Source organism: Choloepus didactylus, chromosome 21 (assembly GCF_015220235.1).
Source record: "Choloepus didactylus isolate mChoDid1 chromosome 21, mChoDid1.pri, whole genome shotgun sequence".
Taxonomy (NCBI): domain Eukaryota; kingdom Metazoa; phylum Chordata; class Mammalia; order Pilosa; family Megalonychidae; genus Choloepus; species Choloepus didactylus.
This window is the reverse complement of record NC_051327.1, coordinates 3,877,819-4,021,997: the sequence shown is the minus strand read 5'-3', so window position 1 is coordinate 4,021,997 and position 144,179 is coordinate 3,877,819. Positions and strand designations below refer to the sequence as shown.

The 144,179-nt window shown below is 39.5% G+C and overlaps 2 protein-coding genes across 2 annotated transcripts; one reads left to right on the top strand and one right to left on the bottom strand.

The window, feature by feature from the left end:
* The first annotated feature begins 55,497 nt into the window (after nt 1–55,497).
* LOC119517065 (cytochrome b-c1 complex subunit 2, mitochondrial) lies at nt 55,498–128,387 on the top strand. The gene is made up of 14 exons (XM_037813552.1): nt 55,498–55,633; nt 58,115–58,198; nt 58,297–58,446; nt 58,943–59,007; nt 60,043–60,099; nt 60,342–60,466; nt 85,767–85,864; nt 99,418–99,475; nt 102,799–102,894; nt 103,213–103,412; nt 122,157–122,237; nt 124,276–124,352; nt 126,644–126,797; nt 128,116–128,387. Exons 1-14 carry the CDS (start codon nt 55,601–55,603, stop codon nt 128,197–128,199), a joined length of 1,362 nt encoding a protein of 453 aa, XP_037669480.1. The 5' UTR covers nt 55,498–55,600; the 3' UTR covers nt 128,200–128,387.
* Nucleotides 128,388–129,240: 853 nt separating this feature from the next.
* Nucleotides 129,241–141,008, bottom strand: PDZD9 (PDZ domain containing 9). Its single transcript, XM_037813553.1, has 4 exons — nt 140,978–141,008; nt 138,043–138,222; nt 133,801–133,990; nt 129,241–129,665 (listed from the first exon to the last, which is right to left on the bottom strand). The coding sequence occupies exons 1-4, from the start codon at nt 141,006–141,008 to the stop codon at nt 129,263–129,265; spliced, it is 804 nt and encodes a 267-aa protein (XP_037669481.1). The 3' UTR covers nt 129,241–129,262.
* Between the last annotated feature and the right edge of the window lie 3,171 nt (nt 141,009–144,179).

Genomic DNA, 144,179 nt, shown 5'->3' with positions numbered 1-144,179 from the left:
TGACAGCCAAGCTTACGAGTGATAATTATGAAGATAAAATGGAAGAATTCAAAGAATTCATCACAAATACTTTCCCAGGTAATATAGGTAGAGCTGACTTGTGACAATTGTGTTAACATACATTTGTTGTTCTGCTGCATGTCCTCAATAATTTGTCTTGTGACTTACTGATGTTTATTGAGCTTTCATATTGTGCTGCGTTTGGAATAATTTTTTCTATGAACTTCTTATCCTTGAGTATGCTACAAAGCTCTTACAAAATAGCAGAGGCTTCTGTCATTCTCTTATAGGAATCAACTTATCATATGTATTCATCTAGAATGAAATTATTGAGGATAAAGATCAATCATTCTGCTTCTACGTACTAACTTCAGGGAGCACCTCTTTGTGCACATGGGGCAATAACACAGCCATTTACAGCCAGCTTCTATTTCTTTCTATTCCCACTACTTTATCCTAATCATTCAACAGAGACATGGCAAACCTTTATTAGTTTTGGCTTGCTTCGTCTCCGCTTTGAATGATCACTCCATCAATGGTGTAGAAGCCAGATTGTCAGGGTATAAAATTGAAAGCATGGAGGATATAGTCATGTTTAAAGCAGTAAATGGTATTAGCTTTCACTAAAGAAGTGACAGTAGGAATGGAGAGGAGGAAGTGATAGGAAATGTATACATAGTTCAGGATGGGCAATTAAGAAGAACCACTTTGGGGGAAAGATAATTAATTCAATGTTAATCATGTTAATTATGAGGTACGTATGAGATATGCAGATGGATATGTTAATTAAATATACATTTCAAAGATTAACTCTATGAATCAGAAGAAAATTTTAGTAAATGCTTCTCCCTAAACTCAAAGAACTTAAGAGATAATGCATTATTTTTTTAGTTCTCCAAAATATTTTTTATTAATTTATTTTTTCATTGAGATTGTTCACATAACCACACAATTATCCAGAGATCCAAAATGTACAATCAGTTGCCCATGGTACCATCATACAGCTCTGCATCCATCACCACAATTGATTTTTTTTCAATTTTTAGAACATTTTCATTACTCCAGAAAATAAATAAAGACAAAGAAAGGAAACTCAAATCCTCCCATACCCCTAACCATCCCCCCTCCATTATTGATTCATAGTTTTGGTATAGTACATTTGTTATTGTTGACGAAAGAATGTTAAAATACTATTAACTGTAGCATATAGTTTGCAATAGGTATATATTTTTTCCTATATGCCCCTCTATCATTAACTTCCAGTTATAGTGTCATACATTTGTTCTAGTTCATGAAAGAGATCTCTAATATTTGTACTGTTAAATCATGGACATTGTTCACCACAAGATTCATTGTTTTATACATTCCCATCTTTTAACCTCCAACTTTCCTTCTGGTTACATACACGACTCTGAGCTTACCCTTTCCACCACCTTCACACACCATTCAGCACTGTTAGTTGTTCTCACAATGTGCTACCATCCCTTCTGTCCATTTCCAAATGTTTAAGTTCACCCTAGTTGAACATTCTGCTCATAATAAGGAACCACTCCCTATTCTTTAGCCTCATTCTATATCCTGGTAACTTATATTTCATGTCTATGAGTTTACATATTATAATTAGTTCATATCAATGTGACCCTGTGATATTTGTCCTCATGCGTCTGTCTTATTTCACTCACTATAGTGCCCTCAAGATTTCTTCATCAACCCATTTTTTTAAGACAGTTTTGTTCTCACACCATACATTCCATCCTAAGTAAACAATCGATGGTTTCCTGTATAGTCACGTATTTATGTATTCAGCACCATCGCCACTATCTTTACAAGCACATCTCCCTTTCTTCCACAAAGAAGGAGGAAGAGTCAAAGAAGGTAGAGGGACAAAAGAAAAAGAAAAAAGAAAGAGAGAGAGAGAAAAAAAATGATAGCTAGAAAGCAACAAAAGGAAATATAGCATTAAACTAAGGTAGGATAAAGAGTCAGACAACATCACCAATGCCAGGAGACCCATACCCTTCCCCTATTTCCCCCTCCCCCATATGCATTTAGTTTTGGTATATTCCCTTTGTTATAGTAAATGAAGTATAATACAATGTTTCTATTAATCACAGTCTCTCATTTGCATTGATTGTATTTCCCCCCAATCCCACCCTATTTTTAACATCTTGCAATGTTGACATTCATTTGTTCTACCTCATGTAAAAACACATTTGTACCTTTTATTACAATCATTGAGCACCCTAGGTTTCACTGAGTTACACAGTCCCAGTCTTTATCTTTCATCTTTTGTTCTGGTGTCCCACATGGTCCTAAACTTCCTCTTTCAACCATGCTCACAGTCATCTTTGTTCAGTGTACTTACATTGCTGTCCTACTATCTCCCAAAATTGTTTTCCAAACCTCTCACTCCTGTCTATTCCAAAACTTGCACTCCTGTCTTTTCCTTTCTGTCTGCAATGCTTCCTTTAGTGTTTCCGGTAGAGCAGGTATCTTGTTCACAAACTCTGTCATTGTCTGTTCGTCAGAAAATATTTTAAACTCTCCCTCATATTTGAAGGACAGTTTTGCCAGATACAGGATTCTTGGTTGGTGGTTTTTCTCTTTCAGTATCTTAAATATATTACCCCACTTCCTTCTTTTCTCCATAGTTTCTGTTGAGAAATCTGCACACAGTCTTATTAAGCTTCCTTTGTATGTGATGGATCGCTTTTCACTTGCTGCTTTCAGAATTCTCTCTTTATCTTTGATGTTTGATAATCTGATTATTAAGTGTCTTGGTGTAGATCTATTCAGATCTATTCTGTTTGGGGTATGCTGCGCTTCTTGGATCCGTAATTTTATGTCTTTCATAAGAGATGGGAAATTTTCATTGATTATTTCCTCCATTATTGCTTCTGCCCCTTTTCCCTTCTCTTCTCCTTCTGGGACATCAGTGACACATACATTCCTGATTTCATTTTGTCCTTAAGTTCCCAGAGACATTGCTTATATTTTCCATTCTTTTCTCTGTTCTTTTATGTGTAGGCTTTCAGGTGCCTTATTCTCCAGTTCCTGAGAGCTTTCTTCTGCATCTTGAGATCTGCCATTGTATGTTTCCATTGTGTCTTTTGTCTCTTGTGTTGTGCCTTTCATTTCCATAGATTCTGTCAGTTGTTTTTTTGAATTTTCAATTTCTGCCTTATGTATGCCCAATGTTTTCATTATATGCTTCATCTTTTTTGCCATATCTTCCCTAAACTTTTTGAATTGATTTAGTATTAGTTGTTTAAATTCCTGTATCTCAGTTGAATGTAAGTTTGTTCCTTCGACTGGGTCATAACTTCATTTTTCTTAGTGTAGGTTGTAGTTTTCTGTTGTCTAGGCATCTGGTTTCCTTGGTTACCCCAATCAAGTTTTCCCAGACCAGAATGGGCTCAGGTCTTGGAAGGAGGGAATAGTATCCTGTTTCCCTGAGTGTGTCTTAGAAGATTGGTACACCCTAAGAGGCCTCAAGTCACTGTGCTTTTCCACCCAGCAGGTGGTGCCTGTCAGCCTGTAGGTCCCAACTGGTGTAAGGAGGTGTGGCCCGTGGCGGTTTTCCCCCAGGCTCTGGGGTCTGGTTCTGAATGGAAGGAGGGTAGTAGAGCTGGGCCCTACATCTTTCCTCTTAGGGAAGATACACACTGTTCTAGTTTGCTAATGCTGCAGAATGCAAAACACCAGAGATGGACTGGCTTTTATAAAAAGGGGGTTTATTTGTCTATACAGTTACAGTCTTAAGGCCATAAAGTGTCCAAGGTAACACATCAATAATCGGGTACCTTCACTGGAGGATGGCAAATAGCGTCTGGAAAACCTCTGTTAGCTGGGAAGGCACATGGCTGGCGTCTGCTCCAAAGTTCTGGTTTCAAAATGGCTTTCTCCCAGGACATTCCTCTCTAGCAAGCTTGCTCTTCTTCAAAACGTCACTCACAGCTGCACTCCGTTCAGTCTCTTTGAGTCAGCATGTTTTATATGGCTCCACTGATCAAGGCCCACCCTGAATGGGTGGGGTCACACCTCCATGGGAGTATCCCACCAAAGTCACCACCCACAGCTGGGTGGGGCACATCTCCATGCAAACAACCTAATTCAAATGTTCCAAGTTAATCCCCACTATTCTGTCTGCCCCACAAGATTGCATCAAAGAATATGGCTTTTTCTGGGGGACATAATACCTTCAAACTGGCGCACACACACACACACACACACCCAGGAAGAGGTCATTAGTATTTGAATAGACTCTCTGCCTTGCTATCTCCACCCTTGTCTGGGTCAGAGTGCTGGGAACTGAAAATGGCTGAGGCTTTCTCCACTGAGCCAAAAAAGGGACAGAAAGCCCCCTTCATGGCCAGTCCGTGGCCACCCTCCGGCTCTCCAAGGTCAGTCATCACCAAAAGCCTCTATCTGCTTGTTGGGGATTTATATCTTGTATTGAGCAGTCAACGTTTGTTAATTAAAACCCCAGTTGGAGCTCAGCTGAGCTATATTTGCTTGCTTGGAGAGTGCTGCTCTGTGGCACTGCAAGGCTTTGCAGTTTGGGCCATTGGGGGAGGGGGCTTCTGGCTTGGATCTGCAGTTTTTACTTATAGATTTTATGCTGCAATCTTGGGCATTCCTTGGAATTCAAGTCATTGTATGATGAGTGGACAGTCACATTTGTCCCCCCGCAGTTATTCCAGATTATTTACTAGTTGTTCCTGGTTGTTTATTAGTTGTACCAGGGGGACAAACTAGTTTCCACTCCTCTCTATGCCACCATCTTCTTCCATCTCCTGCATTATTTTTAAAAGACCACAAGGTGAGGTCTTTTTCTTACAGCATGGCAGAATATATACTTAGAAAGGTTCTTCATTAAAATAAAGCTATCACACTGGAACTTTTGAAAAAAAAATGCCTTTTAATGATTTGCTTGGACCCAGAAGAAAAGTGAGATAAAAATTTTGAAGAACCAAAACAGAAAAGAAAAAAAATTTTAAGCTAAAATCTGATAGTGAGCAAGAACACAATGCAAACACTGATTTGCCCTGAAACAAATTCCAATACCAGTAGTGAAACAAGAGATGAAACTTTGGACTCATTCCAAGGGAATGGCTTATCCTGAGGTTTCCCATTAATCAAGGACCTTCAAAAATGAAATAACATTTAAGACCCAGATTGGTAGCATTTATTAACACTGAACAGAAGCAAACATAAATCCTCTTAAAAGGAAAGCATCCCCAATTGAGGCCCTTAAGATTCCTGCAAATTAAAATCACACACTATAAGATCATAAAAACCAACAATCACAGAAAGAAACAGGACACAATGAATGATATTAAACAGAGACACAAACAATTAGACTCCAAAGGACTTAAGATTTTTAAATTAGCAGTATGTAACATAAAATAACTTTAGGACTTCCACCTCCAGAATGGCAATGTGAGGAACAAGATTGTGTGGCATTGAACCATGACTCACTCTTTCCCTCCTCTCTCTCAGCCCAGGGTGATGAAAACTCCACTCCAAGCAGGTGCAGTCAAGAGCACAGGGTCCCCTCTCTTCCCCAGCTCCTACTGGAAGGCTATGGCATTTTCCTGGGAGAGGCAAATATTTATGGCAGCCTAAGTTTTTAGTCTCTACAAATCTCTCTCTCTCTCTCTCTCTCTCTCTCTCTCTCTCTCTCTCTCTCTCTCTCTCTCTCTCTCTCTCTCTCTCTCTCTCTCTCGGACACACACACACACACACACACACACCAGAACAAACAGAATGGCAAGAGTAAAAATCCATGGAAAACATCTATAGTAGACATTAGATGACAGTGCCCAGGATGCCAGAACACAAGGAGTTCAGCCCAAATCTCTGACAGCAACAAAACTCATGCTCAATCAACAGTTATGCAAGACACAGCCACAGGAAGAGGGTAGTTTTGATATTTCTAACATCTAAGGAGACTAAAAGTTACCAAGAAATATGCAACCCAAAAGGAAAAGAAATTTTGGCAAGTGGATGTGAAACCAACTATCAAAACTGGAAGAAGACTTGACTTCTCAAGCTCCAGTTTACAGATTAGTGTAAAGACTGGAGAAACCAACTAAGTGATGCAGAAAGAAAAAGTGGTGAGGCATCCTAATCCACCGAGTCTCTTCAGAATTATCCAGCCAAAATTCCCTTCAAGACAGACAGAACCCTACTCTGGATAAAAACTGCTGTGAGCAGAATGGGGTCACTGAGGATAAAGGAGAGAAAAGTTCAGACACTGGTGAGGGGAGAGGAACAAAGGAGACAGATAACAGAAAGCAACCGGAGAGATGGCTACTTTCAGAGTATTAATAATTATTATAGTTATTAATAGTTCACTGAAACAATAGAACAGAAAGCCCTGGAGCTATAAACCTAGGGAAGTTATCTGGTCTACTCCTGCTCCCTACACAGAGAACTCCTGAAATGCAGAAAAATAGATGTCATTTAAATATGAGCTACATAAAATTTGCAACTGGACCACAGAGAAAAATATTAAGACAAGAGATAATGAGAATAATAAACCTATGAAAAATGAAGTCCCCATGGAAGAAAATGGACAAAAGTAGTTGAAAACTAATACCTAACATTCTAAAATGAATGTTAAAACAATGAAAAGTGATAGAAGCTATGAAACAAAAACATACATCAAAATGAGTCTCCAGCTGCTTTTGCCTGGAAGGCAAATTCTGGGAGGAGGGTCACCCTGAAGAGGAGCCTCCGCAGTCAGTATCTCCCAGCCAAAACAGGGCCAAGGAACCACACAAGGGCACACAGACTCCCAAGTACCCTGGGAGGGGATCAGGAAGGACACCAAGAGCCTCTTTGATGGATTCCCAAAGCTGCGCTTTCATGACCAGCCCAGCAGATGCCACCGTTCAGCAAAGTGTTTCCCGCAGACCTAAGGAGGCACAGCTAAAATAGATTTAACTGTCTTCAAATCTCCACCACCTCTGCCCCTGACAGAGATGGGGTTGAAACAATAGCTGCCACCACCTTTGTCCAGGGCAGGTTGAAACAGTAGCTCAGAACCGGAACCCAGCAATCCAAATTTGCTAATCATAAGCCATGATTAGTGTCTGGCCATAGTCACCCCTGTTCTCAAGGAAGATGATTTTTACGTCCCTTTCTGACAGCAGCAGTCAGCCAGGGACTTGATCCCAAGATGGTCTGCCACAAGAGTGGGAGGTGGGCACCAGCAGCTATTGCATGGGGAGAGCTACACACAGCTCTTTACCATGGATCATTAGCCTCTTCCTCCGGCTCCTCCCTGGATCATGTGCAGTGTTCTGGCCTCTGGAGCTCCAGAACTATTGCTTCAGATAGTCCGTGCCTGTTTAATAGTGCTTTGGTGGAAGGATTGAATCCTGGAGCTCCCTACTCCACCATCTTCCCCACCACATGTAACCCCATTTCCCTGCCTATCTTTTTGTCCATTTATGTTCTGAGTTTTTTGAATTGCAGGTACCTAAATGTTTATTTTTTCACATCAGCAAATCTTATTTAAGAATACTTAAGTTAAGTCAGACAGTTTGTCATAGTTTTCTTCTGGTTAGTTTTTTTTTTTTAAATTAAATTCAGTTTTATTGAAATATATTCACATACCATACAATCATCCATGGTGTACAATCAACTGTTTACAGTACCATCAAATAGTCATGCATTCATCACCCCAATCTATTTTTGAACATTTTTCTTACCTCAGAAAGAATCAGAATCAGAATAAAAAATAAAAGTAAAAAAGAACACCCAAATCATCGCCATCTTACCCTACTTTTCATTTAGCTTTTGTCTCCATTTATCTACTCATCCATCCATACACTAGATAAAGGGAGTGTGATCCACAAGGTTTTCACAATCATACTGTCACCCCTTGTAATCTACATTGTTATACAATTGTCTTCAAGAGTCCAGACAACTGGGTTGGAGTTTGATAGTTTCAGGTATTTACTTCTAGCTATTCCAATACATTAAAACCTAACAGGTGTTATCTATATAGTGTAAGAATGTCCACCAAAGTGACCTCTCAACTCCATTTGAAATCTCTCAGCCACTGAAACTTTATTTCGTTTCATTTTGCATCCCCCTTTTGGTCAAGAAGATATTCTCAATCCTATGATGCCAGGTCCAGGTTCATCCCCAGGAGTCATATCCTGCATTGCTAAGGAGATTTACACCCCTGGGAGTCAGGTCCCACGCAGTGGGGAGGGCACTGAGTTCACCTGCCGATGTGGTTTAGTTAGAGAGAGAGAGGGCCACAGCTGAGCGACAAAGAGGTACTCAGGGGGAGACTCTTAGGCACAATTATATGCAGGTTTAGCCTCTCCTTTGCAGTAACAGCTTCATAAGGGCAAGTCCCATGGTAGAGAGCTTGGCACATCAAACCGCCAGTCCTCAATGTCTGTAACATCAGCATCAGTCCAGGTGAGGAAGTTCAACTCTTCCACATTTTCCCCCAGATCCTTGGGGGGGGGGGGGGGGCTGCAAATATATTCATACCCAATATATTTTTATTCTCTGCCCAAATTACTTTGGCATGTGTCACTGTTTCACTCTAAACTATACAAACCTACCATATCCCACTTCCTATTCAAAGTTCCATGTAATTGTGGTGTTTGAACAAACTGACTGTAGAGTTATACTGTTTAGAAAATATAGATTCTGCATCTGGTTAGTTTTTGAGGAAATATAACCATCAGAAAGATCTTGTTTTTCATTTTATTTTTTTCTCCTCATCTAGCTCTTACACAAATATGGCTGCTATGTTTCTTCATTTGTTAATGTCTAATTCCCTGGACCAAAGATTGTAGTTATATGCAGACAGAGATAAAGGTTCCAAGTGGCAAACTAATTTTTAATGCCCCCTTCTACTGGTGTTTTGAAATTCAGTTTTTCTAACCAGTGGAACTCATTTTTTGGCAGGCAGGGGGCTGGTAGATATATCTTGTTTTTCTGATTCTTTTTTTTTCTTCCTGTAGAAACCTTAATTTGTAACTCATGCATTCCTTCTGGTCCTTTATCACCATGTTTCCAAAGAGTGCCTCCCCTTTTTTATTATTCCTGTCTACCCTAGAAGCAATACCTTGCTTAACAAACACCTCTTATCCAGTGCACTTTACAGTACACTTTACTTTCATTTTGATTCTTTGGTAGTGACTGCGCTGATCTACCACATTTCATATCTGTCCTCAGTATTTCCCCATTCTTGGGGTAATTTTATCTGCTCCCTTATCCTTTTCAGCACAATTTTCACACAAATTTGTCCAGAGCTGGCTCTACCCAGTTTGGTTGTTTGTTTCCCTACCTACACATAATTTGAAGTTTATTATTTTACATGTTCTCCTCAATGATCTATGTGTGTTGTAGTTTATATGAAAATGAATTTAATGATGAATGAATTTAAGCAGCTTTCATTATCCCATAGGAACCAAGAACTCTGAAAAATATCTTGAATTGCATTCTGTAGTATTACTGTTATCTATATTTGAACTTCCAAACTATATATGTGTCAAGTTGAATAAGACAAGAAAATATATAATGGCATTAGAGATTGTGATTTTCAGCATAAGGAAAAAGAGATACAAGCATAAGCAGAGGAGTAAAAGTACTGTAATTTTAAATTTAAATTGGAAATATCAGTATTAACATGACTTACTATTATCTCTACAGAAGTTACTTATTTCCTAGCTCTGTCAACTTAAAAATCCTGGAAAAAATAACCAAGTCATTTTTAATAGGAACTGCTAGCATCTACATTGTGTTGTATAATTTGATTTCCTGCTAAGACTAATCAGGTCACCATCAAGAAATGGCTGATTTCAGGTCTAGATAAGAAATGTGCAAGCTGAATCTGGAATATCTTAATGTGACAGAAGGGAAGGTATTAAAGACTTCTGGGTTATTTCCAAAGTACACAGAAGCCAACTTAAAAGGGAAAATTTGAGCATCAGAAATAACAATGACCAATGGATTGAAACATTTAAAACATAAGATTCCACAAGTTTGTAATATTACCATTATAAAACCAGTCACCTTGGGGGATTATTGTGGCTCTACCTTATGGTTCTGAAAATTAGCAAATAAAGAGATGGACTCAATCACTTATCCTGAACTTTAGAAAAACTGAATCTAATGAATGAGAGAAAGTTCTTGCTTATAGAATAATTTGAGTTAATAAATTAAGTTTTAAAAAATTATAAAGAAATTATAGAATTAGAACACTATTTTGCAGCCCATAGTAGCAGTGCCCAAGGCAACAAACCTACTGGTCCTAGACGGAGCATGTCAGTCACTGCTATGACAGGTATGATGGGAAGAGTGGTGGTCATTCTTAATATCTAAACTGCTATAGTCTACAGAAAGGTTTCAAGCACCGGCAACTTTATTATAATTCTCCAAGCTGTATATTTATGTTGCACTTTTTATACGTTTGACATATTTCACTATAGAAAAACTTTTACAAAAATATCATGGAGGTTGGGTATGAACTCATATAAGAAAATCACTTACTAGTATTAACATATAGTTTATTTCTTTAAAATATTTTAATAACAACTAATTCCATTTACAGTAATCTCCAAATGTATAACAATAAATGTAAATATCTTCTATTGATTGTGAATGGCTACAATATTACTAAAGGGACTAAGAAAACATTTGCCTGGCATTTATGTTTTATATACATGCATTTTGTCTTTCATTTAGGATGAAGTTTGCCTAGTCATGAGAATAGTGTACTGCTCTCCCCTACCCTATACACACACACACACACACACACACACACACATACAGCTGGAAGAAGAAACCAAACCCCAACTTTTTGAGCATAGTCTCAAAACTATATTTAGGAATAGAGTCCTATATAAAATTAGGATTCATATAAGACTCAGGTTTTGCAAAGTAAGCATCTGCACTATCAATTTTTCCATGCCTAAAAGTAATTAGCCTATCCTCTGTAATTTTTACAAATTGCAGAACATAAGACCATACCTCAGCAGGAAATCAGTGAAATAATTAGAAAGTTCAAGTATACCAAAGAGAATGGGCTTTGGGATTATGTTATCTTTTGTATATGTACATCCTGTCTATATATCTTTTACATATATTCTGTCTTCCTTTAGTGTGGATGATTGGAATAGGAATTACTTGGAATTTTTTTTCAAACTGTCAAATACAGGGCCACACTCCATTACTTACCTATCACATCTTTCCTTTCTTAGGTAACATCATTAACCAGGAGTATGAAAGGATTATTGACTACTACATTCCCAGCAAGGAAATTAGCTTGGGAAAGGTGATTGTAGAAATCATTCCCTTACAACATTACAGTTGATGGAGGACTGATAGGAAACACTGGAATTTAAGCATGTGGAATGGGAACCTAACATTGGGGGAGTTGCAGAAATTTTGGGTTACTTTTCAAGCCTCTAAGTTTAATTGTTTGAGACTTCTACCCTGAAATTCTATTATCATTCCATGCCTATGAAGAGAACTAGGATTGAGAACTTCCTCCCCTCTCTTTTCGGTCTTTTTCTCCTACCTTCTCACCTCCCACTACTGTATCTTTTTTCCCTAAACATAAACCTGGCAGGAGTGTGGGGTGGAAGGATGGGAAAAGTTTCATCTAGAGGGATCACAATGATAACTCCATTTTTTTCTATTAAAGGTTTTTAATATTTTGGAGGAAGCTAAAGTGCTATTCAATTTAGAAGACTATTCTATCAGTCAAATAACACTGGAACAAGTCTTTCTGACATTTGCTAATATCGATAAAGCAGAAAATAAGGAAATAAAGCTGCTATGAGATTCAGTTCCAACTGGTGATTCTTATATCTCTTGGACTGCTCCCAACACCTGGATACACAGAAGGACCTTTCTGCGTGTATATATCTTGGTGTGTGTGCATGTGTATGTGTGTACACATATACATTCATATATACATATATATTCCCCCAAATAAGAAAGTTTGTCATCTGCTTTGAAGATTAAGGTGAGCCACCTGTTGTCAGGATCTGTGAAGGGTCCAAGATTTTACTCTTCCTTCAAGTTAACAAGTTAACACTTACATGGGTGGTAGAAGAAAACATGGAAACCCTGGGTCAAAGACAAAGATACTTTATTACTCACAGCAATAATAATTCTCAGAGCATCATAATAATTTGGGACCATTCCCTTCACCCCAGTTCTCACAGGGCAACATGAAGAGAGCCAGGTAATGCCTGTACATTCAGTGGGCTGCATTACAGGAGAGGAACCCTCAGCTTATGGAACCCAAATTTTTTATAATGGGCAATAAGCAAACATGCCCAACCTTTGTTCTAGAAGGAGACATTATCTTACTATATTGAACATTAAGCAAACCTTCCCTGTGGTCCAGAGGGAGACACTATCTGTCTTCAGAGGCTGTTTGCTTTATAGATATACTTGCAAAAATATTCTGCAACAAAGGGCAGTTAATGCCTCTGTTCATAAGTCATAATGAAGTGCAACAGACAGATGCAGGATTTTCTCCTAAGAATATCCACAGCTTGTTTCTACAGCATATTGTCTTCTGGTCAATTTCCCAAAATTCATTTAATTTGCCTCATGCAATTTTAAGCTAAGGCTACTATCAGTAGGACTCTAAGCACCATGATGCATCTAATCTGCAATATTTGACCTCAACCATGCCCCAGGGGTCCCAGATCCAACCAGCTGAACAAATTCTGTAAACCTTTTGGATCTACTTTGGAAAGCTAGGTGGCTTTCTCCTTACATTTCTATGTTGACCTTCCCACTTGGCCTGAGACATTAATTCAGGTACAGCATTACAGAATTATTACATAATTATATTACATTATTATATTCATAATTATATATAATTATTACAGATTTGTGTAATTAGCAATTACACATGCTCCACCCAGGCCTGAGATCATTCTAAACCACCTTGGCCATAAGATTCTGACCTAAATCCCTTCCATGGTTTTTCCAGTTTGCTAATGCATTGTGCAAGATAGCAGAAATGGATTGGCTTTTATAAAGGGAGTTTATTTGGTTACAAAGTTACAGTCTGAAGGCCATAAAGCGTCCAAGGTAAGACATCAACAATAGAGAAAGGCCTTTGGCATCTGGAAAACCTCTGTTAGCTGGGAAGGCATGTGACTTGCTCCCAGGTTGCGTTTCAAAATGGCGTTCTCCAAAATGTCTCTGTTATCAGCTTCTTGGGGCAAACTTGGGGCTAGTACCTCCAAAGAATCAGCAAAACGCTGCTTTCAATGGCCGTCTTTATAATGTCTCTGTAAGTTGCAGCAGCAGCTCCTTCTGTCTGAGCTCTTATATAGGGCTCTAATAAACTAAAAAAGGCCCATGCTGAATGGGTGGGGCCACACCTCTATGGAAATTATCTAGTCAGAGTTATTACCTACGTACAGCATATTATCTTGTTGGGTGGGTCCCATCTTCATGGAAACAACTTAATCCAAAGGTTCCAACTTAATCAACACTAATACAACTGCCCCCACAAGATTACATCAAAGAACATGGCTTTTTCTGGGGCACATAATATATACAAACCATTACAATGGTCAAAGTGGCATTTCCTTAATCATGAAGGTCTGTTATGACTATCTTGAAGCTGCAAAGTCAGTGCTTTTAAAGGGAGGCAAGTTAATGCCTGGATTTCACACATGAATACAATCATGGATGTATGTAGCTTGTTCCCCAAGGAAGAAACTATTTACAATTATTGGTGCCTCCCAAGTGGGACTCACATCAGCCAAGGGGCACAGGTTGTCAATGCCTCAAACACACCCTCCTGGATTTCTGGTAGACCCTAAGATCCCAGTTCATGTAAAATAATAATAATAATAATAATAATAATAATAATAATTTCTTCCTAAGGACAATCCATCCAGCATGTCCTCTTTGTCTATGCCACCAGCAATATGACATTCGTCTTCCCCATATAATGATTACAAGAATGCGGATGGGGAAAACATTCACAAGTGTTTTGGGAAGGAGGTGCAGGAATTAGGGACATTCCCTTACTGTTTCCAATGGATTTCCCAATAAGATTAAAGAGACTGGAGATTAAATTGTGATCAGTGCTATTTGATGAGAGATGAAAGACCCAACAGTCAAAGTCAAGTCCCGTGCAACAGCTTCAGAGTTTTGCACCAGAGTGTTTTCCTTCATGAGAAAGACTCCAGCAGTGGTTCTAAAGACAAAGATCACTAATGTTCCTCCCTCCCCCATTACTCCAAGAGTCTAAGGTGTTCTCTTCTCAGGTGCCTAGGTGCCTGCTCTCCCTCCACCACCACAAAAGGGTCTATCCCATTCCAGTAAATATAACTTCACCTTTTTTCCAATCATCTACTCACAGCCAGAGTTTTCATCTGGAGGAAGGACAAATTTTTTTCAACAAAACTTACAGAACCAGGATTAGGTTTGAATCTCATAGACTCTCTTTTGGCCAGCCTTCCAACCAGAAGGTATACAAACCAGGCCCATCTGGGGTTGCTAGTGGGTAAAATATGAAACATCATGCCCAGAAATGGTCAGGGCAAAATCCTAAATTTTCAAAGTAGGTCTATTTTACTCTACACCCCTTTTATGCGATCATTATTCAGGAAGTGACTAAAAGTGACCCAAATGCTTTACTTAGATATGTGGACTAGGAGGAGGTAAGGGTGATAAAGTCAGAAATAATTTTAGTTCTAATGCTCAAGTAGGAAGAATGGAAGATTCATAACATACCTTGAGTATCAGCCCACTGTTATGTTACTTTTGTTATAAAAGATACACGATTTTCAGACTGCAAATGATCTGGAAAGTCAGATGCATGATAGATTTGTTTCAAGGGCCCAATGGTGCGGCCAGAGTCGGCAGATGAGACTGGAGAAGCAATGCCATAATCCCCCAGAGAGAAGTCAAAGGTCCACTTCTTCCAAAAACAAGAGTCATGCCCCCTTGCAGTTGGCCCTCCCCAAGAGACAAGTGGGTCAACTTTTGGCAGGAGTCACAAACCTCTGCTTTAGAGTCATAGAATAATTTCCTTTATTTCCAATCTGTGATGGTGCATATGTTACCACGTTTGGTACAATGATAGATCTAGCTGGTAGTGGTGGCAATCTGGGTGCTGCAGATTCAATTAGAAGCTTGATTTCAGTCTGTCTCACCAGAGTATGGACCCTTATCTTTGGTATCTACATGAGTAACCCAGATGGTTCAATCACCAGTCACCCCAATGAAGGGTGTCTTTAATCTGTCAGTCTTTAGTCTTCCAAATGGGAGACCAAACAGCTAGGATATTGTTCCAGTTTGCTAATGCTGCTGTTTTGCAAAGCACCAAAAATGGATTGGCTTTTATAAAGGGGTTTTATTTGGTTACAAAGTTACAGTCTTAAGGCCATAAAGTGTCCATCAACAAAGGTTACCTTCACTGGAGAAAGGCCATTGACATCCGGAAAACCTCTGTTAGCTGGGAAGGCATGTGGCTGGTGTCTCCTTGCTCCCAGGTTGTGTTTCAAAATGGTGTTCTCCAAAATGTCAGTGCCAGCTGTCAATGGCCATCTTCAAAATGATTCTCTAAGCTGCAGCAGCCTTGAGATCCTTCTGTCTGAGCTTTTATAGTGCTCTAGTAAGCTAATCAAGAACCATGCTGAGTGGGTGGGGCCACACCTCCATGGAAATAAACTAATCAAAGGCATTACCCACAGTTGGGTGGGTCACATCTCCAAGGAAATAACCGAATCCAAAGATTCCAACCTAATCAACACTAATACATCTGCTCCCACAAGATTATGTTGAAGAACATGGTATTTGGGGGGACACAATGTATCAAAACCAGTACAGCTATTGACAGCAGTTCAAGTTTCAGTAAAACTACAACAAAGTTCATTAAGAGGAATATTAGCCAAAGCTATGAGAATGACCTTGAGTTCTGCCCACTGAGTGGGGGGGTCCACATTCATTTTCAGTTCTGCATAGCTGGTGCTGAGGTTGAACAGACAAGGGACACCATTGGATTTCAACTCAGTAAACCAGGTCCAGATATTTAGGGGAACCTCTGTAAATCAAGGGCTCCCTAGAGCCATGTTTTGCTTCAGGTGACAGAGTGGAGGAATATAGCTGACACTTTTAAATGAAAAGTCAAGATATCAATGGGGCCAGCCAGCTATGTTCTTGAATATTCCATTTCCATTTGTCAAGTGAGGCTCACTGTGCCCTCATGACCTTTCTTACTGACTCCAAGGTGACCCACTCCAAAATGAGAATATGAGGCCAGAGGGTGATAAGGCCTCAATGAGTCAGGTGTTCAGTTTTGACAAAAACCCTGTAGCAAACTAATAAGTCACGTCAGAGAAGCAATAAGACCAAAACCTCAAGGGGTACCTCCAGGTGGAGGGAGCTTACCTCTGCCACAGGATCCAATCAGAAAAAAAAGAATCTCAGTTTGCTAATGCTGCCATTATGTAAAATACCAGAAATGGATTGGCTTTTATTAAGGGGGTTTATTTGGTTACAAAGTTACAGTCTGAAGGCCATAAAGTGTCCAAGGTAACAGATCAACAATCAAGTACCTTCACTGAAGGATGGCCATTGCATCCAGAAAACCTCTGTTAGCTCAAAAGGCACAAGGCTGGCATCTGCTGATCCCAAGTGGTGTTTCAGAATAGTGTTCTCAAAAACGTTGCTCTTGGCAGTTATATAACAATGTAGATTACAAGGGGTGACAGTGTGATTGTGAAGACCTTGTGGATCACACCCCCTTTATCTAGTGTATGGATAAGTGGAGGAATGGGGATAAAAACTAAAGGACAAATGGGGTGGGATGGGGGGATGATTTGGGTGTTCTTTTTTCACTTTTATTTTTTATTCTTGTTCTGGGTCTTTCTGATGTAAGGAAAATGTTCAGAGATAGATTGTGGTGATGAATGCATAACTATGTTATCATACTGTTGACAGTGGATTGTATATCATGGATGATTGTATGGTGTGTGAATGTATTTCAATAAAACTGAATTTAATAATAATAATAAAAAAAAAATGTTGCTCTTGGGGCTGCTCTTCAAAATGTCACTCTCAGTTTCTCTGAGGTCTTTCTGTCTGTGAACTCCTTTATACAACTCCAGTGATCCAACTAACACCCACCCTGAATGGGTGAGGTAATTCCTCCATGGAAATTATCCAATCAAATGTTTTACTCACAGTTGATTGAGTCACATCTCCATGGAAATAATCAAAGACGTTCCATCCTAATCAACACTAATATGTCTGCCCCACAAGATTACATTGAAGAACATGGAGTTTTGGGGGCCATAATACATCCAAACCAGCACATTCCACCCCCTGGACCCCAAAATGACATGATCTTTCCATATACAAGATACATTCATCCCATCACAATATCACAAAAACTTAAATCATTTCAGTAGCAATATTAAGTACAAGATCTTATCAAAATCAATTAAAAGTGTGGTCTGTCCTAAGGCAAAATTCCCCTCTGGCTGTGGACCTATGAAACTTAGAACAACCTATCTGCTTCCAATATATAAAGAAGGGACATTCATAGGATAAACATTCCCATTGCCATAAGGAGAAACAGTAAGGAAAACAGGGTCAACAGGACCAAAACAGTTCCTAAAATCCACAGGGCAAACTCCATTCTATTTCAAAGTCTGAGAGTCATTTACAGAATGACTTTGTATCCTTCGGGCATGAGAGAGTGGGAGTCTAACCCTTCCTAAGTGCCTTTGCAGCAACCTTTTTCTCTCTAAATGCTGGGGTGAGTACTCCAATATATCCACACATTGAGGAGACCACCTTTTTGGCCCCACCCTCCTCAAACATCAGGGTGCCACCTGGACTCTGCCTCTCTGGGGCAAAGCCTGTCCCCTCTCCAAACAGTGGGGTGGTGGCAAGGCTCTCCCCAATCCCTGGGGAATGTGCTCCATCCTCTCTGGGGACTGGGTGGCAGCACTCTTCCTGAGCATCAAGGCAGAAGGCCCACCCTTGACCTATGTGGCAAACTCACCCTTTACACGTGCATAGGCCGTTCTGCTCTCCCAGCCCGAGACCTCTTGACTCCAGATGTCAACTTCCATGGTTCTGTTTTTGAAGAAATTTTTCCTTCAATTTGTTCCTTTTCCATCCCTTTCAGTCCAGGCAAGCAGTGGCTCCATCTATACAGATGTCACAAAAATTCTGTAGGCTTGGTGTGCAGTTTATAGGGGTCAAAACCATCTGACAATAGGACTTTCCACATTCCTTTCTGGATAACTCCATTTCCAATCCTGGCTTGTACTGAAATGGTGGTTGGGTTCCATGTTTGGTTAAATCCTCATGTGGGGCTGTAGCCTCTGGGGTCTCAATTTCCAGAAGCCTGGGATTTTCCAGACCATCAGTTTTTGGCTTCTTTGTGCCCAAGAGTTCATTTCTCAGCTTATCTCTGTCCTGTTGCATTTTACTATAAGCTGCAAGGAGAAGCCATGCTATATCCTCCACACATACTCTGGAGATCTCCTCAGCTAAGTATTCCAGATTGTCACTTCAAATTCTGCCTTCCATCTGGCACCAGGACACAATTTTTTCAAATTCTCTGCCACTTTAAAACAAGGATCACCTTTCTTCCAGTTTGCAACAATACATTCATCATTTCTGTTCAAGGCCTCATCAGAAGTATCTTTAGAATCCATATTTCTGCCAATAATCTCTTCAAAGCAATCTAGGCCTTTTCTATCAATCTCCTCACAATTCTTTCAGAAACTTCCCCTTATCCATTTAAAAAGCTGTTCCAACATGTTTGGCATTTGCAAACTCAGAAGTACCCCACTTCTCTGGTACCACAATCTGTTCCAGTTTGCTAATGCTGCCATTATGCAAAATAACAGAAATGGACTGGCTTTTATAAAGGGGGGTTATTTGGTTACAAAGTTACAGTCTGAAGGCTATAAAGTGTCCAAGGTAAGGCATCAACAACTGGGTACCTTCACTGAAGGATGGCCATTGGGGTCTGGAAAATCTCTGTTAGCTCAGAAGGCACATGGCTGGCATCCGCTTGCTCCCAGGTGGCAGTTCAGAATGGTGTTCTCCAAAATGTTGCTCTTGGGGTTTTGTCCTCTCTGAGCTGCAGCTGCTCTTCAAAAAGTCACTCTCAGTAGCTCTGAGGTCCTTCTGTCTATGAACTCCTTTATACAACTAAAGTGATCCAGTTAACACATACCATGAATGGGCAGGGTAACACCCCCATAGAAATTATCCAATCAAACATTTCACTCACAGTTGATTGAGTCACATCTCCATGAAAATACTCAAAGAGTTTCCAACCTAATAACACTAATATGTCTGCCCCCACAAGATTGCATTGAAGAACATGGAGTTTTGGGGGACATAATACATCCAAACCAGCACAATCAGTCACAGGCGTTTAGTTCAAAGGAGTCATTAGGCTTTGGGCTCCAAATATACTAGAACTTCTCTATATGCAGCTCTTCCCAATTGGGAGAATTCCCTTATGGGATTGGAATTATAAGCAAATGACATCAATTCCAAGGGGGATCCAAGATGGTGGATTAGGAGAGACTGAGTAAAATTGTTCTCCATGAAAAACACTGGATAAAGGACAGAGGGTGCTCCAGAACAGCAGTTCCAGGGTTCCACTGGCTGGGCAGGGACTCCTACACCCATAGTGAGTGTGCACTTGGAGAAACCGAGAGGCTGTGTTTAGAGACCAGTGAGTGTTCAGCCTGGAATGCTGCCAGGGACCAAGCAACTGGAGCCGGCTGAGGGTGTGGAGGGGAGTAGCCTTCCATGAACCAGGCAATCTCCTCAGTGATAATTAAGGTGATAATTCTTCACAAACCCACAGCCAAGAGCCCCCATGCCAGGGACTGGCCATTGGAGCAGGCAGACAATTGCAGAAGGGGGTAGCTTTCCCCTTCTGATGCAGCCATCTTTGCAGCTGGCTACAGAACACCCCTTCACAGACATGTGGTCAAGAGCTTCCTTAAGGGAATTCGGGATTCAGCAGGCTTGTGACAGTGTCCAATTTTCTTCCATGGAAACCCTCAGTGTGCACAGCTGAGAGGAAGGGGTGCCCCAAGGAAGTGCCAAGAGCCCTCCCCCAATCCCAGGGACTCATGGACACCTAGGAGAAAGGGACTACAGGGCATTTGAGCTGGAAGATGAGATGCACAGATTCTGCAGCCCCAGATTACTCCACCTGCAGCACCAAGACTGGCCAGGACTACTGTGTCATATAACGGACTAGCTGCCAAACTGCACAGGGTGCACCCCCCCCCACCCACTCACAGTGCTGGTGCTTCCAAGTGCACAGGGATATACATTCTTCTCTAATGCTCATGGAAATTTCTCCAAGATAGATCATATGTTGGGGCATAAAACAAGCCTCAATAAATTAAAACAGATTGAAAGCATTCAAAGCACATTCTCTGACCACAATGGAATATAACTAAAACTCAATAATCATCGAAGATGTAGAATATGCACAAATATTTGGAGGTTAAACACATTCCTAAGCCATCAGTGGATCAAGGAAGACATTGCAAGAGAAATTGCTAAATATCTAGAGACAAATGAAAATGAAAACACAACATATCAAAACTTATAGGATGCAGTGAAGGTGGTATTGATGGGGAAATTTATATCTCTAAATGCATACATTAAAAAGGAAGAAAGCTAAAATCAAGTAACTAATGGAACAACTGAAGAAGCTAGAAAATGATCAGGGAACTATTCCTAAACCCAGAAGAAGAAAGAAATAACAAGGATTAAAGCAGAAATAAATGATATAAAGAACAAAAAACAAACAATAGACAAAAGCAAAAGTTGGTTTTTGAGAAGATCAACAAGACTGACAAAACTTTAGGTACACCGACAAAGTAAAAAAGAGAGAAGACCCAAATAATCAAAATAATAAATTAGAGAGGGGATATCACTGCAGATCCCAAAGAAATTTTTAAAATCATAAAAGGAGGGGGAACCTAAAATGGTAGCTAGGTGAAACAGGGTGAAAAAAACCTCCATGAAAAATACTAGATAAAAAACAGAAAGTGATCCAGAATACCACTTCCAGTGATGCACCAGCTGGACAAGGTCTGCTAAAACCTCAGGGACCATGCACTGGTGAAACTGGGAGTCTGTGTTCTGAAACAAGTGAGTAAGCTGGTTGAAAGTCCCGTGGCTGTGCTGCAGTGTGGGGAAACTGCGGATTGGCATTTGGAGATGGACTAGTTCTTTATAAAAAAAAAAAAAAAAAAAAAAAACGGGAGCAGCTTCAGATATGGCAGTGAGAACTGCGCAGTGAAGCACTGCAGGAGTGGACTGTAGTCAACGCCTTGGTGTCTGGTGTGGAGGATAGACTTCCCCACACCTGCTGCTGATTGTCCCGGGGCCAGAGGGACAGATGGGAGAGCCAAAAGGAGAAAGAAACTGCGCCCCTTGCAGCCAGCTTCCCGGTGTGCTGGTGACACTCCTGCCTGGGGCTGGACCCACAGCCCAGAGCTGTGCCAGGAAACCCAGTCTGATGGGGAGTGTATCCCATGGCACTACACACACACCACAATATTGGCCGTGGACAGTGGCCTTGGGTGCACCCACAGCTAGCTGTCCCGGAGCTGGGAAGGTGGAGCTGTGTGAAAAGGGGGCGGGGCTGAGATGCCCCATTCAGCCATTTTTGCATCAGGCTGGGAGTGCCCCTGCATGGCCCAGCAGCCCGGGGCTTCCCTTGAGGGAAGGCGCACACTTGTGATGTAGCACAGCCTTCCCTCAGCAGAGGTCCTGGAAGATCACAGCTATCAAGCAAAGCAAATGCCAAGAGGCCAAAAACAACAGAAAATCTTAAAGCATTTGATAAAACCAGATGATATGGAGAACCCAATCCCAAACACCCAAATCAAATGATCAGAAGAGACACAGTACTTTGCGCAATCAATCAAAGGACTACAGTCACAGAATGAGAGCATGGCATAGGATATAAAGGATATGAAGAAGAACATGGCACAGGATATAAAGGACATAAAGAAGACCCTAGAAGAGCATAAAGAAGAAATTGCAAGAGTAAATAAAAAAATAGAAGATCTTATGGAAATAAAAGAAACTGTTGGCCAATTAAAAAGACTCTGGATACTCATAATACAAGATTAGAGGAAGTTGAACGACTCAGTGTTCTAGAGGACCACAGAACAGAAAATGAAAGAACAAAAGAAAGAATGGAGAAAAAAATTGAAAAAATCAAAATGGATCTCAGGGATATGATAGATAAAATAAAATGTCCAAATTTAAGACTCATTGGTGTCCCAGAAGGGGAAGAGAAGGGTAAAGGTCTAGAAAGAGTATTCAAAGAAATTCTTGTGGAAAACTTCCCAAACCTTATACACTATATAAATACACAAAGCATAAATGCCCAGCAAACTCCAAATAGAATAAATCCAAAGACATTTTCTGATCAGACTGTCAAAAACTGAAGAGAAGGAGCAAGTTCTGAAAGTAGCAAGAGAAAAGCAATTCACCACATACAAAGGAAACAACATAAGACTAAGTAGTGACTACTGAGTGGCCACCATGGAGGCGAGAAGGCAGTGGCATAACATATTTAAAATTCTGAGAGAGAAAAATTTCCAACCAAGAATACTTTATCCAGCAAAACTCTCCTTTAAATTTGAGGGAGACCTTAAATTTTTTACCAACAAATGCTGAGAGATTTTGCCAATAAAAGACCTGCCCTACTTCAGATACTAAAGGGAGCCCTACCAACAGAGAAACAAAGAAAGGAGAGAAAGATATAGAGAATTTTAACAGACATATGTAGAACCTTACATCCCAAATCAGCAGGACACACATTTTTCTCTAGTGATCACAGATCTTTCTGCAGAATAGACCATAGGCTGGGACATAAAACAAGCCTCAATAAATTAAAAAAAAAAAAATTGAGTATATTCAAAGCACATTCTCTGACCACAATGGAATACAAATAGAAGTCAATAATTTTTGATTTGTAACTCCACTATTTACTTCCTACAGGATATAAAATACATAAACTCTAATGACAAATCAGTGGTTTTGGACTCCATGTAAAATATGTAATTTTTGACAAGAGCTATATAAAGGCAGGGGAATGGATGAGTATAGGAACATAGTTTATGGGTCCTATTGAATTTAAGTTGTTATCAAAGAAAACCAAGATTGTTATGGATTTAAGAGGTTAAATTTAAGCCCCACAGTAAACACAAAGAAATTATCAAAGAATATGACCATAGAGATGAAAAGTAGAGTATGGGTTATGAGAAGTGGGGGAAGGGGCAATGGGGAGTTAAGAAATGAGTGTAGGGTTGCTGTTTGAGGTGAAGGGAAATTTCTAGTAATGGATGGTGGGAAGGTGATAGCATTACAACATTCTGAATGTGATTAATCCCACTAATGGAATGTTAGGGAGGGGGTGGAATGGGAAGATTTAGGCTGTATATATGTTTCCACAATTGAAAGAAAAAAAAAAAAAAAGACAGCCTAAATAGATGAAAATTGAATGCCAAGGATGAGCCTGGATAGGATCTGAGGATGGAGGACAGGAGGCTCAAAGGGACACAGTTGCAACATAAGAAAAAAAAAAAAGGAAATATAGAATGTAAGCTTTGTATCAATGTTGAATTTCTTGAACTTCTTCCCTGTGCTCAATGGGATTGCATAACAGAATGTTCTTGTTCATGAGAATTGTATATGTGAATTACAATGTTTGTTCAAGGATGTGTGCACCTTGATCTCATATGTTCAGAAGACAGAGCAATAGATGATGGATGATAGGGAGGAAGAGAGGGAGGGAGGGAAAGAAAGAAATGGCAGTGTGACAGCATGTTAAAGTTGATGGATCAGGGTATCGGGGGAGGGGGGTCAGGGTATGCTGTGTATGGGGTTTGTATTGTTTTTGCAACTGTTCCTGTAACTTTGAATTTATTTCAAAATAAAATTTAAAAATAACTAAATAAAACAATAACCAAAAAAATCATAAAAGGATACTATGAACAACTGTACACCAACCAACCAAATAATTTAGAGGAAATGGACAATTTCCTGGAAACATATGAAGAACCCAGACTGACCAGAGAAGAAATAGAAGACCTCAACAAACCAATCAAAGCAGAGATCCAATTGGTCACCAAAAAACTTCCCACAAATAAAAGTCCAGGGCCAGATGGCATCACAGGGGAATTCTGCCAAACTTTCCAAAAAGAACTGACACCAATCTTACTTAAACTCTTTCAAAACATTGAAGAAAATGGAGCACTACCTAATTCATTTTATGACGCCAACATCACTCTAATACGAAAACCAGGTAAAGGCACTACAAGAAAGGAAAACTACAGGCCAATCTCCCTCATGAATATAGATGCAAAAATTCTCAACAAAATACTTGCAAACTGAATCCAAAGACACATTTAAAAAAATCATACACCATGACAAAGTGAGGGTTATGCAAGGCATTCAAGGGTGGATAAACATAAGAAAATCAATCAATGTAATACAACACATTCACAAATCAAAAGGGAAAACACAAACAGTCACCTCAATAGATGCCAAAAAGGCATTCCACAAAACCCAGCATCCTTTTTTAATAAAAACACTTCAAAAAGTAGGAATCAAAGGAAACTTCCTCAATATGATAAAGGGCATATATGAAAAACCCACAGCCAGCATAGTACTCAATGGTGAGAGACTCAAAGCTTTCCCTCTAAGATCAGAAATGAGAGAAGGATGCCCACAGTCACCAATATTATTCAACAATGTGCTAGAAGTTCTAGCCAGATCGATAAGGAAAGACAAAGAAATAAAAGGCATCCAAATTGGAAAGGAAGAAGTAAAACTGTCATTATTTGCAGACAATATGCTCTTATACCTGGAAAACCCTGAGAAATCAATGACTCAGCTAATTGAGCTAATAAGCAAATTTAGCAAATTAGTGGGATACAAGATTAATGCACATATGAGAGGTCACTCTGGAGGGTATTCTTATGTGCTATATAGATATCACCTTTTAGTCTTTAGTGTGTTGGAATGGCTAGAGGGAAATACCTGAAGCTGTCAAACAGCAACCCAGTGACCTTGATTCTTGAAGATGACTGTATATTTGTGTAGAAATCATAGTGTGACTGTGTGACTGTGAAAACCTTGTGGCTCACACTCCCTTTATCCAGTGTATGAACAGATGAGTGGGAAAATGGGGACAAAAATTAGAGGAAGAATAGGGTGAGATGGGGGATGGAAAGATTTAGGTGTTCTTTTTTGCTTTTATTTTTATTTTGGAGTAAGAACAAAGTTCAAAAACTGATTCTGCTGATGAACGCACAATGATGTTCTGATGATGATGTATGTGAATGATTGTACACTGTAGATGACTGTAGGGTGTGTGAATATATCTCAATTAAACTTTATTTTTAAAAAAGTAAATGAACAATGGGCAGTGGAGGGGAATGGGATGTTTTGGAAGATTTTTTTGTTTTAATTTTTATTTTATTTTTTGGAATAATGAAAATGTTCAAAGTTAGACTGTGGTGATGAAAGCACAACTATATGATGATACTGTGAACAGCTGATTGTACACTTAGAATGATTATATGTTGTGTGATTATGTTTCAATAACATTGCATAAAAAAATAAAAAATTAAATAATTTTAAAAAAGAATAATGCACATAAGTCAGTAATGTTCCTATACACCAGAAATGACCTAACAGAAGAGACACTCAAGGAACAGATTCCATTCTCAATAGCACCTAAAAAAATCAAGTATCTAGGCATAAACTTAACCAAAGATGTAAAAGATCTATACATAGAAAATTATATAGCTTTACTAAAACAAATAGAAGGGGACCTAAAAAGATGGAAAAATATTCCATGTTCATGCATAGGAAGGCTAAATATTGTTAAGATGCCAATTCTACCCAAACTCATCTACAGATTCAATGCAATTCCAATCAAAATTCAACAACCTACTTTGCAGATTTTGAAAAGCTAGTTATCAAATTTATTTGGAAGGGAAAGATACCTTGAATTGCTAAAAACATTCTGAAAAATAAATATGAAGTGGGAGGTCTTACACTTCCTGACTTTGAAGCTTATTATAAACCCACAGTAGTCAAAACAGCATTGTATTGGCACAAAGATAGACTTATTGATCAATGGAATCAAATCAAGAATTCAGAAATAGACTCCCAGATCTATGGTTGACTGATCTTTTTGATAATGTCCCCAAGCCCACTGAACTGGGACATAACAATCACTTCAAAAATGGGGCTGGGGACTCGGGCAAGATGGCGGCATAGATAGGAGTGGAAGCTAAGTAGTCCCCCTGGAACAACTACAAAAAACCAGAAACAACTAGTAAATAATCCAGAATAATTGCAGGGGAACAAACGAGACCATCCATTCATCATACACCAACCTGAATTGGGAGGAATGCCCGAGATCACAGCATAAAATCTGTAAGTAAAACCTGCGTAACCAGGTCGGGAGACCCCCTCCCCCATAGCCCGAGCTGCGGAGCCTCGTGGTGCCACAGAGAAGCTCTCTCCCAGCAAGCAAACACAGCTCAGCTGAGCTCCAACTGGGGTTTTAAGTAGTGAGTGTGAACTGCTCACTACAGGTATGCAGCCCCAAAAAACAGACAGAGGCTTTGGGTGACAACTGACCTGGGAGAGCCGGAGGGTCGCCTTGACTCGGTCTGAAGGGGACTATATGTTTCTTTTTTGGCTCAGTGGAGAAAGCCCCAGTCATTTTAAGTTTCCAGGGCTGTGACTTGGGGAAGGGTGGAGACAGCACAAGCAGAGAGCAAGACCATTGAAATGCTAATGACCTCCACCTGAGGGGTCTGTCTTCTCTAGGAGGAAAGGGGTGGGGCCCTTTCCATTCAGAACCAGACCTCAGAGCCTGGGGGAACACAGCCACACCTCCTCACACCAGTCAAGAATTATAGGCTAACAGGCGTCACCTGCTGGGCAGAAAAGCACAGTGACCCAAGGCATCAAAGGGTGGAGCAATTTTCTAAGACACACCCTCAGGGAAACCAGATACTGAATATTTCTTCCCTCTGGGACCTGAGCCTGTTCTGGTCTGGGAAAACCTGATTTGGATAACCAAGGAAACCATGCCTAGACAACAGAAAATTACAACCTACACTAAGAAAAACAAAGTTATGGCCCAGTCAAAGGAACAAACATACTCTTGAACTGAGATACAGGAATTTAAACAACTAATGCTAAATCAATTCAAAAAGTTTAGAGAAGATATTGCAAAAGAGATAGAGGCTGTAAAGGAAGCACTGGACATGTATACGGCAGAAATCAAAAGTTCAAAAAACCTACTAGTAGAATCTATGGAAATGAAAGGCACAACACAAGAGATGAAAGACACAATGGAAACATACAACAGCAGATCTCAAGAGGCAGAAGAAAACACTCAGGAACTGGAGAACAAAACACCTGAAAGCCTACATGCAAAGGAGCAGATGGAGAAAAGAATGAAAAAATATGAGCAATGTCTCCGGGAACTCAAGGATGAAACAAAGTACAATAATGTATGTATCATTGGTGTCCCAGAAGGAGAAGAGAAGGGAAAGGGGGCAGAAGCAATAATAGAGGAAATAATCAATGAAAATTTCCTATCTCTTATAAAAGACATAAAATTACAGATCCAAGAAGCGCAGCGTACTCCAAACAGAAGAGATATGAATAGGCCTACGCCAAGACACTTAATAATCAGATTATCAAATGTCAAAGACAAAGAGAGAATCCTGAAAGCAGCAAGAGAAAAGCAATCCATTACATACAAAGGAAGCTTAATAAGACTATGTGCGGATCTCTTAGCAGAAACCATGGAGGCAAGAAGGAAGTGGTGTGATATATTTAAGATACTGAAAGAGAAAAACCATCAACCAAGAATCCTGTATCCAGCAAAGCTGTCCTTCAAATATGAGGGAGAGCTCAAAATATTTTCTGACAAACAGACAATGAGAGACTTTGTGAACAAGACACCTGCCCTACAGGAAATACTAAAGGGAGCACTACAGGGTGATAGAAGACAGGAGTGTGTGGTTTGGAACACAATTTTGGGAGATGGTAGCACAACAATGTAAGTACACTGAACAAAGGTAACTATGAATACGGTTGAGAGAGAAAGATGGGGAGCATGTGAGACACCACAAGAAAGGAGGAAAGATAATGACTGGGACTGTGTAACTTGGTGAAATCTAGAGTATTCAACAATTGTGATAAAATGTACAAATATGTTCTTTTACGAGGGAGAACAAGCAAATGTCAACCTTGCAAGGTGTTAAAAATGGGGAGGCATTGGGGGAGGGATGCAATCAGCATAAACTAGAGACTGTAACTAATAGAATCATTGTATTATGCTTCCTTTAATGTAACAAAGGTGATATACCAAGGTGAATGCAGATACGAGGCGGGGATAGGGGAGGCATGTTAGACACTTGACATCGGTGGTATTGTCTGATTCTTTATTCTACTTTGATTTAAGGTTATTTTTCCTTTTGCTGCTTCCTAGGTGTCATTTTTTTTTGTTTGTTTCCTCTTCCTTTTGCCTCTCTACCTTCTTTGACTCTCCCTCCTGCCTTGTGGAAGAAATGTAGATGCTCTTGCTTAGTATGAGCAGAATGTTCAATTAGGACGAACTTAAATGTTTGGAAATGAACAGGGGTGTTGGTAGCAAGATGTGAGAATAACTAACAGCACCGAATGGTGTGTGAATGAGGTGGAAAGGGGAAGCTCAGAGTCATATATGTCACCAGAAGGAAAGTTGGAGGTCAAAAGATGGAAATGTATAAAATTGAATCCTGTGGTGGGCAATGTCCATGATCAACTGTACAAATACTAGAAATCACTTCATGAACCAGAACAAATGTATGACAATACAATTAGAAGTTAATAATAGAGGGGCATGTAGGGAAGAACTATATACCTATTACAAACTATATACTACAGTTAGTAGTATTTCAACATTTTTTCATAAACAGTAGCAAATGTACTATATCAATACTAGGAGTCAACAATTGAGGGGGGTTGGTTAGGGATAGGGGAGGTTTAGAGTTTCCTTTTCTTTTTTCATCTTTCACTTTATTTCTTGTCTGGAGTAATGAAAAGTTTCTAAAAATTGAACAAAAATTGTGTGGTGATGGATGCACAGCTGTATGAGGGTACCCAGGGGCAAGTGATTGTACACTTTGGATCTTTGGATAATTGTATGGTATCTGAACAATCTCAATAAAAATGAAAAAAAAAATTAAAAAAAAATGGGGCTGGGAGAACTGAATGTCCATATCCAAAATAATGAAAGAGGACCACTACCTCTCACCCTACACAAAAATTAACTCAAAGTGAATCAAAGACCTCAACATAAGGTACAGCACAATAAAACTCTCAGAAGATAATACAGGGAAACATCTTCAGGACCTAGTAATTGGAGGTAGCCCTTAGACTTTATACCTAAAGCACAAGCAACAAAAACAAAAATAGATAAATGGGGACTCCTCAAAATCAAAAGCTTCTGTGCTTCAAAAAACTTTGTCAAAAAAGGTGAAAAGACAGCCAACTCAATGGGAGAAAGTATTTGGAAACCATATGTCTGATAAGAGACCGATATCCTGCATATATAAAGAAATCCTACAACTTAACAACAGTATTCAAACAGCCCAATTATAAAATGGGCAAAAGATATGAAAAGGTATTTTTCCAAAGAGGAAATACAAATGGCTAAAAAACACATGAAAAAATTTTCATCCTCACTAGCTATTAGGAAAATGCAAATCAAAACTACAATGAGATACCATCTCACACCAATAAGAATGGATGCCATTAAACAAACAGGAAACAATAAATGCTGGAGAGGATGTGGAGAAACTGGAACTCTTAATTCATTGCTGGTGGGACTGTATAATGGTACAGCTTCTGTGTAAGATAGTTTGGTGGTTTCTCAGAAAACTAGATGTTGAATTACCCTATGAAGATTTGAAAGCAGTGACATGAACAGACATTTGTACACCAATGTTCACAGCAGCATTGTTCACAATTGCTAAGAGACGGTGTGCTGGTTTGAATGTATTATGTCCCCCAGAAAAAGCCATATTCTTTGATGCAATCTTGTGGGGCAGACATACTAGTAGGGATTAAGTTGGAACATTTGGATTAGGTTGTTTGCATGAAAATGCTCCCCACCCGACTCTAGGTGATAACTCTGATGAGATATTTCCATGGAGGCATGCCCCACCCATTCAGGGTGGGCCTTGATCAGTGGAGCCATATAAATGAGCTGACAAACAGAAGGAACTCAGTGCAGCTGAGAGTGACATTTTGTAGAGGAGTTACAGCCAAGAGGGACACTTTGAAGAAAGCACAGGAGCTACAGATGAGAGACATTTTGAAGAAGACCATTGAAAGCAGACTTGTGCTCTGGAGAAGCTAAGAGAGGACAAATACCCCAAGTACAAATAAGAGTGACATTTTTGAGGAACTGCAGCCTAGAGAGGAACATCCTGGTAGAAAGCCATTTTGAAACCAGAACTTTGGAGCAGACTCCAGCCACATGCCTTCCCAGCTAACAAAGGTTTTCTGGACACCATTGGCCATCCTCCAGTGAAGATACCCAATTGTTGATGCATTACCTTGGACACTTTATGGCCTTAAGACTGTAACTTTGTAACCAAATAAACCCACTTTTATAAAAGCCAATCCATTTCTGGTGTTTTGCATTCCAGCAGGATTAGCAAACTAGAACAAATGGAAACAATCCAAGTGTCCTTCAACAGATGAGTGGATAAACAAAATGTGGTATATACACATGCTGGAATACTATGCAGCAGTAAGAAGAAACAAGGTCCTGAAACATATGGCAACATGGATGAACCTTGAAGATATAATGCTGAGGGAAATAAGTCAGACACAAAAGGAGAGATATTTTATGTTACTCCTTCTATGAACTCTTTGAACAATGTAAAATCAATGTGTTACAGTGTAGACTATTGGGGACCAAGTAATAGAAGCTACTGAGGGGGAATGATAATCTCATGTTCAAATATGTTAATCGTGATGAATTCAAAGCATAGGAATGGATAGAGGTGATGATTGTTAATGGGATTATAAGTATCAGAGCTGTACTGAAGATGAATAGGATTGAAAGGGTTGTTTTAAAGGCATGTTTCCCAGAGATTGGCACCACAAATATAGATAGGTGCTTGCATGATATACTTCTAAGGTATGACAGTAACACAGAGAGTTGTAAACAGAAGGGTATATGGGAAAAAATCTACCTATTGCATACTAGGAACTATAATAGGAATACCACATTAGTACAACACAAATACTAGGGCTGACAAGAGCTATGAGGTGTTTGGGGTCATGAGAATTGTTTAAAACGGAGAGTGATGAGGGCTGTACAACAAAGTGATGATAATGTGAGACATGGATGGATTATTGTGGACATTACATATGCTATGTGAATTTAGGAACTCCCTACTTTATAAGTCAAGCCCTCAATCTTGAGGCTTGCTCAGGTTGAAACTTATGATTGTAAAGGGGAGGCTAAGCCCACCTATAATTATGCCTAGGAGTCACCTCCAGAGAACCTCTTTTATTGCTGACAGGGTGGCGCAGGAATGAGACACAGACACAAAGTTAAGAATTAAGGGAGCAGGGGGCCCACTGCATCTCGTGCTAAGTGGACGCCAATGCATCCTTGCTCCAGCTAGTTATTTCAGAAGATCAGCTGTATATGCTAAAGGTCCTCAGGCTTGGGAAAGCCCACCAGATACCTATGTTTACATCAGGTGTACACAATCTAGGTTTAAGACAATGGTAGTCACAAGACACACATCTTTACAGGGCAGGCCTGCATGGCATCTATGCAGGCCTGAGGCTCAGTGTTCTAAGCCACCACCCCAGATATGCCTCAGGCAACATGGAAGATAGTTTCCCACATGTCCCCCTTTTTATTTTAGCTGCTGGTCAGATCTCTGTCTGCCACTTGGGCTCCGATCTGAGCCGGGCATGGGAAACAAAGTAGCCACGGGGGCAGGAGACCTCCCTTAAAAAGGGGTGAGGGTTCAGACCCTCACAAAGCTGGGGGGGGTGAGGTTCTGTGCCCCACCTCTGTTGGCCCCCAAGTTTTCTCCTGATGGCCCCTCTGCGACTGTGCCTGTCTTAGGTTGTTCCTTCCCTGAGGAATCTTACCCGTCTCTGGCTAACCAGCCATCCTCCGGGGCCATACAGGGTGATGAAAGGGAGGGGCAATGCCCCCCAAGAGGGTTAGTTTTGTCTCCTTGACAGCCTATGCCCCATGGCCTCCATGCCCAACAATGGCTTGGACCCAGGCAGCCAAAATAAGGAGGAGGGAAAACTGAACGAACTGTTGCCTTGTTGCAGCAATGGGGGGTTAGGAATATAAGCCCAATAGGTATAATTTCCAGAATGAGCACATGCTGGAGATATACTCACAGAAATAGCAATAAGAGCCAACATTGCTGCCGTCAGGTTAGAACCTGTCACAGGCAGCTTGTCTCACTGGACTTGTTTTTCAGCATCCTGACATAATTTCTTTATCTGCCCCCAAGTTGGATGTCGGGCTTCCCTAGTTCGGGGTGTTGGCCCGATCACTGTTGTCTTCAGCGTCAGACCCTGGAACTGCATCACTGGTGGCTCGATGTCCCATAGAAATTTTCTTTTCTTTGCTGGGTTCATGGTACGGCTTCAGTCATCCGGCCGGTATCCAAAGTGGTGCTCGTCCGTCACCTGGGGAAACACAAGCATAACCTCTTCCCCATGTTAATAAAGTATCCATTGTCCATTCATTAGTTAGCATGTCCTCCCACCATATAGGAGGTGCCTTCTGGAAATAATGTTTCAGTGTTGTCTTTTCAGCTGGAAAATGTTGTTCTGTGGCAGTGCCACCCAGTTTTTCATAAAAATTTAGAAAATTTAAAGTAAATAAAGCTTTTGATAATCATTCATGGGGAGTTCCATCATCTCCCTTTTGTTTTGTTAACATAATTTTTAAAGTATGATGGGCACGCTCAACAATAGCTTGTCCTTGAGGATTATAAGGAATACCAGTGGTATGACAAATGCCCCAAGTCATAGTAAAGGCAGCAAATTTTGCAGATGTATAGACTGGGCCATTATTGGTTTTTAAAGCACGGGGCAAGCCCATAGAGGCAAAACAGGCAAAAAGGTGAGTACGAACATGTCGAAATGTTTCACCAGTTTGTGCTGTGGCCCAAAGCAAGCCAGAGTATGTGTCAATGCTGACATGAACAGTGGCTAAGCAGCCAAAGGAAGGGATATGAGTAACATCCATTTGCCATAAATCATTGGGGGCTAGACCACGAGGGTTAACACCAGGATCCTGCAAAGGTGGAGCAGTAAGGAGTTGACAATTAGGACAAGAAGAAACAATGTCTTTAGCTTGTGTTCTAATAAGGGAAAATTGAGTCATGAGTCCTTGTACATTAAGATGAGTAAGCGATCACTAGCTATTAGAGAGATGCAAATTAAGACCACAATGAGATACCATCTAACACCGATTAGAATGGCTGCCATTAAACAAACAGGAAACTACAAATGTTGGAGGGGATGTGGAGAAATTGGAACTCTTATTCACTGTTGGTGGGACTGTATAATGGTTCAGCCACTCTGGAAGTCAGTCTGGCAGTTCCTTAGAAAACTAGAGTTACCATTCAATCCAGCGATTGCACTTCTCGGTATATACCCGGAAGATCAGAAAGCAGTGACACGAACAGATATCTGCACGCCAATGTTCATAGCAGCATTATTCACAATTGCCAAAAGATGGAAACAACCCAAATGTCCTTCAACAGATGAGTGGATAAATAAAATGTGGTATATACACACGATGGAATACTACGCGGCAGTAAGAAGGAACGACCTCGTGAAACATATGACAACATGGATGAACCCTGAAGACATAATGCTAAGTGAAATAAGCCAGGCACAAAAAGAGAAATATTATATGCTACCACTAATGTGAACTTTGAAAAATGTAAAACAAATGGCTTATAATGTAGAATGTAGGGGAACTAGCAATAGAGAGCAATTAAGGAAGGGGGAACAATAATCCAAGAAGAACAGATAAGCTATTTAACGTTCTGGGGATGCCCAGGAATGACTATGGTCTGTTAATTTCTGATGGATATAGTAGGAGCAAGTTCACAGAAATGTTGCTATATTAGGTAACTTTCTTGGGGTAAAGTAGGAACATGTTGGAAGTTAAGCAGTTATCTTAGGTTAGTTGTCTTTTTCTTACTCCCTTGTTATGGTCTCTTTGAAATGTTCTTTTATTGTATGTTTGTTTTCTTTTTAACTTTTTTTTCATACAGTTGATTTAAAAAAGAAGGGAAAGTTAAAAAAAAAAAAAAAAAAAAGGAAAAAAAAAAAAGATGCAGTGCCCCCTTGAGGAGCCTGTGGAGAATGCAGGGGTATTCGCCTACCCCACCTCCATGGTTGCTAACATGACCACAGACATAGGGGACTGGTGGTTTGATGGGTTGAGCCCTCTACCACAGGTTTTACCCTTGGGAAGACAGTTGCTGCAAAGGAGAGGCTAGGCCTCCCTATGGTTGTGCCTAAGAGCCTCCTCCCAAATGCCTCTTTGTTGCTCAGATGTGGCCCTGTCTCTCTAGCTAAGCCAACTTGAAAGGTGAAATCACTGCCCTCCCCCCTACGTGGGATCAGACACCCAGGGGAGTGAATCTCCCTGGCAACGTGGAATATGACTCCCGGGGAGGAATGTAGACCTGGCATCGTGGGATGGAGAACATCTTCTTGACCAAAAGGGGGATGTGAAAGGAAATGAAATAAGCTTCAGTGGCAGAGAGATTCCAAAAGGAGCCGACAGGTCACTCTGGTGGGCACTCTTACGCACACTTTAGACGACCCTTTTTAGGTTCTAAAGAATTGGGGTAGCTGGTGGTGGATACCTGAAACTATCGAACTACAACCCAGAACCCATGAATCTCGAAGACAGTTGTATAAAAATGTAGCTTATGAGGGGTGACAAGGGGATTGGGAAAGCCATAAGGACCACACTCCACTTTGTCTAGTTTAGGGATGGATGAGTAGAAAAATAGGGGAAGGAAACAAACAGACAAAGGTACCCAGTGTTCTTTTTTACTTCAATTGCTCTTTTTCACTCTAATTATTATTCTTGTTATTCTTGTGTGTGTGCTAATGAAAGTGTCAGGGATTGATTTGGGTGATGAATGTACAACTATGTAATGGTACTGTGAACAATCGAAAGTACGATTTGTTTTGTATGACTGCGTGCTATATGAATATATCTCAATGAAATGAAGATTAAAAAAAAAAAAAAAAAAGACATAATGCTGAGCAAAATAAGCCAGGCACAAAAAGAGAGATATTGTATGTTACCACTAATGTGAATTCTGTGAAAAATGTACAATGTTTTATACTGTAGAATGTAGGGGACCTAGAGATACCAATTAGTGGAGGGGGAATGATAATGTAATAAGAACAGATAAACTATGGAGGGTAATCTCAATGTTATGGGAATGCTCAGGAATGATTATGGTTTGTAAACTTTCTTGGATATAGTAAGATCATGTTGGAAGCAATAGAGTTATTTTAGGTTTTTTTTTTCTCTTATTCCTTTGTTTTCTTAGGGGTTGTTAATTTTCTTGGGGTATGGTAGGAACATGTTGGAAGCAATGTAGTTATTTTAGATTATTTGTTTTTCTTACTCCTCTGTTTGGACATGGTTTATTAATTTTCTTGGGGTATGGTAGGAACATATTGGAAGCAAAGTAGTTATTTTAGGTTATTTGTTTTCCTTAATCCATTGCTTTGTTTGAAATGTTGTGGGGTTTTTTTGGTTGTTGTTTGCCTGTTTGTTTTTAATTTTTTGATAAACAAAGTTAAAAAATTGAAAAAAAATCAGTAGAAAAATGGGAGTAAAAACTAAATGACAAATAGGGTGGGATGGGGGGATGGTTTGGGTATTCTCTTTTCACTTATATTCTTTATTCTTATTCTGATTCTTTCTGATGTAAGGAAAATGTTCAGAAATAGATTGTGGTGATGAACGCATAACTATATGATCATACTGTGAACAATTGATTGTATACCATGGATGACTGTATGGTTTGTGAATATATTTCAATAAAACTGAATTAAAAAAAAAAAAAAAAAAAGATGAGTAAGCGAGTGAAAATGAGAAGCTTCTGGAATAACAGGCAGCAATAATTTATCCACAGCAGCACTGCCAGCTGCTAAAGGGCCTGGGAGGTTGGCATGGGAACGAATATGGGTAATATAAAAAGGAGATACACGAGCACGAATAGCTGATTGTAGCTCAAGAAAAAGGTTAAATAAACAAGGAGGCAACTGTTGCTTAATGGATGCTGTTTCAATTTTACTAACTACATGAACAACATAGGCAGAATCAGATAAAATATTAACAGCCTCAGAAAAATCTGTTAAGACGGCTATTACAGCAGCCAGTTCAGCTTGCTGGGCAGAGAAATGAGGAAGATCTAAAACTTTGGATTTAGGGCCAGTATAGGCAGCTCGACCTTTAGATGACCCATCAGTAAAAACAATGGGAGCATTGATTAAAGGCTCACAAGAAGTATCAACACGGGATATCTGAGCTTGTTGAACTTTAGCTTCCACTAATTGTAATTCCTTCTCTGCAGCTGAAGTTAAAGATCTAGGGCTGTTTAATTTAGAATCTCCACAAAGGAGAGAAAATAGGTTGGAAAGCTCATAGTTAGCTATACCTACTTTGGGGTGAAGCCAATTAATATCCCCTAGTAGTTTTTGTAAATCATTTAAGGTGGTAACAGCATCTCTGCGGAGTTGTACTTTTTGGGGTTGAATTGTAAGTCTATTGATACTAGAACCCAAATACTGTACAGGTAAAGTACGTTGCACTTTGTCAGTAGCCATATGCAATCCTACATTCTGTAAAGCTTTTTGAACAGCATAGAACAAAGCTTCTACTTCAGTCTCCTGAGGTGCAGAGCACAAAATATCATCCATATAATGGATTATATAAGCTTTAGGAAAATTTAAATAGGCTGTAAAGCACGGTCGACATAATATTGACATATTGTAGGACTATTTAGCATACCTTGTGGTAAAACCTTCCACTGATATCATTTAGAAGGGGTTTTATTGTTAAGGGACAAAATAGTAAAAGCAAATTTTTCCTTATCTTGATCAGCTAAAGGGATGGAAAAGAAACAGTCTTTAATATCAATGACCACTAAAGCCCAGTCTTCAGGAATCATGCTAGGATTGGGGAGCCCAGGTTGTAAAGGTCCCATGGGCTGAATGACAGCATTAACACCTCTTAGGTCAGTCAACATTCTCCATTTTCCTGATTTTTTCTTTATTGGGAACACAGGAGAATTCCAAGGACTAAAAGACTCTTCGATATGCTGCAAGGACAATTGTTCTTGAACCAATTCATGTAAAGCCTCTAATTTATCTTTTGTAAGCCACCACTGCTCTACCCATACCGGTTTTGTTGTAGTCCATACTAATGGGACAGGTTGGGGAGGCAAATAAACAGCGGCCGCCACTAAAAAGGTTTATATTCTAAACCAAATTGATCACATTTTGGTGAGACTTCGGTGGGTGAAGGGGTATCTTGCAAACGTACGCCAAGCCCATGGCTAGGGACATACCCCATATTTGCCATCATGTTGTGGCTTTGAATACTGTATACTCCACTAGGAGGAGGGATATGTACAGTAGCACCCCATTGTTCAAGTAGGTCTCTGCCCCAAAGATTAAGAGGCAGAGCTGCCACATAAGGTTGTAAGGTGGCCTTCTGTCCCTCAGGGCCAAGGCAAGGCAAAATACGAACACTTTGCGTAAGTCCCTGAGGGGAGCCTAGGCCCACAACAGTAATTCACACCTCTTGCAAAGGCCAATGTCGGGGCCAATGTTGTTGACTAATAATAGAGACACCTGCACCTGTATCTATAAGCCCAGTAAAGCTATGCCCATGAATTGTAAGAGTACACATAGGGCGCGGCTCCTGCAGAGCCTCTGTCAGAAAAATTCCTGCCTTTCCTGTGCTACCAAAACTTCCATTTTCCCAATTTTTAGAGGAGGAACCAACAGGTACATAAGGTAATAATAAGAGTTGAGCAATTTTTTCACCTTTATGGGCAGTCCATGGAATAGAAGAAGACATGACCACCTGAATTTCCCCAGTATAGTTAGAGTCAATGACTCCAGTGTGTACACGAACACCCTTAAGATTGAGAGAACTGCGTCCAAGCAAAAGACCCACCGTCCCTTTAGGTAAGGGGCCATAATAGCCAGTGGGGACCTTAACAGGATTATTGGGGAGAAGACATACCTCAGCATTGGCAGCGAGGTCTACTGCTGCACTCCCTGCTGTAGCTGGGGAATGCTCCAAGACAGAGAGCTTGGAGTTGGCGGAGGGACAGCCTGCAGATTTTGATGTTGGATTGGGAATGCTCCCTTTCTGTGAGGGGCTGGGAGCCCACCCCAATTGCTGTTTCCTGAAAAGGAGCTGCCATCCTTATGAAAAGCAGATTGGCACTGGTTAGCCCAGTGTCGACCTTTTTGGCATTTGGGGCACATACCAGGCTGCTTTTGTGGAGATTTATTTTTAAAGTGACCGCATTCTTTTCTGGTATGACCCACTTTTCCACAGGAAAAGCATTTTCCTGGGAAACAAGAGCCAACTCTCAAATTAGCCATGGCTTGAGCCATCATTTCTGCTTTATAACCTTCAGTCCCAATATCTTGGCATAAACGAATATAGCCAGTAAGATCAGCTTTACCTTTAAATGGGGCAATGGCTCATTGACAATCTTTATTAGCATTTTCATATGCTAGTGGCTGCAAAATAGTATCGGCAGCCTCTGAACTAGTAACCTACCAGTGTATTGCCTCTTGGAGCCTGGCAATGAAATCTGGATACAATTCTTTTGGCCTTTGTAAAATCTTTTGAAAGGATTGTGCAGCTTTACCCTTAGCTTCAATTTTGTTCCAAGCTTGCAAACAACAATGGCAAATCTGCTCAATTGCCTGATCATTATAAACAGACTGATTTTCAACAGTGGAATAAGCTCCTTGGCCCAGTAATTGATCTAAATTTATATTTACTTTCTGTTGCCAATTATGTGCAGCCTGTCGTTCTGCATGCTCAGTCCACCAAGTCCTAAATTGTAGATATTCTCCTGGGCTAAGGACTGTACGGGCTAATGTGGTCCAATCTATGGGAATTAGACGAGAACCTTCAGCTAAACTTTGCAATATGCCAACTGAAAAAGGGGAATGAACCCCATAAGTTTGTACGGCTTTTTTCAATTCTTTAAGAACTGCAAATGGGACATGCTCATGGAAGTAAGTATAAACCCCATCAGGATAATTAGCGTCTCGTCCAGGAGGCACTTCCTCATGAACCGTAACAGGGAAGGCAACAGGACAACATATGGCCTCTAAATCTCCTTGCCGCCTGGCTTCTGCCAGACCCTGCTGTATGCCAGAGAGGCGGGCAGGTTTAACTACCAGGGTACAGCTATGTGCAGGAAGAGGCGGCGGAGGAGGCGGGGGGGCCATTCCTCCCAGCAAGGCGCAGAAGGAGGTTTGGGGCATTGACAAGAATAAAATACTGGATCTTTTTTTAACCCTTATCATCCTCAGAAAGAGGATTGGGACCAGTATTGTCATCAGACTCATATTCTTCCTCGCCATCATCAGTTTTTAAAGTCTCAAGAACAGACTTAATTAAAGACCATGTAGACCAAATAGTAACAGGTAAATCAACTCCTTGCATATGTTTTTGTTTCAATTCCTTACCTACCCGCTCCCAGTCATGCAGTTCAAGGGAGCCAAGGGTAGGGAACCAAGAGCAGTATTTTTCAATAGTCTGCAGCAATTCTAACATTTGTGACTCCCCCACCTTGACACTGCTGGTCCGCAGCAGCTGCCGCAAGAGGGAAATACAGGAAACATATTTATTATGTCCTTCAACATTACCCATTACCCTGCTTATAATGCTCGGAGTCGTTCTACAAGGAACGCATACAAAAGACGGCCGTTACCTCCACCTGAGTTCCAGCGCCACTGTACCTCAGTTGTTCAAGCGATTCTTCTGTCAGGAACCAGGTCCGGTTCTTAATGCCCCATGTTGGGCGCCACTTATTGCTGACAGGGTGGCGCAGGAATCAGACACAGACACAAAGTTAAGAATTAAGGGAGCAGGGGGCCCACTGCATCTCGTGCTAAGTGGACGCCAATGCATCCTTGCTCCAGCTAGTTATTTCAGAAGATCAGGTGTATATGCTAAAGGTTCTCAGGCTTGGGAAAGCCCACCAGATACCTATGTTTACATCAAGTGTATACAATCTAGGTTTACATCAGGTGTATACAATCTAGGTTTAAGACAATGGTAGTTACAAGACACACATCTTTACAGGGCGGGCCTGCATGACATCTGTTCAGGCCTGCGGCTCAGCGTTCTAAGCCACCACCCCAGATATGCCTCAGGCAACATGGAAGACTTAGTTTCCCACACTCTTTTGTTGCTTAAATGTGGACTTTCTCTTTCTAAGCCTAACTGCAAATAAATCCATCACCCTCCCCCCTGATGTGGGACAGGACCCCCGAGATGAATGAGTCTTCCTGGTGACATAGGACATGGATTCCAGGCATGAGCGTGACTCTGGCAAAGAGGGATTGACAATGCCTTTTTGACCAAAAGGGGGAAAAAGAAAGGCAACAAAATAAGATTTAAGTGGCTAAGTGAATTCAAGTAGAGTCAAGAGGCTATCTTGGAGGTTATTCCTATGCAAGCTTCACCTAGAATGCCAAATGAACACAGTCTGATAAGCCAAAGTCAACAGTAGTCCCCCAAACCCTAAAGAATGCCCAGATCCTTATCTGAGACTCTATAAAAGTTTCATTCACTAAGTTTGTTCTTCAGAATCTTAAATCCTTCAGAGAACTCCTTTGCCAGCTAAGTCCTAAAACCCAGAGGCAATAGCCTCTTCAAGAATATCAACCAGATGTGTCCCCTTTCCCATAATGTTGACACCCCTTTTCAACATGAATAAGTTAGAGTGGTCACTGCCTAGACATCCCTGAAGATTGGGAAAGTGATTAAACTAGAGGAAGGGGTAGCAACAGACAAGACGGAATTTAACAAGGGATTATGAATACTGAATCTATCATTTTCTTTTTCTTAGTTGCTAGGGTATTAGAATAGCTAGTAGGAAAGAATTGAAATGGTGGAACTCTAATCCATAGCATCCTTTGAAATTTGTTCTACAGCTACTCGTTAAATTGTAATTTGAAAGCTATCATCTTTTTGTATATGTTATATTTCATGATAAGGAAATAACTGAAACTATGGTACTGTAACTCATAACAACTTTGGAAATTTTCTATATAACTATTTAAGAAATTATACTTTGAAAGATATTATCTTTTTGTATATATAAATTACACAATGGGGAAGTGACTGAAACTTTGGAACTGTGACCTATGATAATCTTTGAAATGTGCTAAGTGCTTGTTAAATTGCACTTGGAGAGTTATCACTTATATGTATGTATGTTATATTCTACAATTTAAAAATATGAAAAAAAGAGTAATGGAAAGGTTTTTGTTTTTTTTTTTTAACTGAATATATCCAGGATCTGCCTGATCCCAAATTCTTCATCTGAAGAATTGTTCATCTGAACAAGGTAGAAGACAATAGAGCTTATCCTTGGAAGACTTTCTGTTATATCACCTTTTAATAGTCAGAAAGATAGGATAGGGTGGGACAATCTAGTATCAGGAATGTGATTAAAGCAGAGGGTCTGAACAACAGACTAAAGTCAGTTAGATGAGGCTGAATATGTAGCTACCATGATTCTATGCAGGGAAGCACAATGGTGGTGGAATTTTAACCACCATTTAAACCACTTTCAAGTGTACAATTCAGTGATATTAATTACAATCAAAATATTGTGCTACCATCATTACCCCCAATTTTTCTGTCACCTCAAACAGAAACTCTTCACCCATTAAGTAACAACTCCCCTTTTCTTTCCCCCACCCCAGCCCCTGGTAACCTATAATCTACTATCTGTCTCTATGAAAATTTCTTATTCTAGGTGTATCATATAAGAAAGATCATACAGTAATTGTTTCTTTGTGTCTGGCTTACTTCAGTCAACTTATATCTTTAAGGTTCATCATGTTGTAACATTATCAAAACTTGATTCCTTTTTATGGATGAATAGTATATACCATATTTTGATTGCCTGTTCATCTGCTGATGGGACACTTGGATTGCTTCTACCTTTTGGATATTATGAATAATGCTGCTATAAACATTCACGTACAATTATCTGTTTAAGACCCTGCTTTCCACTCTTTCATGTATATACCAAGAAATGAGATTGCTGGTCATATGGTAATTCTATGTTCAACTTTCTGAGGAACCATCAAACTGATTTCCACAATGGCTGCACAATTTTACAATGCTACCAACAATGTATAAGCGTTCCAATTTCTTTACATCCTCACCAAAACTTGTTATTTTCTGCTTTTTTTAATCATAGCCATCCTAATGTGTGTGACTACCAATGATGTTGGGTATCTTTTCATGTGCTTACAGGCCATTTCTATATCTTCTATGGAGAAAAATCTATTCAAGTCCTTTGCCCATGTTTAAATTTGGTTGTTTGTCTTTTTGTTGTTGAGTTGTAGCAGTTCTTTCTGTATTCCCGATAATAAACAAAATATCAGACAAACGATAGGTTGTCTTTTCTCTTTCTTAACAGTGTCCTTTGTTGGATAAAAGTTTTTAATTTAGTTTCTTTTGTTAGATAAAAGTTTTTAATTTTGATGAAGTCCATTTATCTATTTTTTCTTTTGTTGTTCATGCTTTTGGTGTCATATCTAAGAGACCATACCAATCCAAGATTATAAATGTTTCCCCTATGTTTTCTTAAAGGAGTTGAAGGGTTTTAGTTCTTATGTTTAGGTGCTTGGCCCATTTTGAGTTAATTTTTATATATGATGTGAAGTGGGGGTCTAACTTCATTCTTCTGCATGCGGATATCCAGTTTTCCCAGCACCATTTGTTGAAGACACCGTTTTTCCCCCAATTAAAGTAATTGGCAACCTTGTCAAAAATCAGTTGGCCATTTTGGAGAAGGCCATTTTGAAACCAGAATGCAGGAGCAAAGGACCAGCAGATGCCAACCATGTGCCTTCCCAGCTGACAGAGGTGTTCCAGATGCCATTGGCCTTTCTTCAGTGAAGGTATCCTCTTGTTGATGCCTTAGTTTGGACACTTTTATGGCCTTAGAAATGTAAATTTGTAACCTAAGAAATCCCATTTATGAAAGCCAAAAAAAAAAAAAAAAATCAGTTGGCCAAAGATGTGCATATTATTTCTGAACTCTCAATTCTATTCCATTGGTCTATATGTCTATCTCTATGCCAGTACCACACCATTTTTATTACTGGACTTTGTAGTAAGTTTTGAAATTTGGAAATGTGAGATCTCTTTGTTCTTCTTCTGCAATATTGATCTGGCTATATGGGGCTCCTTGTGATTCCACACGAATTTGAAGAAACACTTTCCCATTTCTGCAAAAAAAAAAAAAAAAAAAAAAAAGCTGCTGGTATTTTGATAGGGATTGCATCCAATCTATAGATTGCTATGGGTACTATTGACATCTTACTAATATTGTCTTCTTATCCATGAACATGAGATGTCTTGTCATTTATTTAGGTCTTTTTAACTTTCTTTCAGCAGTGTTTTATAGTTTTCAGGGTTCAAATCCTTTATGTTGTTGGTTAAATTTATTCCTAAGTATTTTATTCTTTTATGAACTATTACAAATAGAATCTTTTTAAAATTTCTATTGCAGAATTGTGGGAAACTGAGTCTTCCATGTTGCCTGAGGCATATCTAGGGTGGTGACTTAGAACGCTGAGCCGCAGGCCTGCAAAGAATGCCATGCAGGCCCGCCCTGTAAAGAGGTGTGTCTTGTAACTACCATTATCTTAAACCTAGATTGGATACACCTGATGGGCTCTCCCCCACCTGGACACCTTTAGCATATACACCTAATCTTCTGAAATAAATAGCTGGAGCAAGGCTGCATTGTCGTCCACTTAGCACGAGATGCAAGTGGGCCCTCTGCTCCCTTAATTCTTAGCTTTGTGTCCGTGTCTCGTTCCTGTGTCGCCCTGTCAGCAATACAGAATATTCTTTGCTAGTGTTTAGAAACATCACTGATTTTATGTGTTAATCTTGTCATCAAATATATGTCATTAATTTAATCTTAAAGTTTATCTGATTACAACATTATCTTCTATTCATATAGGCTCAAGCTTCAGCTTTATTGCCTCAAGTAACACAGTCTTTATACACTCAAATCTTTGAGAAAAGTAAATTAAACATTCATGGTTTTAAAAAAGCAAACTTTCCAAATTCAATAAGTAAAGTGAGAGAAGTGAGCACTCCCTGTGTGATAAAATTAATACATCTTTTATCTTTCCCAGATATTAAAAATGAAGAAAATTATGGATTTCAAGGACATGAGATAGGAAAATATGTGATCATCCTGATTGTCAAAGGCTTCCTTTTTCTTATCCTGCTTTTCATCATTGACGTCAACCTCTGGACATTTAGATCTCCTTATTGTAATTTCTTATATAGTCTCTTCCTCAAAAAAAAAAAAAAAAAAAAAAAAAAGGTGGTGAGTAGATGAGCACAAAACTTAATGAATGCTCAATAAGAATTCTCTGACTCTGCTTTAACCATACCACACTTAGAAAATGGATCTGATGATAAAATATTTTATCTTCTGTCCTGAATTATGAGAGCTCATATTCAAGACCCTCGCTCAAAGGAAACCAAGGCTGCTATCCATTGTCAGTGATTCCTCTCTAGTACTCTTTTTGTTCTATCATGCTGCCCCTTTAGGTCAGAAATGTTACCTCAATTTTGGATTTCATGATTGGGGACAATTTCATCTCTACTCTTCTTAAAATGAAGCCTATAGACGGCTGGAATGAAAACCCCCTCACTTCTTTTGTGTATGTATGATGTATATTAAATATAGCCATGGAGTTATTCTCTTTGTCCATATTAAAAATCTATGCATTTTAACTTTTTAAACTTTTTTAAACTTTTTAACTCTTTAAATTTATTTAAACTTTTTTTTTCAGATGGCTGTCTTCCTGGCAGTGGCCTTGGTCTGTAAAACTTAAAACCGTAAGCCCATTTTCTCTTTGTTGATCCCAACAATCTGAGAGATGTACCAGGTGGCAACAGGAATATTCATGTCCAAGCATGGGGGTGCTTCTCTAATCAATGGATACAACTTTTCCCTTAATCTGAAGTACAATTATTCACAAGGGGTAGCAATGAGTAGGGAATTATGAAAGTTCTTACTGAGGGAGAAAACTTAGTTGGAACTAAAGAGAACACAGGCTCTGCAATTAGTGAGGGATCACTCAGGTGATTAGACAGAGGTTGCAAGGTATTAAACAGGGTAACTAACTCGTTGAGGTTTACAGAGACTTTCCTAGTTTTAGCAGAGAGTCATGCATCCTGGCAACCCCTCAGTCCTGAGAAAACTGGAGAGGTTTACCTCCTACCCAAGTACATGCCATCTGTGATCTCAGCCAATAACATTATAATTCCCTGATGGAATGATTACATAACTTGCCAGTATTCTTTATTATAGATCTGAGTGTCTTTTAAACCAAGTCTCCTAAGGAACAATTTTTAAAACATCTTTGCACTCCATATCAATGCTGAAATCTCAGATGCATTTTGTTTTTCCGACCATACAATTTGTTGGTTTTCCTAAAATGTTTTCAGTGTGCCTCCAACTTTGTATTAAGTCTCTCTTCCTAGCAAACACAAGTAACTATAACCAGAATTGTATGTCCTTCATTTCCAAAACCTTCCATAGAAAATTATGCCAAATTAAAATAAAAATGGATTGGTAATTTAAACACAAGAGGTGAAACCATAAAAATACTAAAAGAATACATGGAGAAAACCTAGACAACATAATAAAAAGGAACAACTAATTTGACTACCTATAATTTCAAAATTTATTCAATGACAATAAATCTATGGAAGATAAGAGTATGGGAGAGCTGAGATGCTGAATAGGAAACCAACCCTAGGGCCTTCATAGAACCTGCCTTACCATCTCAGAAGATGTACTTCCCCTCACCAAATGCCCTACAAAATTTCTATAAAGATGGATATAATTCAAGCTGGATTATATTTCATTTTCTTCCTCTGATTTAGAAAAAAAATAATATTTTTGTGGGCCCCTAAAATTATTGTGGGATGTCAGCACTACGGTTACTGCAAGGCCTAATGGATATGTTGGTCCTGCCTAAAGAGGATTCACAGCTGCAATCCTTGTCTCAGAATGTAGGCACAGGTCAGCAATGCGTCATCATTACATCCAAGACTAAGATGTGGTAGATGAAAGAAACAAAGTCCTGGAGTATCCCCCAGGGAATCTATCATCCTTGAACAGTCCTCTGATCCTTAAAGAACTCTTGAAGGTAGAGTCAATTGGTGACCGTGTTAGTCCTGGTTATTTCTATCAGAAACCTACTGAAGTACCACTAATTCACTGTAGTTGATCTGTTAATTTCCTCTGTTTTAGGGAAGGGACCAGGGCTTAGAGTGTGGTTGTCCCAGAAATTAGGAGTGGGCTCTTTGGCCACTGTTTTAGACTTAAAGCTTATTGTATGATGCATGTTTCTTTAGATGTATTTATTTTCAATGGGTGCCTACTGTGGCAGTAGGTAGGCTCACACTTGCAGTGCTAAAAGGGGAGTAGTTTGGACTGTTTGGCTTGAGTGGAGCTGGGAAAAGCAGCACCTTCAAAATGCTGACTAAATCATCACCCCAGGGATGCCATATTTGATGGCAAAAACATCAATAAAAATATGAGAAAGGTAAGATGCTACTTACCCATCCATGGGAATTCAAAGGGATGTGCTTCACTTCAATCTTTCTCAACTGGGATTCCAGAATTTGCCCTAATGTCACAAGGCATTCACTGCATTAACAAATTATATTCTCTCCTATGCATCTAGAAAATTCCCAGATATGTACTGTCCTTGGGAAAACTAAGGATATAGTCCCTCAAGTAATTTTCTGTAGTGTTTAATTCTCTTGTAAAATCCCAGTGAGAACAGCTATACAGAAGACTCAGGATAGAAGAATAGCATTTTTTTCCCCGTTGGTTTGCAAGTTTCTTGAGGGCAAGTCTTGAGATTCTTGAGGAGTGACTATCTTATTCACAGTGGAAGCCATAGGACGTAGGACAGCATAGGCCACAAAAGGGACCTTCAACAAGAAGTGGCAAGGCGGGATGGTGTATTGGGAGGCTGACTGGCTGATTTCTAAATCCCAAATCTGACTTTTACTAGTTTATGACCTTGGGCAAGTTATTCTATTTCCTCATCTGAAAAATCAGGATATAACACCTCATAGAGTTATTGTGAAGGTTAACTGAATATTTAAAAGTTCTTAAAGTAGTGTAGGGCACATAATAAACACTATTTAAGAGCAAAGAAATAGTGAGTGAATGAATTTACCCTGTAAAAACAGCAGCCAGCTATAGAAATTTGGAAAGAAACAGAGGAAAAATAAAATCCTTATTCTGCAGCTTGAATAGAGAGTGTTTCCTGAAGCCTTTTGGAATACAAATATCAGACACAGAGCCAACTTAGTTTATTAATATCTCATAAAAGATGATTGCTCAAGGAGAATGGGCTCTCTCCCCAAGCCCCATTGGTTTGTTGCATTCTGTTCTGTTGTTTCTTTGTTTCTGTTTAGAATCTAGTTTTCACATGGCTTATGAGTATGGGCTCACTTTAACCCTCTTTCTGTCACTTCAACCCAGCATCTTGAATCAAATCAGTTCCTAAAATAAGCTGGACAAACTGATGTCTGTTAGGCTGCCTTCATCACCTTTACCTGAAGGACTACTTATAGCTTAAACATTATTAACCTCAGGGTAATCTTTTCCTTATCCCTAGCTGGGTGCTGGGATTACAGACATCAAAAACATGGTCCTTGCATTCACTGACCACATAGTATTATGAAAGAGACATGTGAAGAAACAAACACATTTAAAACAATGTCATATGTTATGATAGAGTAGGCACACATGCCCAGTCTGTTATGGCCAGGAATCAGGGAAAATACTTTGGAGATAGCCTTGGCTAGCGTTTCAATAAGTAGGCATTAGCCCTTAGGCAGGGGGTGATGAGGAAGGGGAGAGCCTGATATTTTGGGCAAGAAATGAAAACATACACAAAGACAAAGAGGTGAGCAAACATGACATATTCAAAGAAATGCAGGTAATTTGGTATAATAGAACCAAAAAGTATATCAGAGCTAGAGGGGTTCTGAACCATAAGGGAAGGGACAAAAAGGCTATTGGAGTTGAAAAGGTCAAAGAACTGTGGTAGCTAGGGTATGGAGGGCTTCATCCACATAGGCTTAGGAAAAGTACAAGATGGAAGAATTTGGAAGAAGGAAACCTGAGGCATTTTGTCAAATGGGGGTCAATAAATGACAGTGGTAAGGAGAATGTGAGGATGAAGTAATAAAAGCTAACCTCACAAGAGAAAGGCTAGGGAACTTCTAGGGATGTTGGCAGAAGGGAAAGGCTGGGGAAATTCCAGAAAAAAAATGGCAGAGTAGGGAGCTACAGAACTCACTCCACAACAGCTAGCAGATAGGCAGGAACTGTCTGGAACAACTGTTCTGGGGCTCTGGAGGCCAGGGGAGCATGTACAGCATCCAGGGAAGAACTGAGAAACTGTGGTAAAAAAAAAAAGATAACTTCCTGTGACATGGTAGCCTTTGCCCGTCCCCCACCATTGAGGCACGCTTCCTCAGGTCTGGTCCCTGACTGGCTGCTGTGGATGGAGAGGGACGTGGGAGCCCTCCTTTCCAAGAATGCAGCAGGGGCAGCAGAGTACTGGTCACGGCTGTGGCCAGTCATGGACAAACTGGGACTGCTGGGTGTTGGCTCTGAACCAAGGTTTCAGCCCAGTCCAGGCAGGAACCACAGCGTCCACTGTTTCAACCCTGCCTCCAATAGGGGCAGAGCCAAGGAGTTTAAAGACACACTGCCTACTTAGAGCTGCTGTGGGGAACAGTTTGCTGAAGAGCACCATCTGTTGGGCAGGCCAGAAAAGCACAACATTGGGGTACCTACCAAAAGGCTTCTGGGCATCCTTTGGAACTGGTCTGTATCCCCTTTGCAAGTCCCTGGACCTGTTTTGGCTGGGAAATACTGACTTGGGAAAGTACTCTCTGGGGTGACCCTCCTCCCAGAATTTGCCCTCCAAGCAAAAGCAGCTAGGGGAAGCAAACAGAAAGTTTAAAAAGGAGGAAAAAAAAACAAACAACTAAAGAGGCAAAACAAAAACAAACAGATTAGGATTCCTGTTTTAGCAGTCAGAAAACTAAAACAATTGCATAATCTTTTGACCACTGGTGAGGGTTCTTATAATAAATCTCAGGTTTAGAATGTCCTTAAAAGCTATGTAGTCAAACCATCCACCCAAAGTTTTAACCTCCTTCACCAACAATTTGTTTAGCCAAGAGATCAGAACTAGCTAAATTCAATGTGCAAGTAGGTTTTAGAGTGAATTCATGGGTAATATTTTAAAATCAACTGGTAACACATGAAAATTATTTTTGACTTCTCTTAAAAAATAAGACAACTTTGCAATACTGGATCTGATTCTGGCTAAGTAGTACAACAACACTTGAATGAGTCATCATTTTTCATTTTACCACAGACTCCATTCATTTTATACCTAGCCACTCTATTCCTTTATTTTACTGGTCTAGGTCCTGTAGCCTTTTGAGTTTTGCTGTTCCCTGGCCTACCCACTTTCAAAAAGCCAGGACACTTCAATTTTTAAAAAAATTTCATCTTAAACTCATTTCCCTTGACTTGAAGCCATTAAGTATGTCATCATAGTAATTCCTCCTCAGCATGACAACCCTTCATTAGTGTCAGACATTTGCAGATTGATCTCATGTCCCCACAATGTTCTCTTCCATCAAACTTACTGTTTATACCACTCATTTGGAGGCACTTTTTTTTTTGACATACACTATCTTAATTTATTATCTTATTTCTTTCTGTGTGTGTGTGTGTGTGTGCATGTGTGTGTGTGTATGAGAAAGGGGGTGGGGGTGGGGGAGAAATCCAGAGAAAGAGAGCGACAGAGAAAGAGAGAGAGATTGAGAGTCTTCCCAGTAAGATTATTAAGTACTATGCATAACATGTAGTCTATTATAGGCACTTGTGCTGGTTTGAGGCTGTTATGTACCCCAGAAAAGTCATGTTCTTTTAATCCATTCCTGTGGGTGCAGACCTGTTGTGGGTGGGATCTTTTGGTTAGGTTATCTCAACTGAGATGTTGAGGCAGGTTAAACAGGAAAAACATCTTGCAGACTCTGAGGCACCTTTGGATCAGTGCAGGGAGCATCTGGTGAGGTCAGGCTCCTGCAACCCAAGGAGGTTGAACAAAGCAGGATACATTGTTCAACCACATGGCATGGACCAATCATAAAAACCCATCCACAATCCTTAAATAGAATATTTATTCAGCCTATTGCAATAGCTTACTTAAATATGCATGTTTATTAACCAATCACAAGAATGTATAGACAACCAATCACAATAGCCTGCTTACAATACTTAATTTGAATGCCTACTAACCAATCACAATGTACCAACATCTCAAAACGCACCTCACTTTGTTTAATCTAATAAAAACCCATGTGCCAAACAACCCGGGTGTGTCTTTCTCTTTAGCATGCACATGTTCACCACTCGAGTGTATTCTGTCTTTCTCTTTAATAAACTTTTCTCACTTGCTTATAACCACTTGTCTCATCCTTGAATTCTTTCTTGCAACAAGACAGCGAGCCTGGAACAGAACTCCAGTAATATCTTCCTCTGGAATAGGGAGCTCCGGTAACAATGTGACCCACCCCATTCAAGGTGGGTCAGTTCTTTCACTGGAGCCCTTTATGAGAGAATAAAGCACAGAAAAGGCCGAGAGAGCTCACAAAGAGAAAAGCCCTGAGAAGCTAAGGGAGGACCCACAGAAACTCAGAGAGGAGGCCAGTGGAATCAGAAGCTGAAAGCAATGAGACCCAGGAATGAAGGACAAGCAGACACCGGCCATGTGCCTTCCCATGTGACAGAAGCCTCCCGGATGCCGGCAGCCTGTCTTCAGAGTCCAGGTATCATCCTGTTGATGCCTTAATTGGGACATTTTCGTGGCCTAAGAACTGTAAATCGTTAGTTAATAAATCCCTGTTGTAAAAACCATTCCATTTCTGGTATATTGCATTTCATCAGCATTAGCAAACCAAAAACACCATGTGACAAGCTAAGGAGTAGGAATCGCCAGCTTTTGTGATCTTTTAGCTTCTGTATGTGTTTTATTCTTTAAAGGACTCCAGTACAACAATAGGTCTGTACCCATAGGAATGGATTAAAAGAGCATGTCCTTCTGTGGGGTATATAACATCTTCAAACTACCTCACATGGCAAGGTACATGGCGGCATCTCCTGGTCTCTCCCTTCGCTTCCAAATTCCATTGATGTTCAGCTTCTGGGTGATTCCTTTGGCTTTCTCTCAATGTGCCTTAATTTCTTTCCACTTATAATGGACTCCAGTAACAGGATTAAGACCCATCCTGATTCCGTTGGGCCTTAGTTGAAGTAGCCTCATCAAAAGATCCTACTTATAATGGATTCACAACCAACAGGAATGGAATAGATTTAAGAACATGTTTTTCTGGGGTACATATAGCTTCAAAACACCACAGGTGTTAGTACTGAGTTCCCTTCCTTTCTTATCTTTGTAATATTATGACACAAGTGATTTCACTTGGGTTCTCTTTTTCATATCTGACATAACTGATGAGATGAATATCAAATTCTACATACAACTAAGAGAAAGGTGAAGGCAAAAAAAATTTTAAGACAAAATGGATGTGCATGGTTCCATTTAATAGGAAATGCACAGATCCAAGAGAAAAGTAAGAATAAACATTAACTAGAGTGGCTTTGATTTCAGATCATGACACTTAAGTGTGGTGTCAAAAATAACCATGCTTACACTACACAGTGAACCCTGAGTTAAACTATGGACTGTAGTTAATAGTACAATTATAAAAATGTGCTATCATCAATTGTAACAAATGTCCCACACTAACTGAAGGTGTTAATGATAGGGTGGTATATGGGAATCCTGTATTTCATGCATGATTGTTCTGTAAATACACAACTTCTCTAATCAAGAAAAAAGTTTATAAAAAATTAAAAATAACCATGTCCCCTTAAGAATGATCAAAGCCATCTGCAAGTTAGGAGTCACAGGTGTCTCTATTAAGATACTTAATATCAAAGGAAGGCAGGTACAAGATTTTAAAATTACATTTAATTAGCAATAGTAATGAGAAAGAACACAAGCAACTTGGAGCGCCATCTTGAGAACCCTCTTCTTATCTCCCTTGTCTCCTTTTTTTACTCTCTTAGTCACCTGCTTTCTCCTTTTGTGTCTTCCATTCTCAATTCTTGTACTACCTGCAAAGTAGTACAGGGGCTTACTACTCCAAGCATTAATGCTTCAAAGAATAGAGGGACTGGGAACACAAAGTGGGAATTTATGCTCCTCTCTCACTGTGATTAGTTGTAGGACTTGTTAAGAGCTAAAGGTAAGGAATCAGGTGGAAACCTCACAATATGCACTAATTGATACCGCACATATGTTAATACTGGTGTGCCAGTTTGGATATACTATGTCCCCCCAAAAGCCATGTTCTTTAATGCAATCTTGTGGGGCAGATTTATTAATCTTTTTTATTAGGGTGTGACCTCTTGATTGAATGTTTCCATGGAGATTTGACCCCACCCATTCGGGGTAGATATTGATTAGTTTACTGGAGTCCTTTAGAGGAAGCTCACACAGAGAACAGAGAGACAGAAATGCCCCAGGATATGCTAAGGATACCAGGCGACTCAGATGCTTGCTGATGCTTGGAGACACATGGAGATGCAGACAGAAGGATGTCTGGAGATGCTAAGCTAAGAGATGAAGCCCAGAGACATTTTTGGAGAAAGCCATTTTGAAACACAACCCAGGAGCAAAGGAACAGCCTATGCCAGCCACGTGCCTTCCCAGCTGACAGAGGTGTTCCAGATGCCAGTGTTCCTCTTGTTGATGCCTTAGTTTGAACACTTTCATGGCCTTAGGACTGTAAATTTGCAATCAAATAAACCCCCTTTATAAAAGCCCATCCATTTCTGGTATTTTGCAGCATTAGCAAACCAAAACAAATGGCATCCATCTCAACTACCTTCACTCCTCTCCAAGCACAGATAAGCAGCCTTCAAATGAGCAAGCAGGCAAGGAATTCAGGAGGGCATGATATGGTGTGGAAGTAGATCTGTCCACAAGATGCACTCATATTGTAGCTGAAAGCTTAATAGGAAATTTTGCAGAATTCTGAATAAACTCATGGTTTTGATTTATGTAGCTGATATCATGAATTAACATGTTCCAGATCCTACCACATGTTTGCACAGAAAATTCTTGGCCTCTTCAGGATATTTGGGTCCCAGTGAGTTTTGATATGTAGATGGTGTTATAACCCTTGGTAAAAACAAGGGAAAATTATAAGGGGTTGGGGTGTGTGTGTGTGCATGTACTGCCTAACCTGAACTATTTGATGATGAAGTTCTAATAACTGGACTCAGTCAATGAATTTGGACTTTATCCTGGAAAAGATGGGAGTCTATGAAGGACTTTAAGCAAGGAAGTGACTTGATCAGAGCAATGGTTCCCAAACTTCACTCATTAGTACAACCTCTTCATGATTTTTGCCCTATCTCCATAACACCTGTAATTAACTTACTTGCTTTTGTTTAAATCAACATTTTTTCTTTTATGCCTGTATTTAAGGAAGAAACCCATTACCAGCATTACTTGCCATAATCCAAACAAATATGTAACTATTAAAATGGAACAATGTTCACCCATGTACCAACTTAAAATTACCTCATGCACCACTGGTGTTAACTCTACCACACTTTCGGAAACTCCACTGTTGGGTTAGGAGTGGGTTAGAAGTGCCTCCCTGAAGGCAGAGAAACCAGTTATTAAGTGGTGATGATAAACTGAACAGTGGCTTTGGTAGTGGGAATGGAGAGGAGGAATCAAATTCACAGTCTCTGGTAGGGAGAAATGGGTTGGCACCAGATTCTCAATGACCAGGTCTTGGATGTCACCCGGAGTCATGTTAGACAGCAAGAGAGACTACTGTGGACGCCATAAGTGGTGGCGGACAAAAATTTGCCTACGCTCTGGAATATCTACACCACCAGCGCGACCCAAACTTGTATACACAGATCACGTCGGGATCTTGTTAAAAACAGTTCCTGGTCCAGTGTAGGACCCGAGATTCTGCATTTCTAACAAAATCCCAGGTGATGCTGATGTTGCTGGTTTCCCAGCCACAAGTAGCAAGGTACTAAACCGTAAATCCCCACGAGGCAGGACCACACCTTAATCCAGCACAAGGCACCTTACAGTTAATACTCGTTGAAGAATGGGTGAACTCTTTTCCTAGATCTTCACAGGACTGTCTCTACAATATGCAGAGTTCAACACACATGTCACACACACACACACACATACACCTACCATTCAAAAACTTATTCTCCTCATATGAAAACTATAGTTTACGTTATTACTCACAACGTCATCCCAGCCTACAGTGTAAACTCCACGAGAGCAGAAAACTTAGCTGTGAGAATTCCCTAGGTGGCAGACCACAGGTCCTGGCCTGTTCTAGGGGATACAGCTGCGAATTCGTCGTACACGGCCTCGGCTCTCACGGAGCTATTGATCTACTACAGGCTTGGCCCAGCAAGCGGCCCGAATGCCCAGCTTCAAGGCCCAAACCCCGAAGCGTCTGCAGAAAGGCGGAATAGAATGACTCTCTTTGAGACCCTACCGTCCAGGGAACCAAAACTCCGTGAGCCCAAAACATGGGGAGAGCCCAGAGACCGCCTGTGGAATCTCGGGAAAGGGGCTATTTCATTGGACAATCCAGCTCGGAAAAATCCAAAGTCGAGGGGAGGACTGTGATGCGCTGTCGTAATCGTAGACCGAAAAAAATAACAGAGTGAATATCCAGAAAAAGAATCCAAAAAGAGGTTAACTAAATTATCTGCTGTATATTTACCTGCAAAATTATGCGTCCTCCTATCGCGCTTCTCGAAGAGATTGGACTAGTCCAACCACCTCCTGGGAGCAGTAGAGCGCCCTCCGTATAGAGAGTCCCGCCGCGCATAGGGGCGTGAGAAAGCGTGTTCGCGGGGAGAGCTGGGAAACTCCGGTCCTCCGCCACCATCTTGCTTTCTTTTAAGCCGGCAGTAACCGTGGGTCAGAAAAATCTTGAGCCATGAAGCTGCTAACCAGAGCTGGCTCCTTTTTGGTGAGCACAGCCGGCGGGTTTGGGGAAGGACTGGGGAGCAGTTTGTCAGCGATGTGACATGGGCCGGAGGTGCCCGTTTGGGGACCCCGGGCCCTGGGCTTCGGTCTGCCCTTCAGCTGAACCCTGCTAGCGAAGTGGGCTGCAGGTTGGGTCGGGCCTTGGAGGCCCAGCGCGCGCTGTGAGCAAAAGAGACCTACGCCAGAAAACCTGAAGAGAGGGAGAGTGTTTGAGAGCAGAGGGGAAGCGACTCCACGGAGAGAGCTCTGAAGGTCAAAGCTGCACTTGCGGGCCTCAGAAGGAGACCGCGAGACCCCAAGGCCGGGAGGCGGCACAAATCCAAATTCCTTCACCCCATTTGCCCCTTTACTCTTGCGGCTTCTTCTCCTTGGTGTATCACGGAGCATCAGGTTCCTGAAACGTTAAATGGGCTTATGAGTAAGGTTATAATTAAGACATGAACTAATGAAGGTATAGCGTTTATCGGTTCCTGGAACTTCATTGTTAGCTATTAAAGGGTCCTAGCAATATAACGTGTGCTTGGTCTCGTTAGAGGGATCCTCCAAGAGGTGGTCTTGGTCTCTCTACCGGAGCTGCTTAAGGCTCCCCTTACATGCCCGAATGAAACGCAGGAGAAAAATCGTCAAGCATCAGTGTATTACTGTAGAGCATGGTTGGGGAGGGTGGGGAGTGGGGTGGCGGAGCACTGATTTTAAAAATCTGGTCTGGGGGCGATTTTGCCCCCTAAGGGACTTTTGTAAGTGTCTGGAGACATTGTAACAACTTCGGGAGGAGATGCTACTGACAGCCTGAGTGCTGCCCAGGACAGCCCCCCCCCCCCATACCAAAGAATTACCAATCCCAGAACTAGTAGTACCAAAGTTGAGAAACCGTGCAAGAAAAGATGCAAAAGACAGGACCTGGGACTGGAGTTTCCCTGGGCTTATTGACAAAATAGATGGTAATGTGAGTTACATGAGTGCCATAATTGAAGATGTAATCGTGTTACCCTTCCTGGCATGCCTAAACAAACTAGATACACAGATTTAAGGGCAACCCAGTTAGACTGGCAGAGATCACCCCACCCCCGTTGTAGTAGAAAAAAAGGACTCAAAGAAAGAAAGTGAGTTGGAGAGAACCAAGGTAAACAAATTGCAGTAAACTTGAAAGGAATTTTGTTTCTAGCTGTAGTGCTGATTTTTTAAGAGAATTTATACATGCTTTATTAATAAAACAGTAATCCAGTAATTTTGTGATAATTACTAGGATAGTTATTTGCAAGTTATCTGAATGGGACAAATTATAAGAAGCATATAACCAACAAAGTGTCACTGTTCAGACACATTTAGAGACACCTAAATCCCTGGCAATCAACTGTGGATTATTTATATTTAAACTGTTATTTTTCCCACATATCCCAAAATTTACTTTTTGGAAAATCAAAGGCCAAAATCACAACTAGGGTTAACTGTACCACACCAGCAGACTAAATTGATGATAAAACTAAACTAATTGTAATTTGTAATTAAAAAAAGCAATACTAACTACAAATGAAAACCAACAGCCAACTTAGTGCAGCACTGATGCTGAATGCCCAACACATAGCCTTTCTGGGAGGCTCAGTGTAAGTAGCCTCTGGTGGGGGTCCTTGGGAAACGGGCAACATGTTAGTGTTCATTTAAGCTTGAGAGTACCAAATTTTATTAGCCCTTAACATCTCCAGTAGTAACCTTATGACCATCACAATCTAAATGAATTTTGTGATATTGTATGTCATTTTTCCATAACAAGTAAGTTAATGTACTTTGTATATTATTTGATATTTGAGAGAACCTCTTTATCCCACCAGTGGTTGCATATATCAAGAGTCTGCTGTGGATGCATTATTAATAGTCTCAGGAAGGTAAAACCCTTGTTTGTGGCCTTAGTGTAGTACTCAAGAGAATGAAGATACTGTGGGAGATTTTGGAGGCTCAAAAGAAGTTTTCCTTGGTATACTTTCTTTTTTAAAGTCTACTAAAATAATCAAGGAGATGAAGTCATTTCAGTGGGAAAATAGACTAAAAGGATGAGACTCTGGACAGATAAGCTAGTCAATGATGCTAAAATCTATAAAAGGGTATGGATGTAGCAATCCTACACTTTTTCAAAAAATTTCAAAGCATTAGAGCTAGAAAAGAACCACTTGAAACTTAGTTGGAAGGTAAAAGGAAATACAGTAACTCTTTACATGGTAAAAAATCAACATATAAAACTCAGTATTGCAGGATGTTCTAAAATTCAAATAGAGGTTTGAGAATGGCTTGGGTAACCTGGTAGGTTAATAATTCCAAAACGTGTTATTCAGTGAACTTTTCTTATGGAGGTGGTAGCATTCTTTTGTCATAGAACACCCTCTGTTGCTTAAGTACATTAGAATCCAATGCTTTTGTATAAAGCACCGTTCCTGTGAGAAATGAGCATAACTGTCTTTTTTATGTTTAGAGGTTTTATTCCCTCAAAGTTGCTCCCAAAGTTAAAGCCACAGCTGCCCCTCCCAGAGCGCCTCCACATCCTCAGGATCTTGAGGTTAGTCCCATTAAGTCTTTCCTTGGAATCAGCACATGCCTCACTCTCCCTGGTAAAACAAAGATATTAATGACCTCTCTACTTTATTTTAAATACAGTTTACCAGATTACCAAATGGCTTAGTGATTGCGTCTCTGGAAAACTATGCTCCTACATCAAGAATTGGGTTGTTCATTAAAGCAGGCAGTAGATATGAGGACTCCAACAATTTGGGAACGTCTCATTTGCTGCGTCTTTCATCCAGTTTGGTAAGCATCTATACCACCTTGATAGGTTTGGAAATGTTTGAGAGTCAATGCTGTGGAATCTTGGTCTAACAAAAAGAGAAACTGAGTTATAACATGTAAAACCACAGGATTGTTTGCTAGAGAGAAGCATTATATTAGTGGCCATCTGAATGTTGGTGTTAGATCATAAGAAATCACTTTAAAAGGGGGAAAAAAGGAAAGGAAGAGAATTGCCAAAAACGGAAAGAAAAGTACTCTTTTCCGTATGTAAGTCTCTTTCAGAATAGACTGATGCATCTAGTAAGCTTGCATTTAAGAGTAGATTTTTTACCTAAATGTGCTTTATATAAAAATCTATACTTATGCTTTTTTGGTGAACCTTGTTTTATAATTCTTAAACTAAAAAAGGATCCACTTTTAGGTAAAGTTCCTTTTGAATCTGCTAATAGCATTTAGATGTGCTGTTTGGCACACTTAGCATTGAAAAACTAAAAATGGTTTTTTTTTTTTTTTTAAGACTACAAAAGGTGCTTCATCTTTCAAGATAACCCGTGGAATTGAAGCAGTTGGTGGTAAATTAAGGTATGTTAACATATTCATAAGAGAATGAATAGTGAAAACATCAGAAAATATTCACTTGGAAGTTTTTTCTGTTATTAAGGTGGTACAGGATTGCTTAAACAGGGCACAAAAGAGAAAAGACATGAATATTACTATATCAAAACTTAAAACATCTTCTTTGACATAAACAAAGTAAAAATTGAAGTAACTGACAATGAGAAGATATCCACAAGGTCTAAAACATGCAGAGAATGACTATTCAGAAAAATAAAGAACTACAAATTAGGAAAAAACAACCAAAGAGGAAATAGATTGACAAAGGATAGAACAGGCTATGTTCAGAAGAGGAAACCCCAGCGTGTCTTTATCAGTGTGATACCATTTCATACCTATTGGATTTCTGATAATATCTTGTATTCACAATGATAAGGGAGAAGGAAAACTCTTATACCGCTAATGAGAGTATAAATTGATACAACCACTTAGAAAAGAATCAGAGAGTAATGAAATTTAAAATGGGCATATCCTACAATCCAACAGTTTTTAATCCACATGCAGATAGTCTTTTTCTTTGTAAAGTTTGGAAATGATCTCCCTCGGAAGTGGATAAAATATGTCATAGTCATCTCATGAGAATACTACACAAGGAATGAACTAGATCTATATCAGCGTAGCAGAAATTGAAACAATATTGGATGAAAAATCAAGTTGCAATATTTTTAAGATTTGGTACACTTATAATTTTTTTTTAAACAAAATACTACTCTTTAGTGTTGATGATTATGGTTGTCTCTAGAGTGAGAGAATGCAGCAGATGGCCTGAAAAGGGTACAAATAGTTTCCAACTTTGTGATTTTTTTTCTTTTTTAAAAATATATACTAATATTTTTAATTTTTGGTTGCTGAGTACGCAGGGCTTAGTTGCATTGTTTTTTGTACTTTTTTATACTTAAAATTTTTTTTTCCAAAAGTGATTAGTTGATTTAACAAGGAAGATACAAAAGAAAGCTCATTCTTCTGATTCACATAATTCACTGCAATTTATTTCCAATTCAGTGTGACTGCAACAAGGGAAAACCTGGCTTACACTGTAGAATGCCGGCGGGATGATATGTAAGTATCTGCATGTTCTTAGGACATCTGCTTCAAAATACTCAGCTGCTTGGTTCTAGTCTTTTTGAAATGTCGGATTACGACTTCTGATTTTGGTTTGAATTATTATTCACGAACTTTACTCAATACTGTTCTTACCACCAGGTCTCAAGTTTAATATTGAGATCATTTTAGTTATGTAGAATCTTGGGCATTGTTTTTTCATTTTAGACTTGTAACTGTTACCTTGGTGTCTTCTATAGTGAGATTCTCATGGAGCTCCTGCTCAATGTCGCCACAGCACCAGAATTTCGTCATTGGGAAGTCTCTGCCCTTCAGCCTCAGCTGAAAATTGACAAAGCTGTGGCTTTTCAGAATCCACAAGCTTGTAAGTGCGTTTTCATATTACATTTAGTTGTTTCTAAGATTCTGGCTTTTTGAGATGATCTAGTAGTTAAGGAAGAAATTTCTTTTGAAATTTTTTTCTACTTAGGTTTGTAAAGTGCCATTTCCAAAAATTTGTACAGTTTTTTGATGTGTTCTTTGTTATTTTGTTTCTAAACAACTAGGTTGGTGTTGATTACTTTTCCTCTTTGATGGTATACAAATTAAGAACCTTAGTGTTTTTCCCTGTATTTCTTCCAGTTTTTTTTTTTTTTTTTTTTTTTTTTTGATAGTTGCTTTGCTCACACCAAATCCAGTAGCAGTCTGTTGTTTCTGCTGCTGTTATTCTTGTTATTTAGCCAACTCATCTACAGTGGGTCTTTCCAAAGCAAGCAACTAATTTTTAAGAACTAAGAAGTTTTGTGGGGTTTTTTTGTATTTATATTTCATCCATTTATGTAACCTTAATTAAATTATGTAATTTTGACAAGTACAACAACAAAAAAAATCTGTAAACATGCCCTGCTGATCTTTGGAAGCCATACAACTTCTGGTGGGAACAGAAGTTTGCCAAAATAGATGACCAGCTGCAGGGGCTCATGTAGCATGGCCTCACTTGGAAATCTGGTCTGTTAGGCGATGGTCTGCTGGCAGGTGTCTAGAACATACTGAGTGCGTAGTTCATGGGAGCTAATACTATTTCATAGTTATACTTTGAGTCACAGAGGAATGATATCTTTGTTACTGTGAACCTTTGCCAAAGAACAGAATGATAAAATTATAGAAAAGAATTACCTGTCCCAAGTGAATTCTTTCTCACTGGTACCACTGAGGCTTCAGCCCTCGTCTTTTCTGCCTGAACAAGTACAGTGGTTTTCTGGCCAGTGTCTCAGCGTCCATGTTTATATTTGTAGTCTGTCTCCCGCAATGCCATTACAGTGATCTGACATGAAAATCTGGTGAAAATCCTTTAAAACCTTCTTCTTATCTATGGAATGAAGTCTAAACTCTTAGTTTAGCATACATGGCTTGCCATGATCTGGCCCATGCCTTCCTCCTTTATTTGTTTCTCTCTTCACCTCCCAGCTACAAATCCAGTTCGAATCAAACATTTTGCCTGTGCCTTGTCTGTTTCCTTGAACTGAAATGCCATTCCTCAGTTCATGCTCACCTGGGAAACAACTACTCATGTTTTAGGACTCATCTCAGATTTCCCTTCTTCTGTTACTCCTGGCCAGATCACACTGCCTTCTCTTGTGCTCCTACTGCACTTTTGACATTTAACCTATAATATTTTTTTTTAGCTTAACTAATTTTTTGTTGTGAAATATAACATATATGCAGGAAAGTGATAACTTTCAAAGTGCAGTTTAACAAGTAGTTATAGAGCAAATTTCAAAATACGGTATGGGTTACAGTTCCACAATTTCAGTTATTTCCTTCTAGTTGTTCTCATACAGGGAGACTAAAAAGAAATATCTGTATAATGATTCAATAGTCATAATCTTTTGTCAAATGCTGCTCCTCCCTCTCATTTGATCACTGTCTCAATCTTCGTGGATATCTAGGAAATGACCACTCTAACTTGTTCGTGTTGAAAAGGAGTGTTGACATTATGCAGCTGGTTGACGTTCTTGAAGAGACTGGTGCCTATAGGTTTTGGGACTCATCAGGCATAGAAACAAACGGGAAGTTTTAAGTTTCTGAAAAATAAACTTAGTGGGTGAAACTTTTATTATAGAGTATTCTTTAGGGTTTTTGAGACTACTGTTACTTGGCACTTGGCATACTGTGGCAATTTGCAATATCTAGCTATAGCTAGCATAAGAGTAACCTCTAGGATAGCCTCTCGACTCTATCTGAAATCTCTTAGCCCTGAAACCTTATTTTGTTACATTTCTTTTCCCCCTTTTGGTCAAGAAGCATATTCAATCCCGTGATGCCAGGGCCAGGCTCATTCCTGGGAGTCACGTCCCACGTCGCCAGGGAGACTCACATCCCTGGGAGTCATGTCCCACATAGTGGGGAGAGTAGTGAGTCCTCTTTGATTTCTTTTAGCAAAGTTTTGTAGTTTTCTATGTAGAGGTTTTTACGTCCTTGGTTAAGTTTATTCCTAGATACTTGATTCTTTTATTTGCTGTTGTGAATGGAATTTTTCTCTTGATTTCCTTTTCTGTTACATCATTACTAATGTATAGAAACATTACTGATTTTTGTTCATTAATCTTGTATCCTGTCACTTTGCTGAATTTGATTATTAGCTCAAGTAGTTTTGTTATTGATTTCTCAGGGTTTTCCAAATATAGGATCATATCATCTGCAAATAATGAACATTTTACTTCTTCCTTTCCAATTTGGATGCCTTTTATTTCTTTGTCTTGCCTAATTCTCTAGCTAGAACTTATAGCACAATGTTGAATAATAGTGGTAACAATGGGCAGCTTTACTTCATTCCCAATCTTAGAGGGGTAGGCTTTCAGTCTCTCACCATTGAGTACTATGCTGTCTGTGGGTTTTTCTTACATGCTCTTTATCATATTGAGAAAGTTTCGTTCAATTCCTACCTTTTGAAGTGTTTTTATTAAAACAGGATGCTGGATTTTGTTGAATGCTTTTTCAGCGTCTATACAGATCATTTGATTTTCTCTTTTGATATGTTAATGTGTTGTATTACATTAATTGATTTTCTTTGTTGAATCGCCCTTACATGGCTAGAATGAACCCCACTTGGTTGTGGTGTATAATTCTTTTAATGTGCCTTTGAATTCGATTTGCAAGTATTTTGTTGAGAATTTTTGCATTGGGGGATTGGCCTGTAGTTTTCCTTTCTTGTAGCTTTATCTGGTTTGGGTTTTAGAGTGATATTAGCTTCATAAAATGAGTTAGAGGACTGATTGATTGGATCTCTGTACTTGTGGTTGCTTTGCTGAAGTCTTCTATTTCTTCTCAAGTCAGTATAGGTTGTTATGTGTTTCCAGGAAATTTTCCATTTCCTCTAAGATCTCATTTGTTGGAGTACAGTTGTTCATAGTATCCTTTTATGATTTTTAAAATTTCTTTGGGAGCCGTTGTAAAGACCCCCCCTCATTTATTATTTTGTTTATTTGGATATTCTCTCTTTTTGACTTTGTCACTCTAGGTAAGGGTTTATCCATCTTGTTGATCTTCTCAAAGGACCAACTTTTGGTTTTATTTATTCTCTCTATTGTTTTTTTGTTCTTCAGATCACTTATTTCCGCTTTAATCTTTGTTATTTCTTTTCTTCTGCTTGCTTTAGGGTTAGTTAGCTTCTTCAGTTGTTTAGTTAAGTCTTTTTAGTGTATTCATTAGGAGTTAATAATTTCCATCTCAGCACCACCTTCACTGCATCTCATAGGTTTTGATATGTTGTATTCTCGTTTTCATTTGCCTCAAGATATTTACTGATTTCTCTTGCAATTTCTTCTTTGATCCACTGATTGTTTAAAAGTGTGTTCTTTAGCTTCCATAGATTTGTGAAAGTTCTGGTTCTTTGGTGGTTATTGATTTCCAGCTGCATTCATTATGGTCAGAGAAAGTGCTTTGAATAATTTCAGTCTTTTTAAGTGTATTGAGACCTGTTTTGTGCCCTAGCATATGATCTATCCTGGAGAATGTTCCATGAGCACTGGAGAAGAAAGTATATCCTGGTGCAATGATCTGTATATGTCTCTTAAGTCTAATTCATTTATCACATTGTTTAGGTTCTTAGTTTCCTTACTGGTTCTCTGTCTAGTTGTTCTGTCTATAGAAGTGAGTGGTGTATTGAAGTCTCCCACTATTATTGTAGAAACATCTATTGCTCCTTTGAGTTTTGCCAATGTTTGCCTCATGTACATTGAAGCTCTTTAATTGGGTGCATAAACATATATGATTTTTTTTTCTTCTTGGTTAATTATCTCTTTTATTAATACATAGTGTCCATGTTTGTCTCTTGTGACATCTTTGCATTTAAAGTCTATTTTGTCTGGTGCTTGTATAGCTACCCTTGCTTTCTTTTGATTACAGCTTATGTGGAATACTTTTTTCCATCTTTTCACTTTCAATCTCTGTGTCAGGGGGTTTAAGATGAGTCACTTCTAAACAGCATATCAATGGATCAAACTTTTTAATCCATTCTGCAAGTCTATATCGTTTAATTGGGGAGTTTAACACATTCACATTCAAAGCTGTTACCTTAAAGGCAGTTGTTGAACCAACCATCTTATCTTTATTTTTTGTGTTTTTTTCTGTCAGTTCTATTTTTTCCCCTCTTTTTTACCTTACTAATATTCTTCAGCTCTGTGCCATTCTCCAGATCTCTTTCTCCTTTCTTTTTTTTTTCAGCTAACAGACCTCTCTTTAGTATTTCTTGCAGGGCAAGTCTGTTATTAACAAATTCTCACAGCATTTGTTTGTGAAAATTTTAAATCTCCCTTACTTTTGAAGGACAGCTTTGCTGGATAAAGAATTCATGGCTGGAAATTTTTCTTTTCAGAATCTTAAATATGTTATAACACTGCCTTCTCTTTTCCATGGTGCCCACTGAGTAGTCTTATATTGTTTTCTTTGTGTGTGGTGAATGCTTTTCTCTTGCTGCTTTCAGCATTTTCTCCTTCTCTTCAGCATTTGACAGTCTGATTAGTATGGGTCTTGCAGTGGGTCTATGTGGATTTATTTTATTTGGTGTTCATTGGACTTCTTTGATTTGCATATTTATGTATTTTATAAGGCTTGGGAAGTTTTCCCCAATTATCTCTCCCAATATTCTTGCTAGCCCTTTATTCTTTTTTTTTTAAGTGATTTTTTCTTTATTTAATCATTACCTGGGGGAAAATTTCTGGGGAAAAAGTATATGACGTTTTAGTAGTGACGTTTTTTGTTTATTGTTTTTGTTTTTTTTATCTTCATTTTATTGAGATATATTCACATACCACGCAGTCATACAAAACAAATTGTACTTTCGATTGTTTACAGTACCATTACATAGTGGTACATTCATCACCCAAATCAATCCCTGGCACCTTCATTAGCACACACACAAAAATAACAAGAATAATAATTAGAGTGAAAAAGAGCAATTGAAGTAAAAAAGAACATTGGGTACCTTTGTCTGTCTGTTTCCTTCCCCTATTTTTCTACTCATCCATCCATAAACTAGACAAAGTGGAGTGTGGTCCTTATGGCTTTCCCAATCCCATTGTCACCCCTCATAAGCTACATTTTTATACAACTGTCTTCGAGGTTCATGGGTTCTGGGTTGTAGTTTGATAGTTTCAGGTATCCACCACCAGCTACCCCAATTCTTTAGAACCTAAAAAGGGTTGTCTAAAGTGTGCATAAGAGTGCCCACCAGAGTGACCTCTCGGCTCCTTTTGGAATCTCTCTGCCACTGAAGCTTATTTCATTTCCTTTCACATCCCCCTTTTGGTCAAGAAGATGTTCTCCGTCCCACGATGCCAGGTCTACATTCCTCCCCGGGAGTCGTATTCCACATTGCCAGGGAAATTCACTCCCCTGGGTGTCTGATCCCACGTAGGGGGGATAGCCCTTTATTCTTAACTCTTCTCCTTCTGGGACACCAGTGATTCTTACATTTGTGTGCATCGTGTTGTCCATCATTTCTCTGATATCCATTTCAGATTTTTCAATCTTTTTCACCATTTTTTTGTGCATTCACATTCAATTGTCTGTCCTGTAGTTCACTTATTCTTTCTTCTGTCTTCACATATGCTACACTGTATCTCTAATATATTTTTAATTTGATCTACAGTATCTTTCATTTTTGTAAGATATGCTATTTTTCTAATTACTCTTGCAAATTCTTTACATTCCTCTAGTTTTATTTTGTTGTTCTTTATGTGTTTAGCCAACCCATTGAAGTTGTGTTGGAGATTTGTATATACTTTGATTAATTGTTCTAAGTTTTTTGTCTTCTCCAGCTTTTTGGTCATTTGGCGTGGCCATATTTTCTTGTATCTTTGTACGCTTTGTGATTTTCTCTTGAGTTCTCAGCATTTGCTTATCCTGATAAGGTTATTTGGGGAGATGCAAGTCTATTTGGACATCTGTATAAAATTTGGCAGAACTGCAGTTTGCTGGTGTGCACTTTCCCTCTCTTCCCAGCAGATGGTGCTCTGGGCCACCTCTTCCCCTCAGGCCTGCTTTTCCCTGACTGTGGCTGCAGGCTGGTTGGGCTCCAAACCAGATGGAAATCCAATCAGTGCAACAGTTCTCAGTGCCCACTGGACACTGCTAGCCCTGGGGGTGGGGGGTGGGCACTGTGCAGTTCTGTGGGAAATCTCCTTAAGGGTACAGTGGGTCTTGGTGATTCCCAAGCCTCTGAGTGGATCAATCTCAGCCTTGGGGCTGTGAGCCTCACCCTCTCCGGCCCTCAGCCAGCTCAGAAGTGCGCTTTTAATCAGCCCACAGGTTCCCTGCTTGCATTAGGCCCTCAGGTCATGAGTAGGGGAAGGTCTCCTCGTGCTTCCATGTGGCACTCTCTTTGTCCCCGCTTCTCCACCCATACCTACCATGGGCCTCCATGGAGGAGGCACACAGGCAGCAGAATACAGACTGTCTCTGTCGGATTGACTCTGCTCAGCTCTGCATCCACTCTCCTCTCAAGAAGAAGGCGGTGAAACCTGGGGAGGATCCAAGATGGCAGCATAGAGAGGAGTGGAAGCTAAGTAGTCCCCCGGAACAACTAAAGAAACACCAGAAACAACTAGTAGATAATCCGGAATAACTGCAGGGGGACAAATGTGACTGTCCACTCATCATACACTAACCTGAATTGGGAGGATTGCCTGAGATCACAGCATAAAATCTGTAAGTAAGAACTGCAGATCCAAATCGGGAGACCCCTCCCCCACAGCCCAAGCTACAAAGCCTCGTGGTGCCAGAGAGAAGCTTTCTCCCAGTAAGCGAATATAGCTCAGCTGAGCTCCAACTGGGGTTTTAATTAGCGAGTGTGAACTGCTCACTATGAGGTACGAATCCCCAACAAGTAGACAGAAGCTTTGGGTGACAACTGACCTTGGAGAGCCGGAGGGTCGCCTCGGACTAGCTCTGTTCCTTTTTCAACTCAGTGGAGAAAGCCTCAGCCATTTACAGTTCCCAGTTCTGTGACCCAGACAGGGGTGTGGCACAGGCAGAGAGAGGCCATTGAAATGCTAATGACCTCCCCAGAGACGTTTGTCTTCTCTAAGAGGACAGGGGTGGAGCCCAGCTCTACTACCTGCCTTTCATTCAGAACTTACACCAGGCAAGAATTATAGGCTAATCTTTGCATCAGGCAGAGAGTGCCCCTGCACAGCTCAGCAGCCCGGGGCTTCCCTTGAGGGACAATGCGCACTAGTGACGTAGCACAGCCTTCCCTCAGCAGAGGTCCTGGAAGATCACAGCTGAGAAGGGGGGCCTGCTCGGAAAACCCAGGGACGCTACATCAATGCTGGTGGTTTGTGGGTCAGCGACAGAGAAAATCTGGGGCAAAACTGAAATGAAGGCTTAGACTCTTGCAACAGCCTTGAATCTCCGGGAACACCTGGGAGATTTGATTATTAAAGCTGTCCTGCCTCCCTAACCACCCAGACACACGCCCAACATTCAGGGCGGACAGCTCCAACAACAAACCCAAACTGAGTTCACCAACTGAACCCCACAAAAGTCATTTCCCCACACACCACAGAGACAGAGTTGAGAAGAACTGACTTGAGGGGTATAGGTGTGTCGCAGACGCCATCTGCTGGTTAGTTAGAGAAAGTGTACGCCACCAAACTGTGTTTCTTAAAAATTAGATTGGTATTTTTTTTTACAACTTGAAAGAACCGTATCAAGCAAAGCAAATGCCAAGAGGCCAAACACAACAGAAAATCTTAATGCATGTGATAAAACCAGATGATATGGAGAACTCAATCCCGAACACCCAAATCAAAATATCACAAGAGACATAGTACTTGGCACAATTCATCAAACAATTACAATCGAGGAATGAAAACATGGCACAGGATATAAAAGACATGAGGAAGACCATGGAGCAGGATAAAAGGGACATAAAGAAGACCCTGGAAGAACATAAAGAAGAAATTGCAAGATTAAATTAAAAAAATTGAAGATCTTATGGAAATAAAAGAAGTTATTGGCCAAATTAAAAAGACTCTGGTTTCTCATAGTACAAGATTAGAGGAAGCTGAACAACGACTCAGTGTCCTAGAGGTCCACAGAACAGAAAATGAAAGAACAAAAGAAAGAATGGAGAAAAAAAATCGAAAAAATTGAAAAGGATCTCGGATACAATAGATAAAATAAAATGTCCAAATTTAAGACTCATTGGTGTCCTAGAGGGGGAAGAGAAGGGTAAAGGTCTAGAAAAAGTATTCAAAGAAATCATTGAGGAAAACTTCCCAGACCTGCTACGCAATATAAATACACAAAGCATAAATGCCCAGTGAACTCCAAATAGAATAAATCCAAATAAACCCACTCCAAGACATATTCTGATCAGACTCTCAATTACTGAAGAGGAGGAGCAAGTTCTGAAAGCAGCAAGAGCAAAGCAACTCACCACATACAAAGGAAACAACATAAGACTAAGTTGTGATTACTCAGCAGCCACCATGGAGGTGAGAAGGCAGTGGCATGACATTTAAAACTATGAGAGAGAAAAATTTCCAACCAAGAATACTTTATCCAGCAAAACTCTCCTTCAAATTTGAGGGAGAGCTTAAATTTTTCAGACAAACAAATGCTGAGAGAGTTTGCCAGTAAAAGACCTGCACTACTTCAGAGTCTAAAGGGAGTGCTACCAACAGAGAAACAAAGAAAGGAGAAAGAGATATAGAGAATTTTAACAGGCATATATAGAACCTTACATCCCAAATCACCAGGACACCCATTTTTCTCTAGTGATCACGGATCTTTCTCCAGAATGGACTGTATGCTGGGACATAAAACAAGCCTCAATAAATTAAAAAAAAAAAAAAAATTGAACATATTCAAAGCATAATCTCTGACCACAATGTAATACAAATAGAAGTCAATAATTTTTGAATTGTAACTCCACTGTTTACTTCCTACATGATATAAAATACACAAACTAATGACAAATCAGTGGTTTTGAACTCAATGTAAAATATGTAATTTTTGACAAGAACTATATAAAGGTGAGGGAATGGAGGAGTATAGGTACATAGTTTATGTATCCTATTGAAATTAAGTTGGTATCAAAGAAAAACAAGATTGTTATGGATTTAAGAGTTTAATTTTAAGCCCCACAGTAAACACAGAAATTATCAGAGAATATGACCATAGAGATGAAAAGTAGAGTATGGGTTAAGAGAAATGGGGGAAGGGGCAATGGGGAGTTAAGAAATGAGTGTATACCCTCCCCCCTACGTGGGATCAGACAGCCAGGAGAGTGAATCTCCCTGGCAACGTGGAATATGAGTCCCGGGGAGGAATGTAGACCCGGCATTGTGGGATGGAGAACATCTTCTTGACCAAAAGGGGGATGTGAAAGGAAATGAAATAAGCTTCAGTGGCAGAGAGATTCCAAAAGGAGCCAAGTCCAAAAGTGACCTGGTGGGCACTCTTACGCACAATTTAGACAACCCTTTTTAGGTTCTAAAGAATTGAGATAGCTGGTGGTGGATACCTGAAACTATCAAACTACAACCCAAAACCCATGAATCTCGAAGACAATTGTATAAAAATGTAGCTTGTGAAGGGTGACAGTGGGATTGGGAAAGCCATAAGGACCACACTCCACTTTGTCTAGTTTATGGATGGATGAGTAGAAAAATAGGGGAAGGAAACAAACAAACAAACAGAGAAAGGTACCCAGTGTTCTTTTTTACTTCAATTGCTCTTTTTCACTTTAATTATTATTCTTGTTATTTTTGTGTGTGTGCTAATGAAGGTGTCAGGGATTGATTTAGGTGATGAATGTACAACTATGTAATGGTACTGTGAACAATCGAATGTACAATTTGTTTTGTATGACTGCGTGGTATGTGAATATATCTCAATAAAATGAAGATTAAAAAAAAAATGAGTGTAGGTTTGCTGTTTGAGGTGAAGGGAAATTTCTCGTAATGGATGGTGGGAAGGTGATAGCATTACAACATTCTAAATGTGATTAATCCCACTAATGAAAGGCTAGGGAGGGGGTGGAATGGGAAGATTTAGGCTGTATATATGTTTCCACAATTAAGGAAAAAAAAAAGTCTAAATAGATGACAATTGAATGCCAAGGATGACCCTGAATGGGATCTGAGGATGGAGGACAGGAGGCTCAAAGGGACACAGTTGAGACATAAGGAAAAGGAAATATAGAATGTAAGCTTTGTATCATTGTTGAATCTCTTGTACTTCTTAGCTGCGCTTAATGGGATTGCATAAAAGAATGTTCTTGTTCATGGGAATTGTATATGTGAATTATAGTGTTTGTTCAAGGATGTGTGCAGCTAGCTCTCATATGTTCAGAAGACAGAGCAACAGATGATGGATGATAGATAGGGAGAGAGGGAGGGAGGGAGGGAGGGAAAGAAATAGCGGTGTGACAACATGTTAAAGTTAGTGGATTGGGGTATTGGTGGGGATCAGGGAATGCTGGAGTTCTGTGTATGGGGTTTGTATTGTTTTTGCAACTGTTCCTATAACTTTGAATTTATTTCTAAATAAAATGTTAAAAAAAGAAGAAGAAGAAGAAGAAGGCCCCCCTGTCCTCCCCAGCACCAGACCCCACCGGGATCCACCTCAGGGCTGAGTGTAGGCACCTCGCAGTATAATAAGGTCTCCGTATGTGGCCAACACAAGTCTGTTGGTTCCCAAGTTCCATCATGGGAACTCCTGGCTGCCAGACTGGTTATCTCCCCACATTTTGTCTATCCATTCATCTGTTGATGGATACTTGAGTTGCACCTTCTTTTTGGCAATTGTCAAAAATAGTTGCTATGAACATTGGTTTGGAAATGTCTGTTAGAACCCAGAAGTGGGATTGCTGGGTCATATGGTAATTCTGTATTTAACTTTCTGAGGAAACTCCAAACTGTTTCCACAGTGACTGTACCATTTTACATTCTTTCCAGCAATGTATGAGGGTTCCCATTTCTCCATGTCCTCTCTAACTCTTGTTATTTTCCTCTTTTTAAAATAGTAGCCATTCTAGTAGGCATGAAATGGTATGTCACTGTGATTCTGATTTGCATTTCCTTCACAGCTAATGATGTTGAGAATCTTTTCATGTGCTTATTGACCATTTGTATATCTTCTTTGGAAAAGTGTTTTTAAAGTCCTTTGCCATATTTTATTTGGGTTGTGTTTTTTTCTTGTGGCGTTTTAGCAGTTTTTTGTATACTGACAATATTAAACCTTTATCAGATATTTGGTTTCCAGATATTTTTTTCTGATTCCATAGGTTATCTTTTTACTTTCTTATAGTTACCTTTGATATACAAAAGGTTTTAGTTTTGTTGAAGTCCATTTTATCTGTTTTTTTCTTTTGTTTCTTGTGCTTTTGGTATCGTAACTAAAAAGTCATTATGAAATCCAAAATCATCATTATTCATTCCCCCATGTTTCATTCTAGGAATTTCATGGATTTAGCTCTTATGGATAAGTGCTTGATACTTCTGAGTCAGTTTTTTTTTTTTTTTAATTGAGTTTGTTCAGATATCATACAACTATCCAAAGATCCAAAGTATACAATCCGTTGCCCACGGCACAACCATACAGCTGTGCATCCATCAACGCAATTTTTAGAACATTTTCACTACTCCAGAAAAGAAACAAAGACAAAAGAAGGAAACTCACATCCTCCCATACCCTTAACCACGCCCCCCTCCGTTATTGATTCATAGTTTTGGTATAGTACATTTGTTACTGTTGATGAGAGAATGTTGAAATACTACTAACTGTAGCATATAGTTTGCAATAGGTATATATTTTTTCCCTAATGCCTCTCTATTATTAACTTGTAGTTATAGTGACATACATTTATTCTAGTTTGTGAGAGAGATTTCTAATATTTGTATAATCACAGACATTGTCCACCACAAGATTCACTGTTTATACATTCCCATCTTTTACCTCCAACTTTCCTTCTGGTGACATGCATGACTCTGAGCTTACCCTTTCCACCACCTTCACACACCTTTTAGCACTGTTAGTTATTCTCATTACATGCTACCATCACCCCTGTCCATTTCCAAATATTTAAGTTCACCCTAGTTGAACATTCTGCTCATAATAAGCAGCCACTCCCCATTCTTTAGCCTCATTCTATATCCTGATAACTTATATTTCATGTCTGTGAGTTTACATATTATAATTAGTTCATATCAGTGAGACCCTGCAATATTTGCCTTTATGTATCTGTCTTATTTCACTCAATATAGTGCCCTCAAGGTTTCTTCATCAACCCATTTCTTTTAAATTGGTTTTGTTCAAACACTATGCATTCTGTCCTAAGTAAACAATCATTGGTTCCCCATATAGTCATGGATTTATGTATTGAGCACCATTGCCACTCTCTATATAAGAACATTTCTTCCACAAAGATGGAGGAAGAGTCAAAGAAGGCAGAGAGGCAAAAGAAAAAGGCAAGAGAATAAGAGAAAAACAAACAAAAAAAAAAACTTGATAGCTAGAAGGTGACAAAAGGAAAGATAGCATTAACCTAAAGTAGAATAAAGAGACAGCATCACCAATGCCAGAAGTCCCATACCCCCCCATTCCCCACCCCCCCATATGCATTTAGCTTTGTTATATTGCTTTTCTTACATTAAAGGAAGCATAATACAATGTTCCTGTTAATTCTAGCCTCTAGTTTGCATTGATTGTATTTTCCCCCCAATCCCACCATATTTTTAACACCTTGCAATGTTGACATTCATTTGTTCTAACTCATGTAAAAACATATTTGTAACTTTTATTACAATTGTTGAGCACCCTAGGTTTCCCGGAGTTACACAGTCTCAGTCTTTATCATTTGTCTTTTGTTCTGGTGTCCCATATGATCGCAGCCTTCCTCTTTGAACCATATTCACAGTCATCTTTGTTCAGTGTACTTACATTGCTGTGCTACTATCTCCCAAAATTGTTTTCCAAACCTCTCACTCCTGTCTTTTCCTTTCTGCTTGCAGTGCTTCCTTTAGTGTTTCCTGTAGAGCAGGTTTCTTGTTCACAAACTCTGTCATTGTCTGTTTGTCAGAGAATATTTTAAGCTTTCCCTCGTATCTGAAGGATAGTTTTGCCAGATATAGGATTCTTGGTTGGTGATTTTTCTCTTTCAGTATCTTAAATATATTACCCACTTCCTTCTTGCCTCCATGGTTTCTATCGGGAAATCTACGCATAGTCTTATCAAGCTTCCTTTGTATGTGATAGATCATTTCTCTCTTGCTGCTTTCAGGATTCTCTCTTTATCTTTGATGTTTGAAAATCTGAGTATTAAGTGTCTTGGCATAGGCCTGTTCAGATCTATTCTGTTTGGGGTACGCTGTGCTTCTTGGATCCGTAATTTTATGTCTTTCATAAGAGATGGTAAATTTTCATTGATTATTTCCTCTATTATTGCTTCTGCCTCTTTTCCCTTCTCTTCTCCTTCTCAGACACCAACGACATGTAAATTCTTGCTTTTCATTTTGTCTTTAAGTTCCCGGAGACGTTGCTAGTATTTTTCCATTCTTTTCTCTATCTGTTCTTTTGTGTGTAGGCTTTCAGGTGCCTTGTTCTCCAGTTCCTGAGTGTTTTCTTCTGCCTCTTTGGGTCTGCTGTTGTATGTTTCCAGTGTGTCTTTCATCCCTTGTGTTGTGCCTTTCATTTCCATAGATTCTGCCAGTTGGTTTTTTGAACTTTCAATTTCTACCTTATGTACGTCCTGTGTTTTCATTATACAGTTCAGCTCTTTCGCCATATCCTCCCTAAGCTTTTTGAATTGACTTATTATTAGTTGTTTCAATTCCTGCATCACAGTTGAAGTGCAAGTTTGTTCCCCTGACCGGGCCATAACCTCATTTTTCTTGGTGTAGGTTGCAGTTTTCTGTTGCCTAGGCATGGTTTCCTTGGTCACCCCAATCAGGCCTCCCCAGACCAAAATGGGCTAAGATCCCAGAAGGAAGAAATATTCAGTATCCGGTTTCCCTGAGGGTGTGTCTTAGAAAATTAGTACACCCTCTGATGCCTCCAGTCACTGTGCTTTTCTGCCCAGCAGGTAGCGCCTGTTGGCCTATAATTTTTGACTGGTGTAAGGAGGTGTGGCTCTTTTTCCCCAAGTTCTGAATGAAAGGCAGGTAGTAGAGCTGGGCCCCACCCCTTTCCTCTTAGAGAAGATTGATGCCCTAGCGGGAGGTCATTAGCATTTCAGTGGTCTCTCTCTGCCTGTGCTATACCCTTGTGTGGGTCACAGAACTGGGAACTGAAAATGGCTGAGGCTTTCTCCACTGAGTCAAAAAAGGAACAGAGCTAGTCCAAGGCGACCCTTCGGCTCTCTAAGGTCAGTTGTCACCCAAAACCTCTGTCTACTTGTTGGGGATTCGTACCTCGTAGTGAGCAGTTCACACTTGCTAATTAAAACCCCAGTTGGAGCTCAGCTGAGCTTTATTTGCTTGCTGGGAGAAAGCTTCTCTCTGGCACCACAAAGCTTTATAGCTCAGGCTGTGGGGGAGGGGTCTCCTGATTTGGATCTGCAGTTTTTACTTACAGATTTTATGCTGTGATCTTGGGCATTCCTCCCAGTTCAGGTTGGTGTATGATGAGTGGATGGTCACATTTGTCTCCCTGCAGTTATTCCGGATTATTTACTAGTTGTTACTGGTTTTTTTTAGTTGTTCCAGGGGGGCTACTTAGCTTCCACTCCTCTCTATGCTGCCATCTTAGATCTCTCAAGTCAGTTTTGTATATTGTGTGAGGTAGTGGTCCAACTTCATTCCTTTGCAAGCATATATCCAATTTTCACATCACCATACGTTGAAGAGATTATTTGTGATGGTTAAGTTCATGTGTCCAACTTGGCCAGGTTATGGTTTCCAGTTGTTTGGTCAAGCAAGCACTGGTTGAATTGTTACTGTGAAGATATTTCATGGTTTTAAATCTTCAATAAGTTGATCTCTTGTTACAATCAACTGAGGAGTGTGCTTTCAACAATAGAAGTCTCATCCAATTAGTTGAAGGCCATAAAAGGAGAAGTGGTATTTCAGCAGTCAGAAGGGAGAATTTAGACTTGCCCATCCTCACAGTTATGTGAGACACTTCCTATTTAAAAAAATCATATTTATATAATACACATATTTCCTGTTGGTTCTGTTTCCCTAGAAAACTCTGATTACCTTCTTTCCCACAATCAAAGTGATGATAACCCTTATCAGATTTCAGTTGGCCATAAATGTATGGGTTTTTATATGAACTCTTCTTCTGTTGGTGTGTGTGGGTGTGTGTGGGTGTGTGTGTGTGTGTGTGTTACAAACATACTTGTGCCGGTAACCATGCTGATTTGATTATTGTTGCTTTGTAGTAAGTTTTAAAATCGAGAGGTGTTACTCCTCCAACTATGGCCTGCTTTTTCAAAATGGTTTTGGCTGTTTGGTGCTCCTTCCCTTTTTCCCCCGTATGAATTTGATCATTGGCTTTTCCATTTCTGCCAAGAAGGCTTTTGAAATTTTGATTAGGATTGCACTGAATCTGTAAATCACTTTGGATGGTATTTTAGTTTCCTTGGCTGATCAAGCAAATATGATGCAATGGATTGTCTTAAATAATGGAAATTTAATGGCTCAAAGTTTTGTGGTTAGGAAAAAAAGTCCAAATCAAGGTATCATCAAGGTGATGTTTTGTCCCTGAAGACTGTGTTGTTCTGGGGCTGACTGTTCGTGTTCCTTGGTCCTTAGCTTGTCACATGGCAAGGCACATGGCAGCATCTTCTGGTCTCTCCCTTCTCTTCTTGGTTCCATTGGTGTTCAGCTTGTGGCTGCTTCCCTTGTGGCTTTCTCTCTCTGTCTGAATTCCATTCAGCTTATAAACGACTCCAGTAATAGAATTAAGACCCCATTCTGATTGAGGTGTGCCACGTCTTAACTGAAGTAACCTCATCAAAAGGAGCTACTCAGATGGGTTCACACCCATAGTAATGGATTATCTTTAAGAACATGTTTTTCTAGGGTACATAGACCTCCATACCACCACAGGTAGAATTGAAATCTTAATATTTAGTCTTCCAATTTATGAACACAAATGTCTTTCCATTTATTAGGAATTCTTTAATTACTTTTAGCAGGGTTTTAGTTTTCCATGTTTAAATTTATTCATAGATATTTGATTCTTTTAGTTGCTACTGTAAAATGAATTCTTTTCTTTATTTCTTTTTAGATTGCTCATTAGTGTATAAAAACACCACTGATTTTTGTGTGATCTTCCCTGCAACTTTCCTGAATTCATTTATTATCTCCAGTAGCTTTATTGTAGATTTTTCAGAGTTTTCTCTATACAGGATCTAAAAGTAAGGAAAGTTTTACTTCTTTCTTTCCAATTTAGATGCCTGTTTTTTCTTTTTGTTGCCTAATTGTTATGCCTAGAACATCCAGTACTTTATTGGATAGTAATAGTAACAGTGGTCATCCATGTCTTGTTCTCTATTTTAGAGGGAAAGCTTTCAGTCTTTCACCATTGAGTATGTTAGCCGTAGGTTTTTCGTAAATGGTGTTTGTCAGGTTGAGGAAGTTCCCTTCTCTTCCTCCACCTTTTTAGTGTTATTATCAAGAAGGGGTGCTGGAGAAGGAAAGCTAGAGGATAAAAACTGGGACTGTATACCTTAACGAAACCCAGAGTGGGTAATGATGGTGGTAAATTGTATAAATATAAGAGAGTCCTTAACATGAACTAGAACAAATGTATGCCAGTATTACAAGGTGTTAATAATAGTGTGTTATATGGGGAAAAATACAATTAATGTAAACTAAGGTCTACAGTTAACAGTAACATTGTAATATACTTTCATTAGTTGCAACAAAGGCACTTACAAAGTTAAATGTCAGTAATAGGAGGATATAAAGGGTATGGTAATTTTTTCTTTGGAAGAAATGAGAATGTTGTCATATTGACTGTAGTGGTGAATGCATAACTTTGCAATTATACCAAGAGCCATCAATTGTACACAGGATGGATTTTATGGTGTATGAATAAAACTGTTTAAAAAAAAAGAAGGGGTGCTGGATTTTGTCAAATCCTTTTCTGTATAAATTGAGATGCTCATTTGTGTTTCTTTCCTTTCTTCTATTAATGTGGTGTATTACGTTAATTTTCTTATTTTGAACTACCCTTGCATACGTGGGATAAATCCCACTTGATCATGGTGTGTAGTTCTTTTAAGGCACTATTGGATTTGGTTTGCTACTATTTTGTAGAGGATTTTTGCATCCATGTTTATATGGGATATTGTTGTGTAATTTTCTTTTCTTGTGGCATCTTTATGTGGCTTTGGTGTTACAGTGATACTGGCCTCAGAGAATGAGTTGGAAAGTGTTCCCTCCATTTCAGTTTTTTGGTAGAGTTTGACCAGTATTGGTGTTAGTTATTCTTCAAATGTTTGGTGCTCCCATGATCCATCTGGTCCACAGCTTTTCTTTGTTGGGAGATTTTTGATTACTGGTTCAGTCTGTTTACTTGCTATTGGTATGTTGAGATCTTCTGTAGTTTGTGTGTTTCTAGGAGTTTGTCCATTTCATCTAGGTTATCTAATTTGTTGGCATATAGTTGTTCATGGTATTCTCTTATTATCCTTTTTATTTCTTTGGGGTCAGTAGTAATGTCCCCGTTTTCATTTCTGATTTTAGTTATTTGTGTGTTTTTTGTTTTTTTGTTTTTGTTTTTGTTGATGCCAGTTTAGCTAAGGTTTTCCAATTTTATTGGTCTTTTCGAAGAATCAATTTTTGTTCTCATCACAGTTTATATCTTTATACGTTGCGTGTCCAAAACCATAGATTTATCATTAGTTTTCATTTTAGATCCTGTAGGAAACAAAAAGTGGAGTTACTTACCAAAAATACAATGTAATAGTACTGATACTGGCATTTATAATTACCCACATGGGAGATCTTTATTTCTTCATGGTACTTTGATCTACTGTCTAGTGTCTTCTCCTTTCAATTTGAAGAACTCCCTTTATCATTGCTTGTAGGGTAGGTCTAATGAGGAAGTCCCTTAGTTTTTGTTATCTCGGAATGTCTTAGTCTCTCATTTTTGAAAGCTAGTGTCACAGGATATAAAATTCTTGGTTGTCAATTATATTCTTTCAGTATTTTAAAATTTCATCCTGCTACCTTCCTGTCTCCATGGTTTCTGATGAGAAATTGGCACTTAATCTTAATGGGGCTCCATGGTACATGCTTCTCTCTTTCAGCTTTCAGTAGTCTCTCTTTGCCTTTAGCATTCAAGAATTTGATTATAATGTATCTGAGTGTGGTTATCTTCAAGTGTATCCTGTTTGGGTATCATCCTGTGTGGGGTTTGTCAGGCTGCTTTAATGTGAATATTCATATGATCCATTAAATTTATAAATTTTTCTGCCATTATTTTTTCAAATATTCCTGCTGCCCCCTTCTCTCTTTCTTTGTCTTGCACTCCCATAATGCACATAATATTACTGTGCTTGATACTGTCCCACAGATCTCTTAGGCTCTTTACTTCATTATTTTCTTTTTCTTCTCCTCAAACCTTAATTTCAGTTGTTTTATCTTTGAGTCTGATTCTTTGCTCTGCCACCTCCAGTTCTGCTGGTGAACTCTTTAGGGAAGTTTTTATTTCACTTATTGTGGTATTTAACTCCAATGTTTTTGTTTGGTTCTTTTTTATAATTTCTATCTCTTTATTTAGATTCTCACTTTGTTCATATATCATTTTTATGATATCCTTTAGTTCTCACTGTATGTTTTTGTTTAGCTCTTGGCATATTTTAGATCATTGTTTTGAAGTCTCTGTCTGGTATGTTCAAACTCTTGTTTTTTTCGTTGATGGTTTCTGATGTTTTATAGGCCATCATTTCCTGTTTCTTGTTTGTCTTGTAATCTTTGTTGTACTCTGTACATTTTAGCATTTTAATATCTTAATTCTGGAATTTAGTTGTTGAACTGTCTGATCCTTAAGTTTTTATCCAGCTAGTGATATGATGGCGATTTCCTTGAACATAAGAAGTTAAAAAACTAACCAACACAAAAAACACCTTGTTATGAAGTCAGTATTACTCAAAGAAATACACAAAATCAATGCACTCTCTATCAACATTCTAGCAGCCTGTTTTGCAAAAATGTAAAAACTGATCCTCAAATTTATATGGATTTATAAGGGGCCCTGGATAGCCAAAACAATTTTGAAAAAGAACAATGTGGTGTACTCATATTTCCCAATTCTACCTTGTACTACAAAACTACAGTAATCAAAACAGTGTGGTTCTGGCATAAAGAAGATAAATTAATCACTGGAACAGAATTGAAAGGCTAGAAGTAGACCCAAACATCTATGGCCAATTGATTTTTTGACATAGGTGCTAAATACATGCAGTGAGGAAAGAGTAGTCTCTTCTACAAATGGTACTGGGACAACTGGATATCTGTATGCAAAAAAATGAAGTAAGATCCCTAGCTTACACCATATGCAAAAATCAACTCAAAATGGATCAAGGACCTAAATATAGGAGCTGAAACTATAAAACTCTTAGAAAATAACTGCCGGTTTGGATGTACTATCCATCCCAAAATGCCATGTTCTTTGATGCAGTCTTGTAGGGGCAGATGTATTAGTGTTGATTAGGTTGGAATCCTTTGATTGAGTGTTTCCATGAAGTTTTGACTCAATCAAGTATGGGCGAGACCTTTGATTGGATAATTTCCGTGGAGGTGTTACCCCACCCATTCACTCAAGTCCTATAAAAGTGTTCACAGACAGCAGGAGATGCTGCAGCCAAGAGAGAAACTTTGAAGAACACACAGGAGCTGAGAGTGCCACATACCTTCCCAGCTAACAGAGGTTTTCCGGATGCCATTGGCCTTCTTTTGATGAAGGTATACTTATGTTGATCCCTTTATTTGGATGTTTTCATGGACTTCAGACTGTAGCTGTGTAACCAAATAAACCCCCTTTTAAAAGCCAATCCATTTCTGGCATTTTGCATAACAGCAGCATTAGCAAACTGGAACAATAACATAAGGGCAAATCTTCATGAGCTGGGATTTGGCATGGATTCTTAGGTATGATATCAAAAACGTGAGCAACAAATGAAACAATAGATAATTTCGATTTCATCAAAAGTAAAAACTTTTGTGCATCAAAGGAAATCATCAAGAAAGTGAAAAACACCATCTACAGAATGGGAGAAAATTGTTACAAACCACATACCAGATAAGGGCTTAATATCCAGAGTATATAAAGAACTTTTATAATGCAACAAAAAGAAAAACAGCTCAATTAAAAATGGGCAAGGACTCGAATAGACGTTTCTCCAAGGAAGATAAACAAATGGCCTATAAGCATCTGAGAAAATGTTCAACATCATTAGCCATTAATTAAGTGCAAATCCAAACCACAATGAAATATCACTTCACACCCAAAGGATGGCTATTATTAGAAAAACAGAAAATAAGTGTTGGAAAAGATGTGGAGAAATTGGAACTTTAGTGCGTTATTGGTGGGAATGTAAACTGATGCAACTGTTTTGGAAAACAATTTGTTGGTTCCTTGGAAAGTTAAGTATACAATTTCCGTATAACTCAGTAGTTTCACTTTTAGGTATATAACCAAAGAAAGTTAAAATAGGGTCTCAAATAGATACATGTACAGCAGTGTTTATAGCCACAGTATTCACAGTAGTCAGAAAGTAGAAACTACTCAAGTGTCCATCAGAAAACTGAATGGATAACAAAATGTGGTGCACACACACAATGAACTATTATTTAGCCATAAAAAAGAATACGGAGTGATATCATTATATGATACCATACGCCATTCCCTGAAAAAGCCTCCCCAGAGATTTAGTGAATAAAAGAACATATTTCTACTTGCTTAGAACTCTGGAGGACAGTAGAGACTAGAGAGGGATTCTAAAAATGCTGAATCAAAGGTACAGAAAAGTTTCAAAAAAATTCTGTCCCAGATGCCAATCCGTTCCCATTCCCTTTCCCCTCACTTGGTTCTGCATAGCTTGTTGTTTTTGGCCTCTTGGCATTTGCTGAACTTGATAGGGTTCTTTTAGGATTTGTAGACCAATTGAAGTCCTTATCTCTGATTTATCAGATCTACAGCTTCGTGGAGTACACTTTCTCTAACTAACCAGCAGGTGGCGTCCACGAGCCACCTGTTCTCCACAAGCCAGTTCTCCTCTGCTTAGCCTTTTTGGTGAGTGGGGGAGTGAGTCTTGTGGGGTCCAATTGGTGTACCAAGCTTGCGTGTGTAGTTGGTGTTGCCTGCCCTGTATGTGGGGCGTGTTTCTGGGCAGTCAGGGAGGGGGGGTGGCTCTAACAATCAAATCTCCCTGGTGATCCTAGAGTTTTAAAGCTGCTGCAATAGTCTAATCCTTCAGTTCAGTCCTGCCACAGTTTGTCTCTGCCACTGACCCACAAGTCCTTGGTATTGGCGTATGGCTCCTGAGACTTGCAAGTGGGCCCCTCTTCCAGGCTGTGCACCCCGGGTCCTCTGTTGAGTGATGACTGTGCTATGTCACCAGTGAGTGCCGTCCCGCCAGGGCGGTTCTGGGCTGCTGGGCTGTGTAGGGAGGCTCCCAGTCTGCTGAAATGATGGCTGAATGGGGCTTTGTTAATTCACACTGCTCCACCTTCCCAACTCTGGGACAATCAGCTGAGGTTGCAGGGAAGGCTAATGTCCACGCCCAGTTTTGTGGTGTGTGCCTGTTATTTGAAGCGCTTCCGTCCCACTGGGTTGTCTGGGGCAGGTCTGGGCTATGGGGCTGGCGACGGGCAGGAGTGTTTCCTGTCCACCAGGATGATGGCTGTGAGCAGACACCCCCCTTTTCTTGGGAAGTTGTGGTGTTTAGTGAATTTTCTCAGCCACTGGATTATTGCCTTTTGTCTCAGAGCTCTCTTAGTTCTGCTCTTGTCTTGACTTGCCCAAATTGCAAGTCTTTGAAGCTTTCTGTATTGGGCTTCTTAGAGTAATTGTTTTAGAAAAAGAAAAAAGGATTAAAAAAAAAAAAAAAAAAAAAAGGGCCCTCCTCAGAGATCTAATGGGTTATTGAAATGCTAAGAGACAAAGCAATCAGGGCCATTAAGGAAAGGTCCACAGGGCAGAGAGATCAGCTTTTCTTCAGGATTTGCATATGAGCCTGAGGGCCTGAGCTCTGCCCTTCCCCTTTCTATGTTCACCAGAACTCCAAAAATCCTCTGCTTTTATTTTGGAGTTTTTCGTGTTGTTTTTTTCTATGCCTGTCTCCTCTCTGCTGGGCTGGCTGCTCTCAGATTCTCTGGTGTCTGGTTACAGTCTATCTATGGTTGGAGTTTGGATCAGTAGAATGAGTTTCCGATAAGGGCTGCCACTGCAGTTCTCCCTTCTCCTTCCCGGAGCTGACAGCCCCTCCTCCCACGGGACTGAGCCTGGCAGGGAGGGGTGCGGGTCCCCAGGCCACAAAAACTTACAGATTTCGCTGATCTCAGCAGTTCCACGCTTTCATGAGTGTTGTATGAAGTATGCCCAAAGTCAGACTGCTCCGTGGTGTCCAGTCCACGCAGTTCCTGGCTTTCTACCTACTTTCCTGGAGGAGTAACTAAAACATACAGCTCACCAGTCCGCCATCTTGCCCCGCCCCCCCTGCATAGCTTGTGAGTCATACAGAGGCAGCACGGCCTGGGTCCCTCCCACCACAGACTGAGACTGTAGAGCAACTCATAGCAGCAAGTTAGAACTCCACACATATCCAGGCACAGGGACCTAAGTCCTCAGTGATCCAGGGTGAACACAAGCCACTGAGGAGTACTGCATACAGAAGGGCCCCCAGGGCAAAAAAAAAAAAAAAAAAAAAAAAAGAGAGAGAATGCAGTAGAAAGGCTGGTAAGAACTTGTGTGCCCTTCTTCAATCCAGTTTCAGTTGGCAAAATGGACTTTTCTGGATTGACCTATCTCTCTGGATTGACCCCATCTGGTTCCCTGGGGCAGGGTACCCTAATGGGGAAGAAACCAGAGACAGAAAAGCCTCACAGGTTAAAAAAAAAAAGTGGGGCGGGGGGTGTGTCTGTGTTGGGGATCAGACTGAACTATTTTAAGACAGGACAGCTCCCAGAACTAAAAAGTGTAAGGAAAATGGGGCACTCTGTTAAGCACGTGGGGTTATTCTGCTCCCTCTGTAACGGGGCCAGGGACCTGCTCTGAGAGCACAGGCCAGCTCCACACCAGTCTGCAGATGGGCTAGCGGGTGGTGAGCAGCCAGGGCATGGTGAGTTTTTCCTACTGTTTTTAAGTTGTATTTTCTTGATTTGGCACTCGTGCAGCTACTGCAAAACTTTTTAACTGTTCTTTAGAATTCTGAGGAAAATGGCTTCATCAGTTTTTGCTAGTTGTTCACAGATTCTGTGGGAGGGTGGAACCCAGGAATGTCTCATGCTGCCATCTTGGTCCCAGGGTTTCTTTTTTTTTTTTTTTATTAAATTCAGTTTTATTGAAATACATTCACACACCATACAATCATCCATGATATACAGTCCACTGTCCACAGTATGATAACATAGTTATGCGTTCATCACCACAATCTATCTCTGAACATTTTCCTTACATCAGAAAGAACCAGAACAAGAATAAAAAATAAAAGTGAAAAAAGAACACCCAAATCATCCCCCCATCCCACACCATTTGTCCTTTAGTTTTTATCCCCATTCCTCCACTCATCCATACACTAGATAAAGGGGGTGTGATCCACAAGGTCTTCACAATCACACTGTCACCCCTTGTAATCTACATTATTGTATAATTGTCTTCAGGAGTCCAGACTGCTGGGTTGGAGTTTGGTAGTTTCAGGTATTTACTTCTAGCTATTCCAATACATTAAAGCCTAAGAGGTGTTATCTATATAGTGCATAAGAATGTCCACCAGAGTGACCTCTCGACTCCATTTGAAATCTCTCAGCCACTGAAACTATTTCGTCTGATTTTGCATCCCCCTTTTGGTCAAGAAGATACTCTCAGTCCCACGATGCCAGGTCCACATTCACCCCCGGGAGTCATATTCTGCGTTGCCAGGGAGATTTACACCCCTGGGAGTCGGGTCCCACGCAGGGGGGAGGGCAGCGAGTTCACCTGTCGAGATGGCTCAGTTAGAGAGAGAGAGGGCCACATCTGAGGAACAAAGAGGTACTCAGAGGGAGACTCTTAGGCACCATTACATACAAGTTTAGACTCTCCTTTGTGGTAATGAGCTTCATAAGGGCAAGTCCCATGCTCGAGGGCTCAGCACATCAAACTGCCAGTCCCAGTGTTTGTGACGACATCAACACCAGTCCAGGTGAGGATGTCCAACACATCCGCACCTTCCCCCAGATCCTCGGGGCTGGGGAGGGGGAGGCTGTAAATATATTTTTTATTATCTGCCCAGGGTTTCTTTTTGAAGTGAAGAAAATGTTCTAAAATTGACTGGTGATACTTGCATAACTTTTATGAATATACTAAAAAACATCGAATTGTATACTTGAAAGGCTAAACTGTATAACATGAGAATTTTAGCTCGATAAAGCTGTTTAAAAAATAAACTGAGAAACATACTTGAAGAAAGGCAGAAAGCAGGGACATTGATTGCCAGGACACAAATGAGGAGTCCAGTTTGACAGTAGCACCTAACTCCTGAGAGCTGATATGAGTAAGACTGACACTTTTTTATCTCCTCTTATTCTGGCAATTTCCTTATTAGCTAGAGAGAGAATCTAGAATTAAGATTCAGATGAAATACCTTGTCTAAGTTACTTGGCAAGTTGGTGGCAGAATGGTAACTAGATTCAGACTTCCTGAACCCAGGCCCTTATACTTTCCAGATGATACCAGGTCAGATAAAGTTGAAGAGGAATGTTTAGGTGGACTCAGGCATGTTTAGCTTGACTGAGGTATGTAGAAGTTTCTGCCATATAATAATCTCTTATCTTTCTTAGCATGTTCAACTGGCAGAATTTTAAAAGTTGCTAGAGGTTAAACAATAATACCTTTCAAATCCTTCTAATGCCTGAATTCCATAAGATGACCAAAGATAAAAAGTTTTGTTGCTTTCTGGGTTTTCAAGTGTTGTTGTCTTTTCTTAAATTTTATTTTAGTAACTGCTTTTTATCTTACAGGTATCATTGAAAATTTACATGCTGCAGCTTACCAGAATGCCTTGGCTAATTCCTTATATTGTCCTGATTATAGGATTGGAAAAGTGACACCAGAAGAGGTACTCATAATACACTGCAATTTTTTTTTTTTTTTTTTTTTGGCTTTTATAAAAGGGGGTTTATTTGGTTACACAGTTACAGTCTTAAGGCTATTAAGTGTTGGGTGCCTTCACTGGAGAATGGCCAATGGCATCCCAAAAACCTCTGTTAGCTGGGAAGGCACATGGCTGGCATCTGCTCCAAAGTTCTGGTTTCAAAATGGCTTTCTCCCAGGACGTTCCTCTCTAGGCTTCAGCTTCTCTCCAAACTGTCACTCTCAGTTGTTCTTGGGGCGTTTGTCCTCTCTTAGCTTTTCTGGAGCAAAAGTCTGCTTTCAACGGCCATCTTCAAACTGTCTCTCATCTGCTGCCTCTGTGCTTTCTTCAAAGTGTCCCTCTTGGCTATATCAGCTTGCTCCTTCTGTCTGATTTTATATAGTGCTCCAGTAATTTAATTCAGACCCACCCTGAATGGGTGGGCCAATACCTCCATGGAAATTATCCAATCAGAGTCATCACCCACAGTTGGGTGGGGCGCATCTCCACGGAAACACTCAAAGAATTACAATCTAATTAACACTGATAGGTCTGCCCACCCAAGATTACATCAAAGATAATAGCGTTTGGGGGGACATAATATGTTCAAACTGGCACAACTGTCTTTTGGTGAAAGAAAAGGATTCTGGATTTTATATACTTTGGGGTTAGTCAACTAACTTTAAATGTCATATATACATATATACATACATACATATATACATACATACATATATACATATATATATATGTATATATATATATTTTTTTTTTTTTTGGTTTTACTGACTGATTTTACCAAATATTTTAGAAGAAAATAACAGTAATTTTACATCTTCCAGAAAATGTGAAGAAGAAAACACTTCCCAATTCACTTTACAAGGCTGGCATTACTTTGATTCCCAGTAAATGTCATATATTTTAATGTGGCCCTCCCTCACGTGACAGGTATACAGTTGTCACCTCTATGCGGGATCCATAACTACTAAATGTTTTTTTTTTCTTAATTCATTTTATTGAGATATATTCACATACCACGCAGTCATACAAAACAAATCTTACATTCGATTGTTCACAGTACCATTACATAGTTGTACATTCATCACCAAAATCAATCCCTGACACCTTCATTACCACACACACAAAAATAACAAAAATAATAATTAAAGCGGAAAAGAGCAATTAAAGTAAAAAAGAACACTGGGTGCCTTTGTCTGTTTGTTTGTTTCCTTCCCCTATTTTTCTACTCATCCATCCTTAAACTAGACAAAGGGGAGTGTGGTCCTTATGGCTTTCCCAATCCCATTGTCACCCCTCATAAGCTACATTTTTATGCAATTGTCTTCAAGATTCATGGATTCTGGGTTGTAGTTTGATAGTTTCAGGTATCCACCACCAGCTACCCCAATTCATTAGAACCTAAAAAGGGTTGTCTGTATTGTGCGTAAGAGTGCCCACCAGAGTGACCTCTGCTCCTTTTGGAATCTCTCTGCCACTGAAATTTATTTCATTTCCATTCACATCCCCCTTTTGGTCAAGATGATGTTCTCCATCCCACGATGCTAGGTCTACATTCCTCCCCGGGAGTCATATTCCACATTGCCAGGGAGATTCACTCCCCTGGGTGTCAGATCCCACATAGAGGGGAGGGCAGTGATTACACCTGCCAAGTTGGCTTAGCTAGAGAGAGAGGGCCACATCTGAGCAGCAAAGAGGCATTCGGGAGGAGGCTCTTAGGCACAACTATAGGCAGGCTTAGCCTCTCCTTTGCAGCAACAGTCTTCCCAAGGGCAAATCCTGTGGTAGAGGGCTCAACCCATCAAACCACCAGTCCCCTATGTCTGTGGGCAACACACATTGCAATTTAAAATGTACTTGTTTTCACATTAAATTGAACTTTCGTCTACCATTTTCAGATGTTTACAAATACTTTTTTCTCTTCTAATGGAACTTATAAAACTTCAGTTTGCTTGGTTTTTGTTTGTTTTTTCCAGCTTGCCTTTTTTTTCCTGTAAATTTATAATTTTGAAATGATTTCAAACATACAAGGCAGTTGCAAAAAGTATATAAAACCCATACAGAGAACTCCAGCATAAGTTTTGCCACATTTGTCCAGCTTGCTTTTTAATTAAAATTCTATCTGTGCACTTATTATATATCTTCTAACTAAAATGAAAACCAAAAATCATTTTTATTACAAAAAGTATACTTAGAAAAATTGAGACAAAAAAGATGAGCAAAATGAAGGAAAAGAGAGAACATCTCACACATACAAAGGCATTCAATGTTAATATTTTGGTGTATTTTCTTCTAGGCCCTTTTCTGTGTATATGTGTCTTTTTAAAACAATTTAGATTTTTAAATATCATAATAGATCCTTTGACCAAAATCTTCTTCCTTTAACCCCTTTGCGTAGGAATGAACCCCACTTCTTTTCCTTCCATCTTATCATCATCACACTAAGTTACTTGCTCATTGACCTTCAACAGCATACTGGCTTCACTTCCTATTTCTCTCAATGTTTTCTTTTTTTATTAGAGAATTCTTGTTGGTTTACAGAACAATCATGCATAAAATACAGAATTGCCATTTACCACCCTTACCTCACATTTTTTGTTGTGAACTTTAACATATATACATAACACTGATAACTTTCAAAGTACAATTTAACAGCTATTAGAGAGCAAATTTTAAAGAATGTCATGGGTCACAGTCCCAGAACTTCAACTATTTCTATTATTGTAAAACATAACATACATACATAAAGGTGTTAACTTTCAATGTACAGCTCAACAGTTATATAGGTAATTTCAAAAACTGTATGGGTTACGGTTCCACATTTTCAGTTCTTTCCTTATTATGCAATATAGGGTATATACAGAAAGGTGAAGACTTTCAAAGCACAGTTCAACAAATAGCTACAGAGCAAATTTCAAAGGATGTTACAGGTTACAGTTCCACCATGTTATTTACCTCTTTCCAGCTATTCCAGCATCCCAGCATCTGTTATATATATATATATATATACATACACATACATATATGTATATATATATATTCATATAAAGTTTCACTATTCATAAACCTTTGTTAAATCTTATCTTTTTTGTTGCTATCCCTTCCTCTCTTTCTCCATCTTCAGGGGTGTGAGCACCCTAACTTGTTCATTGAAAGGAGGTGTCGACAGTATGGGGAAGGGGGGCTGCAGCTGATTGTTGTTCTTAAAGAGGCTGTTGCCTCTGGTTTTAAGACTTGTCTGGCATAGAAACATTCTGGTGGATTTAAGATTCTGAGAGAGAAAACTTAGTGAGTGAATCTTTTGTAGAATCTCAGGTAGGGGCCTAGGTATCTGTGGACTACTGTTGGTAATGGCATGGCATACTGTGGCTATTTGGAATGTCTAGCTGGAGCTGGAATAAGAGAAACCTCCTGGATAGTCTCTCAACTCTATTTGGGATCTCTCAGCCACTGTGACCTCAGCATGTTGACTTTCTTTTTCCCCCTTTTTGTCAAGTAGGCATTTTCAATCCCTTGCTGCCAGGACCAGGTTCATTCCTGGGAGTAATGTGTCACGTCGCCAGAGAGATTCATTCCCCTGAGAGTCATGTCCCTTGTAGGGGGAAGGTTAATGAATTTATTTGCTGAGTTGGGCTTACAGAGAGAACAGCCACATCTGAGAAACAAAAGAAGTTCCCAGGAGGTGCCTCCTAGGCATAACTATAGGAGGATTCAGCTTCCCATTTACGACCCTAAATTTCACAAGAGCAAGCCTCAGGTTGAGGGCTTGATTTATGAAGAAGTGGGTTCCTAACTTCACTTTTATATATTCTGTCACAAGATAAATGGTCAGTTTCTTACATTATCTTAACTTAGTTGTACAATCATCATCACTCTCAACCTAAACAATTATCATAACTTAATACATCCTGTTGTGAGAAACAAGCACTATTCCTAAAAGGAATAAACGCTCACCCAATTGTGGAGAAGAAAAGAATTTATTCACAATCTTGCAAGAACGGGCGCCCAACCAAAATGTGGGGGTTGGCGCCCAGAACAATAGACCCAGCAGTATTTATTCCCTACACCTAACTGCAAGTCCCTCCCCTGTTTCTCCATTGGCTGGAGACTCCAGAGGTTACATTCTATTCAACAAGCCTAACTAGCCCAGCAGATTTGAAACATGCAGCCCGCCCAAATTGGAAACATTTGAAATATGTTTCCCATGCAAATTTGCAACATTAGGGACCGTTGGAACAAATCTCCATCCCTGACTATAATGGTTATGCCCAGGCCTCTTTAGAGCCAGTCTGGCCTAGTTTGGTAACAAGTTATGAGGCTATTTTGGGAACTTCTACCCTGAGTCTCCACCTTGCAAAGATAGTAGATAGTGGGTGGATAAGCAGGGGGACTGACTGTGGATTACAGTTGGTCTTTTTAACCTTCTGCCAATTTCTTAACTGCCCCACCCTGCAAGGCACACCTATTCTGTGTGAAAGCTAAACTTAATTTCATTCTCACACTATAGCTCTTATTAGCTGCTAATTATTCATCCCTAGTATTAACATAGTGTTGGTAAGATATTCTTATTAAATGTAGTCTTTAATATGTAATGAATAGTTTTTCCATATACCCTCTGTTGTTAACCCTCTGCACCAGTGTCATACCTTATAAGCATATCATACTAACACTTATTTAGGTTTCTAGTGCTACTATGGGTTACGTGCCTTTAAACAACCATTTATGAACATGTTCACCTTCATTGTGTCAGTGACACTTATAATCCCATTAACAAACCGTAGTCACACCTGACTATTACAATACCATTACATTCACCGTCATTCTCATATCTGTACATACTAGATTGTCATTCCCCCTTCACTAGCTTCCGTCTATATCTACATCCCCTGTATTCTACATTATAAGGCACTTATTTTACATTTTTCACAGAGTTCACATTAGTGGTAACATACAGTATCTCTCTTTTTGTATCTGACTTATTTCACTCAGCTTGTGTCTTCAAGGTTCATCCACGTTTCATATGTTTTCACATTCCTTCTTATTGTTGCATAGTATTCCATCGTGTGTATGTACCACATTTTGTTTATCTGCTCTTCTCTCAAAGGACATTGTATTGTTTCCATCTCTTGGCAATTGTGAACAATGTTGCTATGAACATCGATATGCAAATATGTTTGTTTCACTGCTTTCCTATCTCTGGGTATATACCGAGAAGTGAAATTGCTGAATCGTAGGGTAACTCGGTATCTAGTTTTCAGAGCAACCACCAAACTGTCTTCCAGAGTGGCTGTACCATTATAGAGTCCCACCAGCAATGAATAAGAGTTCTCATTTCTCCACATCCTCCCCAGCATTTGTAGTTTCCTGTTTGTTTAATTGGATTCTTATTGGTGTGAGATGATATCTCATTGTGGTCTTGATTTGCATTTCCTAATAGCTAGTAAAGATGAACATTTTTTCATGTGTTTTTTAGTCAGTTGTATTTCCCCTTCGGAGAATTGTCTTTTCATATCTTTTGTCCATTTTATAATTGGGCTGTTTGTACTATTGTCGTTGAGTTGTACGATTTCTTCATACATGCAAGATATCAGTCTCCTATCAGATACATGGCTTCTAAATGTTTTCTCCCATTGTGTTGGCTGCCTCTACCTTTTTGACAAATTCCTTTGAGGTATAGAAGCTTTTGATTTTGAGGAGTTCCCATTTATCTGTTTTTTCGTTGTTGCTTGTGCTTTAGGTGTAAAGTTAAAAAGCGACTTCCTAATACTAGGGCTTGAAGATGTTTCCCTGCATTATCTTCTAGGAGTTTTATGGTACTTTGAGTTAACTTTTGTACAGGATGTGAGGTCGGGGGCCTCTTTCATTCATTTGGATATGGATATCCACTTCTCCCAGCCCCATTTGTGGAAGAGACTGTTCTGTCCCAGTTCAGTGGAATTTGGGGGCCTTATCAAAAATCAGTTGACCATATGTCTGGGGTTTTAGTTCCGAATTCTCAGTGCAATTCCGTTGATCAATATGTCTTGTCTTTCTGCCAATACCATGCTGCTTTGACTACTGTTGCTTTATAATAGGCTTCAAAGTCAAGAAGTTTAAGTCCTCCCACTTCATTTTTCTTTTTAGAGTGTTTTTAGCAATTCGAGGCCCCTTTCCCTTCTAAATAAATTTGATAACTAGCTTTTCCAAGTCTGCAAAGTAGGTTGCTGGAATTTTGATTGGAATTGCATTGACTCAGTAGATCAGTTGGGTTATGTTGACTTCTTAACAACATTTATCCTTGCTATCCATGAACACGGAATATCTTTCTATCTCCTTATGTCTTCTTTCAGTAAAGTTATGTAATTTTCTTTGTAGAGGTCTTTTTACATCCTTCATTAAGTTTATTCCTAGGTACTTGATTTTTTTTTTAATTGCTATTGTGATTGGAATCTTTTTCTTGAGTCTCTCTTCAGTTAGGTCATTTCTAGGGTATAGGAACATTACTGACTTTTGTGCATTAATCTTGTATCCCAACACTTGGCTGAATTTGTTAGCTGAAATAGCTGTGTCATCGATTTCTCAGGATTTTCCAAATATAAGATCATATCATCTGCAAATAATGACAGTTTTACTTCTTCCTTTCCAATTTGGATGCCTTTTATTTTTTTGTCTTGCCTGATTGCTCTGGCTAGAACTTCTGGCACAATGTTGTGGCATCCTTGTCTCATTCCTGAACGTAGAGGGAAGGCTTTCAGTTTCTTGCAATTGAGTACTGTGCTGGCTGTGGGTTTTTCCTAATGTCCTTCATCATACTGAGGAAGTTTCCTTCAATTCCTATGTTTTGAAGTGTTTTTATCAAAAAAAGATGCTGAAATTTTCAAATGCTTTTCCAGCATCAATTGAGATGATCATTTAATTTTTGTCTTTTGATTTGTTAATGTGTTGTATGACATTGATTGGTTTTCTTATGTTGAACCACCCTTGTATGCCTGGGATAATCCCCCACTGTCATGGTGTATGATTTTTTTTAAATGTGTCTTTTGATTAGATTTGCAAGTATCTTGTTGAGAATTTTTGCATCTTTGTTCATTAAGGAAATTGACATGTAGTTTTCCTTTCTTGTAGCATCTTTATCTGGTTTTGGTATTAGGGTGATGTTGCCTTCATAAAATGAGTTAGGTAGTGTTCCATTTTCTTCAGTTTTTGAAAGAGTTTGAGTAGGAATTGTGTCAATTCTTTTTGGAAACTTTGGTAAAATTTCCCTGTGAAGCCATCTGGCCCTGGGCTTTTATTTGTAGGAAGCTTTTTGATGACTGATTGGATCTGTTTACTTACAGTTGATTTGTTGACGTCTTGTATTTCTTCTCTGGTCAGTCTAGGTCATTCCAGGAAGTTATCAATTGCCTCTAAATTTTCTAGTTTGTTGCATACAGATGTTCATAGTATCTGCTTATGATTGTTTTAATTTCTTTGGGATCTGCAGTAATGTCCCCCCTCCCATTTATTATTTTTTATTTGGGTCTTCTTTCTTTTTGACTTTGTCAGTCTTTTGTTGATCTTCTCCAAGAACCAACCTTTGGTTTTATTTGTTCTCTCTGTTGTTTCTTTGTTTTCCATATCATTTATTTCTGCTCTAATCCTTGTTATTTCTTTTCTTCTACTTGCTTTAGGATTAGTTTGCTGATCATTTCCTAGCTTCTTCAGTTGTTCCATTAGTTCTTTGACTTCAGCTCTTTCTTCCTTTTTAATGTTTTGTATTTGGAGCCATAAATTTCCCCTATAAATTTGTGTCTTTTGATTGGGGAGTTTAATCTATTAATATTCCATGTTATTAATGTAAAAGCAGTACTTACTTCAGCCATTTTATCCTTTGGCTTTTATGTGTGATATCTTATTTTTGTCTTTCTTTTTACCCTTTCATTTACTGTTCTAGTTTGCTAATGCTGCTAGAATGCAAAACACCAGAGGTAGATTGGCTTTCATAAAAGCGGGTTTATTTGGTTACACAGTTACAGTCTTAAGGCCATAAAGTGTCCAAGGTAACACATCAGCAATCGGGTACCTTCACTGGAGGATGGCCAGTGGTGTCCAGAAAACCTCTGTTAGCTGGGAAGGCACATGGCTGGCATCTGCTCTAAAGTTCTGGTTTCAAAATGGCTTTCTCCCAGGACGTTCCTCTCTAGGCTGCAGTTCCTCAAAAATGTCACTTTTAGGTGCACTTGGGATATTTGTCCTCTCTTAGTTTCTCCGGAGCAAGAGTCTGCTTTCAACGGCCATCTTCAAAATGTCTCTCATCTGCAGCTCCTGTGCTTTCTTCGAAGTGTCCCTCTTGGCTGTAGTAGCTTGCTCCTTCTGTCTGATCTTATATAGTGCTCCAGTAATTTAATTCAGACCCACCCTGAATGGGTGGGCCAACACCTCCATGGAAATTATCCAATCAGAGTCATAACCACAGTTGGGTGGGGCACAAAGAATTACAATCTAATTAACACTGATAGGTCTGCCCACACAAGATTACATCAAAGATAATGGCATTTGGGGGGACATAATACATTCAAACTGGCACAGTTACCTTTAATGATACTCTTAATTTTTACTCTGTCCAATCCCCTCTCTCTTGTCTTTCCTTTGCAGCCTGCTGGACTCTCTTTAGTATTTCTTGTATGACAAGTTTCTTATTAACAAACTCTCTCAGCTTCTGCTTATCTGAGAATATCTTAAGCTCTCCTTCATTTTTTCTTTTTTTCCTTTTTTTTGAAATTATTTTTTATTTTTTTATTTTTTTATTTTTACAACATAAAAAATGTGTGGGTGAACAATGTAATACAAAACAGAAAGTAAGATCTAAATTATTTAACAAGTGCTGTAGGGCAGGATGGAAAATAATCCTTTCTTTCCAAATTGACTTGTGAAATTATTCTTACCCTGTGCTTATGTTTTCCATAACCTGTATATAGATTCTTGAGTTAATAATAAACTCATTTAAATTATTTTAGAGTTACCACATATTTTTTTATTGAGAATTGTTCAGATACCATACAATTTTCCAAAGATCCAAAGTGTACAATCAGTTGCCCCCAGTACCATCATATAGCTGAGCATCCATCACCACAATAAATTTTTTTTCAATTTTTAGAACATTTTCATTACTCCAGAGAAGAAATAAAGACAAAAAAGGGAAACTCAAATCCTCCCATATCCCTAACCACCCTCTCTCCATTACTGACTCAGAGTATTGCTATACTAGGTTTCACTGAGTTATACAGTCCCAGTCTTTATCTTTCCTCTTTTCTTCTGATGTTCCACATGCTCCTAACCTTCCTCTTTCGACCATATTCATAGTTATCTTTATTCGGTGTGCTTACATTGCTATGCTACCATCTCCCAAAATTGTTTTCCAAACTCCGAACTCCTGTTTTCTCCTATCAGTCTGTAGTGCTCCCTTTAGTATTTCCTGTAGGGCGGGTGTCTTGTTCACAAAGTCTCTCATTGTCTGTTTGTCAGAGAATATTTTGAACTTTCCCTCATATTTGAAGGACAGTTTTGCTGGATATAGGATTCTTGGTTGGTGGTTTTTCTCTTTCAGTATCTTAAATATGTCACACCACTTCCTTCTTGCCTCCATGGTTTCTGCTGAGAGATCCACACATAGTCTTATTAAGCTTTCTTTGTATGTGATAGATCACTTTTCTCTTGCTGCTTTCAGGATTCTCTCTTTATCTTTGGTGTTTGATATCTGATTCTGTTTGGAGTACACTGTACTTCTTGGATCTGTAATTTCATGTCTTTTAAGAGATGGGAAATTTTCATTGACTATTTCCTCTATTATTGCTTCTGCCCCTTTTCCCTTCTGCTCCTTCTGGGACACCCATGACACATACATTCATGTGCTTCATGTTTTCATTCAATTCCCTGAGATGTTGCTCATTTTTTTTCCCATTCTTTCCGTATTTGTTTGTGTGTGTGTGTGTGTGTGTGTAGGGTTTCAGGTGCCTTGTTCTCTAGTTCCTGAGTGTTTTCTTCTGCCTCTTGAGATCTGCTGTTAAATGTCTCCATTGTGTCTTTCATCTCTTGTTTTGTGCCTTTCATTTCCATAGATTCTGCCGGTTGTTTTTTTGAACTTTTGATTTCTACCTTATATACGCCCAGTGTTTTCATTATACGCTTCATTTCTTTTGCCATATCTTCCCTAAACTTTTTTAATTGATTTAGCATTAGTTGTTTAAATTCCTGTATCTCAGTTGAAGTATAAGTTTGTTCCTTTGACTGGGCCATAGCTTCATTTTTCTTAGTGTAGGTTGTAGTTTTCTGTTGTCTAGGTATCTGGTTTCCTTGGTTACCCCAATCAGGTTTTCCCATACCAGAATGGGCTCAGATCTCAGAAGGGGGCAATATTCAATATCAGGTTTCTCTGAGGGTATGTCTTAAAAGATTGACACACCCTGTGAGGCCTCAAGCTACTGTGGTTTTCCTAACCTGCCCAGCAGTGGCGCCTGTCAGCTTGTAGCTCCTGACTGGTGTAAAGAGGTGTGGCCTGCTTAGATTCTGTTTTGGCTGTTTTCCCCCAGGCTCTGGGGTCTGGTTCTGAATGGAAGGTGGGTAGTAGAGCTGGGCACCACCTCCTTCCTCTTAGCGAAGATACACCCCCTAGGGAGTTATCATCTGCATTTAAATAGGTTCTTTGTCTCTCTGACTCTGCGATTTCCACCCTCATCTGGGTCAGAGCGCTGCAAACTGAAAATGGCTGAGGCTTTCTCCACTGAGCCACTAAGGTTAAGAAAGAGAAAAAGGGACAGAAAGCCCCCTTTCAGGACCAGTCCATGGCCCCCAGTTTCACCCGTCAGCCAGAGATAGCACCCGGTCTTTTGGGCTCCCCTTCCCGGGACAGAGAAGTCCCCTGGCTCCAGTGTCAGTCGTCACCAAAAGCCTATGTCTGCTTGTTGGGGACTTTTAGCTTGTATTAAGCAGTCCACATTTGCCAGTTAAAACCCCAGTTGGAGCTGAACTGAGGTATATTTGCCTGTTCAGATAATGCTGCTCTATCACAGCGAGGCTTTGCAGTTCAGGCTGCTGTGGGAGGAGGGGGCTCCCAGCTCATGCCCGCAGTCTCTACTCACAGTCTCCAAGCTGTGATCTCGGGCATTGCTCCCAGTCCAGATTGGTGCATGGTGTGTGGACAGTCATGGTTGTCCCCCACCAGTTTTTCCAGATCATTTACTAGTTGTTCCTGGTTGTTTGTTAGTTGCTCCAGGGGGACTAACTAACTTCCACTCCTTTCTATGCTGCCTCTTCTTCCATCTTCTCTCCTTCATTTTTGAGCGACTGTTTTGCCAGGTAGCAAATTCTTGGCTGGCAGTTACTCAGTATCTTAAATATATCATATCCCTGCCTTCTTGCCTCAGCGTATTAGGCATCCCTTGTATGTAATGAATCAACTTTTCTCTTGCTGCTTTCAGAGTTTGCTTTTATCTTTGGCATTTGACAACTGATTAGTATGTGTCTTAGAGTGGTTGTTTTAGGATTTATTCTGTTAAGAGTAAGTTGTGCCTCTTGGACGTGGATAGTCATATTTCTCATAAGATTTTGGAAATTTTTTGGCCATTATTTCCTCAAATGTTCTTTCTGCCCATTTTCCCTTCTCTTCTCCTTTTGGGACTCCCATGGCACAAAATTTTGTCCACATGTTGTCACCCAGTTCCCTGAGACCCTGCTCAGTTTTTCCCATTCTTTTCTCTATTTGTTCTTTTATGTGTTCAGATTCAGATGCTTTGTCCTCTAGCTCGCTGATCCTTTTTGGTTTTGCTCTTCAGTTCTGTTGTGTGCCTCTAGTGTATTTTTAATTTCATCTGTTGTGTCTTTCATTCCCATAAGACGTTATTACTCTTTGTTTGCATTCAAATTCTTCCTTATGCTCACCCAGTATCTTAATATCCTTTTTCTCTTTATCCGTTTCCTTGAATGGGTTTAAGAGATGTGTTTGAATATCTTTGATTAGTTCTAAATTCTGTCTTCTTCCGACTTGTTGATTTGCTTCTTTCTCTGGGCCGTATCTTCCTGTTTCTTTGTGTGGCTTATAATTTTTTCTGATGTCTGGGCATCAGATTATCTTGATGAGTTTACTCTGAAGGTAGGATTTTCTCTTTTGTCAGAGATTTTGTTTTTGACTTGCTGTGTGTTAATGCTACTTGGCTTATCAGTAGTACCCAACCAGGGCTGGGCTGGGGACCCACGAAGGGTGTGCACAACAGTTCTACAGGTTCCTGGAAAGAGGGTCAGGTAAAGACACCAAAAAGCCTTTGATACCACTGCCGAAGGATGTGCTTTCCTGGTCTGCCCAAAATATGGCCCTCTTTTGCAGCTTCTTCCCCTCAGCCCTTGGAAGGCTGACTCCTCTCCCTGCTGTTTCTAGACAGTGGTGTAGCAGGACCAATCTGGGCAGGTTGAAACTACAGGTCCCAGCAGTCCAAATTCACCGGCCAAAAGCTGGACCAGTGCTAGAGTGTGTCCCACCTTATTTTTGGGAGAGTGGACCTCAGTGGCTTCTCAGTCTACAGCCTGCCATACTCCAGGGACTGGATACCCTCAAGCTTTATGCCCTTAGAGTGGAGTGTGGGCACCAGGAGCCAGAGCTAAGGGGGCTTACTCATGATCTCTCACTGTATTGTCTCCATCTCTTTATCCTGCACTTTCCTCAGTGTTGCATAGCACTCCCCCCAGTCTCCAGAGCTCCAGAATCATTGTTCCAGAAAGTTTCTTCCAGACTCCTAGTTGTTTCTCTGGGAAAGAAGTGAGCCCAGCCTCTCCCTAATCAGCTGTCTTAGACCTGGTTTCACTTTGATGATACAGATTTGTCACATGTCACAACCATATGTAAATCCTAGAACTTTGTTCAAAAATATGATTAATGCCATTAAATGGGATGCTTGGGAGTGGTTGAGATGGGAACTTTTATGTTGTATGTATGCTGTCACAATTTTCAAAAAGAGTGCAACACTAAAGAGGCAGTGATGATTAAACACAACACATGATCATCATGGACTGGCTCTAATAGTAATGTAGAATGTACCTAAAAGGTCCTTGTTGGGACAATTGGAAAATTGGAGTGTAGACTGTTTGCTTTATATCAGTGTTAAATTCCTTGAGCTTGATAATTACTTAATGTGGTTATATAAGTGAATATCCTCATTAGGAAATATACATGAAAGATATTAAGTATTAAAGCATGCAGCCTATTATTAAATCGCAAGTGTTTAGAAATTAGAATGTTATAACAAATGTGGCAGAATGTTAAAAGTTGGTAAATGGCTATATTGGAGTTCTTATAGTTGTATTATTTTTGCAACTTTCTCGTAAGTTCAAAATTATTTCAAAATGAGAAATTAAAAAAAAAATCCCACATAATTCAGCACTAGGTAGTCCCTTCTAGTTCATTATAGCTCCTTTTAAGCCTGAGTATTTCTTTTCTGCCTAACTGCATTTTAAGTTTTTACAGCTTAATATTTAAACCAAAATAACGTAATAAATATTTTTCATTTCCCCAGTTACATTACTATGTTCAGAACTATTTTACAAGTGCAAGAATGGCTTTGATTGGACTTGGTAAGTTGTGAATTACCTATCTTTTAAAATTTGCTTCCTTAATATCAGTCCCTTAAACTAATTTTGTGAAAACAAGATTAAGCAAAATTTGAGAGTTCGGGTTCTCTATCTCAGATAAGCATCTGTGACAGGATTTTGTTTAATTTTTCATCCCTTGTTTTAGAAAGCAGAATCCAACATTTAACTTTGTAAATAGCTTGCTTTAAATTCTTTACAGTATTTGCAAAACTTGTGTAAAGGGGTTAGTTTCTCTGAGCGAAGAATTCTTATAAATCTTTTTTTTTTGTAATGCACAACTTAATAGAAAATTAGGTAAAGGGCATAAACACAATTCATGGGGACAAAATATATACATATGGCCTTTTATCGTTTTGAAAGTTGTTACCCTCACTAATAATTAAGGAGATTTTCATCTGTGAGATTAGCAGAACTCAAAATGTTGACACTAAGTATTAACAAGGGCAGGCACACTCAAAAATAGTTGGAGGGAGTGTAAACCAATACATTTTTTTAGATCAATTTGTATATGTCTGTTAAAATTCTAAGCATTTACTGTTAGACCCAGCAATTTTAGGAATTTACAAAAACAACTCGTCAAGTTTACAAAATATTTGCACAAGAATATTGTTTGCAATATTGTGTAAATAACTTTGTTGACATATAATTCACATACTATAAAATCCTACCCCCCTTTTAAAGTGTACAGTTCAGCAGTTTTTACTATATTCAGAGAGTTGTGCAACCATCACTACTATGTAATTTCAGAACATTTTCATCACCCCAAAAAGAAAGCCCATACTCGTTAGCAGTTACTTCTCATTTTCTTTATCCTCAGTCCCTGGCAACTACTACTCTCTTTTCTCTTTCTATGGATTTGCCTGTTGTGGACATTTCATATAAGTGGAATCATACAGTATGTGGCATTTGTGTCTGGCTTCTTTCATTTAGCATAATGTTTTCAAGGTTCAATCATGTTTTGTCAGTACTTCATTACTTTTTTTTTTAAATTCATTTTTATTGAGATATATTCACATGCCATGCAGTCATAAAAAGCATACATTCAGTCATTCCCGGTACCATTATATAGTTGTGCGTTCATCACCAAAATTAATTTTTGAACATTTTCATTACCACACATACAAAACTAATAAGAATAAAAATTAAAGTGAAAAAGAACAATTAAAGTAAAAAAGAATACTGGGTGGTTTTTTTGTTTTTTTTGTTTTTTGTTTTTTTGTTTTTTGCCCCATTTTTCTACTCATCCATCCATACACTGGACAGAGGGAAGTGTGGTCCCAATCATAGTGTCATCCCTCATAAGCTACATTTTTATACAATTGTCTTCAAGATTCATGGGTTCTGGGGTGTAGTTTGATAGTTTCAGGTATTTACTTCTAGCTATTCCAATTCATTAGAACCTTAAAAGGGTTGTCTATACTGTGCGTAAGAGTGCCCACCAGAGTGACCTCTCAGCTTCTTTTGGAATCTCTCTGCCACTGAAGCTTATTTCATTTCCTTTTACATCCCCTTTTTGGTCAAGATGTTCTCCATCCCACAATGCCAGGTCTGGATTCCTCCCTGGGAGTCATATTCCACGTTGCCAGGGAGATTTACTCCCCTGGGTGTCAGATCCCACATAGTGGGGAGGGTAGTGATTACACCTGCCAAGTTGGCTTAGCTAGAGAGAGAGGGCCACATCTGAGCAACAAAGAGGCATTCGGGAGGAGGCTCTTAGGCACAATTATAGGCAGGCCTAGCCTCTCCTTTGCAGTAACCATCTTGCCGAGGGCAAGTCCTGTGGTAGAGGGCTCAACGCATCAAACCACCAGTCCCCTATGTCTGTGAGCACATCAGCAGCCATCAAGATAGGGAAGCCCAACACCCCTGCACTCTCCACCAGCTCTTCAAGGGGGCTCTGCATATTTTTTTTATTGTTTTTTTTTTTAATTAACTATATGAAAAAAATTTTTAATAAAACATACGATAAAAAAAAAATTTCCAACAAACCATAACAAGGGATTAAGAAAAAGACAACTAACCTAAAATAACTACTTTACTTCCAACATGTTCCTACTGTACCCCAAGAAAATAACCTAATATAGCAACATTTCTGTGAACTTGTTCCTACCATACCCACCAGAAATTAACAAACTATAGTCATTCCTGGGCATTCCCAGAATGTTAAATTTATCCACGATAGCTTATTTGTTATTGGGTTATTGTTCCCCCTTCATTAATTGCTCTGTAACACTAGATCCCCTACATTCTACATTATAAATCATTTATTTTACATTTTTCAATGTTGACATTAATGGTAGCATCTATTTCTGTTTTTTGTGCGTAGCTTATTTTGCTCAGTATTACCACTTTCCTTTTTATTGCTGAATATCCCATCCTATCAATACAGCATATTTTATTTATCCATTCATCACTTGATAGACATTTGGTTGTTTCCACCTTTTAGCTATTGTGAATATGAGCATTGTCCTGTACAAGTTTTTGTCTCAACAAATACTTCAGTTTTTTTGATGCGTACCAAGTAGAATTGCTGGATCATATGGTACCTCTAGGTTTAACTTTTTGAGGAACCATCAAACTGTCTCCCACAGCAGCCACACCATTTTATATTCCCACCAGCAATGAATGAGGGTCCCAATTTCTCTACATCCTCATCAACACTTGTTATTTTCCATCTTTTTTATTATGGCCATTTTAGAGGGTTTGAAGCAGTATCTCTTGGTGGTTTTGACTTGCATTTCCCTAATGACTAATTACTTTGAGCATCTTCTTTGGAGAAATGTCTATTAAAATTATTTGCCCATTTTTTAGTCAGGTTTGTCTTTTTATTGTTGAGTTGTAAGACTTCTTTATATGTTGTGGATTCTTGACCCTTATCAGAGACATGATTTGCTAATATTTTTTCCCATTTGGGAGGGTGTCTTTTCACTCTCTTGATAGTGTCTTTTAATGTACAATGCAACGTTGTTTTAATAGCAAAATATTGGAAGCATACAAATATCTATAAAGAAGGGATTGATTAAAATGATTTTGCATCTGTATAATGGAATTCTTTATAGCCATTAAAATATTTGAAGTAGACCACTCATATAGAAAGACATAAATTTATAAAAGACAGGTTGGAAACAATATCAATGGAATGACCGTATTTTTAAAATAAAGAAAATGAGGATAATACATGCACACACAAAAAAGTTCTAAATATAGAATATACTGTAAATGGTTTTTAAAACAAGGAAAAATGTAGATGTTTTACAATTGTGTTTTAAACATTCTGTTTCTACATTGTGTTTCTGCTGAAATAGGTGTGAGTCATCCTGTTCTAAAGCAAGTTGCTGAACAGTTTCTCAACATGAGGGGTGGGCTTGGTTTAGCTGGCGCAAAGGCCAGGTACCGTGGAGGTAAGCACTTTTGTTTTGTTAGTGTTGATTTGTCTGATGAAGTTCCCCGCCTCCAAGAATAACAATGGAAATGGGTAGAATAGGCCCAATTATACACTACTAGTCTCAATGTAGAAGGAAAGAACTAGATTACTTGGGTGTTACATATTAACCAGGTGTTTTGCATGTGTCCTGGGGACAGGATGGGATGGTAGGGGGAGAGCAGAGGACCACGGGAAAGCATGATCTTAGTGGTTTAATAGTGTGTCATAGGGAACACTGAAAAATGAAAGCTGTGATGACTGCCATTTTCTTCTTTGCTCTCTTACTTGGCTCTAGGTGATATTCGAGAACAGAATGGAGACAGTCTTGTCCATGCTGCTCTTGTAGCAGAAAGTTCTGCCATAGGAAGTACAGAAGCCAATGCATTTAGTGTTCTCCAGCACGTCCTTGGTGCTGGACCACATGTCAAGAGGGGCAGCAACTCCACCAGCTCTTTATACCAGGCTGTTGCCAAGGGAGTTAACCAGCCATTTGACGTGAGTCTAACCAGTTGATACCTCTTTTTGTTTTCAAAGGTTCAGTATTTAAAACATAGTCCTGATAATCTGCTCTTAATATTTTATCTGTTCTTAAAATTTTAGATGAATGCCCACAAAAAATCTTTATAAATTAAAGAGTCAGCCAGACTTGATTTTAGTACATTAATGGGTCTGTCATACATTTATTGTCTTTTCAGTTATTCTACTCAAGAAGGAGGAGTTGAATGCTTAGAAATAAGTCAGAAATTTATATTTCAGTTCCTTTTAGGATAAACTTTTAGATATTAAACATTCCCTTGGATTCTAGCTAGTCTTTTTTTCTAGATTTTTTGCTAAATTTTTCTCTTTCTGTGAACGTTTCCTTGGTTTCATTGTTTTTCCGGTTTTCCAACCAAGTGTGCAAGATGTTTAGCAATAAACTGTTTCATTGATCCACCATTCCAGATTAAAATTTAATCTAACAAAAAGTTCATGTTACTTTAGAAGACACCTTTTTATGACAGTAAAGAAAGTGCTAAAGCTTTCAAAATAAAATTATTCAAATTATTAGAATGTCAGATGCCAACCAACAGAGTATGTAATGAGCAACCGTTGTTTGCCCAATGCCCTACATGACCTTCAGTAGTATGCCTTTAAAAGGTAACAAATGTTCAGGAGGATGGTGGAGTAGGACGCTCTAGAAATCAGGCCCTCTACCAGAACAACTATTAAACAGGCAGGAGCTGTCTGAATCAACTATTTCAAAACAACGGAATCCAGTAGAACACTGTACAGCATCCAGGGAAGCGCAGGAGGGAGAGGCAGGTAAAATATGGTAAATAAAAGTAAATGCTCTTTCTGCACGGGAGTTACAATTGCCCATCCCCTACTCTTGCAGCAGGCATCATTGGGGCCCGACCCCTGGTGTAGCTTGCTGGTGCCTAAAAGGTCATTTAAATCTACTTGCCCAGGATCTGGGGTGGGCATGGGTTAGTTACTGATCATAGCTTTTGATTTGTTACTTTGGATAACTAGGGCCCCAGCTCCAATGGTAGTGGAGGAGAATTAAAGACAGTACACTTCCCCAGAGCTGTGGAGGACAGTTGTAGGGCTGTGGTGGCTGGGGAGGTCAAGAAAGTGCAGCTTTTGGGAGCTGTGGAAGAAGCTCCTTGTGCTCCCTCCCTTCTCCCCTCTCCAGGGCAGTTTGGAGCTGTACAGTGCTCCCTTTGTGGTTCCCTGGCCTTGTTACAGCTAGGAAAGACTGACTTAGAAAACTCCTCTCCAGCTTGTCCCCTACCACCCTACCCCCCGCAGAATTTAGCCTCTAGGCCAAAGGAGCTTAAGACAATGAAAGCAGTATAAGAAATGATTGAGGCAGACAGCTTGGTGCAAAGGCTTACCTGCTTTAAGTCCAGCAGTGGAACATGTGGGAGAAGGAGGCGATCTGTCTCCCGGGAAATAGAGAGGCACTCAAGCTCCTATAAACAGGGTGTTCTAGTTTGCTAATGCTGCCAGAATGCAAAACACTAGAAATGGATTGGCTTTTACAAAAGGGGGTTTATTTGGTTACACAATTGCAGTCTTAAGGCCATAAAGTGTCCAAGGTAACACATTAGCAATCGGGTACCTTCACTGGAGGATGGCCAGTGGTGTCCAGAAAACCTCTGTTAGCTGGGAAGGCATGTGGCTGGTGTCTGCTCTAAAGTTCTGGTTTCAAAATGGCTTTCTCCCAGGACGTTCCTCTCTAGGCTGCAGTTCCTCAAAAATGTCACTCTTAGTTGCACTTAAGATATCTGTCCCCTCTCAGCTTCTCTGGAGCACGAGTCTGCTTTCAGTGGCCGTTTTCAAACTGTCTCTCATCTGTAGCTCCTGTGCTTTCTTCAAAGTGTCCCTCTTGGCTGTAACTCCTCTTCAAAACATCACTCACAGCTGCACTGAGTTCCCTCTGCCTGTCGGCTCATTTATATAGCTCCACTGATCAAGGCCCACCCTGAATGGGTGGAGCCATGCCTCCATGGAAATATCTAATCAGAGTTATCACCTACAGTTGGGTGGAGCACATTCCATGGAAACACTCAAAGAATTCCAATCTAATCAGCACTAAAATGTCTGCCCCACAAGATTGCATCTAAGATAGTGGTGTTTGGGGGACATAATACATTCAAAGTGGCACACAGGGTAACTTCTAAGGCTGCTAGCAAGCACAAGACCAGGTAGTCAAAGACCCAGAAAAAAACAGGGTTTTTTTCTGATAGGAGGGCTGACACTCAAGAAATTGCTGTCATATCACCAGCTGGTTACAAACTCAAGAAACAGACACCCCAGGGAATAAATCCCAGAGTTAACATTTAAAATGTTGAAATGTACAGTTATTTTACAACACAAACAAAGAAATAGGAAATGATGGCCCATCAAAGGAAGAGGATAAAATTACAGAAAACCTGACCAAAGAAGACCAGACTCTGGACATACCAGACAAAGACGTTAAAGTGGTCTTCATTATACTTAGAAAGCTGGAAGAAAATACAGAGAAAGAACTAAAGGAGATCAGGAAAACAATGAATGAACAACATGAGAATCTTAGTAAAGAGAGAGAAATTTTAAAAGGGAACTAAATAGAACTACCAGTAGTTGAAGACTACAATAGATGAAATGAAAAACTCCCAGGGAGGTTTCAACAACAGTTTGGAGCTGACAGAATTAAAAATCAGCAAACTCGAAGATAAGGCAGTTCAAATGAGTCAGGCTGAGGCCCAGAAAGGAAAATTAATTATAAAAAATGAAAATAGGCTCAGAGACCTGTGGGACACCATTAAGTATACCAAAATACACATCATGTGGGTCCCAGAAGAAGGAGAGAGAAAGGGGCAGAAGAAATATTCAAAGAAAGAAAGAAAATTTCCCAAACTTAGCAAAAGACATTAATGTGCACATCCAAGAAGCCCAGACAACACCAAACAGGATAAACTAGAAGAAAAATATGACCCGTCACATACTGATCAAACCAGTGAATGCAAAGGACAAGAAGAGAGTTCTGAAAGCTGAAGAGCAACATGTTGAGGGTTATGGGATTCGCAATTAGATTAAGTACTGATTTCTCATCAGAAACCATGGAAGCAGGAAGGCCAGTGGATTGAAATACTTAAAGTGCTGAAAGAAAACAGTTGCTAACCAAAAATTTTATTTCTGGCAAGACTTTTTTAAATAGAGGGAGAGATTAAGATATTACATTCCTAGATAAACAAAAGCTGAGGGAATTCACCACCACTAGAACTGCCTTTCATAAGTAGAGCTAAAGAGAGTTCTTCAAACTGAAAGGAAAGAAACTAGTCAGTAGATGAAAGAACACAAAGTAATGAAGACCTCCATTAAAGGTAACCATTGTTGTATTGTATTATGTATGTAATTCCACTTTTTACTCTCCACAGGTGCTAAAATGCAAATGCATGGAAAGTAATGATAAGCTTATGGTTTGGGACATACTGTGTACAAAATATAAGTTGTAATAAGTACAGAGATGGTTGGGGTGTGGAGCGATATAGGAACAATGGATGTGTATGCTATTGAAGTGAAGTTGGTGTCAAATCAGATATGATTGTTGAATCTTTAGAATGTTAAATTTTAACCCCATGATAATCACAAGGAAAATGTATGAAAAATATTTCCAGATATAAATGAGAAAGGACTTAATATGGTACAGTACAGAAAAATAAATATGAATAAAGGCATTAATGAAAGAGTTGTGGGACAAAAAAGATATAAGACATACAAAGACTGAGTAGTAAAATGGCAGAAGAAAGTCCTGCATTATCAGTAGTGAATTTAATTTTAAATGAATTAACCTCTCCAGTCAAAAGGCAGAGATTAAAAAAAAAAGAATAACCCAACCATATGATATCTACAAGAGACTCATCTTAAATTCAGTGACATTTGTAGGTTGAAAGTGAAAGGATAGAAAAAAATATACTGTATAAGTAGGAACCAAAGAGAGCTGGAATTGCTGTACTATCAGATAAAATAGACTTCAGTCAAAAACAGTTACAAGGGACAGCAATGATCATTATATATTGATCATTATATATAAAGGGGTCAGTTCATAATAATTGCATAATAATTACATAATAATTACAAATACATGTGCACCTAACAGCAGAGCCCCAAAATTATGTAGCAAATACTTATAAATTTGGAGGGAGAAATTGACGGTTCTACCTAAATAGTAGGAAACTTCAATACATCACTATTAATAATTGATATCACATCTAGACAGAAGATCAGTAAGGAAATACAAGACTTGAACAATACTGTAAACCAACTAGACCTAACAGACCTATATTTAACACTTCATCCATCAACAACAGAATACACATTCCTTTCAAATATACAAAGATCATTTGCCAGGATAGACAATTTCTTAGGTCACCAAACAAGTCTCAGTATATTAAAAAATATTGAAATCATACAATGTTTCCTCTCTGACCATGATGGAATGTAGCTAGAAATCAGTGACAGAGGGAGAAATGGAAATTCACAAATATGTGGAAATTAAACAACATATTCTTAAAAACTCAAATTAAAGAGGAAATCACCAGGGAAATTAGGAAATATCTTGAGGCAAAAGAAAATGAAAATACAACACGCTTCAACTTCTGGAATGCAGCAATGGTACTGCTGAGGGAAATTTATACTTCTAAATATGTACATTAAAAAAGAAGAAAAATCCAAGTCAAAGACCTAACCCCAAAACTGAAAGAACTAGAAAAAGAACAGACTAAACACAAAGCTAGCAGAAGGGAGGAAATAATAAAGATTAGAGCACAAATAAATGAAGGGAGAATTAAAAAATTAATAATAGAAACAAGAAAACCAAAGGTGGTTGTTTGTTCAAAAACTTTTAGCTAGATTGATGAAGAAAAAAAGAGAGAACATAAATAACTAAAATCAGAAATGAACAGTGGGACATCACCACCTACCCCCAGTGAAATGAAAAAGAACAACTATACACCAACACATTCGATAACCTAGATGAAATGGACAGATTTCTAGAAACACACAAATTACATATACCTACTAAAGAAGAAATAGAAGATCTTGACAAACCAGTAACTAATAAAGTGATTGAATCAGTAATCAAAAATCTCCCAACAAAGAAAAGCCAAGGACCAGATGGCTTCACAGGGGAATTTTACCAAACATTCCAAGAAGAATTAACACCAATCCTGTTCAGACTCTTCCAAAAAATTGAAGAGGAGAAAACACTCCCTAAATCATTCTACCCTCATACCAAGGCCAGATAAAGGTACCGAAAGAAAAGAAAATTACAGACCAATATTTCTTATGAATGAATATAGATGCAGAAATCCTCAATACAATACTAGAAAACTGAGTCCAACAGCATACTATGATCAACTGGGATTTATCCCAGGTATGCAAGGGTGATTCAGCTTAAGAAAATCAATTAGTGTAATATAGAAAATCAGTTAATGTAATATATCACATTAACAGAACAAAAGAAAAAAACCACACGGTCATCTCAGTTGACACAGAAAAGGTATTTGACAAAATGCAGCACCACTTTTTGGTAAATTAGCTTAGAAAAGAATAGAAGGAAACTGCGTCAACATGATAAAGGGCATATATAAAAACCCACAGCTAGCATCCTACTTAATGGCAAAAGACTGAAAGCTTTCCCTCTAAGATCAAGAACAATACAAGATGCCCATTATCACCACTGTTATTCAACATCGTACTGGAGTTCTTGCCAGAGCTACTAGGAGAGAAAAACAAAAAGAAATGAAAGTCATATAAGTTGAAAAGGAAGAAGTAAAAGTTTGCTATTTGCAGATGACATGATCCTATATTTGAAAAAAGAAAAACAAACAAACAAACCTGAAAAATCCACAGCAAAGCTTCTGGAACTAATAAACAAATTCAGCAAAGTGACAGGGTATAAGATCAACACCCAAAAATCATTAGTGTGTGTGCAAGTTTGAATGTGTTATGTCTCCCAGAATGCCATCATCTCTGATGTAACTTTTTGTAGACAGATGTATCAGTGTTGATTAAATTGTAATTCTTTGAGTGTTTCCATGGAGATGTGACCCACCCAACTGTGGGTGATTGGATAGTTTCTGTGGAGGTGTGGCCCCACACATTGAGCATAGACCTTGATTAGTTTATTAGAGCACTATATAAGCTCAGACAGAAGGAGGGAGCTTGCTGTAGCCAAGAGGGACACTTTGAGGAATGCACAGGGGCTGAGAGAGGAGCTGCAGATGAGAGACGTTTGAAGACGGCCATTGAAAGCAGATTTTTACTACGGAGAAGCTAAGAGAGGACAAATGTCCCAAAAGCAACTAAGAAGTGACATTTTGGAAAGAAGCTGAAGCCTAGAGAAGAACATCCTGGGAGAAAGATACTTTGAAACCAGAACTCCAGAGCAGACATGCCTTCCCAACTAACAGAGGTTTTCCGACCATTGGCCATCCTCCATTGAAGGTACCCAATTGTTGATGCCATACCTTGGACACTTTATGGCCTTAAGACTATAACTGTGTAGCCAGATAAACCCCCTTTATAAAAGCCAATCCATTTCTGGTGTTTTGCATCCCGGCAGCATTAGCAAACTAGAATGGTGTGTCTGTACACTAGTACTGAACAATCAGAAGAAGAAATCAAGAAAAAAACTCCATTTACAATTGCAGCTAAAAGAATCAAATATCTAGGAATAAATCTAACCAAAGATGTAAAGACTTGTCCACAGAAAACCACAAAACATTGCTAAAAGAAATCAAAGAACTATATCAGTTGAAGGACATTTTGTGTTCATGATCCAGAAGACTAAATATTGGTAATGTCAATTTGACCCAAACCTATTTACAGATTCAACCTATTCCCAATCAAAATTCCATCTTTGCAGAAATGGAAAACCAGTCATCAAATTTATATCAAAGGGTAAGGGGCCCCAAATAGCCAAAGGCATCTTGAAAAAAAAAAATTGGAAGGTTCACACTCCCTGATTGTAAAACTTACTAGATATCCACAGTAATGAAAACAATATGGTACTGGCACAAGAATAGAGTACAGACAAATGGAATCAAATTGAGTGCTCAGAAATCAGTCCTCACATTTGTAGCCAACTGATTTTTGACAAGACCACTCGATTGAGAAAGAATATTCTCTTCAACAAGTGGTGCTGGGAAAACGGTCTCCATTTGCAAAAGAATGAAGGAGGACCCTTACCTCACACCATATATAAAAACTAACTCAAAATGGATCAAAGACCTAAATAGATGAGCCAGAACTATCAAATTCCTAGAAGAAAATGTAGGGAAGCATCTTCAGGACCATGTGTTAGGCAGTGGTTTCTCAGCCTTTACACCAGAAGCACAAGCAGCAAAAGGAAAAGTAGATAAATGGGATCTCATTAAAATTATAAACTTTTCTGCCTCAAAGGATTTTATCAAGAAGGTAAAATGACGACCTCCACAGTGGGAAAAAATATTTGGAAACTACATCTCCAATAAGGGATTAATATCCAGAATATAATGAAATCCTTCAACTCAACAATAAAAAGATAAATAACCCAATTTAAAAATGGGCAAAAGATTTGAATAGACATTTCTCCAAAGAAGACATAAATGGCCAAAAAGCACATAAAAAGCACATGAATAGATGCTTGTCATCATTAGCCATTAGGAAAATGCAAATCAAAACCACAGTGAGATAACATTTTACACCTAGTGGAATGGTGTTCTGGTTTGCTAAAGCTGCCTAAATGCAAAATACCAGACATTGATTGGCTTTTACGATGGGAGGTTATTAGTTCACAAATTTACAGTTCTAAGGCCATGAACATGTCCCAATTAAGGCATCAACAGTACAATACCTTCTCTGAAGGAAGGCTGATGGCATCTGGGGTTCCTCTGTCACATGGGAAGGCACATGGCCGGAGTCTGCTGGTCCTCTCCCGGGTTTAGCTTCTGGTTTCCATGGCTTTCTCTAAAACGTCTCTGGGCTTCTGTCTTAGCTTCTCCCCGGGGGCAAACTCTGGATTACATATCTTAGCTTCTCTGAGTTTTCTTCAGAATGTCTCTCATAGAGGACTACAGTAAGGACAGTTAAGACCCATTTGATTGGACAGGGTCACATGTCCATGGAAACAATCTAATCAGTAGGTCTGCCCCTACAAATTAGATTTAAAAAAAACATACTCTTCCTGGGATGAGCCTGGACCTAGCATCATAGGATTGAGAAAATCGTCTTGACCAAAAGGGGGAAGAGAAATGAAACAAATGAAACAAAATAAAATTGCAGTGGCTGAGAGATTTCAAATGGAGTCGAGAGGTCACTCTGGAGGGTATTCTTACATGCTATATAGATATCCCTTTTCAGTTTTTAGTATATTGGAATAGCTAGAAGGAAATACCTGAAACTGTTGAACTACAACCCAGTAGCCTTGATTCTTTAAGATGATTGGACCGAGGCGGGGCAAGATGGCGGACTGGTGAGCTGTATGTTTTAGTTACTCCTCCAGGAAAGTAGGTAGAAAGCCAGGAACTGCGTGGACTGGGCTCCACAGAGCAATCTGACTTTGGGCATACTTCATACAACACTCATGAAAACGTGGAACTGCTGAGATCAGCGAAACCTGTAAGTTTTTGTGGCCAGGGGACCCAAACCCCTCCCTGCCAGGCTCAGTCCCGTGGGAGGAGGGGCTGTCAGCTCCGGGAAGGAGAAGGGAGAACTGCAGTGGCAGCCCTTATCGGAAACTCATTCTACTGATCCAAACTCCAACCATAGATAGACTGAGACCAGACACCACAGAATCTGAGAGCAGCCAGCCCAGCAGAGAGGAGACAGGCATAGAAAATAACAGCACGAAAAACTCCAAAATAAAAGTGGAGGATTTTTGGAGTTCTGGTGAACACAGAAAGGGGAAGGGCAGAGCTCAGGCCCTGAGGCTCATATGCAAATCCCGACTAAAAGCTGATCTCTCTGCCCTGTGAACCTTTCCTTAATGGCCCTAATTGCTTTCTCTCTTTGCATTTCAATAACACGTTAGATCTGTGAGGAGGGCCCTTTTTTTTTTTTTAATCCTTTTTTCTTTTTCTAAAACAATTACTCTAAGAAGCCCAATACAGAAAGCCTCAAAGACTTGCAATTTCGGCAGGTCGAGACAAGAGCAGAACTAAGAGAGCTCTGAGACAAAAGGCAATAATCCAGTGGCTGAGAAAATTCACTAAACACCACAACTTCCCAGGAAAAGGGGGGTGTCCACTCACAGCCATCATCCTGGTGGACAGGAAACACTCCTGCCCATCGCCAGCCCCATAGCCCAGAGCTGCCCCAGACAACGCAGTGTGACGGAAGTGCTTCAAATAACAGGCACACACCACAAAACTGGGCGTGGACATTAGCCTTCCCTGCACCCTCAGCTGATTGTCCCGGAGTTGGGAAGGTGGAGCAGTGTGAATTAACAAAGCCCCATTCAGCCATCATTTCAGCAGACTAGGAGCCTCCCTACACAGCCCAGCAGCCCAGAACTGCCCTGGGGGGACGGCACTCACCTGTGACATAGCACAGTCATCCCTCAACAGAGGACCAGGGGGTGCACAGCCTGGAAGAGGGACTCACTCGCAACTCTCAGGACCCATACACCACTACCAAGGACTTGTGGGTCAGTGGCAGAGACAAACTGTGGCAGGACTGAACTGAAGGATTAGACTATTGCAGCAGCTTTAAAACTCCAGGATCAACAGGGAGATTTGTTAGAGCCACACCCCCTCCCTGACCACCCAGAAACACCCCACATACAGGGCGGGCAACACCAACTACACATGCAAGCTTGGTACAGCAATTGGACCCCACAAGACTCACTCCCCCACTCACCACAAAGGCAAAGCAGGGGAGAACTGGCTTGTGGAGAACAGGTGGCTCGTGGACGCCACCTGCTGGTTAGTTAGAGAAAGTGTACTCCACGAAGCTGTAGATCTGATAAATTAGAGATAAGGACTTCAATTGGTCTACAAATCCTAAAAGAACCCTATCAAGTTCAGCAAATGCCAAGAGGCCAAAAACAACAGAAAATTATAAAGCATATGAAAAAACCAGACGATATGGATAACCCAAGCCCAAGCACCCAAATCAAAAGACCAGAAGAGACACAGCACCTAGAGCAGCTACTCAAAGAACTAAAGATGAACAATGAGACCATAGTACAAGATACAAAGGATATCAAGAAGACCCTAGAAGAGCATAAAGAAGACATTGCAAGACTAAATAAAAAAATAGATAATCTTATGGAAATTAAAGAAACTGTTGACCAAATTAAAAAGATTCTGGACACTCATACTACAAGACTAGAGGAAGCTGAACAACGAATCAGTGACCTCGAAGATGACAGAATGGAAAATGAAAGCATAAAAGAAAGAATGGGGAAAAAAATTGAAAAAATCGAAACAGACCTCAGGGATATGATAGGTAATATAAAACGTCTGAATATAAGACTCATTGGTGTCCCAGAAGGGGAAGAAAAGGGTAAAGGTCTAGGAAGAGTATTCAAAGAAATTGTTGGGGAAAACTTCCCAAATCTTCTAAACAACATAAATACCAAATCATAAATGCCCAGTGAACTCCAAATAGAATAAATCCAAATAAACCCACTCCGAGACATATTCTGATCACACTGTCAAACACGGAAGAGAAGGAGCAAGTTCTGAAAGCAGCAAGAGAAAAGCAGTTCACCACATACAAAGGAAACAGCATAAGACTAAGTAGTGACTACTCAGCAGCCACCATGGAGGCGAGAAGGCAGTGGCACGATATATTTAAAATTCTGAGAGAAAAATTTCCAGCCAAGAATACTTTATCCAGCAAAGCTCTCCTTCAAATTTGAGGGAGAGCTTAAATTTTTCACAGACAAACAAATGCTGAGAGAATTTGCTAACAAGAGACCTGCCTTACTGGAGATACTAAAGGGAGCCCTACAGACAGAGAAACAAAGACAGGAGAGAGACTTGGAGAAAGGTTCAGTACTAAAGAGATTCGGTATGGGTACAATAAAGGATATTAATAGAGAGAGGGGAAAAATATATATGACAAACATAAACCAAAGGATACGATGGCTGATTCAAGAAATGCCTTCACTTTTATAACATTGAACGTAAATGGATTAAACTCCCAAATTAAAAGATATAGATTCGCAGAATGGATCAAAACAAATGAACCATCAATATGTTGCATACAAGAGACTCATCTTAGACACAGGGACACAAAGAAATTGAAAGTGAAAGGATGGAAAAAAATATTTCATGCAAGCTACAGCCAAAAGAAAGCAGGTGTAGCAATAGTAATCTCAGATAAAATAGACTTTAAATTCAGGGATGTTTTGAGAGACAAAGAAGGCTACTACATACTAATAAAAGGGGCAATTCAACAAGAAGAAATAACAATCATAAATGTTTATGCACCCAATCAAGGTGCCCCAAAATACATGAGACAAGCACTGGTAAAACTAAGGAAGCAATTGATGTTTCCACAATAATTGTGGGAGACTTCAACACATCACTCTCTCCTATAGATAGATCAACCAGACAGAAGACCAATAAGGAAATTGAAAATCTAAACAATCTGATAAATCAATTAGAGTTAACAGACATATACAGAACTTTACATCCCAAATCACCGGGATACACATACTTTTCTAGTGCTCACGGAACTTTCTCCAGAATAGATCATATGCTGGGACATAAAACAAGCCTCAATAAATTAAAAAAGATTGAAATTATTCAAAGCACATTCTCTGACCACAATGGAATGCAATTAGAAGTCAATAACCATCAGAGACTTAGAAAATTCACAAATACCTGGAGGTTACACAACACACTCCTAAACAATCACTGGGTTAAAGAAGAAATAGCAAGAGAAATTGCTAAATATATAGAGATGAATGAAAATGAGAACACAACATACCAAAACCTATGGGATGCAGCAAAAGCAGTACTGAGGGGGAAATTTATAGCACTAAACGCATATATTAAAAAGGAAGAAAGAGCCAAAATCAAAGAACTAATGGATCAACTGAAGAAGCTAGAAACTGAACAGCAAACCAATCCTCAACCAAGTAGAAGAAAAGAAATAACAAGGATTAAAGCAGAAATAAATGACATAGAGAACAAAAAAACAATAGAGGGGATAAATATCACCAAAAGTTGGTTCTTTGAGAAGATCAACAAGATTCACAAGCCCCTAGCTAGACTGACAAAATCAAAAAGAGAGAAGACCCATATAAACAAAATAGTAAATGAAAACGGTGACATAACTGCATATCCTGAAGAAATTAAAAAAATTATAAGAGGATACTATGAACAACTGTATGGCAACAAACTGGATAATGTAGAGGAAATGGACAATTTCCTGGAAACATATGAACAACCTAGACTGACCAGAGAAGAAATAGAAGACCTCAATCAACCCATCACAAGCAAAGAGATCCAATCAGTCATCAAAAATCTTCCCACAAATAAAAGCCCAGGGCCAGATGGCTTCACAGGGGAATTCTACCAAACTTTCCAGAAAGAACTGACACCAATGTTACTCAAACTCTTTCAAAACATTGAAGAAAATGGAACTCTACCTAACTCATTTTATGAAGCTAACATCAATCTAATAACAAAACCAGGCAAAGATGCTACAAAAAAGGAAAACTACCAGCCAATCTTCCTAATGAATATAGATGCAAAAATCCTCAACCAAATACTTGCAAATCGAATCCAAAGACACATTAAAAAAATCATACACCATGACCAAGTGGGGTTCATTCCAGGCATGCAAGGATGGTTCAACATAAGAAAATCAATCAATGTATTACAACACATTAACAAGTCAAAAGGGAAAAATCAAGTGATCATCTCAATAGATGCTGAAAAAGCATTTGACAAAATCCAACATCCGTTTTTGATAAAAACACTTCAAAAGGTAGGAATTGAAGGAAACTTCCTCAATATGATAAACAGCATATATGAAAAACCCACAGCCAGCATAGTACTCAATGGTGAGAGACTGAAAGCCTTCCCTCTAATATCAGGAACAAGACAAAGATGCCCACTGTCACCACTGTTATTCAACATTGTGCTGGAAGTGCTAGCCAGGGCAATCCAGCAAGACAAAGAAATAAAAGGCATCCACATTGGAAAAGAAGAAGTAAAACTGTCATTGTTTGCAGATGATATGATCTTATACCTGGAAAACCCTGAGAAATCGATGATACAGCTACTAGAGCTAATAAGCAAATTTAGCAAAGTAGCGGGATACAAGATTAATGCACATAAGTCAGTAATGTTTGTATATGCTAGAAATGAACAAACTGAAGAGACACTCAAGAAAAAGATACCATTTTCAATAGCAACTGAATAAATCAAGTACCTAGGAATAAACTTAACCAAAGATGTAAAAGACCTATACAAAGAAAACTACATAACTCTACTAAAAGAAATAGAAGGGGACCTTAGAAGATGGAAAAATATTCTGTGTTCATGAATAGGAAGGCTAAATGTCATTAAGATGTCAATTCTACCCAAACGCATCTACAGATTCAATGCAATCCCAATCAAAATTCCAACAACCTACTTTGCAGACTTGGAAAAGCTAGTTATCAAATTTATTTGGAAAGGGAAGATGCCTCGAATTGCTAAAGACACTCTAAAAAAGAAAAACAAAGTGGGAGGACTTACACTCCCTGACTTTGAAGCTTATTATAAAGCCACAGTAGTGAAAACAGCATGGTACTGGCACAAAGATAGACATATAGATCAATGGAATCGAATTGAGAATTCGGAGATAGACCCCCAGATCTATGGCCGACTGATCTTTGATAAGGCCCCCAAAGTCACTGAACTGAGTCATAATGGTCTTTTCAACAAATGGGGCTGGGAGAGTTGGATATCCATATCCAAAAGAATGAAAATGGGCCCCTACCTCACACCCTACACAAAAATTAACTCAAAATGGACGAAAGATCTCAATATAAAAGAAAGTACCATAAAACTACTGGAAGATAGTGTAGGAAAACATCTTTAAGACCTTGTATTAGGTGGACACTTCCTAGACTTTACACCCAAAGCACAAGCAACAAAAGAAAGAATAGATAAATGGGAACTCCTCAAGCTTAGAAGTTTCTGCACCTCAAAGGAATTTCTCAAAAAGGTAAAGAGGCAGCCAACTCAATGGGAAAAAATTTTTGGAAACCATGTATCTGACAAAAGACTGATATCTTGCATATATAAAGAAATCCTACAACTCAATGACAATAGTACAGACAGCCCAATTATAAAATGGGCAAAAGATATGAAAAGACAGTTCTCTGAAGAGGAAATACAAATGGCCAAGAAACACATGAAAAAATGTTCAGCTTCACTAGCTATTAGAGAGATGCAAATTAAGACCACAATGAGATACCATCTCACACCGATTAGAATGGCTGCCATTAAACAAACAGGAAACTACAAATGCTGGAGGGGATGTGGAGAAATTGGAACTCTTATTCATTGTTGGTGGGACTGTATAATGGTTCAGCCACTCTGGAAGTCAGTCTGGCAGTTCCTTAGAAAACTAGATATAGAGTTACCATTCGATCCAGCGATTGCACTTCTCAGTATATACCCGGAAGATCGGAAAGCAGTGACACGAACAGTTATCTGCACACCAGTGTTCATAGCAGCATTATTCACAATTGCCAAGAGATGGAAACAACCCAAATGTCCTTCAACAGATGAGTGGATAAATAAAATGTGGTATATACACACGATGGAATACTACATGGCAGTAAGAAGGAACAATCTGGTGAAACATATGACAACATGGATGAACCTTGAAGACATAATGCTGAGCAAAATAAGCCAGGCACAAAAAGACAAATATTATATGCTACCACTAATGTGAACTTTGAAAAATGTAAAACAAATGGTTTATAATGTAGAATGTAGGGGAACTAGCAATAGAGAGCAATTAAGGAAGGGGGAACAAGAATCCAAGAACAGATAAGCTATTTAACGTTCTGGGGATGCCCAGAAATGACTATGGTCTGTTAATTTCTGGTGGATATATTAGGAACAAGTTCACAGAAATGTTGCTATATTAGGTAACTTTCTTGGGGTAAAGTAGGAACAGGTTGGAAGTAAAGCGGTTATCTTAGGTTAGTTGTCTTTTTCTTACTCCCTTGTTATGGTCTCTTTGAAATGTTCTTTTATTGTATGTTTTTTTTTTTGTTTTTTTTTTTTATACAGTTGATTTTAAAAGGGAAAAAAGTAAAAAAAAAAACAAGGAAAAAAATATGTAGAGCCCCCTTGAGGAGCCTGTGGAGAATGCAGGGGTATTGGCCTACCCCACCTCGGTGGTTGCTAACATGACCACAGACATAGGGGACTGGTGGTTTGATGGGTTGAGCCCTCTACCATAGGATTTACCCTTGGGAAGACGGTTGCTGCAAAGGAGAGGCTAGGCCTCCCTATAATTGTGCCTAAGAGCCTCCTCCCGTATGCCTTTTTGTTGTTCAGATGTGGCCCTCTCTCTCTAGCTAAGCCAACTTGAAAGGTGAAATCACTGCCCTCCCCCCAACGTGGGATCAGACACCCAGGGGAGTGAATCTCCCTGGCAATGTGGAATATGACTCCCGGGGAGGAATGTAGACCTGGCATCGTGGGACGGAGAACATCTCCTTGACCAAAAGGGGGATGTGAAAGGAAATGAAATAAGCTTCAGTGGCAGAGAGATTCCAAAAGGAGCCGAGAGGTCACTCTGGTGGGCACTCTTACGCACACTGTAGACAACCCTTTTTAGGTTCTAAAGAATTGGGGTAGCTGGTGGTGGATACCTGAAACTATCAAACTACAACCCAGAACCCATGAATCTCGAAGACAATTGTATAAAAATGTAGCTTATGAGGGGTGACAATGGGATTGGGAAAGCCATAAGGACCACACTCTACTTTGTCTAGTTTATGGATGGATGAGTAGAAAAATAGGGGAAGGAAACAAACAAACAGACAATGGTACCCAGTGTTCTTTTTTACTTCAATTGCTCTTTTTCACTTTAATTATTATTCTTGTTATTTTTGGGTGTGTGCTAATGAAGATGTCAGGGATTGATTTAGGTGATGAATGTACAACTATGTAATGGTATTGTGAACAATTGAATGTACGATTTGTTTTGTATGACTGCGTGGTATGTGAATATATCACAATAAAATGAAGATAAAAAAATTAAAAAAAAAAAAGATTGTATAACTATGTAGCTTATATGTTGTGACTGTGTAATTATGAAAACCTTGTGTCTCACACTCCCTTTTTCCAGTGTATGGACAGATGAGTAGAAAAATGAGGACAAAAATTAAGTGAAAAATAGTGTGGGAAGGGAGAGATGGAATGTTTTATTTGTTCTTTTTTACTTTTATTTTTATTCTTGCTTTTATTTTATTTGAGTAAGGAAAATGTTCAGATGATTGTGGTGATGACTACACAACTATATGATGTTATTGTGAACAATTGATTGTACACTGTGGATGGTTGTATGGTATATGAATATATCTCAATAAAACTGAATTTTAAATAAAAGAACATAGTCTTTTCTGGGATACATAATAGATTCAAACCAGCATAAATGGCTACTATTAAAAAAAATTGGAAGTGTTGGAGACAATGTGGAAAAATGGAAACATTCATTCATTTCTGGTGGAAATATAAAATGGTGCAGCCACTGTGGAAGACAATTTGGTAGTTCCTCAGAAAATTAAGCACAGAATTACCATATGACCTGGCAATCCCACTTCTAGATATTTACCCAAAAGGGTTGAAAGCAGAGGCCTGAACAGATATTTTCACACTGATGTTCGTAGCAGCATTATTCATAATTGCCAAAAGATGGAAGCAACCCAAGTGTCCATCAGCTAATGACTGGATAAACAAAATGTATATACACACAATGGAATATTATTCAGCTGTAAAAAGGAATGAATGTGACAACATGTATGAACCTTGAAGACATCATATTGAATGAAATAAGCCAGACACAAAAGGACAAATATTATAAGATGTCACTGATATGAAATAATTAGAATAAGCAAACTCATAGAGTCAAAACGAGAACACAGGTTACCAAGGATTGGAGAATAGGAAGTTAAGGCTTAAACTATAGAGAGTTTCTACTTGGGATGATGGAACAGTTTGGTAATGGATTGTGTTGAAGTAACACAACATTGTGGACCTAATTAATAGCACGGGATTGTATATTTGAATGTGGCCAAAAAGAGAAATTTTAGGTTGTGTATATGTTACTATAATTACAATTTTTAAAAAATATCCATGGAAATAGAGAACACAAACAGTGAACCCTGAGTTAAACCATGACTATAGTTAGTAATACAATTTTAAAAATGTGCTCTTTTTCACCACACCAGTGCAAGGTCTTAATAATAGGGTGGTATATGGGAATCCTGTATTTTATGCTTGGTGGTTCTATAAAACCACAACTACTGTTTTTTGAAAAAAAAGTAGGAAAAAAGGTAACTGTACTAAGCAGAAGGATTAAGCATTGTTCATAATTTAAACAGCAGTACATGGGACATGTTGGTTTATGCTTCAGTAAGTCTTTGGCCATTTGATACTTTTAACAGTGGGGATTAAAATCAACCTTCTGTTTTTATTCTGGTTTAATACTCAAATGGTAGTCTCAAACCCCACTTTTATAACAGGAGCCTTTTTTCATACGATTTTTCCCCTGCCCTACACAACACCAAAGTTAGCTTTTAAAGAACTTTTGAAGGCTTACTTGACTGTGGAACCCTTAGAATCTTCTACACAGAGCCTTAGGATTTCCTGGAGTACAATTTGAAAACTGTTATCTTAAATTAGTTCCAAGTTATATTTAGCTTCTGCTTTTTCATTTTCCTATTTCAGAAATGTGGCCAGAATTTGGAGTGTGTCTAGGATAATCTCAGAGTTATTAAACTTTAAATAATTGAAGCGTATATCTTCTTATGCTTTACATGGGTTGAAGCAGCGATTCTCAAACTTTAAGATGCAGAATAATCACCTGGAACACTAGTTTAAAATGTGAGCCATCCACAGCAATAGGAATCTGTAAATATGGGGCAGGAACCTGAAAGTCTGTATTTTTAGTGACCCATTCAAATGGTCCACAAAAACACCACAAAACACTGGTCTGGGCAATCAGGTTCATCTTCAGAAGCTTACGAACCTGCTCAGACTACAGACAGCGAGCAATACCCATGTTATCCAGAGGCTAATAGTCACTGAGCAGAAATGTTTCCCTAACCCTTTGATTTTGGTCTGTGGGAAAAGTGAATAAGAACTGGTAAAAAAGTCACACCAACCACAGAGCAAAGAAACCAGGTCTGTCTAATGTCAGCCCATGATCTGTACCACTCGGCCATACTGTGTCTGTGTTATAGTAATGTCTGCAGTGATCTTTAATCATGAAAAGTAGGTTTGAAAATACCCAGCAAAAAGGAAAGTGAACAGTCTGTTTTGAAAAGATTTAAATGAAAAAGGCAGTTAAAACAATTATACTTCGGAATGAGGTAACCTGTGTACAGAACACTTCAGTCCTTGACAGTAGAACTGGACAAGTGAAATATTAATTTCTTTTGCTTTTACTGTGAAGGTACAAGTTTTTGTCTAGGTAACTGTAGGGAAATTGTACTTGGTTTTACCTGGTAGAATAACTTAAAGTTTCATTATGTTTTAGGTTTCTGCTTTTAATGCCAGTTATTCGGATTCCGGACTGTTTGGGATTTATACTATCTCGCAGGCTGCAGCTGCTGGAGATGTAAGTTGCCAACCTACTCTCACTAACAAGTATTTTTTTGTGTTTTTTTTTTTTGTTTGTTTTGTTTTTTTCCTATTAACATATTTTTTAGTTAAAATATGGAATGTTTGGATGCCATGATTTATCAGAGCTTTGTGTAGTATAATAGCATCAAGGTGTACCCGCTGTGGGGTAACTTAAAAATGTATACTAATGCTTCCAGGCATATACAAATGCCTCCTTGGTGTTTTGGTTCTTTTTGGACAAGTACCATTGACTTGGCTCTGAGACATCCAAATTGAGAACTCAGGAGAGGTCAGGGCCAAGATATATCTATTTGGGAATCCTTAGTACAGAGATTATGTTAGAATCAGGGTTATGGTTGAAAGATTGTAGGAGGAAAACACAGAAGCTAAAGTTCTCTGACTAAGTGACTAGGGAAAGATGCCAGGTAAAAAGATGCCAGGTAAAAAGGGAAGGAAAGGAAGACACGTTGGTATCTTTGGAGGCAAAGAAAGAAAAAATTATTATATCCATTTTGATCCACTGGGAATTATTATCCCTTTAGTTACCACAGAGAAGTCTAGTAGAGTTGGTAAAGTAGGGCATCATTAGCAATCTTAGCAATTCTCACCAGAATGGTGGAAATGAGCTAAAATTTATAGTAGTTAAGGAATAAATGGGACTTAAGGAATGCACAGGTGGTGTAGGCTGTATTTTCATGGAGCTTAGACTTGCTGGGAGGAGGGGGTAGTTTTAGAAGAGTTTACATTGAGAGATTAAGTTGGAAGTGGCATGAATACTGTAAAAGAAAAAAACATTGGAGCAGATATAGAAGGTAGAAAATTACAAATATGTCAAGTCTGAAAAAGCCAGAGCAAGGGGGATCCAGAGTATATGTTAGCCTTGGACACAAAAGCTGATGTTGGGAGAAAAGGATGTTGGGAAGATGGGGAAGTACCTCCCTGGTGAAACAGAGTTTGGGTCATGTTTTGAAAGTTAAAGAGGAGAGGCAAGTTTGAAGAGAATAATGGTGTTTTAGGACAAAATTAATGGCTAGATGCTGAATGGGCGTCAGCAGAAGTTTGATGCCTCCATGAGATGAGTGAACATGAATTTATAGTGCTGTCAGGTCTGTTTTGTAAATTTTCTTCAGTAGCATTCAGTAGCATTCACTAGCCTACTGGAGAAATGAAGGAGGCAGGAAATGAGGTTAATCCCAAGTTGGAATCTTGCAAGGAGGGCAGGTCAGAAGTATGAGATAATGACAAGGTTTTGGGGAGCCTTGGCAAGAGTGATTGAAAGAATGATCCATGAGTCTAGGCTGGATACAGAAGTGAAGGCAGAGGTGCCTGAGGGTTTGAGAGAAAGTGAAAAATCAAGTGACAGATCTTGATAAAGTAAAAAATTAAGGATAGAGAGATTAAAGGCCAAGGCTGGAGCTGTTGGAATTCGGGATTTTAGAGGTAGGGCATATCTAGGTTATGTCAAATCTGGATGAGGCTGTGTAAATGGGTGGGTAATGGGGGGAAATCAGGTAATTATGGAATGCAGTAAGTCGTAGACCCAGAATGGTGCCCAGGGTTGGGATGGGATGCACCCACATCCCTGAAACTTGATTCCTTCCTGACTTCAGCATCTTGAATGTGGACAAGTCTTATAAACTGGCTGTGTATAGATTACTACTTTCTTCTTAGTGACTAAGTAAGAGAAAGCAGTATTAATTGCTTGATCTTGTGAGCGTTCTGGGGAAAATTTAGAGGTCATTATTCTTTTTGGGTGATTATAAATCTGTGTTTGTTCTTCCTAAACCCTACTGCCAACCTTTGCCCTCTGCTCCTTAACTTTGAAGGGAAGCAAAGTTGTACAAATAGCTGCTTTATGGAATATAGGAAGAATTTGGAACCCATGGAGACTAAGAATTCCAAATGGACCTTGTGCAGTTTCTTTGGAATTGACCTTCCATCTTGTGTTTTTGCCCCAGTTAGAGGAGGGTTTGGTTGCTGATGGGGACCCTGGCACTGATCAGAGATGACCAACCTTTACTTGTCTATCCTAGGTTATCAAGGCCGCCTATAACCAAGTAAAATCAGTTGCGCAGGGAAACCTTTCCAGTACAGATGTCCAGGTTGCCAAGTAAGATTCATTATTAACTGTTTCACATATTTGAAAGTTATTTTCTAGTTAAAACAATACTGCAATATATACAGATTGAAAAGTATAGAAAAGTATTAAAAAGAAAAGGGAAACATACACCCATAATTCTACCACCTAAATATATAACTGTTTACATTTGCTTATTTTCTTGACCTTTTTTACACATTAAATAATCATTGTTAATATTGTATATCACTAAAATACTCCTATTTAATAGTGCATTTATTGTAGAAAGTTGGGGGAAAAACACAAAAATGATATTGACTCCCAGTGATTCTTTTCTTAAACATAATGATGTATCCATTTATACAGATTACTAGAAATTTGTCATAAACGAAATTAGTGAGTGTATCACATACACATGGACATTCTCTGCAGTTGAAAATTAAAGTATAAAGAGTATCTTTGGGCTTAAAACATTTTTGTATTTCTAGTTACTTTTTAGTAGAGATCCCCAACTGGGTCAAGAGTTACTAACATTACGAAGAAAGGCTGCTCTGTGTTAAAATGTGTGTATATGTGTTTGTTTATTTTTATATTTGTAATTCACATGCTAAAAAGGATGTACTAGTTTTTAGTCACACAACTAGCATATGAGAATGCCTATTCCATAACTTTTGGCAAGTTCTACCAATTTGGACAAAAAAAAAATCTAATTTTATTCAAATACTTGCCTCCAATTTTGTGATTTTTAAATTTCCTCCGACAGATTGAAAGTGTGAACAACACCTAATCAATTAGTTTCTGTAACTACAATCTGATATTACTAGTCCTTTTGACAGAGTTGGAAATCAGCCTGCATTTTCATAACAGCAGTGTAAGACATTTAAAATTGACTCCATCCATCTAGGGTAATTCAAAATGAAACTTAAATGGTCTTCATAATCATTTACTAATGCCCTTGGTTAATTCAGAAGCACATTGTAATACTTTGTAAACAATTTACTTAGTACCCTATTTATGTAAATGTGTATGGTATCTACTAAATAACAAGGGAAGCATAACAGGGTAAATTACAACCAAGGATGGAACAACCTTCTAGTCATTTCTGTTCTAGTTAGTATTGTTACCTTTGTCATACTAAACACACTACAGAATTGCATCTCTTGAATAGGTACAACGCGTTTTATTAATATTGTACACATGGAACCAATGATTGATAGGATGCAGTTCTATAACTGCACCAGAAACAAAATATGAGAAACACTGGATTTACTTAAGAAAAATCTAACTTTCAAATCTAATTTATTTAAGAAAATTTCTTAGCTAATCTAGCACGGTTTTATAGGGAATGGCAACATAAAGAAAATGAAAGTTCAGTTATTGATGTCAAGATATGTTCATTTTCTGCCACTTCGATGGAGTTGATACTTCATTTTGTAAGGTTCTTAGTCTTCCTATAGTGAAAGAGGGAAAATGAGGTGTCATTGCTGAAGGGGCAAACTAATAAACTCTTGGTAAAGTTTATTGCAGGTAAAATTCTTTTTTAATTAACTGACAGTGTGGGTAAAATTGCTATATTAAATTTTAATTACGTTTAGATGGAAGTCTTGGTATAGAATGTCAAAGGATGGTAGTTTGGAGGTTAAATAACTCAAGTGCCTTATAAAAACCATGTTTATGAGGAATAACAGTTTCTTTCTGGGAGAATTGAGAGATGAGTTTTCACTCGTTTTATTTGAAATTGAGAATAATAAGGGCTTCAAGGTGGTGGCATCTGCTAGAATGGATGTTTTTGTGCCCATTTTTAAACTGTCTGCTGGGGTTCATAAGACCCATACTGTCTCATCTCTCCTCCCCACCTGCCTTCTCTATCATGCCTCACTCTCGAGACAAATCCCAGCATAGAAATAAGGTTTGGGGGAGAAAAATAGATATAGAATTAACATACAACATTTCAGCTAAGTGGACTTAAGAACCCACATAGGTGTTTTATTTAATATAAATGATTGAAATTATTACCAAAGTTTAAGGAGGAAGAAGTTTATTACACTAATCAAAACCTCACATTAAAATACTCTTAACTAGATCTAAGTTCCAGTCAGAAATCAAAGAGCAGTCTTTTTGGTTTTCAGTATATTTTTAATGACAGCTTTCCTAAATGATAATGTAAATAATAAAATATTTGGTAAACTGAAGAAACAGAATGGAGGCCTTTGGCACTGTAAGATTTCAAAGCTGCTACTTTGCATAGTTACCAAAACATGTTTAAGAGTTTGGAAACATACTTTAAAATTGCCTTTCTCTGTAAAACACCCTTTATTGGACAGGAACAAGCTGAAAGCTGGATATCTAATGTCGGTAGAGTCTTCTGAAGGTTTCCTGGATGAAGTCGGGTCCCAGGCTCTAGTTGCTGGTTCATATGTACCACCAACCACAGTCCTTCAGCAGATTGACTCGGTGGCTGCCACTGATATCATAAATGTAAGCAAATGTAAAACCTTCTGTCATGTTGTAGGGTTGTTACTTCTACTCAAGAAGTCTATGATTTAACACCAAATAACCTTAATGATCCAGTTTCAGAAGAAATACTGAAGGCGTCCTTGAGCTGTTGATGTTGTTCTCATGCTGTTTGGTGTCTGTATCTGCCTGGTATGGAGACAGAAGGCTTGTTACCAGCAGACCCACAAATAGCTTCCTTGTCAGTTTGGGGTATACACATCTTTCTCATTCAACTAAATTACCATTAGGTTAAATCATTTGAAATTGATTTTCTCATAGGTCAAAAAGTTAAAAAAAATTTGGTAATGTCACATGAATTCAATCTAATTAGTAAAGTTTGGGCATTTCTCAGTCCTTCACAATCCAGCATCTCAAAATTTTCTTCAGTCTTTTCAGCCTAAGACATTTCACTGCTTATATATATGTTTTTTCATATATATTGTTCCCTACAAGATTGAGTTGTTTCGAGGGCAAGGGCTATGTCTCATACCTCCTTGTATTTCCCTCCTATACCTAACAAATCATGAACTGTATTCCTTTCCACATTAAAAATGCTAACTCCCCTTCCATTATAGTGGTCTCAACCATTTTCTCATGTGACAGGTGGAGACAAAGCTATTTTAAGAGAATAACTTCGACTTGATACCACTCGGTGCCTAAATTCATCATTACATTGTCTTTCAAATGGCTGTCCTCATCTGTTTTTGTACCGTCACAACACAGCTACCTCTACCCCATCTCTCCTCTTTTAAAAAAACTGGCCTGAGATAACGTGGAGACCATTGCTTTACCCAGAGCTCTGCTTCATGGTGTTATACTTAATTTCAACAACCAGCTTGTGAACCTCAACTAGTGGCATAAAGAATACTATGATATAAATCTTCTTAAATTCACAATCAAAGTTGATTTGAATCGGTCTAAACTATTTGCCATTGTAATACATGAAACAGAAAAGCATAACCCTCCCAGAAGCTGACCCTGTCCCACTTGGTATTGCCAGTGAGGTTTTCCTTATCCCCCTGTACACAGCTGCCCTTGTATCTAGAGCACCACACTCGCTCCCTAAATTACACATGTGATGAAGCATTCAGAAGAAAAGCTGAGTTTCCTCCTACATTGTCACAAATTAAAACACCAGCCATCTCATGTAGTTACCTTTCAGAAGAGGCTATTATAGTATTGCTGGTTTAGAATGTCCTTATCACAAACACTTGAAATAACACAATAAATAAGTTTATTTACTTGATAGTACATTTTCTTATTTCTCTTAATTTTTTTGTCCTTTTTGCTTTGTTTAAAGGCAGCAAAGAAGTTTGTTTCTGGCAAGAAGTCAATGGCAGCAAGTGGAAATTTGGGGCATACACCTTTTGTTGACGAGTTGTAATACTGAAGTACATATTACAGGAGAAAGCTGAACATTTTCTCAATCCAGAGCAGCAAACACTTGAAAGTTAAAAGTCTCTAATAAAACATTTATCTTTTTTTCTCAATGAGGTGAGCTATCTTAGAATAGAAATGCAGATAATTACTCCCAGCTGACCTAAAGTAAATAAAATATTCTCTTTAAGTGTTTTTCTTGTGGTTTTCTTAATGAGTTAATTAACAGGTCTTTGTTATATGCTGAAGTCTTTGTTTTAGATGCTGTAGAGGAGAAAGGAATGTAATAGATTAAGTGCAATAGCATTAGAAACTTAAGATAAGTGGCTAGAAGGATAAATATTCCATTATTTTTCTGACCTTTTAAGGTAAAAAGTTAAGAACCTATAATTTGGGGTAAGGATAGTTGAACAGTTGGATTTTATCCCCCCCCACTTTTTTTTTTGCAATTAAGATTATTTCTGAAAAATTTTAGAAATTCCCTATCAATTATATCCTGTATTTTCATTGCTTTATTTTTTGTCTGACTCCTCTTCACTGTACCAGTTTTGTTTTTCTTTCATCTCCTATCCCTCCATCTATTTCTATCCAGCTCTTTTAATTATCAATCCCACAAAGCCGGAGTAGGACTTAAAAGGGAAAAAAATAGTTCTAATATGAACAACTCACCAAAAAATATTTAAGTAGGGCACCTAAACTTCGCAAAAAAGAATAAATATCTAAAGAACAATGTGGTACTTACCTTAAAAAATGAAGTTCTCTACTGTGTTCAGACATTTGATATTAGGTGCCTCTACCACATTTTCTAAAAGATGAAACATTTCTTCCCAGAAAGGAGGGTCTTGATGGTCCAAATGATGTTATAAGGTTTGTGAGGCTCATGAGACCCCAGTGAAGTCTTTAGAGATCATGTTGAAGAAGATCTACAAAGATTTTACACTGTAGTTAAGGAAGGGAATTGGTAAGTCTGCATGTCCTGTAAATATAGCAGAACTGTACATGTGATGTGCACAGAAATGAGGTGTTTCAAAGAGAAATGCTCCTTTTATCATAGATTTGCAAACCATTGCCTACCCAACCTTTGGTACAGGTTGGCCCTTGACCTTTTCCACCTGGGCACAGTCTTCCAGCCAGAATGCATCTGAGGTGGAGGTGGAGGAAGCCGAGGAGGAAGAGGATCTTTCATTGTCTTGCTTCACCATTGTCCAGTATGGAGAAGGGGCTCTCACTTCTTTCTGGTGATCTCTGTGAATCATCACATCACAATTAATGTCTTTTCCTACACGAATAATGCGGTTCTTCTTTTTATATCCGTGCCATTCTCTAGAGATGGACATTGGTCGCCTTGCAGGATGATGCCCAGTTGACTGTTGATATCTGTGATACTTAAGTTTTTTATCTAAAACCACATCTTCACTGTCATCACTGCTTGTGAAAGCTTCATCTTTTGCCTGCTCTGTTTTATTTGATGTGCTGAAATAAAAGAGTAGTGAATAAAATGGATTCTTAAGGTTGGAACAAACCTGCTTTGGCTTATACAAGAAAGGATGTAATTTAGCTTGAGCACTAACTTGGTGTCACTGAAGTTTAAAAAGTACCTTTAAACTTTTTCCATTCCTAAACTTAAATCAAATTCTGGCTTAAATTATTTCACACTACTTTAAAAGCTTTGCACAGATGTAAGCCAGACTACTGGCAGGAATATGACAAGACCATAAGGGTGGGTTAATTTCACTGCACCTAGAACAACAGGTTCGACCTGGCCACCGCCTCCTTAAAGCTCTGTTCTTGTAGGCCACGTGGGATCAGCAATCACAGAGAACGTGACCGATTTTCAGGGGAGTCAGGAAAGAGTGGGCCTCAGGGATCTTCAGCATTAGTCATTAGTAAGTCTTGAATCCTCTTTTTTTCCTCCTGACACTGCCACACAGAGCAAGCCTTGAGTGTACACATCATTCTTTACCTCTCCACCAATATGGATTTGTAGAGTACTCTTCTACCCAGATTCTCATCATCCACTATTCTACCTCTGTTGTCATCCAAAAGCTTTTAAAGGGTAGTTTGTAACTTGCCCTATTGGTTTTCTTGACCTAAAACTTGGGTGATAGTTGCCTGCTAGCAACTGTGGGCCCCTGAACTCTTCTAATGTGTGCAGCACCTGTGCTTGCTATTACTGTCCTGAACAAATGCTACCTGTCACCTGCTCCCCGCATTCTGGTGCTTTTGCCCAGGAGATCCAAAATTGGATCATTATGATTATGAACCTCTGGTATATTCTCTCCTGCTAAAATGAAAGAAAGTAGGTTTCTCCTACTCTGACCTATCACACTTGTCAGCGTGATATAGTATCTTTGGAGATCTGCCTCCTTTGTTTGCTTCCAAGAACAGCTTTTCCTAAAGTTTATCTTATCTGGTAACACAATTCATATTCAGTCATTCTCAGTGAGAATCACTGTCTTGACTGTATGATCTGTGATCCTTGATTCAGTGCTTTGCAAGGAGATTCAGAAGATCTCAGGACTAAATAATTGTCCGTCTGATACACCCAGGGCCGCATGAACAGACTGCAAGAGAAATGCTCTGTAAATCACAAAGGACAGGTGGTAGAGCTGGGCTCCTATAAAGCTGGCATTAGATAATCAAGCCACAAGCCAGCAGAGGTCAGGGCTGGCTGGAAGCAAAGTTTTTATACTCCTGTGTCTGCCTAGATCATTCTAGGGAACATTCTCTCCAATAGGCACAGTGCCATTTGCTCCCAAACACACTTATCCAAACCTTCTGAAAGAAGCCTTTTCCTTCCCCTTCTGCCCTTTTCATGCCCCCAAGTTACTAAAATGCCCTAACTGTAAGTGCTTTGCTTAATTAAGAAAGGGGTTCAGAAAGTATCTGGTATATTGTTCCTTAATCTCATAGGTTTTAGCTCCATACTTAAGTTGTAATATTCTGTTTATCTCTGCTTTTGAATAGTCAATGTTCCATCCTTAGATTTTAATATTCTAAATCTCAAACTCCTCTGGTTTCTGTAAATAAATGGCTTAAAACACATTTGTTCTATAAGCAAAATGGTTAAGAGCCCAGACTCCAGAGCCATGTGTGGTTGCTGAAGTTTAAGTGGAATAAAATTACAAATTGACTTCTTCGGATGCAGTCTCCATGTTTCCAGTGCTCGATAGCCACATGTGGCTGGTGGCTACCATATGGGACAACAAGGGGGCATTTCCCCCATAGCAGGAAATGCTGTTTGGACAGAGCTGCTCCAGAGACAGCAGTGCCACTTTGCCCTGAGACCTCTGGCAAGTTTACACATACCTCTCTGGGCCTCAGTTTTCTTATCTGCAAAATGAGGACAGTAGCAATACCTACTTTTACAAAGAGTCAGCCTGAGGATTAAATGTTACAATGCTTGTAAAGCTCTTGTAGCAGTGCCCAGCACGTAGTAAGCACTAAGCAAGTGTTCTCTTACTACTGATTTTAATCAAATCGGGACTGGTTTGATTGAAAAGTAAAAAACTTTTTCCAGGCCTTCCTATAATATGAAGCACCACTGTGCCCAGCTGTTCCAAGCAGTGTGGCATTTGAGGATCCTGTGGGCCAGGCCTGTAATAACATGAGTGAGTGCATGCCAGATCTGAAGGGGACAGCTGCTACCCCACTGTCTCCATGTGGGCACACAGTCCCATATGATTTTCCAGTAGAAGCCAGAGACCTGGATTCTTTCCTTGAAATCTTAGATTTGTTAATTTGGCAAACAGCTCAAATTTTTTTATTTTTTTAAACTTGGAATATATAGAAAAGTGCAAAAATAGTTTAAAAAAAAATTACAAACAAACACCTTGGAAGCCACCACCCAGGTCAAGAAATAAGAGTATTACTGGCCCCTGGAGAAGATCCCTACAGACAACCACCCTTCTGACTTTTTCAAACACTATGGGAAACAAACAGAGCATATCTGTGGGCTCTGTTGTTTCCTTGGGCCACAAGTTGGAATCTCTGAAGTAGAATCTGTGTAGGCCATTTTCAATTCTTGAGCCAAGTCCCTGGCCATATTTCAAGCCCATCCAATAAGCAAAGGTGCAAGGCAGCAACCAGTGCTCAAGAATCCTGGCAATTATTGAGGACCACTCTTGGATCAGAGCACTGAATTTGTCACTAGGACTCCACAGAACACTTCTTCACCTGTCTGGCCCTCAGAAGACTCCCTGTTAATCCTGTGCTACAGATAAAGAAACAAGCTATCAGAGATGAAGTGATTTGCCTGAGATTCAAAGATGGGCTTCAATTTTCATTCAGTCCTTCAAAAAATGAGCCCTCTATCACTAGAAAGTCCTATGAGAGGTTAAGCAGATCAAGACAGCCTCAGTCCCCTGCCTTCAATGGATAGGGAGACAATAAACAATTGTTTCCACAGATTATTAAAATTGGGATAAGTGCTGTGAATATGTGTCAAGAGAATACACAATAAGTGGATTGTCAGTATTTTAACACTTCATTTTAGGAAGTCCTCTTGGAAAAGTTGGTGCCATGAACCTTCAAGGATGAGAAATGATGCTCTTGGAAGAGAAAGAGCAAGATCCTAAGCATGTTCCAGAGAAGAGCAAGTGCAAAGGCTCTGAGGCTAGAACAACACAACAAGGCAGAAGAGCCCAAAGCCAAAGAGTGGGCTACAGCAAGGAGAGAGAAGGGAAGGGCAGCTTGGGATGAGACTGGAGTGCTACTTAGATGCCAGCCAAGCCATGGAAAGCATTATAGGCCACTGTTAGGATTTTGGTACAGATCCTAAGAACAAAAGTAGGTGTTATAAAATTTTAAGCAAAAACACATCATGATTAGATTTGCCTGGTAAAAGAATCACTCTGCTTAGAGAAAGAAAAAGGGTCAAGAATATATGCAGCCAAATGGTGGCTTTGACTGGGATGGTGATAGTGGCCAGGAAGAGAAGTGGACAGATTTGAGAGATGGATAGAAGGATAAAATGACAAGTCTTAGTGATTAGTTGGTGGGGGACAAGAGCGATGAGGAAGACAAGCATCCTAGATTCCTGGTTTCATCACCTAGGCACTTAGTGAGATACAGGGGCCACTGGAAGAACAACATAGAGCTGGCTTTTGATTTTCAGACATAAAAAGTTAGAGGGTTTATGACATATCCAAACAGAACTATCAAGTGAATGTTCAAATACACATGTTTGGAGATAGACAATTTGAGAGTGATTAGTGTATAGATAGTAAAAGAAACCATAGGTATCCATGAGATTGCTTAGGAGATCAAGAGAAGACAGCCAAGGATGAAACCCTGAGGAACTCCAACAAGAAGTCGGCCAAGGTGGGGGCAGAGTTCCCATCAGATGGCTTTTTTTTTTTCAACTCCAAGTCCAGGATCTTGCCTTTATCTTTCTGCCTCTGTCTCATATTGTGCCCTATCCAAAAGGATTTTAAAACTCACTAAATTATTCTGATGGTGTCTCCAACCCCTCCTACCATGGTCCTGAGGTTACATCTGTTACCATTTGATAATTCTCACATTAAACCCAGACCCTTCACTTCACAGACCCTGGGGTTCTGTAGTATAACAAAGATTTCCTAAAATTAACAATGGCAGAAATACTTACTGTGTTACTGGGAATTTGGTCTCAGGGATTAAATCATATATTTCTTGCCATTCTAGGGGTATGTCAATAAAATTGCGGTAAACCTTGATTTGTAGCACTGTTCCTATGGTGATTTGTTGCAAAAGCTTTAAAAATTCTTGAAGAGTATATCCTAACACATTGGCATGGCCAACGCTGATCAGAACATCACCTGAAGGGGAAAAAAAAAATTATCAGTAGAATTAACACAATGGTTTAAAGGGGCCATATTGGTTTCTGGCTTGATTGTGAGGTGTGTCATTTTATGGGTTCACATTGTGGGTTCACTGTGAACCAAAACCAGGCTTCAGCCTTTATTTAATACAGACATTCACTGCAGTGACATGAGTGCCCTTTGCATAAGGAAGAATGCACGCAAGAGGTTCTGTAACAGCAGTGTACTGGTAAATATTTTATCATGTTTTTGTGACATGTCTGATGTCCTTGGTGTGACAGAAATTAAAAGCCACTGACAATCTGAACCATCCTGTAGGAGTCTAAAAATGTGTTTGTTTCAAACAAAATGAATGGCTATTCTTAGTAAAGAAAACACGCTTACCCTAAGTGATGAATAAATGACCTACTTTCCATGATACCTGCCTGGCAACTTCCAGTGCCTCCAGAGTAAATAGACTATAGTAACATCAAGCCTTTCATTTTAATTTTCTGCCCTTGTGCAGTATTAGTTAAGCAAATAGTTATGTATGAAATACTGGACAATAACTACGCTTTAATTAAAACATAAAGTGTGTATGCAGAGAGTATGTTGGTTTAAGTGGATTTGACAGCAAGGTCCCTTACTTCAAGGCAATACTGGACAGAAAGGGAGGCATGATGGACAATCATGGAGCTTCTGAGCCCCCAGCAAGAGGGAAGAGGACTGCACCTTGGCAACAAGTGCCCTGCACCAAAATCAGAAGCTAAAAAGACCATTCCCTGGTGCCTGCCTCCCCCACTTCCCCACCCCCAGCAGCTAGGGCATGGAGGGTAAACTAGACCCAGGCCTTGGGCACGCCCACTTGGTTCACTGAACCTGGAAAATCTGCTTGGGGTAGTTAGTTATTCATGGCTTTTGTTCTCTTCCCATTTTCAAGCCCAGCAATTCTGTCAGACTCGCTCTCCTAAAGTCAGTGCCATAAGAGAATTTTTTAATGCTCCTTGCAATGAAGAACCATGACCACTCCATGAGTATTGAGGAGTTGCTTGGAAAGAATAGGCTCACACTGGGAAAAAGCTTAAATCTTCAGATCTTACTAGTACTCATGTCCCATCAAATAGAAATGGGGCTTTACAGCTGACACAGGAAGAAATGACTCCAGTGAAGCCCAAAGGATGTGTTCACCTCTCTGCGTCTGGGAAGCTAGGGACCCCTTAATCAACCTTGTTACAAGACATCTGAGGCCTAAACCCAGAGGAGAAAGGAGTCAAGATGAAGTAACTTCTCTTTGATACTACATCCCACTGTGCTTAAATTGGGATTTATGTTGATCCCAAAAGCAGTCTCCAAGGAATGAAAGGAGAAATTTCCATAAAGCTGGATCCTTCTCCTTCGGTCTAAAAAAAAAAGCTCAAAGGTATAACCAACCAAGTATCGGAAACTAATTTCAGAATAAAGCAAAGCTTCTTCCAGCTACCTGCAGAGTGTGCAGTATGAAACAGCTGCTCATCCTACCGAGGTTAATTACAATGGCAAAAGAACTCTGGATGAGTTTACTTGCCTAATGTTAAAAGGAGCATTTATAGCTGAAAGCTATGGCTTGGCATTCTGCTTAATTATGTTGTAAAAGGGTGACTTTTATCAAGAGGGCAGAAAATAAACAGCCTAATTCCTTGACCATTCTGCCTGTAAAGCAAATGTGTCAGTATGAATGTGATTATTCTGGCAGCAGATATTAACCTTGCTCTTCATAAAGAAACACCAATTTAGTATTTATGAACACCAACCTCATTACAAATTTTTTTTCTGTTGTAATGGGCTGTAGGAACCACACTATATATATGTTATCTCAATTACCTATATTAAATCAACTTTGCAGCAGCCAAGCCACTGCTGAAAAATAGATTTGATTTATTTTTCCCTGTCTCTCCCAAAGTGGCTGTGAGTTCCATACACCCCATGTGATTAGGGACCACATCTGTTTGGCTCACCACCATCACCCCCGTGCCCAGTACGGTGTGGGCACACAGCAGGCATGCAGGTAAATGTTTACTGTATTAAAGAGGTCTGGTAAAGGCAGTGGCCAGTAAATGGCTTGTGATTCCTGTCAAAGTTATATTAATTTCTTAAGACTTTGGATATCAGCGCCTGGTAATGCCATACTGGGCCAAAAGGAATTTAAAGTTTAGCCAAAATAAACTAACACTGGCTAACTTGTCATGAAGCGATTTGGGTTGTTGTCTTTAGCTGTATTGAAATCTCATTTCTGGTTGCTTTCAGGGTGACATGGGTTTAAATCCAAGCTCTGACCACTGACTTAGCTGTGCATACCAAACAAGCCTAGTTCATTATCGATCTTCCAGGAGTATTGCAAAGATGAAAAAAGATAATGATGTGAGAACACCTTGCACAATGCCTGGTACAGATACTAGTTTATCATTCATTTATTAAACACATGTAATAAATGTGCCTGTTCTATAGGTGAGTCCTGGATTTAAAAGATGAATTCAAGACTGCCCCTGACCTCAAGGTTTCCTTAACTGTAGCCCCCACCATGGGATTCGATTTCATGTGCACAAAGGCACACTCCCGTCCATGCTAGCAAGTGTGCATCCTGTTTATCAACCAGTATCTGTCACCTGACCCCAGAGAAGCAGAAGAAAACAAGCAGAAAAGCCTGGGGTGGCTACACTAAAGTTCTTTTCATCTGGAAAGTCCAGAACTCTCCTGCTGGTTTGTTCCCCAGCACAGAGTAGTGATACGTGGAATAAGTGCTTTGCCATTTTAAGATAAGCCAAACTTCTCATACAAGCATCATTTATCTACTGTCTTCTTTACGCCACTGTTTCTAACCCTGGCTGTAAATTGGAATCACCTGAGGAGCTTTGAAAACATAAACTGCTTGGTCCTTATGGCAGACCAATTGAATGAGAACCTCTGGGGAGATACAGCCCAGGAGTCTTGGTTTTAAAAGCTCCCCAGATGATTCTAATAAGTAACCAGGCTGGCAAACCAGTGGTTTAACTGACTGGGGCTCCTGTACCACAATGATCTTTTTATTTAAAAAAATATATATTATATATTATATATATGGATATATACACACACATATATATAAAGAATCCATTATATATATATATATATATATATTTAAAGAATCCATTGCTAAGAGAAATGATTGTATTTTGATAGCTCTCTAGTTTTCAAAGCACTTTCATAAAAGTTTGAGATCATCAAATCCTAACAACCTCTAACAAAGGTTTAGAGAGAAGGCCACTGACACCTGGAAGTGACTTTGTCTAAGGTCACGCAGCTAGTGGCAGAGTGGCAGCACCTGAGCCGGAATTCAGCCCCGCGAACCCTAAATGGTTTTTCCTTCTCTCTCCACCTCACCATCACATTGTACCTCCCTTACTTCTGAGCACAGCACTAGGCAGGCAGTGAGAAAACACATCTTGACTGGTTGGAATTTTTGTTCACTTAAAGACAAAAGCAGCAGGGTGGGGTTGGTAAAGCACTTGGGCTTCTAATATGACAAGAGAGGGTTCAAATCCTGGCCACGGTATGATCTTGGGCAGATTACTAAAGATCAGATTCCTTATCTGTAAGATGCTTTAATGCAGCATGCTACCTCAGGTTTCCGGGAGGATGAAACAAGACTATGTACCTAAATGTCATGATGATTAATAACACCCACAAAAGAAGAAATCCTTATCCACAGACAGAGCTCTGGAATGACACTGACTGTGCTTCTATCCCACTTACTAGGTGGCGCTGACACTGGGCAAGAAGCACAAGCTCACTGAGCCTCAGTTTCTTCCCCATCAAAATGAGATGATAATGAGATAACAATCAAGAGCGTTGTTGTCAGAATTAAATGAACTAATACACACATGGTGGTAAGGGTTTTTTAAGGGCTAGCAATGGGCTGGCCTACCAAAGCTTTCAACCAATGTCATCATCATCATCATCATGGTTACACTGAAGCCTAATGATCTGAGTCTCCCTGAAGGTGGATAGGAGGGACGCAGGGGAGTGGGTGGGAGGCACGGGGAAGCCAAGGTCACCTGGCTGGAGTTTCCCGTCCTTGGCTGCGGCCCCCTTCCTGATGAGGTGGGTGATCTGGAGGTAGGGCCCGTGCTGGATGATGATCAGGCCCAATCCCATTCTGCCCACAGTGAGTTTGGTCTTCTGCGTTTTGCTCAAGTTGTGTTCAGATGCTTTGAACTTGACATTGACTCGTCCTTCTAACGGAGAGAGGAGATCTTGTTTCAGTCCTTCATCCAGAAGGCAGCATGGCAATGGTGCATAGGGGTTCCAATGCCAAACCCTGGGGCATTATTCAGTTTCCTCATCCACAAAGTGGGGCTAATAATAGTGTCTACCTCACAGGGTCATTATGAGAATTAAAAGAGACAGTCAATGGGCTTTGGCACAGTGCCTGGCATATCATAAGTGCTTCATCAATGTCAGTTATTATTATCCATTCACTCAACAAATACTTATTGATAAAGGCAGTGTGCTAGGCCCTGGCTCTACCAGGGGGAGCAAAACAGATGTGTTTCTTGCCCTCATAGATCGTACAGTCTAGTGGAGGAGACATAGCAATCAATCAGGCATATCAATATATGTTGAATAGCAAACAGTAGCACGGACCATGAAGGAAAAGTATGGAGAGCTCTAGGCACGAACAACAGGGGCCTAGGCAGGGCTGGGTAAGGGGAAACAGGCTTCCCTGAGGAGGTGACATGTGAACTGAGGTAGAAAAGTCAGTAGGAAATAGGGAAAGTGGGGCAGGAGGAGCCACGTGTATCCAGGTTGAGATTAGAAGGAAGAAACCCTGTCAGAGGGACAGAAAGACGACTAGTGGGGGAGCAGTCAAGGGGCTGACTTTGTGGGCCAGGCTGAGGGGTTAGGGGTCACCTTTATTAAAAAGCTTTGAAGTGATTTAAGCAGGATATGACCAGGTTTGCATTTAAAAAAAAAATCCCTCTGAGCTGCTGTGTGAAGGGTGAATTGTAGGGTCCAGAGTGGGAGCAAAAACGAAAGGATCACTGCTGTCACCAGGCAGGCCACACTGCTAAACATGGAAATGAACAGTGGAAGGATTGCAAAAGCATTGGGATTACTCAGCCCTAAAAAGGAATGATGTTCTGATACACCCCACTACATGGAAGAACGTTGAAGACATGCTGAGTGAAGAAAGTCAGACACAAAGGAACAGATATTGTATGATTCCACTTATATGAAATAGCTAGACTATGCAATGTCAGAGAAAGAAAGTAGTGAACTGGTTACCAGGGCAGGGGTTAGGGGGAATGAGGACTTAATGCATAAAGGGTGTACAGTTTCTGTTTGAAGCCATGGGAAAGTTCTGTTAATGGATGGTGGTAAGGGTAGCACAGCTCTGTGAATATGATTAATCCCACCAAATGATAAGCTTGGGAGGGAATGGGATGGGAAAGATGGGAAAGTTTATGTTGTATATACGTGTCCACAATTTGTAAATAAAAAAAAAACAAAAAACTAAAGAAACAATGACAATTAAACACAATACATGATTCTAGACTAGATCTAATAATGGAGGACAAAAGGTCCAAATGAACGTTACAGGGACATATGAAAAGATTAGAAGATAAACTGTAAATCTTTATATCAATGTTAAATTCCTTGAACTTGATAACCAGACTTAAGGTGGTTACATAAGTAAATAACCTCATTCTTAGGAAATGTACATGGAAATATTAAGTGTTCAAGGAGCATGATGTATACAACTGTTTTCAAATGCTTAGAAAATAAATGAGAGAAAGAGAGAGAGGGAGGGAGGGAGAACAATGTGACAAAAAGTTTAAATTGGTGGATCTGTGTATCTGGGGTGTAGTGTGTTGAAATCCTTTGTATGGAGTTGGTATTGTTTTTACAACTGTCCTGTACATTTGAAATTATTTCAAAATAAAAAGTTTAAGAACAAAAAAAAGTAAGGAAACAAAAAAACAAAAAGCATTTGAAGGAAAATCTGCAGCCCTTGGGGACTATGTTTTCTGCAGAACCAAATCTCACAATAAAAGATTCAAGGACTTTGAGGAGTGATTTAAAACAACAAAAAGTTCTTTTCCCAAGAGGAAGTTTCTGAGGAGACTCATTTTCACCACACCCTTCCAGCATTTCCCAAACAACACTCTTCCTTAAGGACAACCCACAAACTTCTACTTGCCAAGACCATGTGACTACGATGTTTTGGGGGCCCCTGAGCCCTCACCACTGCTGGGCGGGCAGGGCTTCCCTGGCTCTCCCAACTTCACCTTTGGAGGGCTGGCAGGGTTAATGGCTCTTTCCTCAAACTGGGTATCCTCACCTGCCTCAACCCTCACCTTCCCCCAAACCGCAGCTGCTCTCTGGACAATAAACAACGGAGCATAAAGAAGATACCATTTTTGGAGTGTTTTCAGGATTATTGGGGCAATTTGGGACAGATCATCCCCTCTGGGAACCTGTGGTTCCTAAGCATACAGAAAAGAAAGCATCTTTAGGTGTTGGCAAGGTTCCAATGTCAGTTTGCAAATTAAACGCCCTTACTCTGAATCTACAATGAAGCCCAGACTCAAGACAGTAAGGCTATCACTGAAAGCCGCCAGACTTAAAACGATCCATACCATATGATTTTCAAGACATTCTCCAGGGAAAGAGCAAAACTATAGGGGCAGAAAGCAGATCACGGGGTGCCAGGGACTGGGCTGAGGGGGGACGTTGCCTGCAAAGGGACAGCAAGGTAGTTTGGGGAGTGGTGGAACTGTTCTATATCTTGATTGAGGTGGTGGTGGACCACGGGTATAGAGCTGTATACTAAAAAGCGGCGAGCTTACTGTATGTAAATTATACCCCAATAAACAAATGATGGCTAGAGGTTATCTCCCAGGCCAAGAGAGTGTAGGTGCCATTTTACAGAGGAGGAAAAAGCAGGCTTGGTCACAAGGGTTTGGTTCCGTTTCACCCCTTAGTTACCCTTTCTGGTTTTGCGGGAGGCCTTCTCCATGGCCCCAAGAGGGCGAGCGGCTAAGGAGGGCCTCCCGGAGCCAAGGCTGGAGTCGCTTCAACTCCCAACAACAGTTTCGAACCCGCGAGGTGCGGGCGTGCTGCGGGCAGATCGCAGGGGGCGGCGGGACTTCGGAGCCGCCCATCTGACGGGCCGCCAGGGGGCGCCGCGAAGCCGCCGCCCAGAAGTTGAGCAGCAGAGCAGTCCCCGCACGTCCGCAGTGGGCTCTGGTACGCGTGCCCCGGTCCTGCACGCCGTGGAGTGTGTGACCACGTCGGTGGAGAAGCACAAAACTTGGGCGGGCACTAGCACCGTGCCTGGCCCACCATGGGCTTTTCAACCATTCTGGTGAACTACTGAAATGGGGAGGGTGGTTGTCCTAAAGGTGTGAGCAAGATCTTTGAAGCCCATAGAACCCTCTGCAGAGCCCCTAATGACGGTATTTTTAAATATTGTTACAGCTCCAGCTCCAGCTGCTTTGCATCTGCACTTTTTATCATGGGTGTTTGAATGAGAAAAGGCCAAGGGTAGCCTGAAAAAAAAAAGGAGTCATGATTGGGAGAGTAATTAATTCTTCCTTCTTTCTTCCAAAATAATCCTTTCTCCCACACACATTCACTCATAGAACAAATATTTACGGAAAGTCTGCTCTATGGCTTGTGCTGATGCTGGGACATGATAGGAGACAGCACAGGCAAAAGGCCCTGTCATCTTGGAACTTAAGATTTAAAAGCAGATGAAATAGATAGTTTTAAGAAAAATAGAGGTCATCAAGGATACATTCTAGAAGAAATAGAAAACAAGGTAATGAGGTCCTGCTGTTATCCCCACTCTGATAAAACTGATCAGTCAAAACACCTGGCAAAAGGACATTCCATCCTCCACCAAATAGTTATCAGGCAACTATAGGGTGTCAGGCAGTGTGCATGGGTTTTCATGGTAAACCTGGGCAGGAGCCAGTTTATTCTGCGGCTCTACCCAGATTTCTCATTGGATAATTCCAGTGGTGCAAAGGCTGATACAAAGAGAAATGGGCAGAGTCATCCCTAACCCTCTCCTCTCAACCTCAAGGAGTCTGCTGCTGGGGGCTTCTTGTGATAGGTCTCCTGTTTCCCCTCCAAACAGCCTGTCCAGATATCAAATTAGTTCTATCATATATGTACCCGTTTCCCCCCATCTTCCTATCAGCAGGGGAATGCTGAGAGTGTGTGAGAACAAAGTATGACAGCACTTGAGGTTCAGTAAGGGGAGCAAACTAACACTGGCACACAGATGGTCCCTCCGCCTTCCTGACATCCCAAGCTGAAAAATTCCTTTAGAGCAGGTGCTAAGATCACATTGATTGGAGGAATTGCAGGATACAAACTGGCATGATGCTGTGCTGTGCTGCCCAGGCACTGAAGGAACTGCATTGGTGGCAGGAGCTGTAGTTTATCCCACTCACCTGCTTCTTGTAAGTTTTCCCCTGAAAAAGTTGCCTGCCAAGGTCCTGAAGGTGCTGCTCTCAAAACTTAAAGAAAGCAAGTGAATCTGTGCAGCACAATAGGTGGACTGTTACAAATGCTGTTCTTTGCTGCCTAGGTCCTCCTGAGACTTGCTACTGGCAAGGCTATAGGTTGACAGCTCTCAGCTGTCAGTTCTCTCTGGGATGAGAGCCACTTCATCCAAGGACATGCCTTTATGGCCTTCAGACTGTAACTCTGTAACCAAATAAACCCCCTTTATAAAAGCCAATCCATTTCTGGTATTTTGCAAAACAGCGGCATTAGCAAACCAGAACAGAGGCCCAGAGAGATGACTTTACCAAGTTACACCTCAAGACAGGTAGCATGTGTTATGGTTTGCTAATGCTGCCAGAATGCAAAACACCAGAAATGGATTGGCTTTCAAAAATGGGGTTTATTTGGTTACAAAGTTACAGTCTTAAGGCCATAAAGTGTCCAAACTAAGGCGTCAGCCATCGGGTACCTTCACTGGAGGATGGTCAGTGGCGTCCGGAAGATATCTGTTAGCTGGGAAGGCATGTGGCTGGTGACTGCTCCAGAGTTCTGGTTTCAAAATGGCTTTCTCCCAGGACGTTCCTCTCTAGGCTGCAGCTCTTCAAAAATGTCACTCTTAGTTGCTCTTGGGGTGTTTGTCCTCTTTCAGCTTCTCCCAAGCAAAAGTCTATTTTCAAAGGCCGTCTCCAAAATGTCTCTGTAAGCTGCAGCTCCTCTCTCAGCTCCTGTACATTCTTCAAAGTGTCCCTCTTGGCTGTAGCAAGTTCACTCCTTCGGTCTGAGCTTAAATAGTGCTCCAGTAAACTAATCAAGGCCCATCCTGAAAGGGCGGGTCCACACTTCCATGGAAACTATCCAATCAGAGTCATCACCCACAACTGGGTGGGTCACCTTTCCATGGAAACACTCAAAAGAATTACAATCTAATCAACACTGATATGTCTGCCCACACAAGATTACATCAAAGATAATGGCATTTGGGGGGACATGATACGTTCAAACCAGCACAGCAGGGTTGGGACTAGAATACACTTCTGTATTCTTTTTATTCCACCACACTGCCTCTCTCTAACCCCTAGGGTGTGTCCCTAATAAAATCTAGGCTGAGATAGAGAGAAGAAGGGAACTGATCAATCCTGTAGATCTGAGAGAGACTTGGGCCTCTAAAACACCAGGCATGATGGATGGCAAGAATGAGATGTGGGGCTAAAGACAGGGATTAATGAGAAGCCTGCAAACAGGGTATTTGGCCTCTGCCACCTCTATGCCCATCCTCCACCCCTGGTTGGTAGGAAGCCCTGAGATAGATGACTATTGTCTGTAGGGATGTGCAGTCATTAATTTGATTTAAATGTTTTAATTTTTTTAGAACTCAATACTGGTTGTTTTTGTGCTTTAATCTTAGATCCAAAATCTTCTGTGGAGGGACTGGGAAATGCAGCCTGGGTGGAAGAAGGAATTTATACTTGTATTTTTCAAACACAAGAATGAAGTCATCATTCCACTCAGAGTTAGAATAAGCAAACTGTTCTAACGTTGGATCCTAGGGTCCTCATTAACTGGCGAGAGGTGAGCATTAGCGGATATTATTTGGGACAAGGAGAAATTGAGTCCTGTATAGCTGGAATTTCTTCTGTTTCTGGGCAACAGAAACACTAGACAAGTTGTATCA

What these genes read in the sequence shown, in the direction of transcription:
- LOC119517065 (XM_037813552.1), top strand. Translation starts at nt 55,601, where the DNA reads ATGAAGCTGCTAACCAGAGCTGGCTCCTTTTTG. An exon ending in CCAGAGCTGGCTCCTTTTTG is followed by an intron (nt 55,634 to 58,114) that starts GTGAGCACAGCC and finishes TTTTATGTTTAG; the next exon opens with AGGTTTTATTCCCTCAAAGT. An exon ending in AATGGCTTTGATTGGACTTG is followed by an intron (nt 99,476 to 102,798) that starts GTAAGTTGTGAA and finishes CTGCTGAAATAG; the next exon opens with GTGTGAGTCATCCTGTTCTA.
- PDZD9 (XM_037813553.1), bottom strand. Translation starts at nt 141,008, where the DNA reads ATGGAGAAGGCCTCCCGCAAAACCAGAAAGG. An exon ending in GGACGGGAAACTCCAGCCAG is followed by an intron (nt 133,991 to 138,042) that starts GTGACCTTGGCT and finishes TTTCCCCTTCAG; the next exon opens with GTGATGTTCTGATCAGCGTT. An exon ending in ACCAAATTCCCAGTAACACA is followed by an intron (nt 129,666 to 133,800) that starts GTAAGTATTTCT and finishes CTTTTATTTCAG; the next exon opens with CACATCAAATAAAACAGAGC.